A 144,179-nucleotide genomic window follows, 5' to 3' on the forward strand; every position below is an offset into this window, starting at 1 on the left:
TTAGTTCATTCGTTGTGCATCCATACACATGGTACTACGGTAAAAAACTACAACGTTGCTTTCAAACTAAAACTGGGGTTTTGTTGGTCGGCGTTTTGCGCCATTAAATTAAACGAAAATCAAAATAAGATGAAACAAACAAATAAATAAAGACTTTCAATAAAATCATGCTCATATTTTATTTATAACAAAAAGTAAAACCAGCAAAAATAACCAAAATAAAAAAGTGAAATAAATAAATCATGACTGACATCTGAGAATCTAAGCATTATACCTTGGACATTTTGATTCCAGTAAAATTGACATGGATGTATGATGGGGGAAGATAGACACTAGTTGGTGATTTAATGAATGGCCTAATCAAAGTCTGAACTCAAATCTGATTGAGACGCTGAGGCGTGATCTTCAACAGGCTGAATCAAAACAGCTCTTCAAAGAAGAGAGGGCCGAAATTCCTCCACATAGATGGAAAAGACTAGCAGCTATCACAGATGCTTGGTGGCAGCTGTTCCTGCCATTGGTAGCACAATCAGTTGTTGACTTCAGGGGACAAGTATCTGTTTTATTTTTATTATTTTACATGTCCTGTCTGGCAGTGTAGCACTCAGAATTGTTTTCTTGGAGCCATAAAGAGCCCAACAGCTTTACTTTCACAAGAGGAGCATTACTGCTTTCACTATAGTGCTCCACTTGATACACATGCAAACAACTTTATTGGACATTATTTTGAGATCATTTCGAATTCAATGGACACAGAAACAGAAAGGAAAAGAAAGGATAGATGAGGCAAAATGTTAAAAGGGACAAAAGGTGACAAAAAAAAATAGGGGCGAGAACGAAAAGAATACAAGATAACATCCTCGGAGTCTGCTTCTACACCTGCAGAAATAGATACAGAAAGAACAACAAACCAAACCGAATGGTATCACAACCAGTGCCTTTGATAACTTCACTGAAAGATACACAATATTATTTAATACACAATGCAACAAGATTAATTTAGTGACAGCTAAAGCTAATTATGGGGTTTATCTGTATAGTGTATCTGTAACCACCTGGATCCAAGCACCTGTCGGTGTTTGTGAGAGCGTGCTTGTGTATGTAAGGTTTGTCCATAAGAAACATGCTCAGTAGTGGTTGTGAGGAGCCAAAGACCCGCCTCACACCCCGAGGACACAGGAGCCCAAGAAGGACCAACACAGAGATAGTTGCATCCCCCATCCCAGAGAAGAACAGAGGAGAGTCCCAGAAAACCCCCCAGGAGCCACAGTGCAGAAGCCCACAGGGGGCTGCAGCGATGAGTCCAAAAGCAATAGATAGAGTAAAATTTAATGTAACTACTTTCAGGGACTGGAACAATTACTGAGAAACCAGGTAGGTTATGTAAATCAGAAAAAAATTACTGTACAGGACAAATTATTTTTAAACAAATGGAAATGGCCATGCAAATTGCAGATTCAAACAGAGCTCCATTCAAAGTTGAACCCTGACAGCTAACCTCCCTAATCAATCGTTATACAGCTTATACTCCCCAATATTGTCTGTTTTGTGTATTTTCTTGATTGATATATATATTTAATCAAGAGAATGCCAAGAACGTGTGAAGCAGTGATCAAAGCAAAAGGTGGCTACTTTGAAGAACCTAGAATATAAGACATATTTTCACTTACTTTTTTTTGGTAAGTATATAATTCCACATGTGTTACTTCATAGTTTTGATCCCGTCAGTGTGAAACTACAATTTTCATAGTCATGAAAATAAAGTAAACTCTATGAATGAGAAGGTGTGTCCAAACATATATATATATATATATATATATATATATATATATATATATATATATATATATATATGTATATATGTATATATATATACATATATACAGGACTGTCTCAGAAAATTAGAATATTGTGATAAAGTTCTTTATTTTCTGTAATGCAATTAAAAAACATGAAATAAATTAAAAAAAAGTGCCTTGAGATGACATGTGTTGTGAATTTGTGCTATATGAATAAAACTGAATTGAATGAATTAAAAAACGCAGAACAAATGTCAGCTTATCTGTAGATCTCAAACATTTACATGTCACCAAAAGCAATAGATAGAGTTAAATTTAATGTAACTACTTTCAGGGACTGGAACAATTACAGAGAAACCAGGTAGGTTATGTAAATCAGAAAAAAATTACTGTACAGGACAAATTATTTTTAAACAAATGGAAATGGCCATGCAAATTGCAGATTCAAACAGAGCTCCATTCAAAGTTGAACCCTGACAGCTAACCTCCCTAATCAATCGTTATACAGCTTATACTCCCCAATATTGTCTGTTTTGTGTATTTTCTTGATTGATATATATATATTTAATCAAGAGAATGCCAAGAACGTGTGAAGCAGTAATCAAAGCAAAAGGTGGCTACTTTGAAGAACCTAGAATATAAGACATATTTTCACTTACTTTTTTTTGGTAAGTATATAATTCCACATGTGTTACTTCATAGTTTTGATCCCGTCAGTGTGAAACTACAATTTTCATAGTCATGAAAATAAAGTAAACTCTATGAATGAGAAGGTGTGTCCAAACACACACACACACACACACACACATATATATATATATATATATATATATATATATATATATATATATATATATATATATATATATATATATATGTGTGTGTGTGTGTGTGTGTGTGTGTGTGTTTGGACACACATATATATATATATGTGTCCAAACATATATATATATATATATATATATATATACATATATACACGGTCATATTCGTTATATTCAGAGCTGACCGACTTTTATTTTGAAATTACCGTAATACTGGGTACACGTACGCAAGCAGAAATTATCTGGCTCGTTCTGAGTGGTGCACAACGTGCACAGCGTGCAGATAACATGTTTCCATCTTCCACCTGTGGGCTGACTGTGTCAGCTAATGTTGTAAAGCAACCCAAACCCGCCTTGTTATCTCGAATAAAGCTCGTCCTCCGCCCCCCTGTTCAAGTTCGTCCCCTGCGGGATGCCGCCTGCAAGGAGGCCCAAGAAGTCTCTCTGGAGGCGGAAAGGGAGGGAGGGAGGATTAAAAGGGGCGGAGTGAGCCACTGCTAGAGCAACGACAAACAGGTCGGGAAAAGGACGCCGAGCAACATTTAGTGACCGAGATTCTGCTCTACCCGATCTTTTTTTGGAGTTATTTTCGCGGGTAAGTTGTTTTCTGTGTTGTTGTAAACGCTGGGAGCTTTTATTCGCTGCTTTACGGTTGAGTTTTAAAGGCACGGAGAAGGAGAGAAACGACCCGAACGGGCATTTTTCAGATAACAAGTTTGTCATGTTGTTTTCGTAAATGTAATGCACAGTTTGAACGTAGCTTTTTTTTTTAAGCAGGTGGAACAAGTAGCGTCTGTTTTTAAACATGACACACCCACTTTTACTTTGGTAGCTGTTCTTTTCCAACCTGCTGCATGGAAATGTTAAAGGATGCCTCTCTGAACGCGGAGGGGTTTCTCTCTCTTCATCTTTAGTTTCTTGTCTTTCTGCTAATTGGATTGAACTCAGGTTGTGCTTGTTAATGGGCCTTCATACATATTGCTGTACTTCAGGGCTCCTGGAGCCTCCTTTTCCCCCCTTTCGCCATCCCTACAGTTTCATTTTAGATCACAGCTTTCTCTCTTCTTTTTTTTCCTTCCTCAGTTTTCCAAGGAAAAAGCTGGGAGGGATTCAGGAAGCGTGACCTCATCTCTTCCCCCCCCTCTCCTCTCCATTTCTCCACCAATCACCATGTCTGCTCCGGGTAAGTTACTCCCAGTAACATCAGCATTTTCACTGCAGATGCTGAGCATATTCTCCACTTTCCAGTTTAGAGAAAAAAAAAATGCAACGTAATCTGACCGAACACCTTCCTCCTCGTCAGTCCCTCCCGTTTGTGACGATGTGTGACTCGTGACTTTTTGAAGTTTCCACAACTCTTGCCTAACCCAGATTTCCCTAAGAACACGATGAATCACCAGCCGGTCCGGCCTCCACCACCCCTTCACCTTTCCTCTGATTTTTCACGTGGCCTTTGTGCCTGAAAGGCGGCGACCACAGAAACCGGTTCCTGGGACGCTGCCTGTTGACATCTCTGGGTTTTAGAGCCGCCACATGTGCCCGTCTGGTCCCTCTGTCCCGCTGGCACAGGTCAGCTTCACTTCTGAGGAGATGCAAATCTGGCGTTGTGTCCTGGGAAGTGGTTGAAGGAATGTGGGGGGAATAAGAGACCCGATTTCTTCCTGCGTGAGAGGTAAAACCAACTGGACTAGGCTCATTGTTGGAGCCAGGATGCAAAGAACCAGTTTGGTGTTTACACAACAAAGAGCGGGTTTAAATGCCGGTAGCTGGTGTCGGTGTTTTCCAGCATCTCCTCTGCTTTGTTCAGGGGATGGATGTCAGGCAGATGTGAGGGACATTTTGAAGAGCGGAGATTTACGCACCTTCCACAACCCCGTTTCATTCATATCATACCATACCATTCCTAACTCTACTTTATTACCCTAAAAACTGCTCCTGAATGCACCAAAGCTTTCCGACGCTCGCGAATGCATCACACTGGTTTGCGAACGCGGTGCTGTGTAGATGCACGTTTGATCTTCTGCTTAAGATAAATCTTTGCAGTTTCAAAACTCACGTCGGCTCTCGCTCTTTATTGTTGTGTGTGAATGACAAGAGACCACAACAAAAAAAATCAGCCGTACCTCAGATAAAATCTTTGGATTTGATATTGTTCATAACACCCGTAATTTTTGTAAATGAATCTGCCAAATAACCACAGTTTTTTTTTTCCCCCACAAGATGTATATTAAAACGTTTTGGTATCATTATTTTAAGAACAAATTTTAATCCATTTTCACTATTCGGAAAGATGTACTTTGCGAGGGAATGCAAAAGTATTACGAGGTAACGCAAAAAAAACAAAAAAAAAAAAAACATGCACCCTGGAGGGCTCCGTAGCTTGGAACCCCCGATCAAAGCAAAGTGACTGATTTTAGTTAGTGGCGGCCTAGTGACAAGCATATAGGGCTGGAAAAATGAAGCGTCCGGTTGTAAGAATCATTAATAAATGATATGATTTCATGTCGGGGGGACAAAAGATGTCGCAACCTACAGTATATGGCCTTGTGTAAAAAAAAAAAAAAAAACTAATGGCCCTCTTAACCTTTTACCTAGTTGTTCCACCCCTGGGAGCAACAGCAGTCATATAGTTCTTTTATATTAACCGGCAATTAGTTACTTTATTTTTTATTTCGATATAACTGGAGGAATTTTAACCCAAACTCCATGCAGACGGCAAAAAAGTCTTGGTCCTGCCTGGAAATGCTTTGTGAAAGGCTCTTTCTTGTGAAACGCTGCGTAACCTGATGATTGAGCCAGGTCGGGGAGCCTAGCCTTGCGACAGCTTTCATTGCACAGTGTTAAACGAGCAGATTAGTTCTGCTAAATGGACCTTTTGGCTGCATGCCTATTTAACAGGTGCAGTCACCTGTCAATGTGGCGATGTCCTGGCTTCGCTTGAAACGGCCCGGAGAAATGTCTCTTAAACGTTTAGCCCTTCTGGATTTACTGAGAAACGATCGTTAACTCAATAATTTGATTGTTTTTCCCAATCAAGTGAATCTACCGGGTCAACGCTGACTCTTGGCTCTCTTCAGTTTCGACGTGGGTGCAGGTGGGGGGGGGGGGGAATCATCAAAGTTGGCTGCTTTTAGTTTCACGTAGGTGGTTAAAGTATATTTAGAGAAGGCAAGACATTTTTATTTGCATGGCACAGGAAAACAAAAGAACAGAGATGAGAAGCGTTAGAATCCCCCAAATACATCAGAAACTCGAATTACACGCAATAAAAATGCAAATAAAGAGCTAAAACATCATAAAGATGAACCGAGAGGGAAATCTTTGGCCTTCTGCTGCGGTTAACGGTAATGTTTTAAAAAGGCATTTTTAGAAAACTAACATGAAATCGCATTTTCTACGACACGTCGGGGCCTAGAGTCCTTCAGGCTGAGGGAAGGGGAGAGAGAGCAGAACGTTCTGCCGATAAGTCGCCTGTTTTAGCGGCGCTAGCTGTGCTAACCGCTGTGCTAACCGCTGTGCTAACCGCTGTGCTAACCGCTGTGCTAACCGCTGTGCTAACCGCTGTAATAAGACGCTGGAGACGTCTCTAAATCGATGTGTGTCTCACAGCTGCTTTCTCACCCTGTGTTGCGTGGCCTCTGCTCCTTATACACACAATTAATGACTACCAACAGCAGGAATGTTAGAAAATTATTTTAGGAGCTGTTTTTCTATCCTCCCACAGGGTTTCCCCCATGAAACGGGCAACAATAGAAATGTCAGTTTTCTTCATTTTTTTGTAAATGTAATAAACAATAAAGTATCTTATTAGACTAAATGTAGTTTTATTACTGAGGAGTAATAAAACTACGGAGACTAAAACTAAGGAGACAGGAGCATGAACTGAGCCTTTCACAGTGGAACCCATGCAGACGTGTGTGTGTGTGTATATATATATATATATATATATATATATATTAGGGCTGGGCAACGATTAAAATATTTAATCGCGATTAATCGCACTGATTAATCGCGATTAATCGCATTGTATTTACAAACTCCAAGAATGAATTCAAAAGTAGTGTAAAGAGCACTTTTATTTTAATGTTCTGCTGCCATATGAACAAAAGTGTTGTAACATTTGTAGCACTTATCAGTAACACATATTTAGTGTAAAGCTCAACTTAAACATGTAAAACAAAAAATAGCAATAATAATAAATTAAAGCTTATTGCCACTGACAGGGAATTCTCTTTATGGGGAAAAAATCTACCAAAAACAGGCAATTTCTGAGGTAACAGCAGGGAGCAGCATTACCATTTTATGTTCAATACCAAAGTTTAACTTGGCAGTGGTTCCAACTAACTTGTTTCTGTCATATTCCATGCTGGAAGAACTTTAAACTGAAATGCTTGCTAACTCGATATGCTTGCGTTTATTTGACGTTGACACGCGGTTTTTTGTTGTTGCTTTCTCGCGCGCATATAGTGAATGGCAGGGGGAAAACAGGCAAAAATACATGGATACTTTGAAACGAGAAGCGACTTCACCGACGGCGTCGATGCAGACCCCCCCCCCCCGCTCCGCTCCGCTCCGCACAAAACTTGTTCCGGCCGCCAACTCACCGCCTCGCCTCGCCTTAGCTCGCTCGCGGTACCTGCGGGAAACACCGCCTTCCGCATGTCAGCTGTGTTTTTTTCCGGCCAGCACCTTTCTTCCTCTTTGAATCTGAGGCTGGGCTGACAGCGAGGTTATTGGCGCATTATCGCCACCTACTGTTCTGATTCAAACCCCTACACCGCAGCAACAGACCTTCACAAAATAAAAGCATGTGACCAACATGCGTTAACGCGCGTTAAAGAAAATATCGCCGTTAATAGTCTAATGAGTTAACGCGAAATTAACGCGTTAACTTGCCCAGCCCTAATAAATATATATATATATATATATATATATATATATATATATATATATATATATATATATATATATATATATATATATATATATATATATATATATATATATATATATATATATATATATATATATATATATATATAAAAAAAACACGTTTTAATCCTGTTAACCTTTTCCATGAGGATAGAAATAAACTTATCATTAAGCGCAGTGGGCTCAGTCTAACCATGCTGCTCATCTCCACGCCGGAGCCGTCTCGTAGACACATTTCCTCTTGGTTTTGCTCGTCTCCCGGCAGTAAGATCCCCTCGTTGGGCTTGTGCCAAGAAAAGGCGGGACGGTCGGGCCAACGCTCTGGACACGTTTTAGCTGCGGTCGGCTTTTAAAAGGTCCCCGTGGCTCCAGAGTAGAGGCTGAACGCATGAAAGGCGAGTTGGCTGTGGTCAGAGGAAGGCCCGCCAGCTGGTGAGTTGGTGCACGGATGGAGATGGTGATGGTGATTTAGAGGAGCCGTCTGGAACAGGCGTGTGTCCATGATGCCGAGGGCCTCCTCCTGGTCTTACTCGGTAAACGTGGTGGTTTGGGTGTTTTGTAGCCACAGAACTGGGTGTCTAACAGTTATTGATGGGGAATTAAGAACTGGAGAGGTAAATCGTGGCCGTGCAGCATCTGAAGCTCGAACGGGTGGATCAACAGGACAACGATCCACAACACGGCCGCTCAAAGGGGAGCGTGTCACAGTTGCTCCACAAACATGTGGGAGGCTGATAAAGTCTGTTTTCTGTTTGGGCCTGCTCTCTGTTTAATAAGTGATACCAGGGGGACTCTGCTGATGGGCGTTTTCTAAAGTTAAAATCATATTTTAATCTGAACTCTTCACACATCTTTGAATGCTAAAGGTTTACTTCCTGTCCTGTAAAAGGCTTCTGTTTGCTCTGCAGCTCAGGGAAAAAACTGGTTCTGCACTCCCACTAGGGCAGTGGTCTGCAGCCTGTGGCTCTGGAACTTTGGCAACAAATATTTTTATTATGGTATTTAAATATAGTAATGATAATAAATGTAGGTTTTAGCAGTTTTTTCTTGGAAATAATTGCTTTTAGTTTTCACAACAGAATGATGCTAAAAGTGTCAGTAATATTTAATTTTAAATGACTATTTTTTCATTATGTTGGAAACTATGATTTTTTTTTTTTACATCATTATCCACAAATATCAACATCCCGTCCATCCTCTTTGTTTTTTTTTTTAAACCTCAAATCAGACATAAAAGGGCGTTTTCTTTAAAGATGACGACATATTTCCTACAGTAGATCTTTATCAAAAATTATAACTTGTCCTTTTTCAAAAGGCCAGGCAACATTTGTGGCTCTGAATGAGTTTAATTCAAGTGGACTGTAGGCAAAATGGCTCTTTAGACTGTAAACGTTGCAGGCCTCTGCTCTAGGGACGTATAGAAGCACGCACAGGCAGCCATCGGTCACATTTCAGAGGAACCTGCTTGCCTTAATCTGCGATCTTATAATGAATTGTCTGGTTATTATCTTTTATGAGTATAGAGATGAAGAGGCCCGGACTTCATCAGGAAACCAGCAAGCGGCTTCATTCTTAAAGTGGTTTGCGATGTGGTTTTTCGCAGTCTTCTCAGTTTCGTATCTCATGGTGTTTGGGTGACAGAAAGTCTCGAAGAAGGCGTTTTTTGTTGCTTTTGTGATAGCGGTTCACAGTCAGTTTCACAAGTCATCGCTTGAGACTATTCCTGAAAGGGTCCAACGTAAACCCAAAGAGAGGTCGAGTTCAGCGCGGTATCATGTTACCGAGAGGTTTGCATAAACATTTTGACTGGCGAGGCTTTGCTTAACGTGGAAAACAATGAGCCTCGGCATGAATTCGCCTGGAAAAAGTTGACTTTTGTTTGCTTTGGTGCGTCGCTGGTCTGTTGTTTATCCCTCAGTGGGAGTTTTTAATTATTTTAACGTATTTTATTTATGTTGTTTGATACGTGCTTGTGGTTTGGCTGGTAATGGTTACACGCAGAAGTAAACTCTTTTCTGTTTTAAATCAAACCAAAGTCTTCTGCCTGTGCAGTAATGGGTTGTGGAGCAGGTCCAGAGGGGAACCAGCACTTCTCTACCGGCTCGTCTATGAGGCCTCCTCCAGCTAGTTCTCAGGATGAGAGTCCCTGTGGGATGTGATTGGATAAACTTCTACGAGACGCAACCACTGAGCATCCTGGACAGCCGCCCGAACCGCCTCGACTGACTTTAGCTTTGGACACGGAGAAGCAGCGGCTCTGCTTGAAGTTCCCCTCAAGGGAGGGGGATTCGAGGCCGTGCAGAAAACCCCGCCCAAAAATTAAAATTCTAGTTGTTTTTTTTATCAGAGATCTTGTTCTTTTGATCATGATTCGTGTCTGACCGTAGATGAGGATTGGTATGAAGGCTGGTTGGTGAACTGGCTGCTTTTTCTTCCCCTCTACAAACCTCAGTCTGTCCACCTCTTGGCCACAACAGGCCACGCTCCTGACACTCCTCCACTTGATGCAAACCACGGGCTCACACTGGTGCTGGGCCAGGAAACAGGCTCAATATTTCAGCGAGGAACAGAAAATGCCTGTAACAATCATTGTTACTGCCATTTTCTGTTCCTCTCTGTTCGGTTTAATAGTAAAAATGAAACCATACAAGGCTGTGTGGGGGGAGGGGGGGGGTAAAGAAGCGATTGACACCAGTGGTGTAAACTTTATTAGTTTTCATATAATGCTTATCAAACACATTTGCACTTTTAAAAGTTTCTTACGGCAACGTCTATTCAGTGGAGAATGAGATTTCTTAATATGCTGAAGGAAATGCTATAATTTGACAATTCTGAAAATAAATCTTGTAACAATAAGTATTATTATTGTTACAATTTTTTTTATGTGAAACAGTATTGTAATAAGTATCAATCGTTGAGTACTAAAAATAAATATTATTATTATTATTTATTATTATTATTAGTGTTGCACCGATACCAGTATTGGACAGGGCCCCGATCCAGCACTAAAATGGTGGTATCGGTACCGGCGAGTACCAACAAATAGGCACCGATACCATTTTGATGTTTGTATGTCACTTGAACGCAGCCTTCTCTCTCCCGACTAGTATTAGAAATGTTCTATAAGTTCATGAAAGTTGCACTATTTTGGCGTTTGAGGGCCAAAACTCAGGGTTTAAATGAGATTATTCAATTATTAATGTAATTTTACTGTCTTACTGCTGCACTACAATTATACATGTTATAATTTCACGAATGTTGCACTATTTTGGCCTTTGAGAGCCAAAAGTTTATTCAACTATTGTCACTATTCCAGGTAGGCAATAAAAAGTTCTACTACCCTAAGTAGTATGCAGTTCTTCATATATACACACACACACATCAATTTCAAACAGATGGTATCGGTATCGGGGCCAAAAAATGGCATCGGCACAACACTACTTATTATTATTATTATTATTATTATTATTATTATTATTATTATTATTATTATTATTATTATTATTATTATTAAGGATAAAGCTTTTGTCCGTATGGTTCGGCTCTACCTCAGACGGGCTGACTCTCGTCCCCTTAGCTTGGCCCACGTTAAAGACGGACCTGTAACGCTGTGTTTCACTGCAGGTTATCCTGGCTATCCCAACCATCCTCCTTACCCACAGCCCGGCGGCCCGGGTGCACCGCCCTACCCGGTTCCGGCGGGGGGCTACGGAGACCCCGGTCAGCCTCCGGTCCCAGGCTTCAACATGGGCTACAACCAGGGCCCGCCTCCTGTTGTGTATCAGCCGGGCCCCGCTCCGGGTCAGGGGCCGGAGTACGGCGGCCAGCCGATGGGAATCGCTCCGGCGCCGGTTTCCGTTCCTGTCGGGGTGCCGCCTGGGCTCGAGTACCTAACGCAGGTAGGAAAGAGGAAATTTCTGATCCACTTAACTTCTGTAAGAACAGCATGAATCTGTGCCATGATAAATACAAATGTTCTGACGGCTTTTCCTGCTGTCAGAACCAGCCGGGCCTGCCTCCGCTTCCTTTTCTTCCACTGTGGAGCGAAGGCTTAAAGTCTAGGTGGGTTTCCACCAGCGCGGAGGAAAAACCCAACACGCCTCATCGCACTCTGTGTCCGCCCATGTGTCAAACAGTTCCTGCTCGTTAAAGTAGACACGACTCCATCAAGATGGAGCCTCTTTATTTCATTTTCAGTCACACTGTGTCTATTAAAACCCTTTATAAATGATCTGGCTGCAGCTCTTATAACTAGTTTTTAAGTAAGATATAAACTTCGCCCTGTTAGCCTTTTGAACTTTGAAACAATGCACCAAAAAAAAAAAAAAAAAAAAAAAGAAAAAGAGAGAAAAGAGTGAGTCACCAGGTTTTCTGCGTTTTTCATAGTTCTCCAGGAAGCTGTGGGCTTGGATGTAAAAACAGTAAAAACTTCCCCTGTACATGGAAGTCTGTTGGCGTTTTTTTCCCCCAATGTTCTTCATCTATGCTGCTCTGTACAGAAAATATTTTATGTATGAATATCAATTTTTTGTTTATGTTTATCTGTTTTGAAGATGGTAAGGGGATTTACAGATTTACAGAAATGAGCACGACTTCTTGAGTTGGAGTTGTCTGTTCTTCATCTGCTTTTTGTTTGTTTTTAGATCGACCAGATCCTGATCCACCAAAAAGTCGAGCTCCTGGAAGGTAAATTCATCTTTGTTGTTATGGTTGCTGGCTTCCCTTGTAAAGATGTGTAAGAAAATAATTACATTTTTTGCTGCAGCAGCATAAACTCACTCTGAAAAATGTAGAAGATGGGACCTTTTTAATTTGAGAGCGTTTAAAGCACGGAGGGAGGAATCAACATGTCATAGTATTTATCTCTGGAGACTGAAATGTCCGTTGAAGGCAAATGTTGTGTCTGGTGAACCAATTTAGTGTCGATTCTAACCCGTTTTTTGGACCATTATTCTGCAGAAACACCATTATTGAAATGATTTCCAGTTCATTGGCAGGAGCACACCAGGTTTATATTAAGATATCCTGGTATTTCAAAAATATATATGATGCTGCACATGCTTTAACAGAGTTTCCAAGGTCTTTGGAGAAGAACCAGGTCCACAGCATCACAGGTCTTCCACTGTACTTGACACCGCGTTTGGTGCTTTTCCACATATTTACACTAGTCCCACCTGGAGGGTTTGCTGTTGTAAAACTAAATCGTCATCCCATCCGAACAGAACGCATGACAGTCATTTTCATACTCCACATGCTTGTATTACTGAGGGTAGGACAGAAATGGCTCTTTCCTGCATGACTCTCTGATAAAATAATTTTCTAACATTCCCTCTGCTCACAATGTGAACGCTTTTAGGTATTTTTCTGTCAAGAGGAACACTTTTTTTTTTACTTTATTAAACAATGAACAAAAATATTTCAGAGAATAGTTTCATTTTGATTTATGTTCAAACCAATTTCAATCCCGACTATTTGAAATGCTAGATTTTCAACAATTAACAAAGCAGAAGAATAAACTTTGGATAATGACAGACGTTACTTGAAAACTGTCCACTTTATTTAGGAATTTCAAAACAAGACTCCTGACATTTTGTGATTAACAGTTTATATTTCATTGGTGTTGTTTAGACACATAAACAGTCCAGCTTATGCGTATATCTGAAGGCACCAGAGGTGCACCTGTGGGGAAAACCCTGTTCGATTGGCTCTCAGGCCGCGTCCCCATGGAGACAAGACCAGGTGTAGGGAGTGGTGGCCTGGTGGTTAGAGCATTAGCACTTGTGTCCCAGAGGTTGTGGGTTCAACTCCCACAGACTGCCACTCTGGGTCCCTGAGCATGACCCTTAACCCTAGATTGCTCCCTGGGAGACATACAGTAGCAGCCCACTGCTCCTCAAGGGAATGGGTCACATGCAGAGAACAAATTTCATTGGAATCTATGTTGCACTGACAATAACAACGATTATGAATAATATTAATATTATCTGCAAAGGCATTTTGTCGTTTAGGCTGTGCGTCCACAAGGATGCGCCGTATTGAGGGACAGTAAACAATCATCTTTAAAAATGGGTTCCTGAGTGGATCAAAGCGCAAAATGTCGGTTTCATTTGTACATTCTTGGGCCGGGCCTCTGTCGTATCGCTCTTTTGGATTTATCTTGACAACGATCCAACTAGTGATGTCTGAAAACCCACCAAAGTGCCAGGATTGTTGTTGTTGTTGTTGTTTTTTTTTTTTCCCATTTGCTCCTCTGGTGGTTTATTGAGAGCATCAATAATATGATTAACATAACTTTATGTAACCAGTGATGAAACGTATTTTGAATTTTGTTTTAATATTTAATATTATTGTTATCACAACATAACCACAATATATGATAAAATTTTTAGTCCATAGCGCCCAACCCTAGGAGCCTACATGTGTATCCTTTTTTTTTAAAAAACAATGATGTCGTAGCTTTGCCTCCCTCTGTAACTTGCATACGCCTCACTCTCACAAACAACGACAAAGTCCGGTGTTGTGGCTTTGTTAAGGCTGTTAGCAGCGCCCTCGGACTCTAACAAATCCCGCTCTACACGGCGTGTCCTCTGCCGACCCACACAAAGATCACGTTTAACACGCATAGATGCTGCGGGCTGGCTGAAAGCTACATGCAGCTGGATTTGTACATTTAGGTTTCCACTACATGTATTTGATGGCGCCACACCAAAATAAACACTGCCACACCTTCAGAAAGAATACAAAAACATGTTAAAACAATGTATAGTATATGATATAGCAAAGCTACTGTATGTTTGCTCACTTATTCTAATCATAATCAGTTTAAAATGAATTTAAATATAAATGTATTGATGTTAAAATTTACTTTATTTTGAAAAAACAACTCCTCTGGCTCCCGTCTGTCTCGCTGCGAAGCTGCTAGTATATGAAGCAGTGTTGCCAACTTAGCAGCTTTTCAGAGCCTTCTATCGATTTTTATTTATTTATTTTTTTCTTAAAAATTATTACCTGATTTACCACACAGCTTGAATCACTTTATTCACCTCGTTCAATGTGAGGCTGTGATTTTTCCTTCTTGGTAAAATTAGATGTACAGTGGATCCAGGCAATGTATACAAATTTATACATGATTAATGTTAACGTATGTTGCATACATGATGTATGCCACGGTTCATGTGTGCAACATACATACTCGCCTGGTTTGACCACCACCACTGTTAAAGCTGGTTTTGTGACAAGAAGGGTGGAATGAGCGGACTGTGCTGGGAAGGCACCTGTCTACCCATGTTTTGTCTTTTCTTGAACGGGTTGTACTGAAATGTAATTTTCTCCCTGGGGGACAAATAAAGCATTAGATTCAGTTCAATTTTCTCTCTCTTTACGCTGTTCTCTTTATTCGTCCTGACGGCACTGTACGTGATTAATTGGGTTCAGAGTACAGGGAGCTCAGTGGTCCCGTCGCTGTTGACAGAGACATAAAGCTTTGGTTCGGTAAACCTTCGTTTTCTCATTCTTAACTGAATGAGAAACTTTAATGTTTCCAACTTGATTTGCTAATTAAAAGGTACTAGAAACTCGACCTTGACAAACAGCATAAATAAAGTGATTTTTTTTCCCCCCCAAAAAAAGAAGTAATACCATGTCTTTTCCCCACACCGAATAAGTAAAATCCAATTGAGAGTAGGAGTTTTCTACATTTTTCAGTGGGAGTTCACGCTGCCACAAAAATAAAAGAATCATGTTTTGTTCTAAGACATCTTTATCAAATGCGGAAGAGGTTCATCTTCAGCTTTACGAGAGTATTTGACCGTCTTCGCTCTGCCGCAGCTTTCATCGGGTTTGAGACAAACAACCAGTACGAGATAAAGAACAGTCTGGGCCAGAAGATCTACAAGGCCAAGGAGAAGAACGACTGCTGCACCAGGAACTGCTGCGGCTCTCTGCGCAGCTTCGACATGAAGATCAAGGACAACATGGACAGGGAGGTCATCCGTCTCATCCGGCCGTTCCGATGCGTCTCCTGCTGCTGTCCTTGCTGTCTGCAGGAGGTCAGTCCTGAATATTTATCTGCTGTGTTTAGCTGAACACGACTCGTAGAAGTTATTAGTCGTCTCACTTTGTGGTTATTTAGCCCAACTAGTCCTGTATTCTTCCAGAGAAGCTATTTATAACCCTGTGTACTTAAAACGGAGTGGCAACTATTTGAGACATGGAGTGACGCAGACCTGCCCCTCCCCCGTCTGTTGCTGTGCTTTTTTCTGATTTACATGAAAATTTTTCGTTTCCCTCTGGGATTATTAAAGTATGTCTGATTCTGATGAAGTGTAGCAGATTTAGCTGTATGAAACGGCGTGAAAACTATAGGAATGCCGATACTGACGCACAGGGAGGATGAAAAACACTAGAAAGTTAAACAGGTGTTGTAGATTTTTGCTTAATCAGCGTTAAAATTATTAAAAACAGGATTGGATCCCATTGTGAAAACTGTTACAATATACAGTAGAAACCAGATATTAACACAATGTATAAAAAGACACCAGACTTTTTGTCATCTGACCAAAAAAATTAGACTAAACATTTCCTTTTCAGGTCTCTTAGGAACATGTAAATTATTACTATTTGCTAAATGCCACAATGAGATTTTTTATAGATTATTATTATTGTTTTTTTATTTTTTTATTTTTTTTTTTACTTCAAATTCAGACATTTACATAATTTACTTTACGTTTTAGTAGAATTGCTTCTTAAACTGTATGACTTGGGTCAAAATGTTTTGGAAATTCTCCCACTAGCTTATCATGACAGTTTGCTGTAATTTTGGTCCATTCCTCCTGACAGCACTTGTGTATCCGAGTCACATCTGGTGGTCAATTTCCACGGGACTAAGATTGTGATGGCCACGTCACAACGCTGGCTTTGTTGTCCTTAAGCATTGTTCTAGCTAATTTGGTGCTACCGTACTTTCCAGGTCATTGTCTATCTGGAAGACCTATCTGTGCCCAGGTTTTAACTTCCTGGCTGATTTCTTGAGACGTTGCCTTAATATTTCTACATAATTTTCTTCCCTCGTGTCGGCATCTATTTTGTGACATGCACCGGTCTGTTCCAGTTGGGATGGTGTTCTCAGACTCGCCAACCTTTCCTGTTTTTCTTCTAAGTGTGGTGATTACATCCAAAACCTGTCATCAGACCACAGGTTTCTCAGACCGGAGGGCATTTGCAGACTCAAAATGTCTGAATTCATTTAGACATTTTGTACCAGAACACTCTTCTTTCTGCAACGCAGAACCTGCCTCCTTCCTAAAATACCTCCATATATAATCTGTTAAACAGCTGAAAGTGGCACCTTCAGGCATCTGGAAGTTGTACCCAATGATGATTGAGGCTTGTTGAGCTCCACGGTTCTCTTCCCAATATCTAAATGGTTTCACACAAAGAATCAGTGGGCTTGACGCGTTACTTTAAAACATCACAGGTGTGTCTGAATATAGATCAGATGCTCACCTGTCAGCAGCTTTCACTGTCATAACATCATCACCATCCAGGCTTCCCAGAATGCCAGGAGCCTTAGGGTATGTAAACTTCTGACTTTGAAGAAAGTAATCAAAACAGCTTTTCTATCCCATTATTCTGATATTCAGCCAATAGAAACAAAGATTGATTCAATGTCAGACAATGAAGAAGAAAATGGGTGTGTCCTTTTCATACAGCGAATGTAAATATCTAGTTTCAACGTAGTTTGTTTTTATTTTTCCTAGACTAAATCATATCCAAATTTTATCAGTCATCCAGGTGAGGGATAATGCCCGGCGAGGAGTCCGTTATCAGAAATGAAAGGATGACGTGGAGGAGTGAACCGTCCTCTGCTTTGCGTTGCTCTGCGTCGTCCATTCATTTCTGATAATGGACACCGTGAATCAGAATTAGAATGCCTTTTTTATTGTCATTATACACATGTACAACGAGATTAAAACCAACTCCAAACAGAGCAGAAATAGCAATGATCAAAAATATGAAAAAATATATGCAGTGTAAACATTAAGAGGTAAGGCGTACAGTTCTGGGTGTTATGTACATTGCAGAAATAAAATATATTGTATGAATTGATAAATATGTGTGTAAATGCACGTTTTAGGATAAAAGCTATACATATTGCACATTGTCATTATTTCACAGTAGTAAGGTTATTTTTTTTTTCCAACACTTGTTTATCAGTGCATGTGGGAGTTCAGGGTCGTTATCGAAGGGCATTATACCGCGTATACCATGATCACGTACAAAATAAATAAATACAAAATAAATTAATAATACTTTAATGTTATTTTTCACAGTTTAAAATCGTAAATTTTCAATAAGAAGCAGCTGATAGAACTTATTTAATATCTCTCGTTGTGACACGTTGCCATTGTAGCCAGCGTCAGCTATCTTAGCGTTACCAGCCAACGTTTGAGTTGGCGCAATAATTTAGAACGACCAGACTTTTTGACCAAAACCTTCTTTATAGGTGTCCTGTAACACTTTTTAACGGACGCCCTGCAGCCAATCAGAATGGAGTATTCACCCAGAAAACGGTATAAAAATCGGGATAATTAAGACTATCATACTGTGATAATCTGATACAAGCACATCTACTCCAGAAATATCCTCATATTGGCCTTTTAAAATGGTTTTGTTTTTATTGTCACGACTTTTATTGCAGCACTTGTAGACCTCCACAGATAGCTTAGATATTATAAAACCTTCCTCATAAAGCAGTGGTATACATCTATAAAACACTCAATGTGATATGACTAGGTGGATAAAAGTTATAAAATAATGTTAGATGGAAAAACAATTACGAAGGAACTTGAAAGAAAAAGGACCAACATCATCTTTTAACAACAGTGTTGGTGTTACTGCTGCTTTTATCGTCTTCTCTTAGGCCCTTTCAGTAGCTCTTACAGCCGTTTCCTTTTGCTCATACTCCTCCAACTTATTGTAGAGTCTCAGTCTAATACCGCCAGCATCTGCCTGCTGCGCGACGTGGTTGAAATCTGTGGTTTTGTGACTCAGTGGTGGGACAGTAAATGGTCATCCAGCCTGGGTTTTGGTAAGTCCTGCAACGTGACGCCAGTTGCTAACAAGGTTTTGTCACATCGAGCTCGAACAGTGTGACTCCAATCAGATTCTTGTGGCATGATTCTGCTTTCGGTAAGTTCAGGCTGCAGGTAGGATTTAGAAACAGTTTTGGTCTCTCTTGAAGAGCTACGATGTAAGAATATTTTAAGTACCGTTTCTATTAGCGCCATAAGTGAAATCACACCCCGTGTGTGTCAGAGAGCAGTTCCTGTAAAACAGGACTCTGTTTTACTTAGACAAAACCGTCTCTGATATGTGACGAGCTAACACAACGGGAGCAGCTAGCAACAGTTTCCATAGTACCCAGAGGATGTAAATCCTGACCTTCACTCTGAAATCTCCAGAAGGATGCCAGGATTTCCAAATATTGCGCGTTTTTATTGGCAGGAGTCAATGGTGGAAGCTTAAAGGGGACATATCATGATTTTTAAGGCATTTCTTTTCACATTTAAATAATTCAGCTCTATGTAAAGTGGAACTTTTTTTTTATTTTATTTTTTTATTTATTTTATTTAACCTTTATTTAACCAGGAAGTCCCTTGAGATTAAGATCTCTTTTTCGAGGGAGACCTGGTCAAGACGGCACACCAGTTAAAATACAAACAGAAGTACAACATAGATAAAATCTCACATAGAGGAAAAGACAGGTCACATAGGGCAGTTACATTTTTCAATTACATGACATTTTAACATGGCTTTAAATTCATTCAATGGAATTAGATCATTTAAATGGAGCAAGTTTTGTAAATTATTCCAAGACCATGGAGCAAAGTAAGAGGTAAGGTAACTTTATTTCTTTGGTCTGAGTTCCTTGTTACACAGCCCTTCTTTTGCCTCCGTTCTAAGGTGCGTCTGAGAGCAGCTAGATCTGGTGCTGTCTCTTTAAATGCTAATGCTAATTGCTAATTGATCTAGAGCGGTGCATTAACTGCACGCAGCATCAGCCGGGTCACCAGTTGGGGTGGATGAAGCTAAAAGAAATCTGTGTTCTGGTACCTGCTGATTTGTTGTGCATCTTTACGACTGACATGTCCTGTATGATTTATTTTTTTATTTTTTTATTCTAAGTCTGTGCCAGCCATAAGAGGAAGTATGGGCTGTTTAAATAAAAAGCAACTGAGCTAAAAATAGAATTCAAAATCCCTATTACTGGAAATCATGGGCGGATAATTAAAGCTCAGGAGATGCAGACTTAAAATCAGTAAAGGCATCTGTCCTTATTTCGCTGACTAGCCTTTTATATAATTTCTTAAATGGCGACCGGAGCAGTGAATAAACATTTTAGAAACCGCAGGTGTTGCTACACCGTCTAGTGCACGTGGGACAGTTTTGCTCACTAAAATAAGAGAAGAGATTATTATGAAGCAATTTTCTGTTGAAGAAAGATACAGTGGGTATATTTAAAAGTTCACACACCCTGGTTTCTGTGGCAGGCTTCAATGACGTAAAAATGAGACCAAGATCAATCATTTGAGAGCCTTTTTTTTAAAATTTTTTTTTTATGTGACACAATCTTTTAGAGGAGCAAAAATTAAGAATAAACTCCAGTAACCTGAATGAACAACTGTGCTGTGCTGAGCCACGTTTTTATTGACCTCCAGCGTTCAGTTTTCCTGAGATGCACATCTGCAAATAATTGCTGTAGATCTGATAATCCTTACATAAAGTTGTCAGCTGTCCTCCTTCTAGGACAGTTCTTGACTTTTTCCTGTTTGTGTCATTTAGCTAAAGCCATTGTTAAAGGTCACGAAGGATCAATGTATCAGTGTACAAAGGTATCAATCAGGAGAAAGATGATTTAAAAAAAACATCGTGGCACAGTGGAGACTATAATCACTAACTGGGTTAAATATAGAAAATCTGAGGCTCTTTTTGGACACGATTTCCAAATGTAACGCAATACTGCACATAACCAATAGAAAATAAGTCCTGCAATAAAGCATGGTGGAAGAAGCATCATGAACTGGGATTGTCGTTCTTCAGACAGAGTTGCGTTTTTCTACAAGGTGGAAGAAACTAATCGGTTCAAAACACCATTTGGTTCTGACCCAAATGTCGGCTAGAAGCAGCCAACCCAGAGTCCAGAGCTAAATCTGGACTCATGCAGAGGGCTTTGGACGAGAGATGTGTCTGCAAAGCAGTCTGGGTAAAATTGTCAATTTGAAGGCCGCTGATCGACTCCAACCAAAGGAGGCTGAATGCTGAGATCAAATGGGGTGATTGAATAAAGTTTAAGTTGTGCAACCTGGTTTCTGCAGCGTTGTTGGCTTTTATGTTTTTTTTCTGTTACAGATTAATTCAATTCAATTCAATTTTATTTATATAGCGCCAAATCATGAAACATGTCATCTCAAGGCACTTTACAAAGTCAAGTTCAATCATATTATACAGATTGGGTCAGATTATACAGATTGGTCAAAAATTTCCTATATAAGGAAACCAGTTGATTGCATCAAAGTCCCGACAAGCAGCATTCACTCCTGGGGAACCGTAGAGCCACAGGAAGAGTCATCTGCATTGTACATGGCTTTGCTGCAATCCCTCATACTGAGCAAGCATGAAGCGACAGTGGGAAGAAAAACCACCCATTAACGGGAAAAAAAAACCTCCGGCAGAACCGGGCTCAGTATGAACGGTCATCTGCCTCGACCGACTGGGGTTACAGAAGACAGAACAGAGACACAACAAGAGAAACAAAAAAGCACAGAAGCACACATTGATCTAGTAATCTGTTCTACATTAGATGGTAGTAGCGGGTGAGCCGTCTTCTCTGGATGATGTCACAGTTAACAGAACGCCAGACCAGGTGTACCTACTATGAAGAGAAAAGAGAGAGAACAGAAAGTTAAAGCAGAAATGACAACACATAATGCATAATTGAAGAACAGTAGAACTCAATATAGTGAGAAAATTAGATCCTGATATACTCCAGTAACCTAAGCCTATAGCAGTAAAACTATAAAGGTAGCTGAGAGTAACATGAGTCACTAGTTATAATTTTTGTCAAAAAGAAAAGTTTTAAGCCTTGTCTTAAAAGTAGACAGGGTGTCTGCCTCACGGACCAAAACTGGGAGTTGGTTCCACAGGAGAGGAGCCTGATAGCTAAAGGATCTGCCTCCCATTCTACTTTTAGAGACTCTAGGAACCACCAGCAGACCTGCAGTCTGAGAGCGAAGTGCTCTGTTAGGAACATACGGGGTAATCAGAGCTCTGATATATGATGGAGCTTGATTATTAAGGGCTTTATACGTTAGAAGAAGAATTTTAAATTCTATTCTTGATTTAACAGGAAGCCAATGAAGGGAAGCTAAAATTGGAGAAATATGATCCCTCTTGTTGATTTTCATCAGAACTCTTGCTGCAGCATTTTGGATCAGCTGAAGGCTTTGAACTGCATTTTGTGGACTTCCTGATAGTAAAGAATTACAATAGTCCAGCCTTGAAGTAACAAATGCATGGACCAGTTTTTCAGCATCACTCCTGGACAGAATGTTTCTAATTTTGGCGATATTCCGGAGGTGAAAAAAGGAAACTCTGGAAACCTGTTTAATATGGGATTTAAATGACATGTCTTGGTCAAAAATAACACCAAGATTTTTTACTTTATTACCAGAGGCCAGGTTAATGCCACCCAGATTAAGTGATTGGTTAAGAAGTTTATTTTTTGAGGACTCTGGCCCAAAGATTAAAACTTCGGTCTTGTCAGAATTTAGATGCAGGAAATTTAAAGTCATCCAGCTTTTGATGTCATCAAGACATGACTGCAGTCGAAGTAATTGATTGGATTCATCAGGATTTATGGATAAATATAGCTGAGTATCATCAGCATAACAGTGGAAATTAATCCCATGCTGTCTGATAATTTTGCCTATCGGAAGCATATATATAGTAAAGAGAATTGGTCCAAGGACTGAACCCTGTGGTACTCCACAGGTGACCCTAGAGTTTGAGGAAGATTTATTATTAACATGAACAAATTGGAATCTGTCTGACAGATAAGATTTAAACCAGCCTAATGCTTTCCCCTTAATCCCTACAGTATGTTCAAGTCTTTGTAGGAGAATATTGTGATCAACTGTATCAAACGCAGCACTGAGATCTAACAGGACAAGTATAGACACAAGTCCATTATCTGAGGCCATGAGAATATCATTAGTGACCTTCACCAGAGCTGTTTCAGTGCTATGATGAGCTCTGAAGCCTGACTGAAACTCCTCAAGTAGGTCATTACTTTGTAAATGTTCACAAAGTTGATTAGCAACTACTTTCTCAAGAATTTTAGATAAGAAAAGAAGATTAGATATAGGTCTGTAATTTACTAACTCATCTTGATCAAGAGAAGGTTTCTTAAGTAAAGGTTTAATAACAGCTACTTTCAAAACCTGTGGTACATATCCATTTACTAAGGATAGATTAATCATGTCTAAAATAGTGCCACTGATCAAAGGGAATATGTCCTTAAACAACTTGGTTGGGATTGGGTCTAACATACAGGTAGAAGGTTTAGATGAAGCTAAAATTTTAGATAGCTCAGAAAGCTCTACTGCTTCTAAACAGTTCAAACACTGCGCAGATTCTAAAGATTCCTCCAATGCTGCCTCACTTACTGAGGACGAGGTAATCATGTTTGGGAGGATGCCAATTATTTTATTTTTAATGGCATCAATTTTATTTATGAAGAATCCCATAAAATCATTACTACTAAGAGCTAAGGGAATGGATGGATCAACAGAGCTGTGGCTCTGGGTAAGTTTGGCAACTGTACTAAAGAGAAATCTAGGATTATTTTTATTCTCTTCAATTAATGATGAAAAATATGCTACTCTAACTCTGCGGAGGGTCTTGTTATACAACAATAGTCTGTCCCTCCAGATTAAGTAGGATTCCTCTTGGTGTGTAGAGCGCCATTTTCTCTCCAATTTCCTAACATTGTGCTTCAAGGAACGCAGCTCTGAATTAAACCAAGGAGCCAGCTTCCTGTGAATAATCACCTTCTTTTTCAAGGGAGCTACATTGTCTAATGCAGAACGCAATGAGGAAGTCACATTGTTAGCAAAGGTATCGATTTGTGAATGGGAAGAAACAGCAATGCTGCCATCTACAGGGCATTTCTGCAATACTGAGGATATTAAGAAGGGGACAGACTCTTTAAGTTTTGATACAGCATTATCCGATAAAAATCTACTATAATGGAACCCTCTTTTGGGGGTGGAGAATTCAGTTAGATTAAACTCAAATGTTATTAAAAAATGATCAGACAGGACAGGGTTGTGAGAGAATACTGTTAATTCTTCACAATCAATGCCATATGTCAGAACAAGGTCTAAAGTATGGAGCCGAGAGTGCGTCGGTTTATGCACATTTTGAACAAAACCAATTGAATCTAGGATAGTTTTAAAGGCTACACTAAGGTTATCACATTCAGTGTCAACATGGATGTTAAAATCACCCACTATAATAACCTTATCAGTATTTAACACCAAATCAGATAAGAAATCTGACAACTCATCCAAAAACTGAGTGTAAGGGCCTGGTGGACGATACAAAACAACAAACAGAAGAGGTTTTATTGCTTTGCAGTTTGGATGAGGGAAACTGAGGGTTAAATGTTCAAAAGAACTGTAATTATTAGTTGGCCTGGGACTAATTAATAAATCAGACTGAAAGATAGTTGCCACTCCTCCTCCTCTTCCCACAGATCTGGGAATGTGGAAATTTGAATAACTGGAGGGGGTTGACTCATTTATACTAACGTAGTCCTCTTGTAGCCAGGTTTCTGTGAGACAAAACAAATCAATCTGATTATCAGAAATTAATTCATTAACTAACAAAGTCTTTGGAGGGAGAGACCTTATATTTAATAGACCACATTTAATTGTTTTATTTTTAGGTTCAAGGTGAACCATATTGATTTTTATTAGGTTTTTATGATTTGTTCCTTTTAGATCAGTTTTTGATCTGTTAAGTTTTGGCCGTGGGAAAGACACCGTCTCAATAGGATAATGGGTGGGTAACAGTACAGAAGCTGCAGAGAGGTGTGTTAAACTACGGCTCTGCTTCCTGGTCTGGACCCTGGGTTGTCAGCATTTAGGAGAACTAATAAATCCGGCCAGATTCCTAGAAAGAAGAGCTGCACCATCCAAAGTAGGATGGATGCCGTCTCTCCGGATCAGACCAGGTTTTCCCCAGAAAGTTCTCCAGTTATCAATGTAGCCCACGTCGTTTTCTGGACACCACCTAGACAACCAGCGGTTGAATGATGACATGCGGCTAAACATGTCATCACTGGTCAGATCAGGCAGGGGACCAGAGAAAATTACAGAGTCCGACATAGTTTTAGCAAACTCACAAACCGAAGCAACACCAACTTTGGTGACCTCTGATCGGCGTGACCGGGTGTCATTACCGCCAGCGTGAATAACAATTTTGCGGTATTTACGCTTATCCTTAGCCAGTAGTTTTAGGTAGGATTCTATGTCGCCTGTTCTGGCGACATAGAATCTAATGAGCTTTCCAGCTGACTAGTGCGGGATAAGTGTCACAACAAAGGTGGAAAATGTTTCGAGAAGACTTATTACGCCACAAAAACACATTAAGAGGACTTTGTTCACTTTTTATATCCGCTTTATGATAAAAACGTTTTTACCACCAGGATTAACTTTAATGGGATTTTGTTTTCTAGTTCATAAATTGATAGATGGGCTTTCATCTTATTACTTAACGTTTATTTTGGTTTGTTTTTGTCTTTAAAACCTTATCAGACCGTTTTGGGAAGCTTAACATCATGCGTCAGATTACCTTCAATTTGTGTTTTAACGCAGTTATTCATCTAAACGTTTCAACATGGAAATGTTTAACCGGCTTTAAAGTTGCACGTCGCCTTCAGTTGGAACTGATGGACTTTGCGCTACGAACCATAAACAAGTTATGAAATTTAGACCAATGTGTCAAATGATTACTAATAAAATGTGATAAAACTGAAACCGTTTTTCACTGGCACGTTGCGTTTTTCTATCCCGGCTCAGATAAATGCGGCTCTGTTTGCATATGTGGACGTAACCAAAGTAAATTAGGCCTCTCGTCTTTTTATCTTGTCTGCTTTCTGCCCAGGCTGCTCCAGTCTGTCCAGTAAAGACTGGTTTGTTGGGAGCCTGAATGGACCTTTTGTCCGTCCAAACTGTCTCCTCGTCCCCCCCCGATCCCGTGCCACCCCCCCCCCCCCCCCCCCCCCTTCCACCTCCGTTTAATCCTGTCGCCAGCGCTCCTTTCTCACTATCCTGAGCCCAAACCGATCCCCTCGCACACACAACACTTCTCTGTTCGCTCCCCAGGCTGGAACCATGTGAGATTTATTACCTCCATGTGTCACATTGGTGGAGGCACCGCTTCAATTATCATTCCTGCGGCTCTGCGTGAGAATCCCGGCGACCCCGTGTAGTTTTTTTTATTTCCTCGTTGGGGCGGTGCCAAGGTGCGTGACTTTTCTAATTCTGTGTGGGAGTTAATGTGTGTATCTGACCCACAGCTGGAGGTCCAGGCACCGCCGGGAACCACCGTGGGCTTCGTCAAACAGGACTGGCATCCTTTCCTGCCCAAGTTCTCCATCCAGGGAGCAGACGGGCAGACCGTGCTGAGGCTGGAGGGGCCCTGCTTCGCCTGCAACTGCTGCGGGGACGTCAACTTTGAGGTGATCTGTCCTGGGAGGAGTAGTTTGAGCTTTGATCGTTCTTCCAAAAGCCTCTTTCATATTGATTTAGGCGGGTTCAGTCTCTAGAGGCGAGAAATTTAAGGTATTCTGTAGCCGAGAAGAGAGACTTGATGCTGTTTGTCTATATGAGAAATACAATAATTACTGAGCAAAGTTAGTTTGTCGATAAAACATTAAAGTTTACATAGAATTCACATTAACATAAAAAAATGCACTATATTTTCAGAGTAGTTTTACGACTCATTTGATAGTAAAGATGGCTGAGCCCTGGACTAAACTATGGCTTCGTCTACACAGCCGAATGCTGTATCGACCTAGAGACGTTTGAGCGTAAAGATGAAACGCCGCGAAGCCAGAACGGCTGTGACCGGCGTCGTAATACCTACGCCACGCCAGTGAGTGGCGCTGTCACAGAAACGGAGAAGGAAGTAGAGCAGGGCGAAAACGACAGACGTAGGCGAGAGAGAAGAGGCGTTGTCGTCCGGCCACACAGACGCAGGAGAGAAGCAAAGTGTGTTGGTGTGAAATCCACGATAAGTTCAATAGTCTCTGAAACACGACCGCAACGCCAAAGTCCGCCATTGTTGTCGTTGTTTGTGTTAGCTCGGGCGTGTTAAGTGAGAGGCGACGTTGGCGACAGTGTTTTCCTACTCGGGTCCTTAAGGCAGACTGTCCTGTATGTTTTAGGTGTTTCCCTGCTTTAACACACCTGATGATTGCAGTTCAGTGAAAGGCTGTTAATCAGCCACCAATAGAAATCAGATGTGCTTATTAGGGGAACATCAAAAACATGCAGGGCAGTGTGCCTTGATTTCCAGGGTTGGGAAACACTGACCTGTCTTTGTGTGGGCGGGGCCTATCTGTCCACCTATCGTTGTTTGGTGTCCCTCAGAGTTGCTCTCTAGGCCCAGTACTTTTTTCCCACTTCTACACGCTCCCTACGCTAGTTATTCCTGAGTCTTTACAGCCGAAGCCCCTTTAGGGAATTTTAAGTTATACATCGGTATAATTATTATAGCTAGAAACTATAAAGGCCTATTTTGTGAGTTATAAATCAATTGGCAAAAGCTATTTCTTCCTGTCTGATTTTTATTTTTTTTTTATTTTTTTTCACATTTGAAGTTGCGTTATTATAAAATCTAAACAGCAATCAATACAATGATGAATATGTTATTAAATATATTTGACATTTGATATACTTTATTTTTAAAGAGTGAGTAAATATTTCCATGTGTGGATTTTTGGAGCTTATTTGCACCAAGATGTTATTATGACAATTTATTAATCTTTATAATTTTTTATAATCTTTACACATTTTTATATTTGTTTTTGTTTAGCTGAAGGGGAAAGATGGCGAACAATCCATCGGTCGGATCAGCAAGCAGTGGAGTGGCCTGTTGAAGGAAGTCTTCACAGACACGGACAACTTCGGCATTCAGTTCCCAATGGACCTGGACGTGAAGTTGAAGGCCGTGCTCATGGGCGCCTGCTTCCTCATCGTGAGTTCCTGAATATTAGTGACCGTGTGTCATTTTTTTCTCTTGTGCAATCTTGCTTAATGTTTTTTTTTTTTTCTCGTTGATCTGCAGGACTTCATGTTCTTTGAGAAAGTGGGAGAAGCTAACCAACGCAGCTCCGTGTTTTCATAACCGCAGATAAGAAGTGCCAGAGTCCACTCCTGTTATCCAGCGTCTGTATCTTTGTTTCTCACGTTCATTCGTCAACAGCAGTTCCATAATTCATTGATCTTTCCAACATACGTTTAGTTTTGTCTATTCAATATGTGATAAAAGGTTTTTAAAAAAGTCCCTCTGTTTTGTTTCCATGCTTAACCAAGTGTTGCCAAATACCATCGACCGGGCTTTGTACTCCGCCCACATTTAAAATTCCTGCCACGTCTGTCTGTTCTCTGTTGTTATTCACATTTTTATAATCTTGCTCATGAAGCCTTTATAATAGACGTAGTGTAAGTGCATTATTCTCATGAATGTAGAAGGTGCAATAATCACTTTTATTTGTTTTTTTTGTTTTACGTCATGATGGCATGTACCTGATGGCGTCGTCGGTTTACTTCAGCTCACCGCCGAGCCGTTCGTCGTTTCTACAAATCACTTCAGACATGCCAGTTTGGTCCGGTTGTCATTCGTAGAGCTACTAACAATTTTTACTCTTATGCCAGTTGCTATAGCAGATGTTATCCCGTCACCCTCTAATGTAGGACTTGACCAAAAGTTTCGCTTTCTCTACCAAATTTAGGTTAGCTACCGCTCAGCTCAAAGCCATATTAAAAAGAGAGCTAACTTTCTGTTAGCTTCACCATTTACCTGACGCTACTGCTTAAACTTTGTGTGTCCCTTAAGTTTAAAAAGGAAGTGGTTTTTGGGCTAGTATGAGTAAAAACAAAAGAAAAAAGAAAGAAGAAAAAAACAACCCAAGTTGTGAACAGGAGTTGTTGCGTGCTGATGGTGTTTACCAGAGCGGTCGTGTCCCTCGTTAAGCTGAAGCGCCTGGTGTCCGCAGGCCCATTAGTTCAACAGCAAAGACTGTAAAGTCAATAGTTAAGGGGCTGTTTTGGTCGGAAAGTGCTTTCCTTGGAAACGACTGCGGCGGCTGAACTTTACCCTCCGGACTTCCCTGAGACCACCGTGAGCGGCCGGCTCAGAGGTGAACGGAGCAGGAGGGCGATGAATCTGTGTGCAGCGCAAATAGAAAGCTTAAAAAAGCAGAAGTTTCGGTTTGTGACCTCAGTAGGTATAAATACGTTTGAAAGGGGAGGGGGGGGGACTCTTGAAACCGGAAAGTGACGTTTCACCACTGTGGTTTACTTTGTTTTTAGGAAAGGGCAGGTTAATGTTTGGGGGGGAGATCTGCTTTGCATTCATCCTGCGCGCTCTAGTGCTCGTCAGGAGGACACGGGTGTGATCCTGTGAACTTTATTTTCTTCCACTAATGCTCGCTGTTGACGTTTTATTTCCTGTATGCCAGTAATCTCGCCTCAAAGGCTGGGAGAGAAGCCAAAGTTTGTGTGTTCGCTGCAGACATGCAGTTTAGTTAGCAGCATGTGATTTTTGTCATCAGTTATACATACAAGTTGCTCTTTTCTATCATTGTCTTGTAACTTTTGCTGTTTTTTTTTTATTTTATTTTATTTTCAGTCATAAATTAAACCAATATTACATGAAAGCTTTGCTCGTATGGTTGTGGGTCTGGTGTAGTTATGCCTGAAAAAGGAGGGAGGGATCATTCTCTTTGACCTACATACGCAACATGTGGTTTCATATCCGCTTCTCGAACAAAAGCCCAGAAACTCCTCCACAGAAATGAGTCCAAAGTCGGAGAGCGCTTTGGTGCTTCTAGTCTTTATGTTCCTTGATAGTGCTGACAGAAAGACAAAACGTATGTCCTACTTCAGGGACAACAATGAAGGAAAAAGTAAGTGGGGTGGCGCACTACTTATGTTGCTGCTCCACCTTCTGGGAGCTTGTGTCAAAGGCACGCCCACTTTTTCTTTTCTTTTCATTGAGCTTTTATTTTGCCAGGAAACTCCGTTTGAGGTCAGGCATTTATTTCCCTATTTAGGCCCAGACAAAAGAACAGTTCTTTAGTTTTTTACAGAAAAGATATCTCGCCCTTACCAGAAGGCGAGTGAATCTCAAAGCGTCGCTGCTTGATGCCGTTCAAATGCTGCGATCTCATTGAGAGGCGAGAGATTAAAAGAGAAGTGGAGACAAGATGACAGCAGCCCGTTAGTGGGCCGCGTGACAACACGGTTGCTACTACAAGCCAATTTCCTTGTTTTCAGCAGCGACCTGAGCCCTTTTTATTTAAAGTTTCCATTTGTAGGCCCTCTCTGGGTACTCCAGCTTCTACTGACTAAATGTTGGGCTAATTGACTTCTCTAAATTGCCCTAAGTTAGTGCATGCCTTGAGTTGGTGCATGCCTGGTTGCTTGTCCTGTCTGTGTGTTGCCCTGTGATGGACAAACTGCCTGCATTCCTGCCCCAATAGACAAAGGATGGACCCGTTTGCCTGACAGCTGAGAGCATACAGGATAAAATGGTAATTTTATCATGTATGAAACCCTGATTTCTCTTAAAAAAAAAAATAAAAATCAGGAAAACATTTTATAAAACTGTTAACGTTTTCTTTTGGCTCCGTTTCCAACAGCAAAAAAATAATTTTTGACAAAACACAAAAGGAAGAAAAAAATTATATGATAAATTAAATGTGCTTTTCTTTTTTGTAAAAAAAAAAAAATAATAATAATAATTCACAGAACACCACTGTCTTCAGAAAATGCACATTTTACTCATTTTAGAAGTAATTTTTGTTGTTGTAAATGTGCATGTTTCCCTGCACAGGCAGCCTGATTGAGACACAAGGTCTCATAGTCGAGACCTTTATTAAAAAAATGGTTCCTAAATAGTCTGGCTTGGATGAATGATTGATAAACACTACCATAACGTTAAGATGAATAAAACTTTCAATGCACTTAATGTAACTTTGAAACACTGAGTTTAATAAATTAGCTTGGTTTCTTTGCACTAACTAATTTTAGGGTTCTTAATAAAACGTGCAAAATGTTCTTGTAATGACTGACTTTGCTGTTCGTTGTTTTATGAAAGCATCCTCAGTCAATCGCTTTTTTATAAATAAACCAAAAAGACGACGCAACTCAAAAACTAATTCAGTTCTTTAATCAACATATGAGAAAAATAAAGATGTATTGGTGCAAATGTTAATGTATTATTAAAATTTGACCATCTTCTTCCAGTCTCTCTGAGGTGGGGGCGAGGAGCTGGAAGGTTTTCTTCCCTTAAAGGGGGGCTCAGCCTGAAAGGCTGGAGAGCCTCTGCTGTAAGGAGAGCAAAAAACACCTTTGTCTTTAAAATAACGGCAACCTGCGGCTCCAGGGCCACTCTTTGAACCTCATTAATAACTTTAGCTAAAAATACTAAAGAACTAAGTAATGTTCTTAAATAGATGTAACAACAAATGGAGAAATTAGCAGTTTTTGCATTTTCACAACTGGATGGCATTAAAAGTACCAGTCATCTTTTTAGATCTACTTTCTTGTCATGTTGAAAACAAATATTAGCATCCTCTAATGAAATATGCAGTGTGTGCGTGTGTCTGTATATCTATCTATCTTTTATTTATATATATATATATCCTCTTCTTGCAAAGGTTTTATGTTAGCCTTTATGGATCTTAAAACCTAAAAATAGTCCCCAGGGGAGTGATAGTGGTTAGGAGAGCAGGGCTCTTGCATCCTGGAGAGGCTGCAAGGTTCCTGGTTCGACTCCCACAGACCCCGAGCAAGACCCGATTGCTCCCCAGATTGCGCCGCACAGCAGCAGCCCGCTGCTCCCTGAAGGATGGGTTAAATGCAGAGGACACATTTCATTGCAATGCATATTGCAATGACAATAAAGATAATTATTCTAAAAATCAAATGGTGATTCTTTATAAATGACAAATTCCTACAGCAGATATTTATCCAAAATTACAAGTTTTTTCTCAAGGTCGTGTAACGATTGCGGCTCTAATTGGGTTTTATTTAGCTGGGCCGAGGGCCAGACTCATCCACTGCGATGATAAACAGGGGCTGGTTCTGGAGGTGGTCCTAAACTGGTTCCATAAAAACCCAGTTAGGACTCAGCTCGGTTTCCACAGCCAGAGACGCAGCTTGGAGCCACGCTTTCCAGCCTGACCCTGCTTCGTACTTCACCACCTTCTCCCTGACCCGTCTACTGGGCTCCAGGGGTCTCTGCTGATTTGGCAACTTCTGAAGGCCGTCAGTGGGCCTTCCTCTACTGATAGGAGAGTAAAGACAGAAGAAAAACAAAAGTCCTTTCACGACTTTAACTTGCTCCATCACACAAAATCCCTTCAAAATACTTATATGCTTGAAGTTGTGAATGGACAAACTGGGAAAAAGTTCACATAGTTTGTGTAATTCTCCAACATGTTATCCATCCTGAAGGGACTGGGTGGTCCTAAAAAGGCTGCTTACTTCTCTGGAATGTTTTTTTTTTTCCAGCTGGAAAACTAAATTCCCACTTTAAGCCTCCAAGGAGATGCAACACTCCTTTCATCTGAAGCTCTTTGCAGTGAAAAGGTCAGGAAAGGGAGCACAGACTGTGATACAAGACGGGTTTCTGTCAAACAGCCCATCGGTTGTTAGACAGCATCAAGAAGACCATTTTAAAACCCACTTATCAAAAAGAGTTATTTACATAAGTTAAAACCGTGGCTGGGTGGGTACTTACAAAATAAGAGACTGATTTTTATCATAAAGTTTATTCAACAAACGCACGTCTAACGCAACAATTACACTTATTTGTAATGTACATAAAAAAAAAAACACATGGCGACAATGAAAATATAAAACTGTGGTCGGGGGCTTTTAGTCTCTGGTAAATCCTGTTTGGAAAAAAAAAACCTTCATGTTCCTCGGAGCGCCGTGTCTCTGTGACGCGAGGCGTAGCTGAAAAAGTCGGCCGTCAACCGGCCAAAGCCGGCGACCGGTCTCTTCAGACTCGTCTTTCCGCGCTGATCTGAGGTCGATCCCTGTCACCGGGGCCGGCCCGTTCCTCCCGGGAGAAGCGGATGAGGAATCTGCTGGCCAGCTGCAGGTTCCACTGGTGCCTGGAGAGGATCTTCACGCAGTCGTCCACGGAGCAGAGGCTGAGCGAATAAAGCTGCTCGATCTGAGGAGAAGGGGAAAACAAGAATAGAGAAAACCTAAATCTTGACGTTGTCACACGGATTTTATGAGTGGGGTTCTCCGGTGGCAGTATTAGTATTCAGCGTCTAACTAAGAACCTTTAAAGAGACAAATAGTGGGTGTTGAGCTCAAGGTAGCTCCATCATCAGCAGTGGCAGCTTTTAAATGAGACATATCAGGGCAGATGCTTATATTTCTACAGACAGCCGTTAGCTCAGGTTACCCCTGAGAAACTGAGAGCGACCCTCCTCAATTAAATCGTAACAAGTCAGAAAGCTGGTGGTCATTCGCTCTAAAATCTCTAGCGGTTAGATGAGCCCTACCCTCCATTCCTGCAGAAGCTGGAGAGTTTTTTTTTTTGTAAATGCTCGGTGGAAAAATCCACCAGAATCCTGCGCTAAAACTAGATCCACAAACTAGCATGCATGCTGTAACACAATGTAAGGAAACAAAAAGCACCTAACCCGCAAAACTGGAAAAACACATTAATTATGGAGAGAAATGGCCGCCGTAGCCTGGGAGATGTAGCCTCTGTGCCGAGGCGACTCCCACAATCCCCCCCCGCTCTCAACCTGCCTGCTGCCTAAAACATGATAACATGTTCTCAGGGATCTAATCTCTGCTTCACGGGCTCACCTGATTACAAACTGAAGCCACTTCAGACAGAATGTCTCTTCAGGGTTCTGTCTGTGACGTAAAACCAGTGTTTGACGTATTGAAGGTTTGCTGTTAAATCATAACTAAACAATAAAATCCATACACTCCTTCACAAATGGCACCAAACAAAACCCGGCTTGTCTGGCTTCTTAGTGGAACAAAGCTAAAGAAAACTTAAACGTTCAGGTTTATCATATTTTATTTAAGATTTCTGTGTTTAAGATGAACAACCCAGCACCGAGGTGTGGGCGATTGCCAAGCTTTGATTTGAGCAGGTTTATTCAGAAGGGAAAAGATACCGTCCTTTAAAGATCCGTTTAAAGTACCTAAACACTTTCTTTTTTTTGTTTACACGGGATTTTAGGAAGTTTTTCTGGGATATAAATGTGATGCAATATAACGTCCATTTCTATTTCCTCCTCTTAAAAATTGGAAAGGTAAGATAACATGCCACACTGCAAAAACGGATCTAAAAATAAGTAAAATGTTCTTAAAGTTAGTGTATTTGTCCTTGATTTGAGCAGGTAAATAAGATTATTTGCCAATGGAATGAGTATTTTGACCCCTAAAATAAGATAATTAGACATCCTGCACTTGAAATAAGGTGATAGAGATGAGGTGTTCCTATTTTAAGTGCAACAATCTTATTCCATTTGGCAAATCATCTTATTTACCTGCTCAAATCAAGGACAAATACACTAACTTAAGTACAAGAACATTGTACTTATTTTATGTTCCGTTTTTGCAGTGCAGTCACCTAAGCCAGAGGAAAGCTCATTTAGGTGCAGCCTTTTTATTTAATTACTGACATTACAGGGCAATTCTTGCCTGCTTTTAACATTTTTATCATGCTTGAGCTGCTTTACTGTGCCTGTAAATGGTCCCTTGTAGAAGTCTTTATTGAATTGAACTGAACTGAAAGAGCAACAATTACAGGCCGTCTAGCTGTCAACTCGTTGTTTGGGGATATTGCCAGGAAGAAAAATAATAAAAAATAAAGAAATAAAAACATTTTTGTCTCCTACTGTTACAAATATAACCATACAAAGTTCTCTAAACATTATTTAGACTAACCGGAACCGTGCGCATCAACGGCACCAAGAAGGGTGTGACATAAAGCTGCAGGTGGGTCCGGTGTGAAGCACGCCATGCCCGTTGTTATTTACGGAGGAGGACCTGAGGTGCAGCGCGGCCAAAGGTCATGGGAAGTTCCTCTGAGAGCAGGATATCATAAAGTCTATGAGACACCGGGAAGCTTTAAACAGAACAACCTGTTGGCCTCTGACAGACAGCTGAGGCGTTGCAGTCGTTTACTGGGAGAACAGGGTGAGCTTAAGAGGAGAGAGCCCAGGACTCGGGGAGGTCCTCCTCCCTGCAGCTCCAGCCTTGTGAAATGGTATAGAAACAACGTATGAACGGCGGCGGTACCAATAATTGAGCCTCTGGCGATCTTCTTGAAAACATTTCTCTCTAAAAGATGGGATTTATCTCCCCTTGGACGAATTTACTCCAGTTAAAAGCTGGATTTTGCTGTGTGAGATCACACTGATGATAATATGATGACGCTAATGATACAAATAACACGTTATTGTCCCTTAGACAGGACATTTTTTGAGCCAATCTGTATAATCTGATTAAATTTGACTTTGGAAAATGCCTCGAGATGACATGTTTCATGAATTGGCGCTATTTAAAGGCATACTATGCAACATTTTTCAGTTAATTAATGTGTTCCATACCGTTTTGGATGATTAAATGAGTCATTTCAGGTCGAACAAAGGTTTTCTCGGCCGCCCTGGTGGTCTGTGGGGGAAATACCGCACTTGCGCAGGAGCCCTCTGCCCGCACCCACAGGCTCAGTAGTCTCGTGCAAAACCGCGAGAGTCGGTCTTGCTTTACGGCGAGAACTCCATGTGTTTTTGCCCTGCCATTCACTATATGCACGCGCGAAAGCAACAACAAAGAACCGCGTGTTAACGTCAAATAAACATGCTAGCATATCGAGTTCTATTATTCTTCTTCTTCTTCTTTTTTTTTTTTTTTTTTTTTTGGAATGTTGCCGAGGCGGTAGCGCGGCCACGCTACTGCGGCGGCCGCCTCACCAAGATAGCGCTGCGGGAAACCCTGATATTCATACCTTCACTGTGTTAGTCATTGTTTGTACTGCCGTTTTTTTAACTTTTCGTTGCGTTCACCTGTCTGCTAAGCTCAAAACAACCGCGCCTGGGTTAACGGAGAAACCAGAACAGCTGAGCATCTTTACGACAGTGCACTTTTACTGTTGCCCTCTGGGGGGAGCCTCGCTGGAAAATCAACCCCGGTTGCGTAGTATACCTTTAAATAAAACTGCATTGAAAATTGAATGGAATTGTATTTTATATGTACACCCAGTTTAGTACTCGTCTGCGTTGTTTGTGCAAACACCCTCCAGTCCCACCTTGAGTTGCTGCTCCGCCCGTACGGGGTTCCAGTCGTTACTCTGAAGCGCCGTTTGCACCTCGTCGATGGTCACGCCGTGCACCGCCTCCATCACCTGAGCGGGACCGCAAACAGCTTTTACATTCACCCGCCCAGCTTTGGTTTAGTGGGGGGAGGGGTCAGGACGTGATCTCCTACCTGAGCGATCAGGTTCTCCTTTGGGGAGGATTTCTCTCTGTCCCTCACTTTTTCCCTCGGGTCGTCATCCAGCTGCGGGGTGGAACGCGTAAGCTGGGCCATTTTCCCCAGGTTGGACCCGGCCAGACCCTGCTGGAGGACCTGAGGGGGAGGCTGTGGCTGCGGCGCCGGGGGGTACAGCGCCGTTTGTTGAGGCCACGAGGGGCCCGGGGGCGGCTGAACCATGGGCTTCCTCTGAGCCTTCACGTTCAAGCGTTTGAGGTTGGGGAGAGGCGGCCGAGGAGGGGGGGCGAGGCCGGCCTCGCTGAAGCGCCGCGGGTCCTGCGGGGCCATCATGCTGCGAGCGACCACGGCAGTAGGCAGGGGCCTGCCGTGCTGATCCACCCTGAAAGCCTGAGGGCGGGGACGAGGCCCACTCAGGACCGACTCCAGGCTCTGAGACATAGCTGGAAGGACAGAAAAATACATTTTCAGCAAAACAGCTGAGTTTTGTTGAAAGAAGAGCAGATTTCTCACTGAAAGCAAAGATTATTTATGGTGAATGGACTTAATTATTGTTGCTCTGTTCTGGCCATAGTGACCATTCACAGTTACCCTATGGAGCCGTATTCACCCAGTCACACTCACAAACACATACAAAGGCAACTTGGGGTTAAGTGCCTTGCCCAGGGGCACATTGACATGTGGCAGGAGTGAGCTGGTATAGATCTGCCACAACATTTTAAACATAAAACGAAGATTAGATAGCTGGTTTTGCAGCAAGCTGACTGGTGACGACTTCTAACAAAGCCTGTTTCACCTGGTTTTGTTTTTTAAACCAAAGACAAAGTACTGAATACAACCAGCAGGGGGCAGCGTGGCTTAATGTAACAAGGCTATGCCTACTCTACAGGTGTATCGTTTCTTTTATAACCATCAGATATGGAGAACATAAACAAAAGCATAATTAAAGAGTTTTGTTTTTTTTTACCAAATATTCGGTTTTATACATAACCATTCCTTTTAAATAACCGCTAGAATAAGAAGTTTGCAGTAAATGCCAGTTTCTGAACGTAAAGTGTTGGATTCACCTTTTAAATGTGGCGGCTTATTTTCAGCTCTTACCTGCCATTTTCATCAGATTGGTTCCCTCCCGCTCCCTGCCAGGGGGTGACCTCCTGCTGCTGCAGACGTGAGAACAGGAAACACATTAACCCGGCGGCCATGAGCTACAGCCACCTCCATGTTTGCTGACGCCCCTGATAAAGATGTGTAAAAAGCCTGGAGATAAACTCGTTCGTCTGCATTAGCTTAAAAGCATCTGGAAAAATCCAACTTTTAATTTGGGCGCATTTATTTAGTGGGGGGGGGGGGGGGTTGAGCTCATAGACATCATTTACATAGACGCGTCGTCTATGTAAATGCGCAGTTTGGCACGTCAACATCACCGCCATATTGTATGTGGCAGAAAAAAGTTAAGTTCTGTTGTAGTGTATGTATGTATGTATGTATATGTGTGTGTATATATATTTGTGTGTGTATATGTGTATGTGTTATGAATATAAGCATCAATTTCTTAAATCTAAACATTGTGGTCTTCATTATTTCATAAAACCGTGTCAGGTGAAACTTTAGGAACAGACTTTTTGGGGGAGTATTAAAGACGTAAAATTACTAATATGAGAAAAAAAGACCTAGGACAATAAAGTAAAAAAACAAACAAAAAAAAACCAAAAAAAAAAAAACCCACAAAAGTGGTAATGTTATGAGACAAACGTCATATTATGAGAATTAACATTTCCAGAATAGTCACAGTTTGCAGAATTATTTCTCTCCTGGAGTAATAGGGCCAGGTTAGATTATTTTAATTATTTTTATTCTTTACGAGAATAAATTGAGGAGAATGAAGCTAAAGGGACACGAAAATAAACTTGTAATATTACAAAAATAAAAATATTACGAATACAAAGTATATTCAGAGATTAAAGTCCCTCTGATACTGTTTAAGTGACTGAGTAACTGCAGATTTGCCACAATCAACATGGCGGACGCTCTGATGCATCGCAGCATAGGCAGAACCCGCCCAATGACGCGTCTACTTATGTCTATGGTTGAGCTGGAGATCTTCTACCATGCTAAGCAGACGATACGAGAGGCTGTTTCAGAAATTCATGTCATGTCAGTATGTATTGCTCTAATTACAGATGACGATCTACAGCCTGTAGCCCGCCTCCTGTGGCTATTCGCTGTATCGTGAATAACGAATATTAGGTTTTTATGCGTTAAGTTCTCTTGTCTTTCAGTTTTTGAAGAGTGGCTAACGGGGACAGGACTCTGTTAATACCCCAGGTCCACAGGAAGTCGGAATAAAGTGAAAAAGTTAGATTTTCTTCACTCATTTCAGATTCAGATTCGTTACACTTAGGGTGAAAAAAGCATTTGATTCTTGTAATCTTGCAGATATGAAATTCCCAAAATAGGATCTCTTCCTCCCGTTTCCGCCGTGAATAAATGTACTGAAGTTAAAGGTTAGACATTCCTAATATTTCTGCCACTGCAATAAACTCTTATTTATAAGGCTTTTAAAACATGTTTACCAGGGGTGCCAATACATATAAAGTGTACTTCGTGTTGACTTACCACAGGTCAAAGATCATTGCGTTGCTGAACTCAATAAAAAACAATAAAGCTCCCTGTCTCAGAATGCAAGGGCAGCAAAAGCATAGAAACTTTTTGAAAAATCATCAAAAAAATCAGTTTTTATTCACTGGTTGTTTATTCTGACAGAAAAAAAGAACAAACAGCAAACGCTGTGAAATCTGAAATGTTGCGGAGTTAAACACGGACCGAGCCGTTTTGGAGTAAGGAGGTAATCAAACTCAGAGTCATTATTGGAGCTACTTTTTACCTAAAATTTGCTCTAACAGGGTAACTAATGAGTCACATTACTGCCGGGCAAGTTTCTTTATCACACTAGACGGTTGGCTCAACACGCAGCGGGCACCGAGATAAATCAGTTCAGTTTTGCTAGATTACGGCAGAAATGAGGAAACGAAGCGACACTCACTCTTCCAGCCTCTCAGGCGTTCCCCAGCTGCGGTCAGGGTGGATATCTCCATGGCCCGTGTGTTGCAGGCTGCCTTTCAACGGTGGTGAGATGATGGCAACGCCAGCAGTCAGCGCGTTGGAGGTAGTGGTGACGGGCACGGTTAGGATGGATGGAAACCAGCCGACGGCCAGCGTCCTCTGGTTCTGCCCACGCCATTCGCTCATCTCCAGCCTGCGCACACACAGAGACGGGGAGGACGTTTGGTCAAAGACAAGCCGCTTTAAGTGAACCTCGGTGACCAACAGATGAAAATTATCCCAGAGAACTCATAGTCAATGTTTTTAGGTAATGCGCTACCATTCAATACAGAAATGTGCGTGATAGTCTTAACCCCTTTACTGGAAAGTAATAAAACGTGGCTTCAGCTTGTGGAAAAAGTTAGACAGGAGTGCAATTAATACTTTATATCTGCAGCTCCTACAAATTGTATGAAAGAGCTGAAAAAAAAAACAACAACATCCTAAAGCATTGTAGAACCATAAAAGCTCCAATGGAGATTTACATGCCCTGCTCCAAGGACTGTCTCATTCGGACCGTAAACCAAGCCTGATTATAAAGCGCATTAAATATTCTTCCCAAGTGTGTAATATCACTCCGCCCCTCCGCGTACTCAGCTCTCTCCTGAGAGGGAGAGCAATCCGTCTCTGTCGGGAAGGCAGAGTAGTTGGACGACACTGCTCTGTTTCTAACATAAGGCCACGATAAACTAACCTGACTCTCGCCAGCTGTATGTCGCTCCGCCTAGCTTCACTCACATACATCTGGGACATCTCCCATAGAAAGTGATTTCTCCAACCAATTTTATGGTCTGGCCAAACAGGACGCAGGGCTGGAGTTTCATAGATGTGACGTAGTGGAGAAGCGACTGTGACGTCAGACTGTTTTGACATCAATGGCGGCTCGTCGAAGAAGCAAGCGTTAACATTGATGCTGCTATTTCTTCCATGTTGTCCAATCTACCTAATATTGTTTCATTAAAAGAACATCAGAGAACGCCTCTGAAGGCTTTTGTTGGTGGAAACCATGTTTTCGCCCTTCTCCCGACCGGATTTGGCAAGTTTTGTTTTCCGGGGCGCGTCCATGGCGGACGCGGACACGCCCTGGAGCGGTTAGCGCGAACCTATTAGGAGGCCTTTAGTCCTCAACGTGGTCGGCCCGGGATCGACTCCGACCGGCGGCGCTTTGCCGCCTGTCTTTCCCCCTCTTCCTGTCAGCTCACTGACAATAAAACGCGTGCCACTAGAGCCACAAACACATAATTTTTTTTTTTTTCCTGCGTCGCTCTCACAGCGTCACGGGTTAGCTTCGGTGTGAGTGGTTGAAATAGCACGTCGATGAAGATGACAGACAAGTGGCTTATCCAATCATATGCAAGAATTTTTGATAAGGCCCAGCCTTCAAAACAGGCAATTCCTATGGAGAGGTCCCAGATGGATGTAAGTGGAGCTAGGCGGAGCGACATACAGCTAGTGAGAGTCAGGTTAACAATAAACTGAACTTTACATCAAATTAACTTACTGGGTTTATTGTTGCTAGCGCGTACTGTTGCCTACATTCAGATGGTAAAATGTGTGATTAGCTAGCTGAGCACTGAGAGCCGTTTCTCTTCCAGCAGACTCCCACCTGTCAGTAAGAGCAGAGAGGGACTGTGATGCTGGGCGTCCTTGCAACTGCACCGGAGCAGCTCAGTGCATCAAGTTTGGGGTTACATAAAATAGTTCAATGTAAAGACTTCTTGCCTCTGAGAAGTTCGTACTGTGACATGAAGCTGTACGCGCAGTGTCCACGCAGAGCCCGCCGAGTGAGCTACGCCCGAGTATGTGGGGGCCTTTACATGAATGCAATTCTAGTTTAGACATTACAGTCAGGCAGTCTTGTAGACAGCTCAGAGGTCCGATAAGGTAGTGACACAGTGTACCGTAACGCACACCGGATTATAAGGCGCACCGTCAATTTTTTGAGAAAGTTTAAGGATTTTAAGTGCGCCTTTTACATGCGCCTTATAGTCCGAGAAATACAGTAGCTGTTTGCCGACTTGCCCAAGCCACCGCTTCCCTCCGTTTCTCTAAACTGGGATCATTAGCTGCTGTGTAACCACAAGCTAGACACCGACTGCTCATACCATTTCCTTTTTTATTTTGTTTTCCACAAAAATAAAAAAGGAAATAAACCAAATTGAAGGTAAATCTTTGGTTTCTAGTACCTTATGTTAAGTCATTTTAGTGAAAAGGTAAAGTCCAGGGCTTAATTAAAGGTTTTAAAGACAAAAATCAGTTTACTAAACATTGAATGAGAGAAATAAATGCATGACAGCAACTTGAGAAAGAAAAAAACTTGATTACAGATGCATCATTGGCCATCTACGACAAGGACGGAGCCAAAGCTGCTCTACTTGTTCAGCAAACAAAGCTGAATGCATTCGAGGACTCTGAGATTACGGCTGGAATGCGTTTTTTGGAGCAAACGCTGAATCAAACCCCCTCCTTCTCTACACAACAAAGCCTGACTGTGTCATCTGAAGGTTTTTTTTTTCTTTCTAATCCCACTCTTCTCCCTCTCTCACTCACCCGTGGTCAATCACAGTCACAATGTCGTTTGGCGCAAGAAGGAGTTTTCTGGGCTCTGCAAAGTCTCTTGTCGCTTGGACCAGCAATGGTTTGGTCTGGGAATGAAAAGGAAAATATCAAAGGTGACGTCCGACTAAAACTAATGCAGCGTTTTCATATGCCGACTGGGTTATCTGGCCAAAAATAGACTTTATCACGGAGACCAATAAAAGCGTCAAACCTCTCCCAGCATTGTCATGAGCTCGGCAAAGCTGGGCCTGTCACCGGCGTTGAGGGCCCAGCACTTCCTCATGATGGCGTACAGCTCCTGAGGACAATCTGGCGGTTTCTCCAGTCGCTCGCCATCTTGTTCCACACGCCACAAAATCTGGACCAAAAAAAAAAAAAATTAAATAGTACGTTTGCTGTGATACCAAAATGCTGAGTCATAGGTGTTTAAAAAAAAAACAGCGTACGGGTGGAGACGCGCATTCCAGACGTGTCAACGAGTGCGTTAGTCGGCACAGTTTAAAAACATCAAAACAACATTGGGATGGCGGCTCAAGCCCGTACCTGTCTCCCCGAGAGACCGAACCAAGGCTCCTCGCAGTAGCTGAACATCTCCCACATGGTGATGCCAAACATCCAGACGTCAGAGGCATGGGAGAAGGAGCCGACACGCAGGCTTTCTGGGGCACACCTGGAGAAACGCTTGTTGTTATATAGATTCATTACACACAGATACATTTTAAAGGTTTTTCTCCATTAATTCAGCTGATTATTGTTTACAACCAATGGTACCATCTGTTTGAATTTGATGTATATATATATATATATATATATATATATATATATATATATATATATATATATCTAGCTATATATATATATATATATATATATATATTATATATATATATATATATATAGATAGATATATATATATATATATATATATATATATATATATATATATATATATATATATATATAGAGAGAGAGAGAGAGAGAGAGAGAGAACTGCATACTACTTAAGGCAGTAGAACTTTTTATTGCCTACATGGAATGGGTGACAATAGTTGAATAAACTTTTGGCTCTCAAAGGCCAAAATAGTGCAACATTCGTGAAATTATAACATTTATAATAGTAGTGCAACAGTAAGACAGTAAAATTACATTAATAATTGAATAATCTCTTTTAAACCCTCAGTTTTGGCTCTCAAATGCCAAAATAGTGCAACTTTAATGAACTTATATAACATGTATAATACTAGTCGGGAGAGAGAAGGCTGCGTTCAAGTGACATACAAACATCAAAATGGTATCAGTGCCCTATTTGTTGGTATCTGGTGTCTCTCATCTCTTGATAATACTCCAAAGGTTCTCTACGGGGTTCTGGTCTGGCCTATCCAGCATAGTGATACTATGGTAAATTAAGCCTTCACTGGTACCACGGTAGATAACTTTCAGTCTAAAGTTTCAGACATCACTGACAGCATCGCTCCGATCAAAGTGAAGGTTGTTTCTGGGAAGAAAAAAAATCTCTGTGGAGAAGTGCTCCACTAGTTAGAAGTGATAAACTGAAGCGTTGAAAAGCTGGACGCAGGTGGAGAAAGACTAGACTCCTGGTTCACTATGACATCTATAAAGGGAAAGGAATGCAAGGAAACCTTTCTTCTCTGAGATAATCCGTTAAAAACATTAATAATGCCCGTGCCTTATTTGCCACGGTTGACGGGTTAACACACCCTCCTGTGACTGTGGCATCTGAACTCCACTCCACCAGGGCCTGCAACGAATTTGCTAACTCCTTAACTGAGAAAATCCAAAGGATTAGAGGATCACTTTGTACTTCCATGCCAAGTTAAGTACCAACGTTTTCTCCAGCTAGAACTGATTTTGACTAAATGTTCAGATTCAGCGAAATAAGATACAAAAGCTTAGATGAAATCGTTCACCAGCTAACTAATATCTACAAGCTCCCTCTAGATCAGATCATAACAAAACAACATCAGTTACCATAACTATGCAGATGACACACAGCTCTACGTCACCGTGTCACCAGGTGAATATGAACTCATTCAAGTGCTGAGTAAATACTTAGAAGAAATCAATGCATGGGTGTGCCAAAATTTTCTACAGCTGGATAAAAACAAAATTTAACTAATTATTTTCAGACCAATAGAGGAGAGATCAAAAGTTAGCACACAGCTTCAGCGAGGAACCACTGATCAGGCCCTAAATCTGGGTGTAGTGATGGACTCAGACCTGAATCTCCAAAAGCATCTAAAGACAATTACAAAGTCAGCTTTCTGAACATTTCCAGGATTAAAGGACTAATGTCTCAGCAGGATGTAGAAAAACAAATTACTGCAACAGTGTTTTCACAGGTCTGCCTAAAAAGTGGATCAGACAGCTGCAGCTGATCCAGAATGCTGCAGCCGGCGTCCTCACTAAGACTAAGAAAGTAGAGAACATCACCCCAGTTCTAAAGTCATTACACTGGCTCCCTGTATCTCAGAGGATAGACTTTAAAATACTTCTGTTAGTCTATAAGTCCCTGAATGGCTTAGCACCTAAATACATTACAGACTTGTTATCAGTGTATCAACCCTCCAGACCATTAAGGTCTTCTGGATCCAGCCTACTCTGCATACCTGGAACCAGAATCAAACAAGGAGAAGCAGCATTTAGTTCTAATGGGCCTTTCACACAGGACGCGCATTCACCGCTGTAAAACCCATTGGTTTTTTTATGGCCTGCGCCATAAAAGAACAGTTTATCGCTGCTGAGGGCATAAACGAAGAGCGGTAAGCACAGCACACCGCTTCACAAGCTCTGCGCTCGTCGCTGTCACAGTTCACCTATGTTCAACTGTGACAGCGACGAGCGCAGCGAGATAAGATCTGGGCCACCTGACCATCAGCCAGAAAGACCAGGAAATAAAATGGGAGAGAATTCCCTGATCTGTATGACACAAGTTTGAGACTGTATCACAGTGGAAGCATAGATCTAGTCCTTGCTCCTTAGCACAGGACAGATACATATCTGCCTTGTGTTAATCTTTTGTCAACGCTTAAATATGCTCTTGCTTTGTAATCCGCCCACGGCCTGTTGCTTATGCAACTTTTTCCACAACAGATTTTCCTTCCACTCAACTTTCCATGAACAGGTTCATCTTCAGCACTCTGTGAGCAGCCAGCTTCTCTAGTAAAGACATTTTGTGACTAGCGCTCTTTGTCGGAGGCTCTCAGTGACCTGTCTGCAGGACATCTGCCAAGTCAGCAGTTTTACCTGTGTTTCTTTGGGCTTCAGCATTATAAAACACAGTTGTGTAAAAAAATTCTTCTTTAACATTTGGTCTCACCTCATGTCAGACTTTCTGAGAAACTAAATTCTGAGTTTTCAATAGCTGTAAGCCAAGCTCTCTAGATAGTTGGCGATATTAATGAAAAATATGAATTACTAAAATGAATTAGCTCATTAATAGTTATTGAAATGCCCCTTTAGGTGTATATTTTCTATTTAAAATGTCAGATTGTCCCATTGACCAACCATGCAAACGGGATCCTCTTGTGTGCTCCCATGATGTAATGGTCTTTCTCCTGACTCAAGCCTCGCATCAGACCAAAGTCTCCGATCTTCACCACCTCCCTGGAGGACAGCAGCACATTCCTGGCAGCCAGGTCCCTGTGGATGAATCTGCGGGTCTCCAGGTAGTCCATGCCCGCCGCGATCTGGCCGGCGAAGAGGCAGAGGCGCAGCAGCGGGTACTCGCACTGCCGCGCTCGCAGGGTGTCGTACAACGAGCCGAAGGGGGCTAACTCTGTTACCTAACAGCAAAAAAAAAAAAAAAAACAGGACAGTGTGCATTCCTGTGCTGGACAACAGGCACGGATTCCCCCCAAACACTCGGATATGAGCTCACCATCTTCAGGGGCTGCGTGAGCACCACACCGTAGAGTCGGATGATGTTGGGGTGGTCCAAGGACTGCATGGTGGTGACCTCCTGCAGGAAGTCTGTCAGCGTGTCGTTGTGTCTGGACATACTGCTCCTCATGGACTTGACTGCCACAGGTAGCTGGGCAGGTTGATAAATATAAAATATAAAAACAGACTCAAACTCAGACACGAGTTTACCGATTAAATCTTTAAAAAAGTATCATTTAGTTTCAGAAATCTCAATCCCCTGCATGCCCTCTTACCACTTTGCCTGTGGGTGTCGTCCACTCTCCCTTCCTCACCACTCCGAAGGCCCCCGATCCCAACTTCTCCCCCAGAATCAGCTCACCGTCCTGGATCAGACGAGGTGAGGCCCGCACGGCGCTTTCCGGGTAAACCGGGCCCCCCGCGGCGGACGGTTCCCCTCCCTCTGAGCCTCGACTGCTGAACGCCTGTTTGCATGAGAGCGCTCATTAAAACTCTTCCCGCCGCGGTTCAGACACGAGCGTTGCTTTGAAATAAAGCGTCCAGCAAAGACTGCACGGCTGGAGCTGACAGACCTTGGAGATCCACGAGGACCGCGTGCGCGAGGCCGTCTTGTACCGTTTCAGGGCTTCCCATAATCTTCTTTGTGCTGCAAAACATGTGGACAAAGCACATCAGACGGCTAAATCATATTAGCCAATTTTATTGTAGTCCTATTTCTGTTTTGACTGTCACTTTCGCTCTGTGTTTTTGGCATAGAGGCAACAGGTGCAGAGGATCCCCGCGGTGACCTAAATCTGGGAGCAGGCCAACATACAAGGACGCATCTCGTCTACAGAGAGTGAAGTCAAAGTGAAAACTCTGATCAGCACAGGGGGGGAAAGGTTGGGAGCTTCCTCCAGATAAGAAGAGCTATCTGCAAACTTTCAGCTTTAGCCAGGACTGTGTTTACAGTGTGGAAGTTGTCATCAAGTGAGCCACATGGCCCTTTTGTGACATCATGATACAGATATTTACCCATATTTAAACATGCACTGCGCAAAATAAAGGAAAGGAACTTTTTTTTTTAACCAGAGTATAATATCCAGAAAAGGTACAAAACAAAGCAACTGGACTTGTTTGCCCCCCTAAAGGGGCAACAATGAGATGACCTCAAAAACAGGAAATAGGCCACAGACATTTTTCCCCCTCCTTTTTAAAAAAAAAAAAACTGTTTTCACTAGTTTTGCGTTTGACAACTACTGGTGGCATCAGCATGAGGCGATAACCTGGACCCTACCAAGGATGCACAGGCGGTCCATCTCCACCAGGATGGCACACTGATATGTGCCGTTGCTAGAAAGTCTGCTGTGTCTCCCGGCCCAACTTCAAGATCATGGAGAAGACTCCAGGAGACAGACAGCTACTATAAGGAAGCTGGACGGAGGTCCTTAAGCCATCGGCAGGACCGGTAACGGCTCCTTGGTGCAAGGAGGAACAGCGTGAGTACTGCCAGAGCTCCACAGGGTGACCTGTGAATGTCTTTGATCAAACCATTAGAAACAAGCTTCATGAGGGTGGGCTGAGGGTCCGACGTCCTCTAGTGTGCCTGGTGCTCTTCCGGTGTGCGTGAATAACTCTTCATCAAGAACAGCCATGAGACTCACATAGTATTATAATAGTTCCAGTGTATAGTGGAATCAGGACTAGTTTGTGATATGAATAAAATATGAATCTAACAAATCTGTGCTTTCCTGACTGTATTGGCTGCTGCAGCCTGTGGTCTCTCCAGGTCGTGTAGGTTTGCACATCATGGCAGAAATTTTTTTTTTTATGGCTGATAATCTGTCCAAACTGCTGAATCTGTCTTTCTTCAAGTAAGGAAATGGTAAAAGATCCAATTTATCTCCAAATTATTGTTCTATCAAATAAAAAAGTAACAATTCTGCAACGTATTCATCTCAGATTAAGGGACAGACAGTGCTGTAACATTCAAGGTATTCCAGGATAATAAAATGGTATGATAAGAATAATTAATCCTATTATATCATTGATAAACACCTTTCAAAACTGTGCTCTGTAAAACGGTTATTATTCGCTGACTGTTGTGGTCAGGGACCAGGCTGGCTCCTATCAGCTGACCGAGCAGACACCACAATGCTTTAAACACTAAGCAAACATGTTAAACAATATAGAGCAGCGTGGGCCGCTGGTCTATTGTAGAGCAAATACACCGAAAAAGGAATAATCAGTTTAATCCTGCATCTTTAACTGTTTTATTCACTGGCAGCCATAGCAGATATTGAACAAAGGCAAATATGGGTACAAATTCCTTCAGTGGGTATTTATCAGACTTTTTCAGACTTAAAATGTCAACTTCTCAGCACAGATCGAACAAAACCCTAAACCGTCTTTTATGTGAAGGAATGACTCCTGGTTTAAATGGAAACAGTAAAGAATAACAGCTGATGTACGGATTTGTTTCCACGCCCAGTTGGAGTTTAGATTTTCACATTAACTTTAGAAGTATTGAAGAAAAATGTAAAAACAAAACAAAAGAAATTTGAAACTTTCTCCACTGAAGTTGGTCTTTTTCAACTCTGTCATCATGTAACTCCAGAGTTTTTAGTCAGCAATCTTCATAAGTTATCATTGGTGTGTTTTAATCAACTACCAAATTCCCTGATTTCAAGCTAAATTTTGGCCAGAGGACCTTCAGACAGGCCTTTTTACTGCTCTACATTAAGGGTTATGCATTTTTGTCTCAGTGTAATGATGCTTTAATTCATGAGCCAGAACTATACTAGATAAATTGATAGTAAAAAAAATTTCTCAAAAAGTAAAAGGTCATCGGATGATATTTAAAAACTTTTACAGAAATCCTGGGCTTAATTGAGACTCTTTAATGTGAAAAGTTGAAGATACAAAAGACATTTCTATTCTTTTTAAGACTGCTCAAAGCTTTACTGTTAGTTTCAAAGTATTGAAGGATCAGTGGAGGTTCATGCATGAATGGCACCTGGGTGCCAACCTCTCCCACCCCCAGCACAGTTTGTGAAAATCTTCACATTTTGTGGTTTGGCATCGCTAAACTTGCGTCTCACTCAATGTGATGAACAGCAATCCGATCCTGAGCCCTATTCTTAGCAGCAAGCAGGGGGATCCTATGCAACACAGAGGTCAGTCACCAAACGTTTTTTTTTCCCGAATATTGCTGCTGTGTGCCGCCCCTTCAGATGCCGCCCTGGGCAACTGCCCATATCAGTAATAGCAAAAAAAAACGCCATTTTAAATGACACATTCTTTTCCAGTTTTTTGTTGTTTTGATAGAATTTATGCACAATTTGAACTGCGCTAAAACAGAAAATAGATCCGGCCATATTGTGAAGACATTCCTGTTCTTTCACATGGTCAGCACCTCATCTAGCAACAAAATGCATCAGGCTTTCGCTTAAAGAAATACTCCCCTGGTCACACAATATGAAAAGTGGCATCGATTTGCAGCAGACACACATCAGGGGCCCTTCAGGACGCATTTCCGTAAAATTTGCAGCTCAATGCCCACGTTTCCAACGTATATTTTTTTCCAAAAATATATTTAAAGACCACAGGTTTTTTTTATTCAGCGTGAATGCTCAAAGCCTTACCCGGCTTGCTGATTCCGATCTGCTCGAGGTCCGACTCCTTGACGTAGTTGAAGTGCTCCAAGCGGGTAATGTTGAGGCCATCTCGGACACGGACGTAGAACTTCTCCAGCTGGACTTCAGCCAGGAGCTGGTAGAGCCACTCAGTGTCCTGGTCCATCAGCATGACCCGGCCCGGACAAGCCTGCAGACACGACGGCAAAGCAGTTTAAGAACACTAAAGTTCCTTCCTCTGAATGTTCTCCACAAACTACAACCTCAGTGAAAACAAACGAAAAGTCGTGCTTTGTGTCAGCGTTTCTCCCCTTGTGAAACTGCTTAATGAAACGTCCCTCGAGGGCTCGGCTTGTAAAAGTTGCCGGGGAAACCTGACAAAAAGCCCTTGATGTGAGCTGGTGGGGGTATCGTTCAGCTTTAGTCTGAGTTTGAAGTTTGTTGTTGGTAGGAATAGAAATCTGTCTCAGTGTACCAAGTCCACTAGTGTACCTCAGTAAATCAGAGCATCGCTGGAAGGAAATGTAGGTAATTCAATTAAATTTGAACTGTGTGCTAACTTTAAGTGTTCTTGTTTATTTTGATCATTCTACATTCAGAATTTACATTCAGTACTTGGTGAGGACTCCTGCAAGAATCACGGTAACAATGAGACATGAAGGTGATCCGCCTGTGGATCTGAGGCTGATAGGGACTTTCAGATCATCTGCATTGTTGGGTCTGGTGTCCCTCATCTTTCTCGTGACAGTAATCCATAGATTCTCTTCGGGGTTCGGGTCAGACCCGTTGGCTGAGCAAATAGTAACAATAACATCAGGGTCAGTGAGCCAGATGTTTGTACCTTTGACAATGGGGGGCAGGTGCCCAGTCCTGCTTTAAAATGAAATCAGCATCTTCATAATTACATTTCCTGTCTGCAGAGTGAAGCATGATGAGCTCTAAAACGTCTCGGTAGGCAGCTGCACTGACGTTGGACTTGATAAAATACAGAAGTCCAACGACAACAGACGACATGGCTCCCCCAATCATTACTGACTGGACTTCTAACAGCTAGAAGTATTTTTCCTCTCCGTTCTTTCTCCAGACTTTTATTACCGCAAAAAATACAAAATTCACTTGAGTCGGAAAAGAGGACCACTAACTTCTGTTAGTGGACTTATCTGGAAAAAACTTCCAAAAAAACTGTAAAAGTGCTGAAAGCCTGAGTTCCTTTAAATCAAGATAAAAAAACACATTTGTTTAGGATTACCTTCGACTGTTCTAGTTAAACTGTTTTACTAAAACATCATTAATTCAACTTTGTAGTCCAACTGTTTTTAATATTTGCTTTTAGTTTCTATTTTCCCATAATTTATTTTGTTAATTTTTTTCTGAATTTTATTCCAACTTGCTTTTATTTTCCTATGTTGTAATCGTGTAAAGCACTTTGCATTGTTTTTGTACTGAAATGTGCTATACAAATAAATTTGCCTGGCCTTGCCTTGAGAAACAGGTGAGACTTTTGTCTCCTCAGCCCAAGTAAGACGCTCCTGACGTGGTCTCTGGTCCAAGAGCGACTTATAAAAAAAGGAACGGGATACATCCATGTGTGGTGGCTCTTAAAGCTCCGTCTCCAGCCTCAGTCCACACCTTTACCAATCTTTCCCAACTGTTGAATCAGCTTTTCTCCTTTGTTTCCTGTGCAAATTTTTTCTGACGCACTTTTTTCCTTCCACTTAACTTTCCATTAATATGCTTAGACACAGCACACTGTGAACAGTCTTTTATTTTATCTCTCCCTCTTTGTGGAAGGTTTCAATGGTTGTCTGCTGTGCTCTGAAGTCATCGGTCTTCCCCATGATTGTGTAAGCTATTATATCTGTTATATAACATTTCTTCGTAATGCGTAACAATCAGTTTTTAATGAAAAACAAAAATGTGGGTATTGATTTGCTGTAAGCCCTAATCATAATAACAAACACTTGAAATATGTCACCAGGTGTGTAAATCATTCACACAAGATTCACTTTTTGAATGGAAATAAAGAGATAAATGACCTTTTTGATGATATTTACTTTATTAAGATACACGTGTGTGTAGATGTAGGAACAACTTTTAAAAAGCTACACACATCAGAATCAGTCAAAGAAAAAGAGATAAGCGATATTAAGACTGATCACATGCCAGATTTGTTTCTTTTTGTAACTTTTAGGTGCTTTTCAGTGCTCTTTCTTCTTTTGAACAGCCGTGCCATCAACATTCCTGCAGAAACGTCCGCAGCACGGTGGAAAACTAGGAGGTGGAAATCTCGGCCTGTCTATGGTACGGAGCCACCAGTTCGACAGGATCCTCCAAAGATTGCATGTGTTTAACTGCTGAAGTAACACATAGTGTCGAAAGGGCACAAAGAGAGCAGCACGACTCTATATTAACCCCCGATGGGGACGATCTGGACTTTATTTCCCGTTTCGGTTTGGCCACCCTTACAGTAAATATTGATAAGCAGCCTATAGTGCAGATAAACTACAACTTCAGCCGTCCACTCATGAAGTTCCTGAATGCAACCATAAATCAGCTCCTTATCGTCACGCTCCTCAGCAAGGTTGAGTCAGGGAGCTTCCACTCCACCCTGTCAGCAAAACTGGCATAAATGAACATCTGCAGCAAGCTTGCCTTAAAAACCAACGAATCACACGACGAAAAGCTTACAAGCTGGGACTTGTGCTCATTCTAAGGGACAACTCCCAAATTAAAGAAGCGCACATGCTGAGTCAGGTGAGCCCTTTCCAACATTCAAATTCATAATAAAACATAGCAAAAAAACAAAAAAACCCAAGAAGCACCCCGCTGAACGGAGAGGTTTGTGATCATCGGCCCCTTTGTGTACAGATGAATGAATGTTTAACCTGTTCAGCTACTGAAAACCCTCTCAGCCCAATGGTATGTGTGACCATGAGCTCAGCTATTCGTTTTATGGGCAAATGTAGATTAAGAAGTCACCTGTAGAGCTAGTCTCAGCCTTTTTAATGATACAGGGATTTATTTTTTTTAGCCTTGAAGGTCCAGGTTGAGGTGTATCCAACTAGGACATGGCTGTTTACTTTGCTGATTATTATTATGTGTGAGTAATAGAAGATTAACCCACATGCAGAGGCTTGACTCATGCAAGTCATTTATTCCCATAATTTTTCGCCACCCTTTCATTTGTTTTCATGCTTGTAAATCTATTATTAAACTTAACAAAAAAACAAGTCAATAAGTAAACACATAAATAAAAAAAATTGGAAAACAAAAACAGCAGACCTTATGTGATGAACACCAAATGACAAAGATGGGCTCTGTTACATCTTATATATTTGTTCCGGGTTATTTATGGAAAGCTGTGTTTGTTCCAGTATCGCTGCAGTAGAAAACGGACATTTAATAATTAATTTTAATTAAATTAAATTTAATTAGTCCACCTTACCGCTAATCAGAACAAGGCCCGGACCCCCCGACTCGACGGCTCTGTCTTCAACCAGAAACGCATCGACACAGGTGGTTCATGTCGGCACCGAAACCTCCAGCGAGTTCGACGGAAGACTCTGGAAACAAAATCCCAAATCCTGGTCGAGTCCTAAATGTGTGTCTTTTTTTTTTTTAACAACAGATCCCCATGCAACAGAAAACTCCAGTTTTGGCTGCTTCTACCTGGGAAAAGTCTCTATATAGTCGCTGGGTTATTACGGTTTTCCTGTCGCACAAGGTGTTCTTTAGATCTACCTGTGCGTTTTCAGCGCCTTCCTCAGTTCCTCCACCTCTCCTCGCTTTCTCGGCTGACCACACCCCTTCCTGAGTTTTCTCACCTGAGCTCTGAAAACTGGAGCTGTCATTAGAAATTCAACCAGTTTGTTTAACCTTTATTAATGGAGCACTTAAGGTGAATCTACTTCTAGTTATTGCAGGTTATAGTAAACGCTGCTAGTTAGCTGTTATGGGTAGATGTCTGGGTTAGCTGGTTACATCCCACAAATCAATATTTTCTAAGGAGAATTTCCTGTGCTGTTAGAGGTTTAGTTGCAAACAACTAACTACACATTTCTACCAAACTATTCTATAAATCTTTTAACTGGATCAAACAGAAACAAGCCAACCTTACATTGGATAGTTTATTAACCAGGAAACACAATAAATTTGTTGTTCTGTAATTAGCCAGAGAGCAAACAAGTGTTGGTTAGTCAGCCTTTGCAACATTTTTTAAAAAAAGTTAACAAATACTTGTAAGCAGACATTCTATTAGATCCATCCAGCTTTAGTTACTCTGCTGCTTTAGCACCAAACAAACAATCATAGCTATAACTATGTAAGTAACCATGTACCTAAAAAGAAAGAAAAAAAAATAGTTGAATAGTTGGACTTTCAGTGTTTGTGGTTAATAGTAAAAAAATAGACAGTTTTTTTCTTTTAGAGCGAAGTGGTAAACTGCAACTAGTTAATTAGTTAACTTCAATGACTGAAAGTGAAAGTAGCTAAAACAGATGTTTCGGCTTTTAGATAGTAAACGGGCTAGTTATTGACACACCAAACAACAAATGACTGTCAAACTAGTTAGTCCACCTCCTACATTTATACTATTTTTAATTTACTTAGCAGCTACTATAAAACATATTTTCTACGTTTAGGTAGTAAATGGACTGAACTTATTTGACACTTTTTCCAGTCATACTGACCACTCAAAGCGCTGTTCACCCAATCACACTCACACATTTATACACCGATATGCAGCTCAGTAGCCAACTTGGGGTTAAGTGCCTTGCCCAGGGGCACATCAACATGTGACAAGGGGAAGCTGGAATCAAACCCACAACATTCCGATTGCGAGATAACTACTCAACCCATCAAGGCACAGTCGCCCAATAGTAAATTGCTAAGTTACTGACAAACTAAACAACAAGGACAAAGTACTGGCAAATAGTGTTAGCTGGTTAGTCAGTGAGTCTTTTTAATTTACTCCACAACTGCTAAAACATTTTTTTTTTACTTTTAGGTAGTACGTTGCTTAGTTACTGGCACAACAAGGAAAGAATACTGGCTAATGGTTGTTAGTTAGTTAGTTAGTTAGTTAGCTAGCTAGCTAGAAAGATAGATATAGCCAGCCAGCATACTACAACAATTCCTATTTTATTTGTTTTAGGCAGTGAAGTTAACAAGGTCTCGTTAAAAACTCCCCCAACCAGTGTTGAGAAAGCACATTTATTAACAGATCAACGTGTTGCAAGGCATTTATTATTTTTTCAACAGGGTGCACTGTAAAAAACATAATCATTACTCCAGGAAAGCCTTTTTGTACTATCAAATGCATTTGTGGCAGAGCCTTTTGGATTACAGTTAACAATAACAAAACAGTTCTAGTAAATGTTTACTTGTTTGTTAGCTCACTAGTTGATCAATTTATAAAGTATTACGTTGGATTATCCTTCATAAACATCAGTTTTAGAGAAGCACAACACAACACAAGGGAACATCCCCATAAACAACAAAAACACTTTCCTTCAGTTCCAATCACTTCTCAGTGCTGAAGCAGTTTTGATAAGGCTGATGAAAATGGCGATACTGAAACGAGTAAAACAGTTCAAGGAGTCATCGGAAAGTCTAACCCTTCCTTCCTGAAGAAAAGGCATCTGCATAGTGTTCAGACTGTTATCTTCAGCAATTAGCTAGATTTAGGACGGGTTAAATATTGGACAGTAATCTGGAACGTGAAGTTGAGATGAGATTTAAATTTTTATTTAAAAAGAAAAAGAGTGATTATAATCAATAATCTCGTTCACAAGAGTTTCTAGGACACACAAATCCAAAACGTTCTTGCTTGAATTCTGTTTTTAGCCTGTTTATTATCTTGGATTATTTGTTTAGACACATCAGACTTGTTTTGTCTGCCATGTGACTTACATCTTAATTACTTACATTTAAATCTGAATGACGAAAGAGGTTTATTCAAAAAGGAGCTTTATTCTCTGTTTAATTACATCTAGACAAAAACAAAACTTGCCAACAGCAGTGAGTCAAATGCAAAGGTTTCTGGCTATCTCTCTTTCTGTCATACCTGCGGTTGCCAAACGAGTTTAGCAGGATTTTTTCTCTTTCTTTTTTTTTTCACAGACAGCAATGCACACCAGGCAGCACACTTTGCACTTCCTGGTACAGTATCTTTCCAACACTCTACTCTCTGCTCCTGGCCTGAATTACCTAACAAACACAAAGGATGTCAGCGGAGCTGCAATTCAAATAGGAGTGGTCTCAAGGATCCGTTTTCACTTCTTTCAAGCAATTTTCTGACTGAAACAACTTATTGAGCTGCTGCAGAGACAACATGACAGATGAACGTGACCCTGGGCAGTGTTGAATCTGGTGTCCTGAAGAAAAATAAAACATTTAATAAACAATAACAATAATTTAAAGAAAGATTTAAGCATTAGATTTAGACATGTATTCCTAATAAAAGCAGCTATGGTGCGTTTGACAGTCCCTATATGGCTGAAGAGGAGAATGTCTAATTGTGTTTACAATCTTTTGTCTCTCAGCATCAGCTTACACTGAATGAAACTCAGGGTTTCATGTGGAATACATGCGATGACAGAAACCTGAACAGAAAACATTCCTGTGGATCTCGTAAATGTTCCGAGGAAAGAAATATGAAACCTCTGCGAAGTTACTAAAACCACACAAGCAAGAAAAAAAGTACAAGATCTGCCTCCAGGATGGGCTGTGGTCCCACTTAGAATATATGACATTATTATGATATTTAATTGTAAAAATAATGAAACAGTAATAAGATAATCCATGAAGATACATATATCTATCTATCTATCTATCTATCTATCTATCTATCTATCTATCTATCTATCTATCTATCTATCTATCTATCTATCTATCTATATATATATATATATATATATATATATATATATATATATATATATATATATATATATATATATATATTCACATATTTGTTACAAGTTTTAAAGTAATATTCATATATCTCCTGAAATAAGAAATTCTGTATTAAAACACTGCACAAAGGTAGCTGGATACTGTTTTGCCTGAAGACATGTAGATTCATGCACTCAACACCAAACTCTTTTAATCCCAGTTCGGTTTACTTACAGGAGAAGAAAATGACAATGAATATGCAACTGGTATCATAAAATATGTGACATATTATAAAGTGTACAAGGAAACTCCATAATTTTTTTAAATCTTGATTTACCTGTGTTTAACCACATTGTATAGCTCCTTTTGACCAGCCACATGTACATCTGATTACTGTCAAGCCTGTATAATCTAAAATAAATAAATAAAATGCACACACTTATACTTACCTAGACCCTGTGTGGCAACATGAAGCAGGTTAAAATGTCTTAAAGAGTCAAAACTTTAGGCTCCAATCTAAAGTAATTCTAGAAGAGATAAGAAACAAAGTCATTGGCATTTAGCAACTTTCAGCATTCGCTCATCCTGGATGAGCATGTAGCCATAGTGGTCAGTCGCTTGTATTGTGTCTTCAGCTTTGCAGCAATGCCTCATAAAGATGGGGGAAAGTAGGATGAGAGAAAGCAAATACAGTTAGTCCCAATAAAAGTTCAGCTAATAACTCTAGAAGAGAGAAGAGAGACACGGTTAACTACTGACAAATAGGGCCAACCGTAACATCTATAACATGAAGTTGTTGCTACACATATTTCAGCCTACTACGAAGAGACAAATACACAAAGAGAACATAAAGGTAAAAGTTTAAATAAAAACAAATAATGCAAAATTGGAAAATAGTATGATAAATCAGCAGAGTGAGAAAAATAGGTTCTGACATTCTCCAGCAGCCTAAGCCTATAGTAGCATAACTACAGAGGTAGCTCAGGGTAACATGAGCCACTCTAACTATAAGCTTTGTCAAAAAGGAAAGTTTTAAACCTAGTCTTAAAAGTAGACAGGGTGTCTGCCTCACGGACCAAAACTGGGAGTTGGTTCCACAGGAGAGGAGCCTGATAGCTAAAGGATCTCCCTCCCATTCTACTTTTAGAGACTCTAGGAACCACCAATAGCAATGCGGTCTCTGATGCATGACAGAGCTGGATTATTAAGGGCTTTATACATGAGAAGGAGAATTTTAAATTCCAGTCTTGATTTAACTTACATCATAGACCTATGATGGAGGGAGGCTGAAATAGAGAAACATGATCTCTCTTTTTATCTTTCATCAGAACTCTTGCCGCAGAATTCTGGAAAATATGACAATGCTTAACAGCATTTTGTGGACTTCCTGATGGTAAATAGCAATAGTTATACAATAGCTCAGCCATGAAGTAACAAATGCATGGGCTAATTTTGCAGCGTCACTCCTTTTTTTCTTTTAAGAATATAAGAATAATTTTCTTTTGAGAACAGCAATATATATATATATATATATATATATATATATATATATATATATATATATATATATATATATATATTTCTTTTCTTTTTTTTCTTTTAAGAATTGAAGAATTATTTTTTATTTTATTTTCTTTTGAGAATTTAACAATAGTTATTTTTAAGAATAGCAATATATATATATATATATATATATATATATATATATATATATATATATATATATATATATACATATATATATATTTCTTTTCTTTTTTTTTGTTTTAAGAATTGAAGAATTATTTTTTATTTTATTTTCTTTTGAGAATTTAACAATAGTTATTTTTAAGAATAGCAATATATATATATATATATATATATATATATATATACATATATATATATATATATATATATATATATATATATATATATATATATATATATACATATATATATATATATTTCTTTTCTTTTTTTTGTTTTAAGAATTGAAGAATTATTTTCTTTTAAGAAATATATATAACATTTCTGAGACAGGATTTCCACATTATGTTGGGTGTAAGTGTAAATAATATTCTGTGCTTTGTATCAAAGGTTTCCTTGGGAGTATGGTTAAAAAAAAGGCAACTAAACTGAGCGGATCCAGCGCTGGCTGCCATGTGTGAGCCCACCACAGATAAACAGCGCCCTCTAGTGTATTCTTTGTACTCTGCTTCTTTTGTCGCTGCATTAGAGTCATCAAAAAGCGACAACAACACGCCCGCTGAACTCCGGCACAGGAAGCCGAAATGTTGTTTTTTCAATGAACAGAAGGGATGAATAACAACCTAGCAGAGCTTCCTTTGAAGGAACATGGCAGGTTTATAACTTAAGGTAGTTTTTTAACGCCACTCATCTCCACCGGAGCAGCCGAACATCCTCCATTCAGCCACCGGCAGCGCATGGTCGGTAGTAAAAGTGCAGCAGAAAATGCCCAAACTCGCAGAGGTGAAGTTTGCCCCGGACTGTCAGAGTCTTCCTGAGGGCTTCTGGTCAGCGGTGGAGGTGTGGCTGAAGAAGCCGCATGTTGTCAACAAGCGGCTCTGTGGAGCCACGGAGACGGAGAGCAGGGACGTGGACGCGGAGGACCTGGGGACGCTGCTGGACGCCGGGGACGCAGATCTGCTCCGGGACGTGTCTCTGTTCCTCTGCGGCGGAGACTCAGCGTCACACCAGGAGCACAGATCCTGGTCCTCCTCTGTCCGCACATTCATCCCCAAAGTCAACAGCTACGGGGGGAAGCGGCAGAAGGAGGTGGTGCTGAAAGGTGAGCAGTGGCACTGAAACTAAAATTCATAATTTCAGGATTTTATTCTACTGTTGTTGTAAAGCTGCCTGTAGAAAACTGTCAGAAAGACTCAAGGAAACGCCTACTAACATCTTTTGGTTTGATTGATTGATTTTTAATGTTACTAATGATCTAATGTGCATAGACCAATAACATTTTGAGTTGAACAACAATTACTTTTTGCGTAATTATATTAGGAATAAGGTGCACATTTATTAATTTATTGAAAAACAAAACAATTACTAAGGGGAAGTAGATACTGGTGGCAGATACAAATAAAAGCGTGATGCAAGGTCAACAAGGGCGGCTGCCTTGCTGGTGTTGTGCGAAATTCAGTTCCCCCCTTGTGTCGGGAGCGCGCATTGCAGCTGTTTTCACGGCGCTTCTAATTGATTTCTTGGTAAAACAACTCGTATAATCATGTCAAGATTGTAAGATTCAGTTTAATTGGCAGCTGTTTACAAAATTGTAAAATAAAAATGAATAAATGCGGTCTTTCAGGCAGCTGAAATAACCATTATATCCCCTTCCCCGCCTCCCCGCCTCCCCCCGTAAACTTTGGGAAAGAGCAACCGGTTCCAAATTCTCAAAAAATGTTATGTGTGATAGCATGTAGTATACTAGAAATTTCCTTAATCCAGTAATCCGTCATACTTTACATTACAACGGGATTTACCAGGAAGTCTGCACTCTTGTCTTTTCAGGAAGTCTTAATTTTTGTGTTCTGCTATAAACCAGTTTCCATCCTCCTTTTTCAGCAATGTAAAATCATAAATACACACTACGTGTTGGAATACTGTGTTTGGTGACTTTTAGTTGTCAGGCTTAAGTGACAAGAGTTGGAAAAACACCAATTATCTTGCCATTTAAAATAACACATAACAGCGTAAGAAGAGGTTTGTTTATTTATTTTTATTTTACAATTTTGTAAACAGCTGCCGATTAAACTGAATGTTACAACCTTGACATGATTATATGAGTTATTTACCAAGAAATCAAGTAGAAGCGCAGTGAAAACGGCTGCAATGCGCGCTCCCGACACAGGGGGGAACTGAATTTCGCACAACACCGGCTGTGCATCATGGAATGAAATACTAAACTGATGCTACTACAATTTACACTGACCATGTCCTGGGGGACATGTCACGGGGGGGCCATGGCCACCCCTGGCCACCCCCTGGTGGCGCCACTGAAGGTGAGAGCTCACACTGAGCTGATGTTTTTTTTTTTTCTTTCTTGCTCCTGTGAGGTTCTGATCTTGTCCGTCTCATGCAGACTCCAACAGGCACCTTGTGACCTTTCTTCCTTTTGAGGAGGACGCGGCAGCAGGGAAGGCGTCCTTTAAGAAAGGCAACATTTATCAGCTCAGGCTCTGCGGCCATGGCAGTGAGCAGTGGTGAGTCCGTCTTCTGCAGTGGGCTTTTTCCAGCCTGTCACGGTAGACGCCAGAAGTCATCAATCACAACGAGTCCTGAAACAGCGCAGCGGCCCCCAGACCATCACACTGCCGCCGCCATGTAGTTTAGAGGTGGTGGCAGTGTGATGGATGCAGACCTTAAATTCAATAAACAGTCCAGTCCAGCTTTTATTCCTCCTGATGCCGCTGAGAGAGTTACTGGTGCTTTTGTTACGTCCAGACTGGACGACTGCGACTCCCTCCATAGCTGGACGGACCGGTCCCTCCCTTCATCGTCTTCAGCTGGTTTAAAATTCAGCCTCCTGTCTGCTGATGGGGGATAAGAAAGCCTGAACGCATCGCCCCAGTCTTGTACTCCCTCCCCTGGCTGCCTGTTTCTTTCAGAAATGTTTTAGAGGGGCCCTAGTCACGTAATATAACTTAATGAACTTCTTCCCCAGCTCTCTCTGGTCGCATACAAAGGTTTTCCAATTAAATGATCCCGTCCTGTTGGCTTAAAATATAAATTTTTAATGTATTTTACACTTTGCTATTGCTCTATTTGTTAGCAAAGGAAGCACTTATTTACCACAACATGACCACTTGACCGAAAGTACATTATTGTGCATGCGCGCGATGAGCAAATGAGGAGAATCAATGCAGCACGCAGGGATAAATACAAGGTTATTGTAAAGTTCAAAAACAAGTGCAGCCGGCCTGACTCGCTGCGCCCTCAACAATCCCACCAAGTTGTCCAGATGATTGGTCCAAAAATAATCCAAGGAGACGTTATTGCATTTAAAAACGTTTTAGTGAATAGATGGAAAAAACAAAAAAAAAGGGTGCCAAACATACAAAATATGAGGGCGACAGAGGTCAAAAAAACCATTTGGCTCCACTCTGTCAGATCCACAACCAAAAACCCCAAACTCCCATGATGCATCATCCTTCAAAGGTGACACATATGCATCCTCAAATCAAAAAGTAATAAAAATAATAACAAAATGTCCACAATTGTTAAATATTCAAATTCCCCAAATTAATATCAATTACCAATAATATCTAATAATTTCAACAAACAAATAAATATAGCAAGAAAACCAAACACAAAACATTAACCATAATGCATACAAAGAAAATCACAAAATGTTGATTCAGGCTCCTACAGTTATGACGAATTAAAAACAACCACGAGTGTTCATTCTTACCAGCGGCAGGTCATGCCAGTGCACCCGGTTTGCACCGTGAGCCGTTTGGTACGACTCCGCGCGCCACACGAACGAGGCGCCTTCTCCGTGTCGCCCCTTCCAATATGGCGGCCGTCGGTCTCTGTTGGTCGTCTGCAGCATAGACATAATATAAGAGTAGACGCGTCATTGGGCGGGTCCTGCCTATGCTGCGATGCGTCAGAGCGTCCGCCATCTTAAATGTGGCAAATTTGCAGTTACTCAGTCACTTAAACAGTATCAGAGGGACTTTAATCTCAGAATATACTTTGTATTCGTAGTATTTTTTTTTGTAATGTTACAAGTTTATTTTCGTATCCCTTCAGCTTCATTCTCCTGAATTTATTCTCCTAAAGAATAAAAATATTTAAAATAATCTAACCTGGCCTACTCCAGGAGTGAAATAATTCTGCAAACTGTGATTATTCTGGAAATGTTCCCCCTTAATTCTCATAATATGACGTTTTTATCATAACATTATCACTTTTGTGTTTGTTTGTTTGTTTGTTTATTTTTACTTTATTGACCTAGGACTTTTTTTTCTCATATTATTAATTTTACCTCTTTAATACTCACCCAAAAAGTCTGTTCCTAAAGGTTCACATGTGACACGGTTTTATGAAATAACGGTTTTATGAAATAACGAAGACCACAATGTTTAGATCAATTAACAAATTGATCCGTATATTCATAACACATACAAAAAATTATATATATATATATATATATATATATATATATATATATATATATATATATATATATATATATATATATATATATATATATATATATATATGCGTGTGTGTGTGTGTGTATTTATTGCAGCACAGGAATGAGGCATCTTCTCTGATCCACGTTCACAATAACAGAACTCAACTTCTTTTTGCCACATACAATATGGCGGTGACGTTGACGTGCGAACCTGCGCCCTATGACGCGTCTACGTATATATGTCTGTGGTCTGCAGGACGCTGGAGCTGCACACGTTGACGTCAGACGGCTGGTTCGCCGACGGCGTGGCCTATCCCAAGCTGCGCTGGCTGTCGTCGGAGCTGCTGCCCAAGCTGGCGCGCTGGGCGGCGGAGTGCAGAGCCGGCGAGTTCAGAAGCACGCTGTCCCTGCTGCCGGTGGAGAAGTACAGCCTCACGTACCAGCAGCTGAAGGACAAGTACAAGAGCATGGTCCAGGTGAGGGGAGAGGCCGAGGCGCCGGTGCCGTCTGTCCCGTCTGCGCCTGCTGAGCGATCTCATCTGCTTTCTCCTTCCCCTTTTTTTTTTATTTTTTTTGGGAGCTTTCAGGTTTGGCCTGAGGTCACCGACCCCGAGAAGTTTGTGTTTGAGGACGTCGCCATCGCTACCTATCTGCTGGTGGGTCTTCTCTCGGCTAAAACGCTGCAAAAACAGAACTAAAAATAAGTAAAGATTTCTTGAAATTAGTGCGTTTGTCCTTGATTTGAGCAGGTGAATCAAATTATCTGCCAATAGGATGAGTATTTTTACCCCTAAAATAAGATAATTAGATATAATGCACTTGAAATAAGATGATGGAGATGAGATGCTCCTGTTTTAAGTGCAAAAATCTTATTCCATTGGCAAAGCATCTTATTTACCTGCTCAAATTTAAGGATAAATATACTCATTTTAAGAACATTTTAGTTATTTTTAGTTCCGTTTTTGCAGTGAAGCTGTCCGTGTCGTACGTCAAACAGGCATGTGTCATTCTCCGGTTGCGGCTTCGGGGCTGTTGAGTTAGATATGGTAGACTGCTAAAATCGGAGCGGTGTTCTTGTGCACACGCTCTGTCCAGATCTGAGCCAATCACTGGCCGATGGAGCCAGCGGTTCAGATCGTACGTCATGCTGGAAGGGAGGTGAAATGGTGCCGGCAGGCGTCACGCTACACTGCAAAAACAGAACTAAAAATAAGTAAAATGTTCTTAAAATGAGTGTATTTGTCCTTGATTTGAGCAGGTAAATAAGCTGATTTGCCAATGGAATTTGATTTTTGCACTTAAAATAAGAACAATTCATCTCCATCATCTTATTTAAAGTGCAGTCTATCTAATTATCTTATTTTAGGGGTCTAAATACTCATTCTGTTGGCAGATAATTTTATTTACTGGCTCAAATCAAGGACAAACGCACCAACTTTAAGAACATTTTACTTATTTTTAGATCCGTTTTTGCAGTGTGCACCCGCTAAACTTATTATATGACGCTGATTAAGAGCTGCTGATGTTTAAACCCATCTCGCTGTGGCTGCAGGTGCTGTGGGCCGAGGAACGGGCCGTGAAAAGTCTGACCGCCCCACAGTCCTTCGTGGACCTCGGCTGTGGAAACGGCCTCCTGGTTCACATACTGACCAATGAAGGGGTAAGTTAGGAGGCGTTTCCTTCAAGTCGGCGAATCTGATGGATCCAGACGTCGAGACATTATTAGAGAGCTGCTACTAAAGCAACACAGAGCTGTATCCTCAGTACATTTCCTCTTTCCTCTGTGATTTTAAGCCAGCCTCCTGTCAGACTGATCAGTGACATGGTGCTTATCTGAGCCCAGGTCTCACTCAGGTCTCAGAATATTAAATCTCCTCCAACCTGATGGTGCAAACAACGGGGCGCTTTAATTAACGTTGCATGCAGCAATGTGACGGTGGTTTTATATATATATATTTATATATATATATATATATATATATATATATATATATATATATATATATATATATATATATATATATATATATATATATATATATATATATACTGACCGTGCTGACACCTCGCGTTGCAGCACCCAGGGAAGGGCATCGACGTCCGCAGGAGGAAGATCTGGGACATGTACGGACCTCAGACCCTGCTGGAGGTGAGGAAGATGAGCTTGATGAAAGCGATGTGCATGTCCTCATGTTCAGATTTATCACTTTGTTTCAATTTAGCGAAAAATAAAACAAAATAATCCTGAGCTCTTCCTCCTAAAATGGTGTTGATGCTGCATTTTGAGTCACAATATAAAATGAATTTATTAAAGGATGACAATCTATTGTTATGGAAAATTTTACAATCCATCCATCGATCGATCGATCCATCCATCCATCCATCCATCTCAGTTCATTTTAATAGTAAAGTTTTGTATTTAGAGGTTTATAATGAAGTAAACAAGCACATCATTTGGAGAATTTGAGCATTTAAATAAAATTTGGACTTTTATACAAAGAAATTGAAATATTTCTTATAAAATTGTTTTATACGTTACTTTCGTTTGTTTCGGTACGTGATTATATAATCTCCACTCGTTCTTCATGTACAGTTATTATTTAGTTTTCTTATACTTCTAAGTTTATTGGTATGATTTATATCAGCTGGTACTGGTTTCTACCACGTCATGTCATTCTATTAGTTACTTTTGCGCTTTTAAAATATTTTTTCTTCTTGCATTTCTGTATTGTGTAAACTAAGACTAAATTTATCAGGGATCCTTCATCCGGCGAAATAAATCTGCCATGTTTTTAAACTCATTTAGTCGTCATCGAAGCAGCTCAGTAAAAAGCCACAAATGGCCGTTTAAACATGTCTTTTAAAACGCGATAAGGACTAATCTGTGGATAAGCTGTCACTGCTGTAAGAGCTGTCAGCCGTTGGGTCCTGAAAACATTAAAACCAGGTGTTCTTGTAGCGATTAAAGAGACTGAGCAGCTTTTCTCTAACTCAACGCTGGTCTCAGGATCTGTCAGCATCTGTCATGTTGCTGATTCCAGATTCATATAAACATGAAAACACAAACAACTCTGCCACCCACTTGCTTACGTTTCCCCACCCGTTGATTAGACCGTGCTCACAGAAACGTTGATTCGGGGGGGGGGAGCAATATGGGCAATATGTCAGCGAGAAAATCCACGTGAAAAAGAGACAGTGGACTTCACTGGGTTTAGTTAAGAGGATGGAAAGGAAGAGAGTTTCTTTTTTGGATAGCTTCCACTGAGTGATTCTGCATTAAACCATGCCAATTTGCAACTCCCCCACTGGTTTCTGCTATTTTAGGAAAAAGCAATTACCCCCAGCGAGAGCTTCTTATTCCCGGGGACGGACTGGCTGATTGGGAACCACTCGGACGAGCTCACGCCGTGGATCCCCGTCATAGCGGCCAGGCGAGTCATCATGCAAACACAATCACACCCAGAAGTGCCAGCTGATCTCTCCCTTTCCCCCAGAATAACATTATAACCAGACGGTGATGTGCCAGGGTGTCGGTGGGAACGGGGTCTGCGTAGGAGCCACCACTTGGGGGCTCCGTTGAGCTTCCGTTCTGAGGCGGCCGTCACTTTTGTTGCTGCTTTTCTAGACCACCTGAATCCCATCAGAACCGCCCGTTTGCTTTAAAAATGTGCGTCTGTGCTTTCTGGAAACCCGCCGACGGTGTTTCTCTCTTCCCGCGCCGCAGGTCGTCCTACTCCTGCCGCTTCTTCGTCCTCCCCTGCTGTTTCTTCGACTTCTACGCCAAGTACCAGAGGCGCCAGTGCAAGAAGTCTCAGTATAAGGAGTACATCGACTTCATCGCGGAGGTCAGCCGAGTGTGTGGCTTCGACACGGAGGAGGACTGCCTGAGAATACCCTCCACCAAACGTGTAGGTGTCCAGAGAGCAGGTGGAGCCCCGTGGGGCGGTGAATACCGTCGAGTCGAGGAAGGTGGTTGTGTGGGCGGTGGGAAGCCTGCGAACCTGATCTGTGCAGCGTATAGAAACGAGGTTCCTACTCGGGTCTTTGGCAGGTCAAAACCTGTAGCAGCCTCAGCTGAAAATTGTAGAAAAATCTAGGAAACATTTGGCCGCTTTAACAAATAATCGTCTTGAACGGCACAATTAATGGGAACTCAAGTTATTTGTTTTAAATCAAACATTTTTCGCTAGTTCAGAGCAGGTAACAACACTGAATTAGTAATGAATAAATTCACGTTTCCCACAGTAAAGGAAACGTGCAAAAGATTCCCGTTTCTCTCACCCGCTCTGCAAAACGGGAAACACAAGAGAGCATGCCGATCGTCGTAAGTCAGAGGCTATGAGAGCAATCAGGAGGAAGGTGAAACAAACAGAAGCAATCCGGTGATCCTGCTTTACGGCGCTGCACAATATCTTGAATTGACGCGGTTGTGTTATCTGAAGATGCAGTGATCTGCATCTTCATTAATGCCCCGCATTAATAATACGCTGAGCAACCTTTTAAGGATGTTTTACTGTCTTTATGGCCTTAACTCAGAGTGGGAACGTTATGATGATGGAAAGAAAAGTAGAAAAGTGCTTCTTTCTTTGTCCGACCATCTCAAACGTAGACCGTAGGAGTTTAGCTAACAGCAACAGATTTTAACTGGAGCGTCCTGCTTTGGTCCGACTCAGCGGGAGCTTTTTAACCACAGGCGCTCTAGTTGGCTCGTTCGTGAAACAAAGCATGAAAAGGCAGGAAAAGCACCTTATGCTCACTGCTAAGCATGGTGGAGGCTCCATGATGCTGTGGGCCACCAAAGGCAAGGCGAACCCTTTTATTGTACAGGAGCTCTTTGCACCAACAGGACGTCTGCAGGAACTGTGATAAACAAACATGGGTGAAAGAAGGCCTTGGTTGCTCTGAGCAAACTTCATCTTTGTGATTTTTTTTTAAAAAGAGAATAAGTGAAAGAAATGGAAGCAACTTGTGTATTTTTGAAAGATTGCAAAACTGTTCAAAAACTGTTCAAAAACAGTTTAAAAGATTATCCTAAAGTTTTCTTACAAGGAATATATCAAGAAAATTAAGAAAGACTCAACACTTTTTCTCAGGGCTGTACGTTTTCAGGGTTCCTACGTAGCCTTGAAAAGTCTGGGGTTCGTTTTTTTATAATTTTCGGCTCTGGATAAGTATGGAAAACGGACAATTGAGGTTTTCCTGTTTTGTAAATGACAAAGGTCTAATATCACGTCAAGTGTGATTTCACTTTGATTTACATTAATGTGCTTTACAACATTGATTGACTCAGTGAGTGAATGCACATCATTAAAATAATATTAAATATTCAGGCATGAGGCCATTTATACTTATTGCCTCATGCTGCGTTCCATTTATACGTCTGATGTAGGAACCAGGAAGTGGGAATGATGTAACGCCCGAGTAAACGGCGTTCCGCAGAAGTCTGCGTTTCCAAAATATAAATAAAAGGTTAGGAGTCCAATATGGCGACAGCCAGGAAAGCTGTTTTGTACGTAGGACTTCGTACGAACGTCGATTAAAGCTGTACTTTCCACATGCAAACACCACCTTTTAATTTTCTCAGTTCAGAGTTGCAGCTGCTGCATGTAACTTTGATTTTTAGACGCACTCTTACGACAATGTCTTGTAAAATAAACATGTTTTATCACAGCTTAGTGTTGCAACCGACAATTGGGATTTAAAATAATTCTCAGACTTTCTGAGGAGGAAGATCGACTTGAGCGGCCATTGCCGTTGGTTATTCTGATCAGAAGCCAGAATGTCCGAGGTCTGACTGCAACTTGAACGCAGCATCCCACCAGCAGAAGCCAATTTCAGCATCTCTACTATTGAAGGATTGCTTTTATTGAAACAGAAACGGGCCTGTTAAGGCTTTGCTTGTGTGATTAGAGAAACAATGTTCGCCCGCATTAGTAGGGCAGAAATCTACTTTATGAACATGATCACTTTACAGAAAGTATGAATTTGATGCACCTTCAGATGCATTTACCTAACTCAGTTTTCTTCATATAAAGGAAAAATAGACAAAAACCCACCTCTGTAGTTATTGTAGGGCGAACGCCAACAATGCCGTTAGAGCGGCATCCCCATGTTTTTTTTTTTTAGTCAGAAAAGCTAAATATTGTGTTTTCTTCCCCATAAATATCTCCCAAAACTCCCATTTAAAAAAAAATAAAAATCTGTCCTTATCTGAGTTTCTATATTCATCTGCGCCCTTAAGGAGAGTTGACATTCAGCGTCTGTCTCTCAGGTGTGCCTGGTGGGAACGTCGCGGAGCTACGAGCAGTCCGAGGAGCCCGAGTTGGAGCAGAGGAGGGCGCGTTACATCCAGAGCCGCCGGGCCTCCGCCGGGCCGGCGGCGCAAAGGTCAGGCGTCAGAAAAAATGGCGACTGTTGCCACGGGAGCCCCGAGCGCGACGGCACCTCCGGGAGCGCGTTGGAAAACGGTTTCCAGCCCAGAAGCGCCGTCGAAACGGTTCGAAACTGCGCGGCTCTACCGCGGGACTTTGTGGACCGGGTCGTCCTGAAGGTCGCCACCGCTCTGCTGGGAATGTCTGAGGGGACGTCTGCCGGCGGCTGGAACAAAGGAGGTAAACCAGGACACATCAACAACCACAAAACAAAACAGCTGGGCCGGGTCATTTAACCTTAAAATAGCTACACTGTGACGAGGAAGGAGCTTGTGCCTACATTTAATAAAAGCAGGGACGGGATACAGTTAGGTTTTTAAATGTCTTTGTCATTGTGCAAAAAAAAAAAAAAACACACACTCAAAAAACCTGGAATGTAATAATGACCCCTAAACACGCCTGTAAATTCACCCAGGACTGGCTGAGAAATAAGAGATGCAAAGGCCTAAAACGGCCTAGTCAAAGCCCAGATCTGAATCTCAACGAGGTGACTTGTTGAATCTCTCAAACATTTAACAGCGTAAAAATGAGGCCGGATGTCTCTGACTGGCAGACGGCCGCTCTAAGGCCCCTCGATGAAGCTAATCTCATCTAAACGCGACAAGACCAGGTCTCAGTGGCAGAGAGCCGTACGTCTCTATTTGCTAAACGCACCGTTTGGTTATCTTCTGTTTGACGCGTAAAACTAGCTTAATATTTGCCGTTTTTAGTGAAATAAATCTCCCCTTTTTCAACAAACGAAAGAGCTGGCTGCAGAATACAACCAGGGGCGGTTCTAGACAGGGGCCAACAGGGGCCTGTACCCCTGTAGAACTGTTCCTGGCCCCTGTACTAAAAACATTATATTAAATTTCTTACGATGATAAATGCTGACAAAGATACCGTGACTGACTGGTCATTTGGATCAGTTGTATTTTTTTGTTTATGTTTTTACCCAATAATAAAATAACAAAATAATAAAAAAATAAGTATATAAAAAAAACAAACAATAATTTAAAATTAAGCTGTTTCACGTTAAGCTCCTGCTGTATTGAGAAAAGATCAGAGGTCTGCAACCTGCAGTTCCAGAGCCACAATTGGCTCTTTGGCTTACTTAATATATTAAACGATGAAATGTTGACCTGTTAAGTTTCTTTTTTCCCCCAATCTTTTGTTCTGTGCCCCTGTGAAAAAACACTGGCCCCACCCTGGCCCCCCTGCTAAATTTGGTCTAGAACCGCCACTGAATACAACATATGAATATATAAACGGAGGAGGATTCTGATTGGTCGATGTCAGAGCACCAGTTTAACCAGGCAGCGTGTTCTAGTCTTTATGTGAAGCAGAACTTGGATCCTGCGTTTAAGCCGGCTCGGCTCGTGCATCTGTTAAAGCACTACCAGCAGCATCACGTGTCTCTACCTTTAAATAATATTCCTTGCTGCTGCTTTGTGGGAGTCACCTCTTTTTTTTTTTCCTGCAGCTCATCACCCCATCCAGTCGGGGGGTGTGGGGCGCCGCTGTGCTTTGAACTCTTTATCTTGCCTTCCGCCCGCCCCTTCCTGCGCCGCACGCTTCAGAGAGCGGAGCGCCGAAAGTTTAGCTCCCACACCGCCCACGCATCACCTTTTTGGAGACGGCAAATCCTCACTTAGTTTGTAAATGCAGAAATTAACGGCGCCGAGCATAAGCTGGAGAGGGGAATAAAAGGGAGGCTGTGACTGGATGAATAATGCACCACCGTCTATGGTTTATGCATGAGCATGCATTCTGTACCGAGGTATTCCAGCGGTTGTCCGCCGCGTGAGAAACAAAGAGTAAACTCGGGACAAGCCAGGCTTTAGTGACGGCGCTCGGAGTTGGCCAAAGGCCTTCGGGGGTTCGGCTTTCTTTAGGCTCCCACGCTGCCTCGAGGGAATATATGCATTTAAAATAAAGCTCCCGTACGTAGCTTGGAACGAACTGCACTGTGTGAAAACCTCGCGTTGCTGCTCCAGTCGTTTCATGGCATTTGTTATGTGTGTGTGTGTGTGCACATATCTGCATACATTGGGGGGTTTCTACTCTCCGGGGAACGTGCTTGCTGCTTGAAAACAGCAGCGCTCCAAACTACAGGTTGCTCAAGTGCGAGACAAGCCGACCATTTGCTCAGGCACGCTTTTAAACGAGGCTGCTGTCGTCCCCGCTCCCTCTTGGGAAAGAGATTTTAAATTTCAATGAGGTTATATCTGGATAAACAAAGGTTTATAATCATCACCCTAAATTGGGTGGAAAAATTTGGCCTGTTTGGCTAAATGAGGTAAAAATTAAACGGAGATCAGAAAATTGTTGTTGTAACTATTGTGTTTTCTGTATTGTGGTTCGATAGCATAGTGTGCTGGAAAAGTTTGGAAAATAATCTTATAATTTACTAAACTGGTCACGTATTGAAAAATAATGCTGATCTGATAATCAGATCTCACATTTTTGGTAATTAATTAAATCTCCATTATAAGTTCTTACCAAGGAACATCATATTTCCGTTTTTTTTTTTTCTTTTTAAGGTGAGACCTTCCTGTTTCTTCATAACTGCGACGTTTTTCCTTTTTAAAAACCACTTTCCTTGTCGTCTGCAGCTTCTGTGTGGCACATCTCTACAAACGACCCTTAAATAAAGCCTCCAGCTGACGAGGGAAGGTGGACGCCGTAACTTTGGGCCGAATAATTAATTCATGCGCGCTCCGCTGCTGCCCCGGCTCACGCTGTTATGTAATCACGCTGAGAACGAGGGGGGTTTACATCGAACACGCTGTTCCCTCTGCGGCTCTGGGCGTCAGCTTGGACGGATTTTATAGGTGAATACCTTAATAAAACACTGCCGTGCTCAACAGAAACGGCTTCCATGAGTGGGCGCTGAACTAGTTCAGACCTTGAATCCCTCTTTATACCAACTGTTTATGAGAGAAAAAAACATTTGGTGCTTTTATGTGTTTTTTCTTTTCCCCACAAATGTGGTTGTATTAGCTTTAGGGGCTGGTCCGGGGATAAAAACTCTGATAAAATGCTGCTTGTCGGGACTTTAATGCAATCAACTAGGTTCCCTTATATAGGAAAGTTTTTTTGACCAATCTGTATAATCTGATTGAATTGACTTTCTAAAATGCCTTGAGATGACATGTTTCATGAATTGGCGCCATATAAATGAAATTTAATTGAATAAAAGTGGAAACTATATGAACTGAAAACAAGAATTTTGTTTCGTTCCCAAGTTTAGCCGAGCGATCCCATTTTAAGGGACGGCTGATGTGAAGAGCAAGCGTGTGGGAATGCAAATTGCGTTTTGAGACGGTAGCCTCGGTACGCTCATTGACATTCTTGACGGAAATGCTACCTGATTGACCCGTGAATCAAGTGTAAAGCATGCGATGGCTTTGGCTTTCAGGGAGACAAGATGGTTCCCGTTCGCGAATGCAGCAATCAAGCATCTTTTGCCCGCGTCACGTCTCTGATTGCAATCAGAACCGCAGAATTTAGCCCGTTGCTGAAATAAAAAAAAACACAACAAAGCATTAAATCAGAGAAATCAAACCATGATTTTTCTATTGTTTTTCTTTTAAAAAGAAACGTCTATGGTCCAAATGACCAGGGTGTCCACACAGAGTTATCCTCGACACAGCCAAACAAGAATCAGGGACCACAGAGGCAGATCCAGGCGTCGCTACAAAGGCAACTATATGATGCCAGGATCACTTTTGTTTTGCCTCTGATTATTCTGCTCAGCACGCTTTATGTGAGGCTGGTTAGGCTCAGGGTTTCAGCTTGAAACGGTAAAAAGAGGCCGGTGAGAGCAAGTCATGCTGCTTGTCATCGCCGGAGAGGCAGATAGTCTTTATACAGGGTTACAAAGTCATTGGATTCTCCAATGGTTAGAGTTGCTATCTGATAATAGCAGTACAAGCTGATAACAAGTTATTTCTCCCCATTTTATGGCTAATTCAGACAGTAAAGGAACTCTCAGTTGGTTTTGCACGGAGGAAACGCCTCGGTCTGTTTCCTTTTGTGATCATCCAGTCTTCAAGAAGGTCTTCCAGTTCAGGCCATCAGCTTTTCTTACCTCTGAAGGCTTTTGTTGTCCCTTTGCATTGAGTCGGTTCTTCATGCTGCCAACGTCTCACTATAGATTCGTTTGATGCTTACGTGCAGCAGCTGCATTTCGTTCTTCCACAGCCAGAACGATCGCCTTTAACTCGAAAGCTGCGTTATTTGCATTTCTTTGTACGTTTTCTATCATAACGGTGTGTGGAAAGAAGTGCAAAACGACTGAGCTGAAGGGTTTAGCGTGAGCGCGTTTGATTGGATTTCATTCAAATAGTTTCATTGGTCAACGGTGACCTGTTCGCAAATTTCTTTGGTCTTATTTGACAAAGCTAAATGGTTTGACGGCATAAAGCCCGTTAGCCCGTAAAGCCCCATGAATCACCTGCATCGTTGTTTAAGCCCTGCCGCTCAAAACGCATGAAAAAGTCGGGGCTTATATTCCAGGAATTAGGGTAAATGCTATATAGCTAGCCATATTGGATATTGAGCGTAGGGCGACTCTGGCATCCTCCAATCTGATTTCCTGATATGGATCGTGGAAATTACCACTTCTGTATCACAATTAAATGCCCCCCTTCACTCTGGTTATGATGGAGTGAATCTAAAGTTGTGTTTAAAGCTAGTTTTTCTTTTCAAACAGTAACGTTTAAGGAAATGTTTAGTGCAGTGGAAATTAGTAATGTGATGAATTAAAAGTAGTTTACAAAGGTATATTAATCACAAATTGATGTATTACATTTTTAACCAACATGCTAATGCTAACATTAGCATGTAATGCTAACATTAGCATAGTACTTCACAGGTTCTTGTATGCTTTCTTGTGCAGTTCCACACATGAATGGGATAGGCTCTACATTGACGTCTCCAACTGGTTTTCCCTCAGTGAACAGCCTTAAGTTCATTTAATTTACTTTCATTTAACAGTAGGCAGTTGGCGGAAACAAACTTAAAAACAAAACAAAAAAAAAAAAAATAGACAAATACCACCGTTCATTGAATTAACAAAAAATGAATACATGAAATCACTTTCAATATATTGAGGAAAACAAATTGCTTCCCCTTTAAATGAGAATATATCCTATAACAGCTTTTCACTAAATTAGAGCAAATGTTTTCATACAAAAACCAATATTTTCAACCAAATAAACAAACATCATTTAGTCAAATGTATTCAATCAATATTTTTTTATATTCAAAGTAGTTTTAGTCAATATTTATTAGCCACATAACTTTGATAGGATAATTTACCCAAAAATATGTATTACTCAACCAAATGAATTGTTTTTAATGTACTTGTATAGTAAAACATACATATTTACTTACATATATTCATATATACACATCTGCATACTTCCCCCCCCCCCCCCACCAATAAACGCACCCTCTCTTTTAAGCTGTCCTTTCTTTTTTATCCTCCTTTTTTCCCCCTTGGCCACATCACATATTAACAGACTGTTCAATTATTTGATCAAAGTCAACGAGACACTTAAATTATTTAACTAAACAAATTTAAAGGCAGAGAGGTGCTTGCTGGCTGTCCTTCACGGTTTAGTAGTGGGCTTTGTTTTTGCGCAGTCGCTCTGATTGTAGAGGTGGATTCTGCCTGTGCTACAACCTCAAAAAGCAACAGTGCCCCGCCCGCCACTTTACCTGCGTCATGTGCGCTCGGATTGGCTAGGAGATCAGCTCCACCTCCTCTTCCTCGCTGATAGACAGCGAGGAGGGGTTACCTGGCAGTTTGCCAGAACAGTTCAGCTTATGCTAATTTTAAAGTCCACAGCTGATTTATAATATTTTATTGCAATTTAATCACAACTGCTGTTGATTCCGGTGTAGAAGGCTACAAGGCAACAAAAACTGTGTTGCAGGAAAGTCCAGGTTCTGCACTAAAATGTACCGTCTGCGTTATGAAGGGAGAGGCTCTGTGTTCCCCCCCTTTGCAAGTTCAGTCTGACTTCCTAATGGTTATTGTTGGGAAACTGATGAAGGCTATGTTGACATCATTATCTTGTTCAGGTCTTCAAAACTGAGATATCAGACATTTTCTTTTTGTAATTTTAAAGGGTAAGAATGGTATAAATGGGTGTTGATAAATGGCATTAGCCTTTAATTGGTTGATCCCGTTAGCAAATAACATTCTTTACTCTCTTTAATTAATGTTGCTCAGTTAGATTGATGTCCAGGAGACATTGATGCTGAGCTCTTCTAATATAACTTACCAATACCAGGTAGTTTTTTTTTTTTTTTTTTTTTAATGCTCAGCAAGATACGTGATTGGCTGAAGCGTCTAAACAAATGGGTCCACAGTGTGCATGCAAGCACTTCCTGGCCATCTTTCCCTCTTGGGACGCTGAACCCTAAGCGAGTCCGGCCAAACCATTAATAATCGTCTGCACCCGTTCTTGGTCCGAGCCGGATCCAAGGTGTCGATGCTGTCCCCCTCCTCCCATTAATCCCCATTAGGATCGCAGGCAGTAAAGGCCGGCTCTAAGCAGGGTATTGATATTATATTAAACTTGGAGCTCTGTGGCGTCTGAGCTGCAGGACGACAGTCTGCAGAGTTTCACACTCTGCGTTTGGCTGAGCTGAGCTCCTTGCATGTCTCAGGGATTATTTGACCAACTGAAAACTGTATTTTTTTTATTTTTTTGGTGGCAAAGCAATCACTTCCAAACAGCCAAATCCTTCGTCCTGGAGATTTAAGTTGTAGATTTATAGTTGAGTTCCAGGATTTTCAGATATTTGGTAATCTACTTGGTTTGTTTGAAGCGCTGCTGTGGATTTTAGCAAAGAAGACCCGATTAACTTGTCTGCAGATTGAGTTCAACTATAGTTATAGAGTCTAGCGGTGTGCGCCTCTCCAATATGTCAGGGAAAAGAGGAGAGGGATTTTCATTTGTTTAAACCAAAGGTCAGCTCTGATTGAATTCTCTTGGGGTGGAGAAAAGGGCAACGCCAAAAATACAAAATAAAAAAACAAAACCCGCTCCACAGAGCCTAAAAATTAAGCGCTCATCTCCTCATAATCTGCTGAACTCAGACCTTTCACTGCTGAACTTTCTCTCTGCTTGCTGTGCAGCCTTTAAGGTTTGTGTCTGAGAGGAGACGCACACAACTATGGAGTGGATTTTGGTCCGTTATTGTTGCAAGCAAAGAAATTAGAAAAAATGCAATCCAGAAATTAAACTTTACAAAACGTCCAAATTAAAAAAAAGTTTTGAGAGTAACTTTGTATTCTTAGATTTTATTTTTCTAAAAAAAAATAATAATAAAATGTATTTTTTTTTTTTTACAGATTTTATATTTTCAAATTTAATATTTTTCAAATTTCTATTTTCAGATTGAGTTTAATTAATTGCATTCTTTTCAAATTGAGTTTTTCAGATCACGTTCTCCTCACTTCTCGCTCTTGATGCACATTGACCAATAAAAATGCTGCTAACGTTCGTGCAGACCAATAGAAATGTGTCTTTGCTCCTCACTCCGTAGGAAAGCCCGCCCCTAGAAGTGAAGAGAATTGATCTGTAAAACGCAATTTGAAAATAATGCAATTCGTAAAACTCAATCTGAAAAAGAGAAATAAAAAAAATAACAATTATAAAATCACTAAAATATCTTTTTGAAAACATTAAATATGAAATAAGAAAAAAATATTTTTTGATCACATAAAATCTGAGAAAACAGCTGTGAAACTCTGAAAACCTTTTTTTTTTAAGAAGTTTTTTAAAGTTTAATATTTTTTGAATTTCCATTTACACACCATGTCCATAATACATAATAGCTCGCGCTCTGAAACGGCCCTTTGAAAAAGCAGTGGGGAAATTCACACTGGTCTCAGGGACATGGGGACTAGACGGGCTTCCATGCCTGACAGCCAGTAGAAAAGAACAGCGACTGAGGCGTTTGGTCTCCGCTCCCCATAAAGCATTGATCACACTTTTCACTCAGCGCATCTTCAACAGAAGCTCAGCTGCTCTCAGAGCAGCGGGCTACATCGACCTGCTCAGCTGCGTCCTCAACTCTGTAAAAAAAACAAAAACATTCCTGACCATCCCCGAAGGAAGACATAAACATTTTCATCAATGCTGCATTGACGGAGATCCCTCCTGCTTCTTTGTCTTCCAAAATCTTTCAACCTCTCCTTTCTCGACCCTCTTCAGGTAGCCTCTCTGTGAGAGAGGTGGCGGCTCTGCTGGAGCAGGAAACCCTGCAGCTCCTGAAGAAAGAGTGTGGAGGCCTTCAGACCCTGCTGAAGAACAACCACCAAGTCTTTAAAGGTACATTCAGGGCAAACGTTGGCTTTTTATTTTAATTAGGAGGCCTTTTTTTTGTTCAGGTATCACTGACATGAATATTAACTGTCCATCAGAGACTGATTATTTGAGAATTTACAATTTTCTTTCAGCTCCATTTGCAATAAATTAGAGGCAGTTTTGAAAACGGCTATAACTGGAAATCTAATCTACTTTGATAGAGGTATGCTGGAGACAAAGGTTTTAAGCCAAATGTCTTCCAGGAGTCATTTAATATGTTCTGGACAAAATATTTCACAAAATTTACCTTTTTTCTAAGTAATAACAACTATTACACAGGTGATGATAATAATAATGATAATAATAATAATAATAATAATAATAATAATAATAATAATAATAATAATAATAATAATAATAATAAGTAATTTGTAATAATAATTTAGTAATGTAATAATAAGTAATAATGTAGTAATAATATCCCATTAGGAGTGAATATTTATTTCATACATTTATGAAGATATAACGTTCTGGTTGCTCAGTGCGAGCCACCAGAACTGATAACGACTCCTGGATAGGTGTCGAAATGTCTTCAGAAAGAACTGAGCTCCGATTTAAGCCCGTTTGCTGTTGAGATTTTGCACAGGCAGTCATACATTAATGTTATATATATGAGTGTTTTCATCTGAAGATCTGTTTCCACTTCAGGAACCTTTTCCATGAACCAGAGTAGAGCAAAAATGTATTTTAGAAAACTGCTCTGTTATTTATTTATTTATTTATTTTTACATTATCCTGACGCAAACGGGCTGCAAACGGCTGAACGCTCTGCTAACACATGAATGATGTAAACTTCAAAACACAAACACACACACAAAAACGCTGCAATCATAGAAAATAGACGCAAAATGAAAAAGACTGCAACTACCAAAAATAAAAGCAAGTTATAAAAGCTGCAAACTCACTTTACAAAATGGAAGAGTGCCAGAAGATCCCTAGGGGGAGCTAATATTACCTGTGTAAATAGTCGGATCTTCTATAATATTGTAAAAGATTGCAAACGTGTGTCTAAACAAAATGTGAACATAAACTGACCTTTTCTTCCGTCCCTCTATCTTTGTTCTGGGCATCAAGTTAATGATTTTAACCGATGTTTTGGTCTCTTATGACTTGGTGGTCAGCTCCCCCTTGTGGTCCGGTGCACTTTCGTAAAGCGAGTTTGCATCTTTTTTTTTAACTTGCAGGTTTTTTTTTTTGGTACTTGCAGCATTTTAAACTTTGCCCCGTTTTTTTTTTTTTTCAATGATTACAGCGTTTGTCTTGTGAATGTTTTTCTGTTCCAGTTGTTTTTTGCGTTTTTTGGAGTCTCCATCGCTCATGTGTCTGCAGTGCGTTCAGCCGTTTGCTGCGTGTTTGCACCTGTCGGCCACCGTACATCTCACATAAAAAGCCCCTGCAGTGGAAACACTTTTAAACTGTGAGATTGGGGGTTCAGGGTGATTAAGTTACTGGTTATTAAAGGTTCAGGGTAACATAATGGAAGAATACCCACAGTGACCTTGAGTGTTTTGAAAGGCGCTTGAAATAAAATGTATTATTATTATTATTATTATTTTTATTAGTCCTTGCTATTGGTTTCTGAGTTTTTATGCCATTGTTTGACTTGCTTTTTAAAATCAAAACAAGCAAAGATTAGTGAATTTCACTTCTGATAACAAATTTGACAAGATTCATCTTTTTTCTCTGTTCCTAAAACGTAAAGCTTTAAGAATTGGGCTTCAAACTCTAGTCCACGTCCTGCAACTTTTAGATATGTCCTCGCTCTGTCCCTCCTGGTCCAGATAAGTAGGGAAAAAATAATAAAGTGGGTATTAAAACATATGATATAATTTCCTTATCCTACTGTAAATTATGTTCCCCTTCTTTGATTCCTTCCTTCCTTCCCTCACTGTCTTCTGTTTTTTCCAGGATCCTTGTTTAAATGCTGCCTGCTCTAGTTCATAATAGACGTTTGTGTTGTATAACTTAACATGCCTGTAAAGGAGAACTCTGGAGAAGTAGGAGACATTCGTATGAAACGTACAGAAACCCTGGGCTCAGATTTTATGCGTGTGCTTCTAGGTCTGTTCCAAATGAAAGGGTTTTATGTCTGTAGCTGTAAATTAATTCCTGGTTGCACTGGTTTCCCCCTGGAAATAATTAAAGCATCACATCACATCAGGAAGGCTCTGTCACCACAGATTCATTGCACTCCTTACTGTTAGCATGCACCGTTTTAAGCTGTCTGAAAGCAGCTAAACATAAAGAACTGGTCCGCTCGTCATGCTCGGGTTGTGTTTTATGTTAAAGCTCTTATATCTTTCTCTCTCACCCCCATTGGTTCAGTTGAAGCGGGGACGGTCTACATCAGAGACTGGAGGGACAAGGCAGAAAGCCAAAGGAGGCCCACGGTGCCCGGCGCTCTAAAAACTCGTCTGTGCTGGTTTCACGGCCACCATCCTCAGGGCTGCCCCCTGCAGGAGCACAACTGCACCTTCGCCCACGGAGAGGACGACCTTCGACCCTCCACCAGGCCTCTAAAGAAGTTAAAGAGCTTTTGACTGGATCGGCATCCCCTAATTACCTGCAAACACGTTATTTTTTAGTTGGTTTTCAAGCTGAATGTAAATAATTTCGAGTTAAAGACTGATTTTGTTAATTAGCTCTTTAGCTGTGCGGACTGAAAGGGTGAAGAGGTTCAGCGCTAATGGCTGTTTTGTTCTTTGCATCAGATGGAAAAACTGGATTCTGTGTTAGGGATGAATGTTTTGCTTCCCTCGTTTATTAAATCTTTTTATTTAACAGGGTTTCTCGGTTTTGTTTTCCTTTTATTAAAGTAAAGATGTGGAACGTGAGAAGAGCCGCACGCACCTTTGTTTTTGCTTGAAAGTTATCAGCTTTACATACTTTCTTATCATTCAGCACACAGAGCGCTTTTCCGACGTCTTTTTTTTTTTTTTCGTCCGCTTTTAAAACTTTAAAAGCCTCTTCATACTTTCAGCGCCAGCGTCCGGCCTTCACTTAGGCTTTTCATTCACCTCAGACGGGCACTTTGAGGTTCACAGACAGGGCGGCAGATAAAGGCCGCGCTGCATTTGAACAAAGTAAATGTTAGCGCCATGAATTATTTGTTGGCGGGAGCCGAGGGTGAGCCGCGTGTCGTCCCCCTCTCGGCGGGCGCTTTGCCGGCGGTTCCCTTTCTCTGCTCGGCTCAAATGTCAGCGGCAGTGTTCATAGCACGTTCCCGTCGTCTGAAGCAGGGCGGTGAGGAAAGCCGCTCTCTTCGCTTATGGGACAGAAAATATTCACACCGCTGATGCAAAGAGCAGCAACTTTTTCTGTTCCACTATGGAGGTCCAGACAGAAAGATTTGTTTGGTAATTCTTTGCATACGTGTATGTTGCAATGCCCGGCAGTCTGCTGTGGGTAGTTTGAGTCAAAATGGTTTGAAAATGATTATTATGAATATTATAAGCTCAGTCTGAAACAAAAAAATGTAATTTGTTTGTTGGTTAGGCTTAGGTTGATCAACTTTCTCAGCTGAAGCTAAAATAGGAGAAATATTTAATCTCCTCTCTGCAGCATTCTGGACCTGCTGGAATAAGTTTGGAATATCTTGCTAATAAAGAAATTCAATAGTCCGACCGAGACGTAACCGATGCTAGTTATTCCTGGGAGTTAAAGTTTGGTATTTATGCAATATTTGCCAGAACGTTAAAGAATTGGAGCAATATTTCAAACCTACATCTGCTCAGTCCCATCATGGTACTTATTTAGAAGAAAATTTTGAAAATCCCATTTTATGTATATAAATCACACGATGATTCTCACAGGATTGCTCAGTATTTAAGTCCATCCACGTGATCTGCTTCTCCCTGCTGAAGAAAAGCATCCCCAGAGCATGATGCTGCCACCGCCGTGTTTCACTTTGGGGACACCGTGTTCGGGGTGAAGGCTTACGGCCTGGTCGGTAGGCTTAGATGGACAGTCAGGGCTCGGTAGGTTTCCAGGTGTCCCACACCGTCCTCTACGTTCAGACGACAAATTGACATGAGCTCTGTGAGATAATCCAGGCTTGGGCCATTGATTCATGAACTAACTCTGCTTCAAACGTCACGACCATTTCATCAGCCTGTCTGCTCTGACCTTTGGTCTTCATGATTTCACATAAATGTGACGTAAAAACTGTCACAAGTGCTTTGTAACACACTCTACCGTGATCAAGGGCATGAATATGATCTATTTGGGTAAATATTTTAAATGTTCAATGTTTTTCTGAGGTTCTTAAATCATTTTACAACCAGGACACACGAGCTTGAATTGATTGTGGCTTCTCTGAACGTCCAAATATGTGAGAACGTGGAGGTATTCTTCCTCCTTCGTCGTTCTGCCCACGTCGTCCAGCTTCACGCATCATGATGCTGCCGCCGCCGACAGTTGGTTCAGCGTTAGGTTGGAAAGCCGAAAGTCGTTTTGTCCAAATAGTTTGCGCTGTTCTACAGAAGACGTTTTTCTAGCAGGAACTTCCATTTTTTTGGTCCGCTCCCCTCTCAGCCCACAGTGATGTTAAACTGGCTTCACTAGCATTTCTGCTCTTTCCAATTAACCACATGTTGTTCTTGACCATCTAAGCGGTTCCCTTTTTTTAATCTGAAGCTGGATGACGACTTGACAATGATCCAAAAAAAAAGCAAACCATGACCTAAAATGGAACCTCTAGAGGTGCTGTAATCAGTCTGAATAGATTGGTCACAAAAGGATCCTAATGTATCAAGTAACAATGATAAAGATGTTTTTATAATCTTTGGACAAAAGTGATCCAACTTTAAATGAAAACGGAATGAGCGTGGTCTTGGATTAATTACCCGTGTCATTTCATTCATTCCTAATAGTCTGTTTAAACATAAGCTATTGTTTCTGGAGGAGATCCATCATGGACCCCTCAGGTCTGCACAGGTGCGACGGTCCTATCGACCCGGTGGCCCAGATTTATCCGCTGAAGGCTTTCTGACGTGGGTGCCGAGTGGAGGTGGTTCGGGCCGTTTTCCTCCAGCCTCGTCTGATTTATGTGAGTCTGGAAGCGCCTCGTTCTGCTTCCCAGATTAAAAGCAGAGCCACCCACTCTTTGTTCCTACACGGGGAGTCTCCCCGGTCTGCGTGTAAACAAATCACATGAGATCTGCGGCTCACCCATCTGAAGAATGCTGCTCTGTGCCAACAACAACAACAACAGAAAAAAAAAAAACTTTTCCCAGCACATTATGAGCTCTTCCACTCGCCAACATCCACAGCTGTAATGAGTGGTGAAGAATTGGGTCCAATAGAGCGCTGAAACTCAGCTCTGGTAGAATAGAAACCCCAACCCTCTTCAGTTTGAATATAATCGCCATAATACTAATTATTGCAGCTAATTATAGTTATTTATTTTACAAACTTTGTTAATTGATGGTTTCAGTAAATTCTGTGTTCTTCAGTAGCTGAGATTTATTGATAGTAGATTAAGTGCAATCTACTGTGATTTTTGGAGTGATTTTTAGAGTGATTTTTTTCAAGCTGTATGCAAATGAAATTTTGTTCTGTACGCACTTTGTGCATACAAAATGACAAAGATTATCTATCTATCTATCTATCTATCTATCTATCTATCTATCTATCTATCTATCTATCTATGTTATATATTTTTTTACAGGACTTCTTTTTTTTCACCCCTGTTTGACCTAAAAGATAATTGTGGTTATTTTTTTTAAAAAAATGTATTGACCCTGGAAAAGAGCATATTATAGTATTTTCTGTTATACGAGTGTGAGGGGAGAATGAGTTAACAGGACTTGTTAATAGAAAACTGTTTTCAAGACTATTAAAAAGTGCAATTTCCAAAGGGTCTTAACGATCCGTTCTGATTTGTTATTTTAATGCGGTTAAGCCGAAAATTATTCATACCCCTGGCAGATTTTGATTACTAATTAAGAAGTTTGTTTCTGAAGCAAAACAAGATAAAACAATTAAAATTTAGTGTCAGCCTCAGAAATATAATCATCTGTTTTTAGAAATTGCTGATAAAAAAAATCCCCACTTATTATATTCTAGTTCAAATAAGGATTTATTTTTTTTAATGTGAGATTTTGCTGCAGAAACAGAGAAAATGAATTTATTTCAAAAGATCTTTAGCAAGGGCCAGCAGTAAATATGGAGGGAGTGGCGTATGGATTGGGAGCATGTATCAGAAGTCCGTCTTGTCCCAAAAAGTTTTCTGCTGGGTAAAATCGTGTCTCTGTTTCTGTGTCAAACTATGCGAGTCATGTGAACTATGTCAGCGAATGGTTTCCTTAAAAAGTGGAGCAGTTTGATGCAGTGCCTGGGACATATTTCTCCCACATCTGCTGCTTCACATGTTTTATTTTTGTCCAGTGTTTGGGTATAAAATATGACCCATATATAGGTCTGTGTCTGCTCTCCTCCAGCGTTTTGGACCGCGTCCATCAGCGACGGCACTAAATGAGGCGATGCTAAATGCATAAGAAAAGGGAGGAAGGGAAACATTTTAAGACCAGATTACTCAACGTGTCGGAAATCTGGGTCAGGGAGGAGTTGATGCATCTGTCTGCTCAAACCAACAACTTTTCCTGTTGGTTTCCCCTTCATGCTTTATTCATTTTGACACCAGGGGGGCTCCATGTATCTCTGCCTCTTCAAGACATTGTGGAGGAACAGAAGTTTCTCTGAGAAAGGAGACGCGTGCCGGACCCCTGACACTGACAGCTGTCGCAGCCATGAAATCTGCTGACTGACGCTGCCTCAGAAAACCTTCTTTCTTCCCTCTCTTTTGGTATATTTGTGGATTTTCTCACTAGAGCCATCTTGATGTTAGGCTAATATTTGCGCTCGTGAAAAGCCGAGCTGAACATGCTGCACTGAGGAAATCTGCATACCCATTTTTCACTGCTTTTCATGCCACAACCGTACAATTAAATTCATTTTATTGTGATTTTATGTGATAGGCAAACAAAAGGTATCACCAAATTGTGATGCATGAAAATCTCGAAAGTGTGGCATGCATTTTGATTTAGCCTTGAGAAGCAGCCAGGGGGGGGGGGGCCCGCTGTGACCCTGGAGGAACTGCAGATATTTACAGTTCAGGTTTGAGACACCGTCATCAAGACAAATAATAGTTGTGCACTCCACAAATACAGCCTTGATGGAAGAGTGGCAGAAAGAAGGCCGCTGTCAAAGGAAATTCATTGAAGGTCCATTTTAGTTTTAGTTTGCAGCCAGACATCTCGGAGAAGCAGCAGACATGTGGTCAGATGACACCAAAATGGTGCAGTTTGGTGTCATCTCACCGTGAAACATGGTAGCGGCAGTATCATGCTGTGGGAGCGCCTCAGCGTGGCCAGGCAGCTGAGTTCAGTTCAGGGCAATCCTGGAAGAGGAAAAATTGTCGAGACTCATCTCCTGGTCGCACAACGAGCCTGAACATACAGCCGCTGCTGAAGTGGGTCAAAGAAATCCACGTGTTAGAATGGCCTAGTCAAAGTCCAGACATACATTTAGTGGAGAATCAGTGGGAAGACTTGAAAATTGTCTTCAGCAAATGCTGCCCTCCTAATCTGCCGCAGTTTAACATATGTCTGCGTAAAAGAATTTTCAAATACTTCAGTCTGTATTTCACTGCAAAAACTGATCTAAAAATAAGTAAAATGTTCTTAAAGTTAATGCATTTGTCCTTGATTTGAGCAGGTAAATAAGATTATCTGCCAACAGAATGACTATTTTAACCCCTAAAATAAGATAATTAGATAGACTGCACTTGAAATAAGATGATTGAGATTAATTGCTCCTATTTTAAGTGCAAATCAGCCTTTTTACCTGCTCAAATCAAGGACAAATACATTAATTTTAAGAACATTTTACTTATTTTTAGTTCTGTTTTTGCAGTGTTGTCCAAAGCTACAAGAAAAATACCCATCAGGACTTGCAGCTGCAAATGCAGTCAAAGGTAGTTCTAAATAAAAAGGATGCAAGGCCCTGTACCACTGGCAGACGTTCTCAGTCTAATAGCTGGAGCTGCGCCTTCGCCCCCACCGTGAGGAGGAGGAGGAGGAGGAGGAGGAGGAGGAGGAGGAGGAGGAGGAGGGGGGGGGGGGGCTGCGTGTGTTCGGAAATGTTCCATTTGACATTTTCCCTTTGAACACGTACTTCATTTGAAATGTAAAAGTTTGAGCCTGGCGTAATGGCACGGGTGAAGCTGCCAGGCGTAGATGGCCCCTGTTCACAGCACACGTCTGGAAACATGCGATCCACACATCTGCTGTGCCACGGCGTTCGAACAGTTCGCTCAGATTTGCATGCAGTTCAAATGAGGCCACAGCTAAAGCCTCCATGCACGTGTCACCTGCAAGCGTGTGCGTATGAAACTGGGAAACTTTTCTGGGCGAGTCGTTGGCCCCGGGGCACCCAGACTGGACGCAGGTTAAAAACATGTGATTCCATACTATTGGCTCGGTTCTGCTTTCATACCCAGTCGACCATCTTGGAGCACAGCCACGGGTTTGGTTTCCACCAGCTTGTCAGTCGGAAGGTGTTACCAATTCACAGCTTTAAAGTCAGTGGTTATACCTCGCCAGGGGACGCCAAGTATTTATATAACTCCAGAAATGCCGCACAAATTCACACTTTCTAGTAAGGGCGTAAATTACACTGGTCTATACGCTCGTCTAATGCGTGACTCACCATTAACAATGAGTGAGTCATGCATGCAAATGGCCGGGTACCAGCAGCTGAGTCCTCTGGGTTACCTGGTAACAGGTGCTGGGATGTCGAGGAAATAGATGTGGAGGAAACGACGTTTAATGCGGCTGGAATTAAATTGCTCTTCACCTGGTTTGTCTGAATTTTCACTTTCGTTTCCAAATATAGGCAACCCCTGAAATAAACACATCTCGTAAAAATCAGAAAAATCCTAAATGAAGAAATGGTCGATTGCAGAAATGTTTTTTCATCAAATAAATGTTATCGAAGCATATTTATAATTTATACTTTGGGCTTTTAAGAGTGTCGAGGAAGTGTTAGTTAGAAATTCACGACTTCCTGTTTCCCTGGGGAATAAAAGGGATGTGACAGTGGCCTGTTTACTTTTGACACACAAATGGTAAAGACGACGTTTAAATGGCTGTACAAGCCATTTAAACGAAGCAGATGTTTGCTAATCTTCACAGGTTATCGATAATTATCAACAAATTCAAAACATATATTTTAAGCGCAGCCCTGGCCATTTTACGCTTTTGCTTAGCGACATATTTTTAAATACAGAACACACAAACACTGAACTCAAACTCAACCCTTTATTCAGCCAACTTTTTACCAAAAAAGACAAAAACACGTGCTCTCTAAACTCTTTGAAGGGGGCGGGGCTTGGTGACAGAGGTTCCTGGGTCTGTGTTGTGATTGGTTGGGAGGATGCAATGATGTAATATTAACCTACATGGCTAGAATGCATAAGGAAGGAAAACTTTTATTCTATTGAACTTTTTATTGACCTTTTTTTCTATGATGTATATACGTCTATCGATCAATATACATCGTTATTGAATTATCAGCCCTAACATTTTTACATATAATAATTACTCTCATTATAAACCAACTCCATGCGACACTAGTTAATTTGAGCTCGAATGTGTAAAAAAACAATCACACTTCCTTTCATGTTATTGAATTAGCTAAATGCAAATACGAAGACCAAAAATAACTAATGGTAAAATATCAAAACGTCTGATTGGACAGGATTATTTTCATATCTGTGGTAGTCCAACCATAAAAACAAGACCTGAACTTCCGTCTCAGTCCCACCAGAATCAGCGCTGTCGGCCTCCTGTCCCCATCGAGTGAAACGACTTGCCTTCACGGGCTAAATGAGTTAGGAGGGGGGAGGAAAATTAATTTGACCAGCATAAGGACAGCCCAGCAGCCCTAATGTCAAGTGAGAATAGGAGTAAGGACAAAGACAGACCTGGAGACTGTGCCGTTGCCACGGGCAACGGGCCAACGTGACCCAGATGACACAAAAGCAGCTGCGTCTGCAGGGCCGCCGTGTTTCGACGGATACACTTGGTTGTTCTGATGCGACCGGGAGAAAGCCGCTGATGCTACACTGAGCAGATGTGTGTCGCCAATTAAAGGCCAGCAGGTCCAGATCTGACACCTCGGAGGCTGCGTCCAAACTCACGGCGTGGCTGCAGCTGACTGCCATCGGTTCGCGCTGGACAAGAAGTGCCAGATTTTTTTCTTTCCATGCACGAGGGCAAAAAAAAGCACATGCTTATTTTTTTATGCAGGAGAAAGAACAGGAACAAAAAATTATCCTCCATTGCATTTAAATAGAATTACTTTGCACCAAAAGAAGAGTTGAACTAATCCTGTCACTGTGGCTGTTGTCTACGTGGATGTTGGCCTAAATGTGTGTTTTTTCTAACATGATCTTCATAAGCGCTGCATAAATGATGCAAAAGGGTAACAAGACAGCAATTTAGGTCATGTTTGTCCCCAGCTCATTTAAAATGGTAACAGACTGTCGTGTAACTCCAAAACTCTCATGGTGCAGAGTTAGAGGAGACAAACATCCAACCGTGCTCTTTCTACGTCCACTTTACTGTGCTCAGGTATCGGGGGGGAGGGGCTACTTCATATCACCCAGGAGGACTCGGCACCTTCCAGCTGGGAGGTCACAGCGCTGACAAGCAGTCCACCTGATTGCAATTAAAAAGAAAGAAAGAAAGAAAGAAAAAACACTCTTTCTTTGTAAACTTTAGCATCTCAGACTCTGAAAAGATGCATGAAGTACGGGCATTTGGGACAGTGATAGTCTCTAGTGGTATGCAGATATAAATTACTCCTTTGCAACTGTACTTTTTCATGCAGTTAAGCTGCAGTGTTGATTGTGATTCAATATAGTGTAACTCCCTGAAAGATAGATATGTAAAATTGCAGTATAAAGTATTATTACCACTTGGTTTATGACTAAAAACCTCAGTTTATTTGATGAGCATTTTATGGGAAAGAGCAACATAAAAAATAAAAGCATAGATTGTTTTCATTTTTAGTATATATCTAAGAAAATTGACCTGCACTTGTATTCAGTCTCCTTTGCTCGGATACCCCTAAGGCAAACAACTGCCTTCAGAACTCACCAGCTTAGCAAACACGGTCCATCTATGTGTAATTTAATGTCAGAAATAAGAAAGCTATCTGCGACGGCCTCAGGGGTTTGCTATAAACCATTAGCGAACAAACAGACCAGAGGAACACAGCGGTCAGGCCAAGGAGAAAGACGTGGAGACGTTTAAAGCAGAGTTAGGTTTAGACACTGTTGAATTAATTTTTTAATATGCAACAATAATTATGGCTACAGTATGGCACAAATGCAAACTAAGCAAGCCATTGGCCGTCTACCTAAACTGAAAGGAGAATCTGTCAATGAGAGAACTATTACCTGAGCGTTTTACAGATCTGGGCTCAATGGAAGCGTGGCAGGAGAGCTATTGTAGAAAGAAAGCAACGACCTGCTTAGGGGTTTTTATCTCCCACCCTGCACTTACAGCTGTACAAAACTTATCTTCCAATATACAATGTAGTGTTATCGTTCAGCGAGTGAGTACAATAATCCTTCTCAGCCCAATCCTATTAGATCTGTATTCATTAAACCAGACTACATTCCTACCCTCACCCATGGTCAAGAAATCTGGGTCATGACCGAAGGAATGAGATAGTCTCAAGGTGTGTCCTGGCTCTTTGAAAGCACGAGAAACTGTTGGTGATTTTGGCTGAATGGTGTTAAACATTAATTCATTTTTTTTATGGCAATCTCCTTTGGGCTGCTGGTCCAGAAGGGGTTAAAAGCAGAGTTTAGAAACATGCTAATAATACTGCTGTGACAGCTCCTCCAGGTGAACCCATGCTTAAAAAAATGGCTTCTATAGCAACTAGAATGTTTCAACATCGCCGCACTTTATTAACTATATAATATTAACATTATAAATGGCTTTTAGCCCAACTTGTACTTTTTACTAGCTATGAACCGCACAGGGGAAAGATAAAAGGAAGCCATTGATATTAAAGACAAACTTCAGCTACATTAAAGGAGCAACAAGTAATACTGACACCTAGTGTTGCAACTCGGAACAACACATACCCAACGTCCTTACAGAGTCCAGCCATGTCTAAACAGTCTGTTGCTGCTGTAAATCCTCACTGAATTTTTACTTACACACGATAGGTATGGCATGTTGTTGTATTTTGTTCTATTTCTGGTCCGCTTCTCTTACTGGCTTCCATGTTTGCAGACTGTTGCTCTTTTCCAAAAATAAAATACCAAATGCTCTGTTTTGGGAAACCTGGGAACTCTCTTATGATTGGCTGAGGAACCAGGAAGTAAACACGGGCTACACTCTGAACCAACGTAGCTGTGGACCGTACCTCTAGGTTTGAAAGGAGAAAAACTTGACATTGTTGATGATGAGGACTGATTGTTTATTGTTTCCTTCCATCCCAGGTGAAATCTTCATTAAATTTCTTACTTATTGCTCCTTTAAGTTTTGTACTTTTTAAAGGAGTTTATTAATAGTATTCATTATACTACTGACCGCAGGTACAGACCCAACAGCAGGGGGTGCTGTTGTCACATTTAGAATGATTTAGCCGGCCTGTATTTTCTGGACACAAAAAGGCAGGGCTGTTCTCAGTCAGGTCATGTTTTGGCAGTAATATTTGGGAGTCTTTGCTTCGCTTTAGGACTTCCTCTGTCTCCCCTTGGAGGGTACAAATGGGTGACATCCGCTGAAAGTAGAACATGTTGAAAACAGAATAATCAACCTTGCTCCTAACGTCTAATTAAAGATTAAAGTGCTTGGTGGTGTGGAGATTTGTCAAAGCCTTTCTCTGCTCTCCTGATTAGTGTTATATAACACTTTGCCTGAAGAAGTAATGACATCTGTCAGCGTGGCAGAGAGAGCCTTGACATGGCAGGATATGATTTTTGAAGCGAGTCTGCTGCCAACATATTGATTAATTGGTGCTTCAGAGCTGCCCAGTCAATTAAATCACAGCAAATTTAGCCGAATTAAGGAGGAATTTAACACGGACACATCTTAGCAGTTTGCCGTGTCTCTGTTTGAGGCTCTGAAATTAGTGTCTTGACTTATTTAGTGTGAGAAAATGTTACGTTAGAGACTGAAGCCGGAAGCTCAGTCAGTTATTGTGCAAATAATTTATTTTCCAACTTACAAAAAGAATTTCAATTCTGTCATGTAATATGTTTTAAAAATAAAATACTTAACGTTGCTTGGCTTACACTTAAAGGGGTCTAGAGACGCAGTGTGACTTTATGAATTTCTACACCTGTAGCTCACTCTGGTCACACACAAAGGTTTCCCAGTGAAATGATTGCACCCTGTAGGCTTATTAAATTTTATTTTTGCGTTTAACGCTTTGTTTTTGTTGTATTTATCCGTAAACTAAACACTTTTCTGCATATTTACGACAACGAGAATAGTTAGTAGTGGGATTTAATGAGTTTATTCTTGTTTCTGTTAGATCTTTGTTTTCCTGCCTGTCTTCAGGTCTGTTAGTGAGTTTATTTTGTCATTGTCTGTCTGTTAGCTTCCATCTCCCTCCATGTCTCCTGCCATCTCATCATTCTCCCTCTCCTTTAGCTCAATCACTGTTATATTTGTCACCTGTGCTGATTACCCTCACCTGTCATTCACGCTGTTTTCTCTCCTATTTAACCTGCTAGTTTCCTTTCACACTTTGTCGGCTCCTCTGTTATGCTACCCCTGTTCTTGTCTGGTCCTTGGGTTACTCATGGTCCTTGTGTTCGCCTGCTCAATCCGTAAATTCGCCTTTTGCTTTATTAGACCTATCATCCACTTCATCATGTGTCTGCTGGGCTCTTGTCTGCACCCCGGTCCATCTCCAACACACAACTACATGGCAGTAATGCTTCCAATGAGTTTATCTTTGAGCTTAAGCTCTCCTCTTTTCTGCTGTTCCTACGTTGTTGTTTTCAGATCTCTTCAGTGCTGCTGTTTCCATTTTTTTCTTCTTTTTCTTCTCTAAAATGCACTTCCTCTAGCAATATGCCCATAATCCAGAGAGATTAAAAGGGCCGGCAAAGTGGCTCAGCGTCCTTCGTATTCTCTCTTATGTTCTCAGATATCTTACACAGTTGGGAATTGTTACATGTTACATAATCACGTCCTTCCCCACAGTGTCGTCTTTATCTTCAGGTCTAAACACGCGTTGTTATTTATGGGCAGTATGAGAAGCTGTAGACGAAGGCACACAGTGAAAAACACTTTATTTTTTTTTCTTCATGAAATACACAAGCTTGTAGCTGTGGCAACTCGGTCTCAAAGCTTTCTCTCCGTTAAGCTGCTGCTTGTGGAAGGAGGGGAGAATAATTTCACTACTTGTCTTCATGTTTTTAGTTTGCACTCTTGTTGTGCAGCAAACAAACTGGTTTATGGCTCCTCCCCTTTTTAAATCTGAAAAAAGTTGATCGTACGCCTTGGCAGCAGCAGAAAGCTGTCCCAGCACAGCGCGGGGTCACTGTTTCCTTCCTCAGCCCTTCGTGATTCATCCAACTTATTTAGCATGAGTCACCACAGTGAGGTCTGCACTTCCAGAGCGTCCAAGCCTGAAACATGTCTTGACAAATGGCTAGAGCAGATGTTTTTTTTTTTTTGTTTTTTTTTTAGAGACAACCTTTTCTGGGGGTGTATTTTTCTTTTTAAAGTCGATGCGTTTACAGGGTTAGCAGAGGATGTTCAGAACCGATGCAGTGCGAGACACAACGACGGAGCAAACGGTAATTTCTGAGCGTTTGGATCAGTCTCTGTTTCTTATGCCTCGTTAAGAAAGCAGAAACAAAGCAGGGGAGTAAATGAGTCATTACTTGGACGTTGTAGTGTTTACTATTACCAAAAGGCACAAGAGGACAAGGTGCTGAAATTGTGCACGATGTTGCCAAAAGCATTCACTCATCCCTAGAATTTATGGTACTCAGGAGATCCAAAACCTTCCATATCCTCAGGTGGATCAGATCCAGCACCTAGGTAGAGATGCAGACTGCTTCTACAAACGTTTGGAAGAGGACTTGTTGCTCACAGGCGCTCAGTGAATTCCAGTGTGGCACCATGACAGGAAGCCATCTGTCCAAGAAGTGCAGTCCTGAAAGTTAGTATTAGTGGTTTTAATGAGGACGTGGAAGTGACCGGGAATGACCGCTAACCTGGCCAGCCAGATTGATAATGTATAACACTCTGCGTTCAGCACATTATCAATCTGGCGGGACGTTCAGCAGAACTTTAGGAGCTGATTGGGCGAAGCGACAACTAGTGCCCGCCTACCAAAGGTTGGTTTTAGCCAATCACGGTATCAAATGAAGATGTAAGCAGCAGGCACCATGAGAAACCACAACAAGCTAAGCTAGTCACGGTGCGCTTATTTGCAGCAGTAAATTTGTTCTCAGTGTCTGAGCCAAAGGAACAGGGGACCCTTTGATTGCAGTTGCCATTTAAATGTTTTCTACTGGCTTCTTTTAGATTGTAGTTCCGCAATAAACCCACACCTACGTTCAAAATGTACTTAGCGCTTTAAATGCAATAGACATTGTAGAGCACCCTCCTGAGCATCTCTCAGCTCGTAGGACGCTATAAGATCATACAATGCCTGTGCTCAGATTGGCAGTGCAACTACAGCCATCTTTTGTATCATGCGACCTGTAATCCCAAATTGTCTCTTAGTTTATACCGGCTGTTGGTTTGTGACTGCCTTCTGAGGCGCATCAGGGGCTTGTTACTGGTTGGCCGAGCTCAGCCCCCCACTTCCTTTTAGTTTTTAGGCATAAACACGTATAGATTACAGTAAAAAAGGGAAGATCTGAAAGGGGCTGTCATTGTTGCATCCCTCCTCCGCCACATGAAAGGCGTTATCTTTAAGGAACTTTGTTATATTTATACTACTGTTGTAAAGCAAAACCATCACAAATGAAACATGGACTGAGAATGTCCAGAAAAGTTAGACTTTCACCTGCCTGCATTCATATTTTACATGACCACTGCGAGCTTTACCTATTATAAGTCAACTACTGTTTGGAGAAAAGGGAGTTCTGGCTCTTGTGCACATCAAAGTGAGAATGCTGGTCAGAACTGGAGCATAAAGTAGATTGGTGTATTAAATGTCAAAAAATTGTCTTTATTTGAATTTTAATGTTGTTATAAGCAGTCATTTGCACTGTTTAATCCCTGGGAAGGGTGCAGATACATCAGGTTAAGGTACTACTCTGAAAGAACCTTTTTTTCCTAACTTCCCCTCTCTTCGTTTGATGAACCTATACACATGAACTCATTTGAGCTGCAGTCCTTGCAACAACTACTTTTATCTTAGGTGGCAAACATCAGCTGCCTTTTTACTTGGAGATGAACATAACTATTGGAAGCAACGAACACGACTAAGCGATTAAAAATGAGAGCAGTTCACCACTATAGTTAAGCATCTGGGCTCCCTTTAATGGGTGTGTTCAGCGGTCTTTTCTCCAGCAGCCCGTTTTCACGAGGCTCCTTCCCCAGTTTGCAACAGAAGCCATAATGCGGCGTCACGTGCCAGCTGGCCTGCTCTGTCTGCCCACCGGAGCCTCGGCTGGCTTCAAAGCCCTCCTGTCACCTAATGATAATGAATGCTGCGTGCCTGCTCGGTGCGCTTTAGAGGCTCACTGTCAATCCATCCAACTCATACTCAGGTTACAGTACCAGCCTACACGACCCACAATTTTCCTGGATCGTCTTCTGACTGCCAATTTCTGCTCTGTCTGTGATCAGCAACCATCTGCACCTAAAATCCAAGGCAAGCACTCGAGGAAGCCGAGTGTCCCAGCGCTAGACCGTTGCGTTGGTCATCCAAATTTTCCCTCGCAAAAGAATCTGCCCGTGCATGCCTTTTAGAAGCTACGTAAAGAAAAGCTTTGACTGTATGAAAAGGGTGGATAAAGAAATCAATAAATGGGCAAGGCATTCCCCACTGGGTCATCAATAAAACACTAAAGGAGTCCTTTTCAAATGCGTCCTGAGTGGGCCGGAGCAATCTCTTTTGCTGCTTCTTCCTCGCCCCGGCTATCTCGCTGTTCCCTCCGTTTGGTGTCCAGATGAAAGAGGGCTCGTTGTGAACAAAGCAGTCGATTTGACAGAGCTTTGGGGCGCCCCGCTGCGACAGAAGCCTCTTTGGTTGGGCAAAGCGGGGGCTGCTCCGAGGGTCTGAAAGGCCGCTGGGTCGCGGAGACGAAACGTAGGAAGGCGTGCTAAGTTTAAATGCACGCTGGTAATGCCAGAAATATGACAAACGTTTATTGTTCAAGCCAAATGTAAAAACTAAAACAACAAAAGCATAAAAAATACATAACCAGCGTGCGCATCAACTGTAATTTTGCAAAGCAGCCTTTAATGGAGGCTTTATGGGCTCATTTAATTTCAGTAAGCAGCTCTGTGTATATCTGCACCGGCAGAGATGGTGCGATAAAGACTCAGACTCGGAGCGCTGCTATGGGAACATGACTCATCGTAAGTCTTCCCGCTCTACCTGTGGCAGCTGCACGCTGCTCATGAAAGCTATTTCATGCTCCTTTTGTTTGCCAACCCACACCACCGGGCCTCAATTTTCAATAACATATCATATCAGATGGCGGCGACGGCACAATGAAGCTACCCAGAGCAGCTAAAACAGCTTCTATTGGCAGCTTTTCTAACCCACGGGAGGTTCATGAAGATGATTTGTGCCCTTTTATTACGTGAACGTGAGCCTGAACTGAGACAGGCTGTGCTGAATCAGTCAATCGGTGTTCATGTCGGGCTCCTGCTGTGTATTGCAGCAGCTTGAGAGAGAGAACATTTGTTTTCAGTATGATCTTAATACATTCTTCATCAAAGGATAAACCCGATAGAAATCGGTGACCCAGATTAATTAGTAGATAGACTGAAAGCATTATGCTCGAATGTTTGCATGTTCTGTGCAGGCATAATAGGGCAAAAAAGAGAGTATTTCAGTGTTTGAATGGGAAACGAAATGAATGCAATGGCCCATACAGTCTGCAAAGTCTGTAACTATTACAGGGGTTTTAAATATAAGACTGAGCAAAGGTTTTTAATTCAGCTATTGTTTTGCCTGAGAGACTTTCTTTCTTGTGGTTTTGTTCGGGCTATGGATACTTTTTCAGCTCATTTTCAGTCAAGCTCTTGTACCTTACCACTTTCAACTAGTTTGTGTGTGTTTGCTAAACCTCGAAACTCAGATGTTTGAATTGTTCAATCATATATCAACATATGCATCTGAACTGTCCACTTGTTGCACAAGGTGTTAAACTTTGTAAGAGGAATAAAGTGCAACCCCAAAGCAGTTACCAAAAAGTTTTATGTCCACTATGTTGGAGGCATAGAAGGCCGTATAAGGAACATCCTTTGTACTGCAGTAACAATAAATCACAGTTTTCTAATAGCGAGCTTCAGAGAGCTGTTTTTTTTTTTTGCGTTAATTACCATCTTTCTCACTGTGCGTGGGTGCAATATAAACTTGGCTCTCAGTCCAGCATTGTTTCTCACAGCTCCAGTTGTTATACATTTCTTGATCATTGCTCTGACTCCAGATTTGGTGAGTAGCAGTTTTGTTGCATTTACTTCCTGAATTTACAAAGATCGATGCACATCTACTTTTCTTAAATGGTCTAATTTCTCATTAACCAGTTAAATCTGGTCAAAAATAATCAACAGCGAGACTTTGCCGATTGCCAATAAGCTGCTGTGTAGAAGTTGGTTTTCAGTCGATGATGAACTAGAGCAGGGCTCTGCAACATGCGGCTCTTTAGACCCTCCACTTAGACTTTTAATGACTGGCCAAAAATGCAAGAGAATATTCTATTTAAGAAGTTATTTTTTTGTCAATAGGATGCAAACTATGTGTTTCTTTAAACCATTTGATATGAAAATGTATTTTCACACTGCAGAAAATATATTCAACCCTAATTTAATTTGCTGTTCTTAAACAGCAAATTCATAAAACTCTAAACAAATTTCCAATAGTATGTATTACAAAAACAAACTATTTTATTTTTTTCTCATGTTTTGTGGCTCTAAACACATCTTATTTGGCCACAGCGAGGTGAAAAATGGCTCTTACTGATCCAAAGGTTGGTGACATCTGATCCAGACGACGGTATCTCTCTCAGGAGCTTGGCCATATTTTTCAGGTTTCCTGAATAAATTACTTTTTTAATGCTGATGAATTACCTCTTTTTTAAAAGCCTGACGTCTCTTGTTTTGTTCTTTACTTCCTTTACGTCCTCCTAGCACACACGGCCCTAAGTGGAGTGACGGTCAGGTGGAAGAACTCGGCTCAACATAAATGAACAATCAGCCAAAGCCTTCAGAAAAACACCAGAAAGCCTGAAAGAACTAATTATTAAAACGTTATAAGAAGGTGATGAAGCAAATGTAACAAAATTTGAAGCGATTTAAACTTGTACTCTGTGCTGTTTATTTTTGTCCAGTTGACCCAGGTGAAATAGAGCGCAGACAATGGGCTCAGGGCACTGCTTTAAAACTCGACAGGTATAAACACAGTCATACCTTCTGAGATGCTCTGGGAGGTGTAAACTGCAGCAAGAAGGGAGGAACGTTTGAAAATAGATACTTCTAAAGTATATTAAAGGTGATTTTTGAAGTACAGCAATCACCTGCGTGTATGTTTGACTAGAAATGTATTTACTCTGAGACTAACGTGACTTTGTGTGGTTATTCTTTTAGGGCACGAGGTAAGACCTTTCAGATACATTGTTTGGTGCTACACCCTGCAGTATATTTCATTGCCCTCATCACAGTGACAGAGAAACATGGTGGGACTGCTTTGCTTCTTAGGGACCCCAATGGCTTGCCACAACTGATGAAACCATTAATTTATCTCCCTAGACAATCCTGAAGCTGAATCAGCATGCATCGCTTGAGTTATGGAACAGGACAGTGATCTGAAACACACCAACAAGTTCACTTCTGACAAAAAAAATGTAAAGAAAATGAAAGTTTTGGTGTGAACTAATCAAAGTTTGGGTTTAAATACAACTGAGATGGTCTTGCATAACCATATGTGGTTTATTTACGTTAAAAAACTCTCCAAATATGGATCAGTCGGCACGATTCTGCAAAGAAGAGTGGGTCCAATCTCCTCCATAGCAATGATTAATACTCTATTAGGTCCAGGGGGGAGATTTTTTATTTTTATATACAAAAGGCCAATTTGGCTTGGATGCTTTTTCTCTTTAATAAATAAATTCATCATATACTTTCATCATCTTTGTCTAGTATCAAAATTTGTTTGATGACCTGAAACCTCTAAGACAAAAGACAACAAACAGCAGCAGCTGTCTGTCTCCCGTGGACTTGGTCACACTTAGGACAGAAAATTTGCACCTGAAACGCATGACAGTGCTGATTCATCTCATTGTTTAAGATCAACACAGCTAAATGGTTTGTCGCGCTCAGATTTTAACCACCGTGCGCTGCCACCACTTGCACCTTTACCTTGGAAAAAGGAAAAAGAGAGAAACCTTCACGCGCACATAGATGGCAGATGTTGGAGCTGGGCTCTCTCTCTGCGTGGCGCCTCAGCTATGTTGTCATACGCTAAGAGGTGTGGAGGAGGTCCATCTGTCACAGCACCGCTAACCTTCCAAACAGAACCCTGAGCTGTCATTCATGGCTCGCCCACGTCTGTTCAGCCTTCAGCCGCTGCTTCCTCGCTCGCTGAGCTGAACGCAGGAAACGCAGAAACAACTGCTTCATCCCACATCCCGGTGCTGAGAGTCGGCACCGACGATGAGCTTCAAGCCTCAGCTAGGGTTGACGGTTCACATCGCAGATATAACCAGTTTACTGTCAAGTAATCTTTACTACGCACTACCCTTAACAAATAAACAAACGAATGAAGAAATATACAACCTGCATAAGATTTTGTTGTCCTTCCAGTTCATGATGAAAACAGACAACAGATGTGCTTTCTTCTTTTTGTGTTTTTTTGCACCAGGAATAAATGTGATTTCTGGATGCACAGCCTTTCCATCTGAGTGGCAGAGCTTAAAAACTTCCAAGGGCTTCCATCACTGTGAAGTCTTTAATACGGTGACGTGTCTGTTTACAGGTGACAGGCAGGGGTGCATACGCATAACCTGCAGGGAACCGACGTTAATGTCACCATTCTTTTCAAATTTACATCAAAACAAAAATGAGAGTCAAAAATGGGTCTGCTCTGACTTTCTACGTGTTAAAAAAAGAAACAAGAAATTCAGTTTTCTGCTTATTTAAAAGTATATCAGCCAGTCGCTTTTAGACATCGAGGTGTGAATATTTAACTGTCTCACTTTTGCAATATTCCTACGAGACTGGGAGCAGAGGTCAAGTAGCTGTGTTTTATTGATTTCCTGCTTACTTAAGACCAGCCGACTGGCCTGGCTGTTTATGAAGTGCGAACACCTGGAGGCACCTGGGAGGAAGTGAGGGAAAAGTGTTTGCTGAGGTCCCGGTTTGGCCTTTATGGACTGAATTTTGAGTCGTAAACCTCTGCGGTTCCTGAATTCATTATCTGTGATTGTAAAGAAAGCTTTTTTTTGCCTCTAAATGCTGAGCCAATCAGATCTCAGCTTGAGTGATGGCCTTCTCACTACACATAACTTTCACTGCTGTCTCTCCCCGTCAATGAAATGAGGTTCTCTAGAGAGAGCTTAGACAAACATCAAACCTTACTGGTTCTTTAATTAATTTTCACATGAAATCTCTATCTATCTATCTATCTATCTATCTATCTATCTATCTATCTATCTATCTATCTATCTATCTATCTATCTATCTATCTATCTATCTATCTATCTATCTATCTATCTATCTATCTATCTATCTATCTATCTATATATATATCTATATCTATCTATATATATACATATATATATATATATATATATATATATATATATATATATATATATATATATATATATATATATATGTATATAATCTCATGTATGCTCAGACCCATAGTAATTTATTGTACTACATGTAAGAACATTTGTCTAACAAGGGTTGAACAAAACATTTAATAAGACCCCATTTGCCGTTTTAAAAAATGATAGCTAATGCCATATTTGTTTAATTTCCCTTGCGGAGGCTAATGACCATTCGCTCACTTTCTAACTTCTCAGGGAGTGTTTTGTCTGATACATTCGTGCAAAAGCGCAGTCATTTTTACATTGTGACTACTATCTGTCTTTTTTCTTTTGACTCAAACTTTTAAATCTTACCTGAAGCTAGGGACTATTTGCGCGCTTTTAGCTTCTCAGGAAGCATCGTCTGTACAACTATTTCACCATTATGTCTATTTTATGTGTCTCCGCATTATATGTGAATCAGCGTGAATTCTGAGCCTAACCAAAATGTCCTTATGGTCACGTTATGACAATAAAACATTGTTGATTCTTGACAAAGTAGTAAAAGTTATATTTGTTTCTCACAAACTTCACTGCTTCAGCGTTGTTAAATATTCTTGTCAGATGTTTCTAAGGCAGGAATCTGCCATGCAACCTTTAGATGCTCCAAAACACCTGGAGGAAATGAATGGCTTGGCCTTTGAACAATTTAAAGACAAAGCGAGGAGGCAATCCAGCTGTTTGATTCGCTTACTCAAAATGAAAAAGAATAGTTTATTAATACATATGGGGGGCATTTTTAGGGGGGATGTAGCTTGAAAGGCATCCCATCCACACAAATTCCCTTGTATCATCATCAAAGATACTTAATACGGCTGTTTCACCTCCACAAGACGTTGGTGTGTGATGTTTAAAGGAACAGCTTGTGGGGAACCTATCCAGACCATCTCATCTACTCAGAATATTTTATTTAATACACACAGAGGGGAGAAGAAAGGGTCTGAGACTCAGAAAAGACTGTGAGACGTCTTCTAGGTATCTGTTGAAAGGCGTTTTGCTTTTCCGTGCTGCATCTTATAGTGAGAAGCAGAGACGAGAGGAGACACGGCATCCAGTAAGTTACCTAATGCATGACCTGAAATCCTCCGGTGCTCTCTCCTTCCTTCCTGGCTGCCTGTCCCCGGGCGCTGCGCTGCGCCGGGCTCCGGGGACGCTGTGAATCACAACATCTCTGAACAGCCCAGGCTCGCTCCTTCCTGTCCAGAGGTGGTCAGGTGTGGGTTTTATAGAAAGGTCAGGTGTTGTTACGTAACATCTTGAGCTGCACTGAAAGTCCGAAAGCTTCCAGAGAGTCTGTTTGCTATGAGGCGGAGAAAATATTTACTTTTGGATCCATGTGTGCACTCGCAACATTGGTTACATTACAGACACTCCATCACTCAGTTCATGTCAAACCTCTTTTTTCTTTCTCTCTCTTTTTTTTTTTAAATGGCAATTTAACCCGACACATGAGCAGTCTGCCTTATCCAACATGGTCTTAATTTTCTACGACAAATGGATAGTATGAGCAATTTGAGAAATGAGAGACATCTGGGGAAAAAAAGCTTGTTTCCTCCAGCCAACATTTATTTCCACAAACATACTACACTGCTACACTCGGTGGCCTTCAGGAAACAAAAAAGGTTTTGAGAGTCATTTACAATATACATGCATTTTTTTAGATTACATTTTTTCAGAAGTAACGTTTTCTGATTCATTAATTATTTTTTTTTGGTTTTGTTCTACAAATTGCATTCTTTTCAAATCGCCTTCCACAGATCACATTCTCAACACTTCTGGCTTCGTCAAAAGGAAAAAAGACATATTTCTATTCGTTTCCAAAAATGTTAGCAACAGCTTTCTATTGGTCAATTTATATGCTCAGATCAATATAAATGTGTCTTAACTCCATCCTTCAGAGGAAACCACACCCCCAGAAATTTAGAGAACAAATTTAGTAAGTAATTTGAAAAGAATGCAATTTATAAAAGTGACTCCAAAAAAAGTTTGAAAAAATAAAATCTGGGGGAAAAAATAAATGTAGGTTCAACCTTTGCATGTATGTTGTAAATTACTCTCAAAACCTTGTCTTGATTGATTGAGCAGTTTTTCAAAGTTCCATTTATGAAACATGTCCTTTGTTTTAAATAATATTGGAACTCAATTCTTTCAATAGTTTTGGGGTTGAAAGACATGTTTTGCACCAAAACACGCTCATCTCTGGACCATAAAGCCGCATCCTTCCTGAGAAACACGATGGCTTGACCTTCTCGTGGCTTTCTTTTGTATCAAATTGTGTGAACAGGTAAACGTGCCACCATTAGGCATATATTACACATTTTTCCATAATGCCACATAAGGATTTAATAAATAGAACGCATTTTGTTACATCTTACTGATGTAACAAAAGTTACTTAGTGAGTTTGGTCTGATTTAATGTCAGACTGAGGAAAGAAATGTGTCGTTTTAAGAAATGTGTATAAATATCTAGTTTCAACTACAGCTGATAAAACTATGCTCATAGCTTAAGGCCTTTTTGGTGGACCTCCTAAAACACCTCCCTGAACACATGTACAGTAAAACTGCTGTCTAAAAGCAGAAGACATCTGTTGCTAGGAGTCTGCGCACATCGCTTCCCCCCTTATCCATCAGTTAGGTAATGCGGTGGTGCCAAGAGTTATATCGGAGGTGACACCTCATCAGGGCTATAAATAGCTATGCACCTCCCTCCTGGGAGCCCAGCTGTAGTTATCTCCCAGGCATTAGATCACCTGTTTGTAGGGAGCTGAAATGCCCCACTGCTTTGTCTACCTGACTCTCTGACTCCTGCATATGAACCTAAAGGCACTCCTAAAGACACACAGATGAGCGGAGCTCAGTGCCGTCGTAGCTTTATCAGTGCACAGGCCACAGAAAGCTGTTGCTCTGCTCCTGCTGGGGGGCTTTTAACAGAAACTTCTCCGTTTCCCTCAGGTTATCCCTGAATGACATCTAAAGATGATGCTCCTCATCACTTTAAATACTCAGAAAATGTGCATCAAGTTTTCACTGGTGCATTTTTTTTAAACAATTACACTTTCGTTTGATCAGAAAGTAAATATGACGTGACAAAAATGCCCGTTCTTAACTGCTCTTCAAAATGGGAAAGACAATAAAAACCTCATTAAAATTGCCCGAGGCAGATGTTCACTAGAAAATAGCGACTCTTCTAACCATGAACTTATCTACAAGTCAGGGTTGTAATTAACAGGAGTAAAATAACTCATAACAGTGACAAACAAGGTTGGAATACAAGCCAAGTTAGTCCACAGTGAGGAGGGTTGGAAAACTAAATCCACACAACCAACAGCTAGACAAACCGCAGCAAATATTTGCAAGTGAGATATTGCTACTGTGATAAAAGATTATTTTTTAAGCCTTTTTTTTTTTTACACATCTTTACCAAGAGTGCCATTGAAATGGACACTGAATTCAGAGAAAAGTGAACTCCCTCCCACTTTGTATCACTCTTACATAAGTAAAATGTAGGGAGGGGTGTTGAAGCAAAAGTCTCAAAGCAAGTGGGAGTGTGAAGAGGATGAGAATCAAAATAATATAATAAGTACAAAAAGATAGAGAAAACCCCCTGCAGGCCGTGTCTGACCCCTGTGAGTCACCGTCTGCATGAGCGTCTCTGGAGTTGGACGTGACTCAGGAAAAAGCATCTCTGAAATGCGCTTCTTTCACTGATCACATGTGTGGCTTCCAACCACATGAGACTGCAAACTGAATGTTAAATACCTTACCAGAGTTAAACAAAGTGTGTCTGACTTTCTGATGTCTTTACTACAAAAAAGTTTTTTCCTTCTAAATATTCACTTGATTCCTACATTCGCAATACATGCTTTTTTTTTTTTTGTTTTGTTGCAAATGTTGGGATTGAATCCCTTCCTAAAACCCATTTATTTTCCTCTGCTTTTGCTGCAATCTAAGATGATCTCTTTGTTTTACTGCGTTTTACTTTCGTTAATTTTATTACTACTTTTATATACCACTTTGTTTATTGTTTTATGATTGATCGTTTGTATTTTATGACTGTGTATGCCACGTTTGTCCTGTTGATTTTATACATAAAACTGGTATGGTATGGATTGGTCTGAGAAGTAGTTATATAATCTATAAAGTATTTCTGGGTAGAAATTATGTACGTTTATTAGCCAAAGAACATAAATACATTTGTCAAACTCGCTAAATATTAAATTTGAATTTGAAAAAAGATAAAATCCTGATGATCCTGACTTTACATGGATATTATATATTTCTGTCAGATTAAGCTGTCGTTAGTATTGATGAGTAACTAAAAATAAATTTTCTACCAAACCGTTAAAAGTCCCTAGAAATTGTTTTATTAATAAGGCAAATGTTCAGCAGAACGAAATTCCTCAGTGTTACACTTTCCTTTTATTAGACTTTGAGAACATCCACTTCTTTTCATATCCTATGTAGAGGATTTTATTATTTATTTATTTTGCTGAATGGTAAAGAGTACATAAAAACATTGTAAAAGTGTTGCCTGCTTTTGGTTTTAGACCAGGCAGCAAGGAAAAGTCAGACACTTCAACTTGCAGCAATTTGTTTAATAGATGGCAATTTTTTTTTGTGCACTGCAGACGCAAAAATGGCGCACTTTGAGTCTGGCGAGTCATCTCGGGGAAACGACCTATTTGCTGGCGCATTTTCGCAGGGTGCGCGCATCTGGTGCAAAACTGGTCTCCAGTCACCAGCAGCGCATTGTTGGGGGCTCTCTGCAGTCTTTTCAACAACTATTCAGGCTGATTTTTAAGAAAACGGCTCTTCAAATTGAAACTCGAATTATGCCTCACATCTTTTTGGATTTTTTTTTTTTTTTTTTTGCATATTTGCGCAGTAAAATCGGACGAAAAGTGAGATCTCAGTTTAACGTCTCACTCTCTCGGATGTAAACATATAGTTTTTTTTTCATTTCTTTTTTGATATGGGGGACAAACTGTGGCTTCCGTGCTTCTGTCTGAAATTGTGGTTTCTTTGCGTGTTATGTAGGTCATTCACTTCAGTGGACATGCTCATCACCAACCGGGTCCTCCTTTCAGTCCCCCACCAGATCTGAACGAGTGGGCTGCCTGCTGTTGCAGAGAGGCATGCCTCGCCTCACTCTGCCAGCGCTCCTCTCTCTGTGCTCCAAAGTCGGGGTGTTAATGGGAACTAACTGGGAAGTGTGAGGTGGGAGATGTTGGCTGTTTTCAGTACGCTGGATAGCGCCCCGGGAAGTTGGAGAGGACGCGCGGGCGCGCCGGGATTTTAGCTGAATTTAATTCGGGAGTCTGCTGGAGGCATGAGCGGCGGCTGATGATGGCTGGGTTTAGGTGCTCGTGTGCAGCCCACAGGCGCGGGTAACCTGGGAGGGATTTTTGAAAACTCTCCTTCCTCCACAGTGAGACATGGACTTTGCTGACGTTCTCTTCGCTCTGTTCATCGTCGTGGTCGCGGTCGTGTCGCTGCTGTCAAACTTGCTGGTGCTGCTATGTTTCGTCCAGAGCACCGAGATCCGCCGGCAGGTGCCCGGCGTCTTCACCATGAACCTGTCCTTCTGCAACATCCTCATCACGGTGCTCAACATGCCGGCCACCCTGCTGGGGGTCGTCAGGAACCAGAAGCCCTTCGGGGACTGCGTGTGCCACACGGTGAGCTTCCTGGAGACTTTCCTGACTGCAAACACCATGCTGAGCATGGCGGCGCTCAGCATCGACCGCTGGATCGCGGTGGTGTTCCCGCTCAGCTACGCCACCAAGATGCGCTACAAGGACGCGGTGATCATGGTGGGTTACTCCTGGCTGCACTCCTTCACCTTCTCCCTCACGGCGCTGCTCTTCTCCTGGGTGGACTACAGCGACGCGTACGCGTCCTGCACCCTGCAGCCGAGCGGCGGAGGCGGCGACAGAGTTAAGTTCTCGATTTTCACCGTGGTTTTCCACGCCACCAGCTTCGTGCTGTCGCTGCTCATCCTGTGCTTCACCTACCTAAAAGTGCTGAAAGTGGCCAGGTTTCATTGCAAGAGGATCGACATCATCACCATGCAGACTCTCTTTCTGTTGGTCGATATTCATCCGAGGTAACACGTCTCCCTCTTTAACTTTTAAGTTGTTCTTTTTTTTTCTTCCACCCAAATGTTTTGACCGCAACGTGATGAGTATGGATCACCAACAGTGCCACACGTAATAAATAACCTCATATGCAATAATTGAGGAATGTGCTGTTCTTTTAATTTGCTAGGTAGTCTATTTTAAATGGATTGTTCTGTTAATTTTCAATTAGCCGTGCTCTCAGTCCCAATTCATCAGGGCCCTTTTGATCACTTCATGTATTCGCCGTTTCACTGTGTGTGGTAGAGATGGGGGGTGGGTATGGTTTTGTATGCACCTGTTTTCAAACCACCATGTAGAGCATTGCTCACAAAATTTATGTCAACCAAATAACAATTTAAGTTGACATTAATTGTTTAAAGAGGCACGTATATTCAATAAATGCGTTTGCAATTACTCGAGGATCCAAAAGTGCAATAAATAAGTGATGAATAAATAAGTAAATGACTAATTGTGTACAACATAACTATTAACAATAACATGTGTTAATTGAGTATTATAAATAAATAAATAAATAAATGAATATAAGATGACTTAAATCTATCATTTATTGACACACAATAAAAACTAATATATGCAGTTATGTATCAAAAAGTAAACTTAAACTTCCTTTTAAACAGGAAAAGGACTGATTGAGATCAATGCTCTCTTTTGTAAAAAGTACCCTGGTCAAGACTGCAGCAGCATAAAAAACACAGTCAGAGTTGCAAAATATTTCACCATAAAAAATGAAATATATAATATTTATCGAGACTAAAGGCAACATGTAAGTCGTGGGTGATGGATTGGGGTGGTGAGATATAGTAAGATTTTGATCTGCTTATTTCAAGAGTAATACTTGATGTCCGGGTTTGAATTATGCTAAAACACTTAAAATTTAACTTGATAAGAGTGGAGTTTGGCACATATCTTGTATAATCTTCAGTTCTTTTAAAAAATATATTTGTTGACATTTGGGAATGATCATTTTCTGAGAAATATAACCCTTTGCTTTACTATTTTTTGGTCTTTTTGAGTCACCATTCTGTCACTTGAACATAAAGCAAACCCTACAGCCCCCACTCACCTGAATAACTCAGATGATGTTGTACATTAACAGATTAAATAACAACATCATGTATACTCTACCAGGCTCCTCCCCTTGTGCCTGTTCTCCCTCTCACTCAGTTGATCAGGAAACATGGAGTCAGTGTGCGTGTCTATGGGAGATGCAGCAAAAGTAAAAAATGGATGGATTCCTATTACACTGTTTAAACTTTGCATTGTATAAGAATGTAAGTTAATTTAATCAAATTAAACATGAGTTAAAACAATGAAACGTGAAATTTTAATCATGTATCTCAGAAAAAGCAATGATCAAAAGTAAAAAAAAAAGTTTTATGTTGGTGCAGATGTTAGATCAAATGATAAGAGTATGTACAGGACACTTTGCATTAGATTACATATGAAAGTTTTTTTTTTATAGGACTCCAATTTTCTTTTGAGAACATGTTTGATGAAATTAATTCTTTTTAATACTTTATGTATTTCATCTCTATTTCAATCTATTGATTACTCATTTAAGTGATATTTAGATTATTTATTTATGTATTTGAAGTGTGGCACGTTTGTGCCTCCATTAAATAACATTTGTGTATTTCTTTATAGACTTTTTTGGTACAGCACATAACATTTAAGTAAGGTTTCTTTTATTTATTTTGTAACTTGTGGCACTTTTGGACCTTCAGTTCCATTTAAGCTTTATTGTAACTATTAATTCATGTGTCATTTAATTGTGTCTGTTTTTATTTATTTATTTATTTGTTGAACTATTTGGGGTTTAGCTATTTAGGGTCAGCATTTATTTAACTATTCATGGTCTCATTGAACCTCCATAATACATATGAATAAGCTACTATTTATTTATGCATTGAAATGTGGGACCTTTGGACTTCATGCGGCCCTTTCTGCTGTTTCCAGCGTCAAACAACGATGTTTAGCTGAGCAGAAGAGGCGAAAGCAGCGAGCCACGAAGAAGATCAGCATCTTCATCGGCTCATTTATCATCTGCTTTGCTCCTTATGTAATTACAAGGTAAGTCTACCTGATGGGATCTCATAAATTATATAATATACTGCAAAACCCCCGTGTGAGCGCTTTGAAAATTAAACACCCAACTCAAGTGAGTTAATAGGCTCAAACTGTTACCTTGATTTGGTCTTAATAGCCTCATTAGTTAGTCGTCCTCTCCCTGCTGAGACCAACAGACAAACATCCCAAAGATCAGCAACAACATCAGATAAAATTCTGCAGCTCAAACTCATGTCTCACCAAACTGGATCAAAGCGGCAGCCGGTGCATGAGTTTGCTCTGAGACAGACTCACTTTCATCCCCACTTTGCCAGACAAAGTCCGTTCAAATAACGGAAAAATTTACAGGACCTAGTTACAATATCAAGAGCAATCAATTATTGATCAGATACTGATCTACCTAGAACAGGGGTGCATGTTTAATTTCCACAGAAATCTACATGAGTAGCTCTGACTGGAGGTTGGCTGGCTTAACCCAGTTATTCCTGACATATATTTGTTAACAATCTTTAAATATGGTGTTTTCAGCGGCTGATAACGGTCATTTCAACTGAACGATAAAATGAGACATGCCTTACAGCTGAAGCTTTATGTGACCAAACTGTAAACCAGGGTCTTTTAAGCTCCCGTACATAACTCTATGTTTACTTTGACAATATTAATTCAAGATCTCATCTGATTTAAATATTTAGGATCAGGGGTGCATTACATTGCTTTGATATTTTGCTGTGCAGCCACACAAAGCGTCACATTATGTAGCGGCCCTCCTCTGCTTAGCATCAGCAGCTGTCGACACACTGGTGCAGTCGATGTAGCTTCCCAGACAGAGATGAGACAGGGGTTGTCTTCAAAATAGCTTCATAAAGATGTTTTTTTTTTTGGTGGTATGTTTATAAAAGCGGATTGGTTTTATTTGCCTGCAGAAGGAACAATTTCTGCAGGTTTTCTGCTGGAGTTTTTACAGAGCTCTCTGTGCCAGCTGGGGGCATCTGAAAGGCCTGGATGTGGCCTGTTCTTTTCTAAACTCATGGGATTAACGGCTTTCAGCCATATAAATTTTTTTTGACAAAACTAAGATCTAGTTTTTGCAAGATAGAGAAGTCAGATGTGTTTTTAAAAACATATATAAATAATTTAGTCGTGGTTGGTTGAAATGTACTGTACTTTTCTGGCTTGTCTCAGTCTGGTGTGGTCCTAACGCAGAGAAAGCACTGATAATTCTCCTTTTTCCAACTTTATATTTAGAATACAGGTTTCATGAATGGCTCATTGGGTTTTAAAGAAGCTCAGTCCCTGGTAGAATAATCCAAATGAGGTTTGAACAATCTAAATATGTCAGATTTGGCATGATCAACTGGAGTCCAGACTCGTTAAATAACTATGTACTAGCATCCAATAACCTTGACTGGGCCTGCAGTTAAAAGATAGAAAACTCCATTAGGGCTCAACAGCAGATATGTTTTTTTTTATTTTATTTTGATCTGCCCAGGAATCGACAGGAAGGCATATTGTTCATATCAAAAGCACTCCATTAGGTTTGTGCTTTAAACTCTGATACACACACTTAGAAACATGTTTATGGAACAAACAGCTGCAGCCAGATGTGGTGCTGAAGATCCACGAGCTTGACATTTCTGGTGTTTGCACACACACGGGAGGGAGGAAGGAGGACGCGTTATCAGGGAAGCGTTCCCGGATGACTTGTAGAGGTGCATAACCTCCTGACCCAGTGGAAGCCTCCAGCTGAGACCTGAATGTCTCATCTGCACCAGGCCTGTGCTGGTAAATTTCTGTAATCTCCGACCCAATTTTGCCCGAATGATCCAATTTCATTTCATTTTTAGTGGCAAAACATTAGAGCCATCAGAGAGATAGACCTAGATGGAACACACTTTTTTTCTTCTTCTAGAAATTAGAAGCAAGTTGTGCTGGAAATCGTGGCTCTTAGGGTGCAAGTGTAAATACTTTTATTCATTTGTCATTACTGTTTTATTGTATCACATAGAATTGCTCATAAAGTTAATTTTTAATGTTGATTTAATAAACATTGATTTTAAGCAGAGCTGCATTGATCAGGCTTTTTACTGGCTGGTACCAGTTTCTGCGGCTCTTACAAGTCTGTGCTGATTTAAATGTTCCTTTAAGGGATATATATTGTGTTGCAAAAGTATTCACACCCCTTGAACCTTATCCAATTTTACCTTATTACACCCACAAAATCAAATGTTTTTTTCGTTTTTGAGGGGGTGGGGGTGGGGTAAGGTTGGGGAGGTTTGTGTTGACCAATTTAATTGTAGCGCTCTGAGATTCCTTGGAATGAAAAATGCCCCATAAATAAAATGTATAATAATAATGACAATAATAATAGTTGTTTTTATTATTCATAACATTAGCATAATAATATACATAATTGTGAAGTGGGAGGAAAGTTGTTTCAGACACCCAGCTTTTATGGAAAAGGGATAGGAAGGCTGTTATTGACATAAAGCGGGAACAAATATCAGGGCTAGTTTAATATAGTAATATAGGTAACCCAACAATGGTGGTGTCGGTATCATGGTGTGGAGGTGCTTTTCTTCATCAGGGACAGGGACTCTCGTTATATTTGATGTGAAGATGGAAGGAACTGAAGTACGGGAAAATTCTGGAGGAAAACTTGTTAAAAGTCGCAGGAGACTTTAGACAGGGGGAGAGTGGCTCACCCCCCAACAATCCTTAACATGCGACCAGCTAGAATGGCCAAATCAAAGCCCAGACTACGCTAAAACTTTATCAAAATAACAACAAATGTGTCACTGTGTATTAAGGTATCTAAGTAATATAAAGTATTGCTGGAGTCTCCAACTAACCAGATGGTTGTCTTTCTCCATGCATCTTGGGAGTAGGTGAGGATGTTCCAGCAACTTTTGACTCCAGATCTAAACTAGATCAGTAACCATAATCACAGCAAAAGATAGATCTACAAGCTATTTACTCAGATTTGTAAAAGATTTGCAAAACCACATATGAAAATGTTGCCCGACTGTGTGCATAAAATTACACAAAATCCTGATAAAAATACATTTAAGTTTTTGAAGCTGTAATGTGACAAAATGTGTAACAGTTCAATATTTAGCACAGCAGCTTTAAGAAACAAACTTATTTGTGTTGCACCATATTGAAACGTATCATTTGATTGTGGTAAAACATGGACTATTAAAGACAAAAAGTGATATAGGTGATTTAACTGATTTAGTGGTTTTAAATCCAAGCTCATCAGCATTGAAGCATCAAAACATTGTCCTGGCCTGCATCTCAGCACACGGGGTTAGCAGGACCGCGTCTTATGTGCGAAGAGTACAGTTGTGGGTTTGATTCCAGAATCCTCGCATACTGATGCCTCTAAAAACCCTTTACCATAATAATCTGCTGCTGATCTGTGTTTATAATTGAGACTGTAGCAGTTCTGCTTAACGTGTTCAGAACATTTGACGGTTGCTGTAAATTGCATGGACTGAGGAAAGTTACCTAAAGCCAGAAAACTGGATCAGGGTGAGGAGCCAACAGCTTCCTAAGCCCAACCCTGATACAGTTACATATATTTTGTTTCTAAAAACCTAAAGAAAATAAAGCATTTGACCAGAAAACTGGAACAAATGCATTAATTTTGTTAAAGGTGAGACATTAACCCTCCCAGGTTGATCTGATGGGTGTAAATTTTGATCTCTCCCCAGGCTGGCCGAGCTTCTCCCCTTCGTAGACGTCAACCGCCACTGGGGGATCATCAGTAAGTGCCTGACGTACAGCAAGGCTGCGTCCGACCCGTTCGCCTACTCGCTGCTGCGCCAGCAGTACAGGAAGGTCCTGGTCACGGTTGCCAACAAGCTGCTGCGCCGAGACCTTTACCCCTCGTCGGGCCACAACAGCTCTTTGGACACGGAGAACGACTACTGCCTTCAGAGGATCAGCTAGTGGTGAAACGTGACAGATACTCTCCACCGGAGCGAGTGGGCCCCAAATGAAGGTTGGCTCACGAAGAGGAGGTGGGCGGCTGGAGGAGACGGAGACTGCAGGGTATTGTTAGGGAGGAGGGGGACAGATTGTGGGTGGAGGGCAAAGAAGGAGCAAAAAAAAAGAAAGGAAGTGGGTGGAGAGGAATGGAGAGGGAAGATGGAGAGGAAGGATGGACGGGTAGAGATACGAAGCAGCGACAGGTGATGTAGGGGAGACCAGCGACTACATCATTGGTTTTGGTAAACGGCTGGGTTTGTGATTCATCAGCCGCAACATACCACACAGAAACAAACCAATCCCCCCCTCAGCTGAAAGTCAAGGATTCAGGTTGTTTCAAACTGAAAAACAACAAGAAACTGCAATCACAGACATGTAAGAAGTAGCCTTTCAGTGCTTTTTGTTGCCTCTGGAAACCTTCAGAGAACGGACGCGGTGCGATGGGCGCCCAGCTCGCCTCTGCTAGAAAGCTCCACAGCGTCCGGTCAGCCTCTGAATACGTGATGCACTTTGTCTGAGGACATTCCCTACAAACGTCTGTGGTTACAGGAGGCAGAAACCGGTAGCTTTTTTGCAGGATGAGCCTGGTGATATTTTATATTTTTGTTACTGTCAACAAGCTCCACGAGAAGGTAAAAATATAAAAGGTGTCACTTTGTCTCTCGGTACTTTGTAGTTTCCACACAGCCGGTTTATTCTGGGCCGCATCAGAGCGGCTGAAGACCAACAGGGAGAACAAAAGGGGAGAAATTTTGGTGTCCGACCAGAATTGAAGCAAAAACAGTTCAGTTTATTGATAAGTAGAAACACTAATCTACCTCTGGAGTCCTGAAAGCCCAATCTTAGGGCCGGCAACTGTTGTGTAAAAATTGTGACTCCGTTTCTCTCTCTCTCTTTTTTTTTTTTTTACTTTTTTGTTGCCTTCTCTGCGGTTTTCAGTGCTCAGCTCTGCCACAAAATGAGAACTTTAACATTTAACTGGGGCCTGATGCATCAAAGTTGCAATAGGTCTGTAACATTCATTGTGTGTGAAGCACAAAGTAAGAATTTTATATATTTCTCATCTGGTTTTCAAAGCCTGTCTTTGGATCTCATTCATTAATCTAAACCATCATGACAAAATATTCTCTTTTTTTTTATTTACACTTTGTCACAGTGTTAAACAATCTTCAGTGTTTTTTTAATTGGGGATGTATGTGACGGACCAACACAGCAGAGCGCATCCCTTTAAGGGGGAAGGAAAAGGATCTGCCTTTTTCAAAGGTTTATATACATGTAAACATTTTAAAAGCGGGGCCTGTATCAGTATTCAGTCGTCTGAGCCCATACGTTGTTGAACCTCCTTCACTGACATCACAGCTGCTCCTCTTACAGGTTTTATTTCAGGAAAGCTCCACCCGTTGTACCATGATGCTGCAGCCATGTTTCGCTGTCGCGGTGGTGGGGTCAGATTTCTGGAGTTTAGAACTGACGGCTGTCTTGTCAACAGCTTCTCACATACGAGCTGTGGATCTCTGCAGCTCCCCCAAAGAAACCATGGCTGCCTGGCTGCTTCTCTGACTACCCGTCACTTTAGGTGGACAGCCACGTCTTTGTATGTTTGCAGCTGTCCCATACCGTTTCTTGTTTTCACATTGAATTAAAATGTTCCATTTTATTTATATAGTGCCGGTAGTCTTAGAAGTAGACAGGGTGTCTGGCTCACGGACCAAAACTGGGAGTTGGTGGATTAAACCGTGCTCTGCGAGATGTCCGATTCAGTTTGAGTCAATTTTATTTATACAGCACCAATTCACAGCCCACATCATCTCAGGGCACTTTGAAAAGCGAATTCTATTACTTTATACAGACAGATTGGTTAAAAAGTCTCCATCTAAGGATGTGGGATATTGTCTTATCTCCCAACCCTGCTTTAAACGTCACCACAACGTTCTCCCTGACCTCCCTGCTGTGTTCTGATTGGTTGACTTCTAAAGAGATAATTGGCTACACTGGCCTTTCATTCAGGGGTATGAAAAAATGCGCACCACACTTTTCAGATTTAATTCATGAAGAAAAAAATTAAAACCATGTATTCCTTTCCTTCCACTTCACAGTAATGTATGAGTTTAAGTTGTTCTATAAGATAAAATAATAGATAAAAAAAACTAACTAAAAACCCAGAAAGAACAATGAAGTTTCTGGTTTAGCGTTGCAAAGCCCTGAGAATGTTTCCACCTGACCTGTATTCTTGTCTCTAATCATGTTGGTGCTCTCCCTCTCATGGTAAATTGCTGTTTGCTCAACAACTTAGACATGACAGTGAAAGCAACAGCAAGAAGATCTGCGAAATTACTAATATTAACAGCCATGGGGTAAGCAGGGAACACCAAATCTGGTGTAATTTGCTGCGCTTAGTCATTTCTGAACATTGACCATAAAACAGCACGAGAATGAACAAAATTAAGGCGCGAGGAGGAGCTGAAGTCCAAAAAAAGTTTGACAACATACTGAAACATCTTGAAATTACCTCATTTTATTACTTGTGTTCTGGATTTAGTTTGAGATTTAAACAGATTTCTTCCACTTTAACTTGATCTCCACAGATCGTCTGCTCATTAAGTGACGGACACACAATGCAGGGACCTTCTCATTGCACCTGGCTGGTGTCTACAGCCTACATACTGTAAAGGCCGACTTTGTTTAGAGTAAATCCACTTTCAAAAGGCACTCTTCGCATGTATTAAGGATGCACATTTTTTCTTTGCAGTAGCTCAATCAAACAGGAAAATCCCGTATTTCATTTGGACAACACCCATTCAAATTGGGGGGAAAAAATTACAATTGTGCCACCCCCATGACTTCCTATAAAAATGTGATTGATGCATTTTCTAGTTTTTATTTAAATCGATCAGCGCGTCTCGGAGCCTTTAATTCATCGGCCATGACTTTCTGTGTACCTTGGTTGCTAGCGTGCGATTATTCGTAGCTATTCTTCCAGAGGGGAAAGACAATAGAACATGCCATTGAAGTAAAGCAGATCTTTTCATAGACTTCAGGGGAAATGGCTACAAGAAAATACTGTATATAGTCACCCACTCTTATATCTACAGTCAGGGCACTTACTAAAATGTTGAAAACAACTGGAAGTGTGACAAATGAAGCTGGAAGAGGACCTATGTTTATCTCGGCAACTCCACAGTAAGGAGGATGGAAAAGGAGGTAAAAAAAAAAATCACTGCAGCAAAAGAGGGACATCTTGAAGTTCCTTAATCTCTAAAACAACAAACTTTTTATCAGGATTTCTAGTAATTTGGGTGGAGCTCTATAAATCATAAAGGATGTTTTTTTTACTATTCATCCTTTTGTCTTCAGTTCAGGTTGTTCAGAGGGACCTGGTGTCCTTCAGACGTAGACTCCAATGTACTCCAGGGTATTTTACCCTCACCATGCTTTAAAACCCGTTGTTCTGTGAAGACCTAAGTGTTATATGTTATTATTAAGGATCTTTTTTGGGACCCAAATGAGACATTAATTTTAAATTTATTGCCCTCGCACAGTTTGTTTAGGTGATGCAGCAGCCAGCGAGGGAGTACGTCGACTTCTGAGGGAAATTGGGCGCACTGGATTTTATTGATGAAACCAGAGTACACAGGGGTGGAAATCAAACTTTTACCTCACTTTTCATATTTGAAATTGTAAAATATTTAGCCATGTGTCATTTCCCCTTCCTCTCCACAGTTAGGCACCACATTGTCTTGGTCTGTTGCATAAAATCTTAATAAAATACATTGAAGTTTGACGCTGTAACGTGACAAAATGTGAAGGTTTTGACTGTGTTCCCCAGGAGCTTGTATAGGTTCCCCAACACCTCAGAGCCTCAAAGAACGACCAATCAGGTTGACTCGTCCGTCTCCGAACAGACGTGAAAGTGTTCGGTAGTTTTGGAAGGCGGGGTGAAAGGGATGTAGTGAAAACCCGTCACCAAATTAAACTCGCTCGCTGACGCACTAGGACTTAGCTGCTTTTTCATGGGCTTTGTTGACCTGGGAGTAGCTCCTGCACATCACCAGACTCACCCTTCAAATGGTCGGTTAGCAGCTGAATGTACTAGTTAGCCCACGTCGAACTGAGATGTATTTGTACAAACAGCCTCTGTTTTTTTTTTTTTTTTTGTAAGTTGACCGGTTCCTACGGACATCGACGCAAGCTGAGTGTTCTGACGTGTTTTGCACCGTGCTGTACAGGAGCAGCTTTTTTTTGTCTAGACTGTCGAGGACAGACTCGATGTAGCACAGCCATGGTCTCTAAGTGCTTTAAATTACACTGTCCGGTGTTTGTGCCAAGTTTATATGACTATGTGACTTTTTTCAGCCACTGTTACACTTTTACGACAGCTGCTTCGGATAGGGGGAACCGGTTTATTTAGATGTGTTTCACCCACATGAGTCTATTCCCCTCCTGTGAGCCACTTGCTGTTCTATGATGGAGTGATTGTTGGACTATGTGCAATAAAAGCTGCTGATTATAAAGCTCTCACCGTTGGGTTCAAATGTTTGACTCAGTCAGTTGCTCATTTATCTGACGAAGAGGTTTAAAAATCCTCAAAATCACCTTTGATTTTTAGATTCACAATCTTAAAATGAAAAATGTAGCAAAGTCAAACCTTTTATTCTGCGGCAAACAACATTCATGTTGAGAAATACACGTTTTTTTGTTTTGTTTTTTGTATTTTACTGAACTCAGGGTCTGATTGCTGGTACCACTGCATTGCCGGCCTTTTGCCGTTTAGACAGAACAAAATCGTCTGCAACATTTCACAAGGTTTGAAGCGTACAGAGGGAGGGACCTTTGACCTCTTCCTCTCCACTGCTCCTAAGAGTGAGCCTGAGGTGCTGTTTAAAAATATCTTTATCCTTTGTTTTACACTAAGCCCACCTGCAGAGTTTGTTGCCAAAAAGCTCAATCTTGATCCTCCAGAGTTTATCCATTTGTAGACAGCTGTTATGAATTTGCTTTAAACCACCTTAAACCGGCATTTGTACACCGCTAATGCCCGATGATGTCTGTTCATCAGATGACCTAGTTTGGCACAATTTGATGGGCAGAGTGTCTAATTTAGCCAAACTGCAGCTATTGTATGTGCTGTAGTCCAAATGAGTATCTCTACTTAAAGGAGAAACAAGTAAAATTTCTCCACTAGGTGCGCTGTTAAGCACTACCTGTAGACCAAACAAGATGTGCGGCAAGCCACGCCCCTCTCTACCTCCGAAATCTAAGCACCAGACCAGTTATCTGATTATATGTTAAATTTTTTTTATAAAAAAAGAATGCCCTGAATGTACGTGAGAATCACGGTGGGCTGCTCACGACCCCGCCGGGCTGCACTAAACAATGCTAACTGTGTTAGCTGGGCTACCAGCTACTGGCCTCACATGAACAATAACGCCTGTCCCATTGCTGGTCAAACTCCATTATCCCACATGCAACAGTTGTAGCATTACATTGAATCAAATCAACATAGCAACACAAGTCTAACAACACTGTAATACCAACAAAAACAAACATTTGACTTCATGCTGCTACTCAGGAGAAAAGCTAGATCCCGTCAAAAGGATCTCCACCGTGGAAACGCGAGGCCATTGCTGGTTCTCGTTTGGACTCTTTCCTTATCTGACAACTGCTCTGCCAAACACAGATATTTTTGTTCTGCTAGTAGTAGATCCTGATCGTCTTCAGGGGAACACGGTTGTGGCATTTTATGGGCAGGGAGGGGCTAAGCCCTGGATGGCAGCTGTTCACATGCACGTACGGCCGGCCCGGCTTTGTGAACAAGAGACTAGAGGACAACACAGAGAGATGGTGTGTGACGCTTAACTATAGTATGTCTAAGAAGATACCTTTAGTTCTTCACTAAACTATTTTTTAGTTCTTTCGATCTAAAATAATGAAAATTCGCTTATTGCTCCTTTAAATTTGAAATCTGACTGACACACATTTTCTTAAGTATATAATTGTAAAGAAACTCAGGCGGTATTAAGCAAACTTCAGGTGATTGTGCTACTTGTGGTTGGGACAAAAAGGCCTTTTTTTTCTGACATGTCCCAAACAACGGGTTACAATATGCTGTAGATACAGTCTGATAGATGCTATGGAGACTTGTTGACCCCAAAACGTCGCTCTTTAGAGATTTTTTTAACCTCCCTTACCACCCTCTTATGTGGTGTCCAGACGAACTTGTGTTTTTACAGCCTTTCCTGTCACAGTTTTAGATTAATCACGGTCCATTTATTCTGATCACTATACTCCACATACGAGCAGGGGTAGGCAAGTAGCTGTTTTTTGTAGACATGACCTGGCTTTTGAAGAACACATACATCTGTTTAACTTCACTGTCATGTTCCCCTTTTGAAGCATTGCAAAAAGAGACAGGCCTCTGTATCAAGCCATAATTTATACTAAAGGGAAACAGGAAGTCGTAGATTAATAATTATTCTAAACAGTCCCTCAGACAGTGAAGTATAAATGAAAGATTTTGTTCACTTTCAATAATTTATTTTAATAATTAGGGTGTCACTAGTTCTGGTATTGATATTTTCTTCTAAAAAATATCTCAAAAATACATTCAAGTTAAAGAATGGGTAAAAAAAAGGGGTATGCCACTAAATTAAAAGATTAATTAATTTTTGTATGCATCTGTACTGACCAGCTGTAAGTTTTTGCGAAGCTCAATTTTATTTCCAGGCTTCATTTAGAAGTTGTAACCTAGACATATGAAATTAAAGTGAAATTGCAGGGCTAGGTCCGCAGATGTTTTGTGGAGGATTTTAGGAACAGTATTGGCACTACCCCAAGTCTGAAATTTAATTTTTTTACCACATGGAAAACAGACGCAAAGTAAAATATGGCACATAAGCCTCGTTGGAAGTGTTGTGGATTCACACACGTCTTTATATGTTGCTTCCATCTAGCCCTCGTTATAATGCCGAAGTCCCAAAAATAGCTGCAATGCCCCTCCAATATTATGTTTATTCCCAAGCTTAATTAAAAAGTGAGATCAATGTTCTTTTTTTCTTCTGGTATTTTGTTCTAACTCACTAATACATCCGGCTTATTTTCATGCAAATCAGCAGAAGCTCAGTACTTTTTATTGGGACTAACTCGAACCCCCAAAGCCTCTGAATTCATGCAGCTTGTGCTGAAAAGCAGCTCGGGGTTGAACCGAAGCCAGAGCTCGGCTATTTTAACACATCATAATTAACCCCAATCATAGGAGGCTGATAAAGGAGAAGCTGGTAATTAAAACGGCTCAAACAGAAGATGTATGCGTGGCGACAAACGTGTCGTAGCCACTCAAGTTTAGAAATATGGAAACGACTACAACTTTCAGCATAAGTTATGATTACATAAAGAAGTTTCTTCTGGCTTACTTTAACAGTAGCAAACCTCTGAAGTCTACATTTTATAAACGTGTCAGGGGAAAACCTGTGTGGAAGGTTAAAGCAGGATTAAGTGATAAATTACCCCTATAGCTTTGAACATCTCACACAGCACTGTTCAAGCATTCGTATGAAAATAGACGATTGTAAAACAGTGACCATCGATTAAAAAATCCCAGTGTGGAAGTTGACCGGAAGTTGGACGGAGCTATGACAAGACGATCCTGTAGAGCACGACATATCCTCTACAATTCATTAGTTCTTCCATAAATTAGTTATTGCATAGAGGTTTGGAGTAATACGTACAAAAGTAATCTAGATTCACTTATCAAACTTCAGAAAAAAGCCTTACGAATCATTCATAATGTTGGATTCAGAGATCATACAAATGAACTTTTCTTAAAATCTCACATAATGAAAATCGAAGACTTAATCAAATTTAAAACTCTTGCTATAGTGTACAAAGCAAGCCGTGATCTACTTCCTGGCAATATACAAAAAATGTTCGACAGTAGAGAAGAGAATTATAATTTGAGAGGAGAATTTGTGTTAAGAAGATTAAAAGTCTGGGGCTCAGCCAAGCAGGAGTTGTGTTGTGGACTCGGTTAGATATAGAAATAAAAAGGAGTACCACGCTAAGACAATTTAAAAGCAGGTATAAATATGTCATCTTTAAAAAATATGCATGTAACCCAAACATTTAAATGTGATAATTTGTAACATTTTCAATGAGTACTACTAGATATCTTCTTCTGTACAATTGCTTTTAAAATAAGACACTGTATTCATGTAACTGCTTTGATTTGTAATGCATCCTTTTTTCAAAAGACTGCATATGTTACATGACATAAATATTGTAATTTGGGGTAGGTTCTTATAAGTTCTTGAACTTCTACATCAGGGGTCGGGAACCTTTTTGACTCAGAGAGCCATGAAAGCAAAAAATCTGGAAATTTATTTCAGTGAGAGCCAATAGGGTAGTTCACGCGTGACGTCACATGTGACGTCACGCGTCACGACGTCCGCGCTACTTCCGGGTCCCGCTTGTAGGCAAACACAGGACTGTTCTCGCATTCGATCATTACAAAACGGGTGAATTAGAGCGTGCTTTTAGTTAGTTTATTTTCGAAATGTAAACAGTGCCTACGACTTGTTGTGCTCCCGGTTGCACACAGAGGCATTCCAAATCGTTGGATGTACGTTTCTTTCGTTTACCGAAGGACGATGAAAGACAAAAGAAATGGATATTTTCAATGAAGAAGGACCCATGCACACGATCCCAGTCGACTGGGGGAGCCATCACACCCCGACAGAATGTGCAGTCTACACTTCATCTCCGGTAAATACAACTTAATTTTGCACTGGTCATTGTTCTACTGAAATAGACCCTTTTCACATGACGTCACTGTGAAAAGGGTCTATAGCGGCGGAGGGGAGTTGGCGATCGCTAGACGGGGCCGGGAGAAGCAGAGCCGCAGACTGCAGCAGCCTGTGGCTCTGCTTCTCCCGGCGGCTGCATTACGCCCTGGTTTACGCGCGCCAGTACTTCTGTGTTTCCGCTGCAACGTTGCCGACACCTTCACCCATTTTAATAAGACAAAAACACCTAAATAATCCTTTGTGAACAATTTTTTTTAACCTACCGGGCGGGTCTTCCTCTCTGCTGATGAGCGGTCTGTGTCCGTGAACATCCATCCATTTTCTGACCCGCTTAATCCCTCATGGGGTTGCGGGGGTTTCTGGTGCCTATGTCGCGATATCAACCATCAACTTACTCTTAAAACGATCTTGTGATGTTATCTAAAGAAGAAAAATACGTCGAGAACTTGTCGTTTCCTTTGTTTGCGCCCGCCTTCTGCCTTCCAGTCCGGCGCGCATGCGCGAAAAACCCGGATGAAAACAATAGCGGTGATATTTTGTTTTATCTGCGAGCCAGATGAAATTATCAAAAGAGCCATAACTGGCTCGCGAGCCATACGTTCCCGACCCCTGTTCTACATACTCCTTTTGAGCACTACTAAAATGTCTTAACATCTCAATGTAAATCTTACTTGTATTTTTGTCAAAGAAATAAAAAAAAATTATAAATAAATAAAAGCTGGTGGTGGCTTCAAGGTGCCAAACGTACACCCGGGGCTTTAATGCAGCTGCTTACATTCAAACATATTCATCTGTTAAAACGACCTCATCCGAGTCAAGGTTCAAATCCCAGAATTTTTGGCTTGGAAACTGCTGTTCCCAGATGCTCTCCATTAAAACCTGACTCGGCTTGAACTATTTTGCATATTAGAATGGGGGGAAATGACACACCCAAAACTACCTGAAGCTACGAATGCAATGTTCTTCAAAGCGTCGGAGTGTCTGGACTGAAATGCACGCCGCACTTTTCAGATTTTTTAAGCGATTCATCATTTAGAAACCCAATGTGTCATGTTTATGAACAGAGTGGTGCTGCTGTTAGCACTGCTGGCCCGCAGCAAGGAGGTCCATGCATGTGTGGGTCCTCGATATATATAATATATATAATATGCTGACGTTTGTGGCTGGGATGTGACAAAACGTCAAAAAAATCAAAGAGGTATAAACCGTTTTGCAGTGTGGCATCCTTCCACGAGTTTCAGCCTTGTTTCCACAGATCCACATCTTTTTTTTTTCTTTCTCAGCCTCACCACCCATGTGTGATTAGAAACACTCTTTGCAAGTGCATACAAGCATTTATACAAGGAACCATCTCCCCCTGTTGCGTTTCATACCCCTTGGGGTTCTGGGTGAGGCTGTAATTTGCATAATGCATGAACCTGTTAAGGATCTAATCAATATTCCTGATTTAGATGAGGGATGAGACAGTTTTTTTTTTTTTTTTTTTACCCCTCGCTCTAAACTCTGTACCATCCTGCTCCTGCCTGCCTGCCCTCCTGCCTCCAACCCTGATGAATATTCACTCTGTGCCATCATGCTAATCAGATCGGCTCGGCTTGAGGAGGAGACCTTATAATTAGCTGTAAAAGGTATAACACGTTCACCTAAAGAAAAGCTATTACAGCGTGTCGTCGTGTCTGGGATTTTCCAGAAATCATCGACGGGGGCACGTAAAGCTGCTCATGTAACTGAAGTGGGTAGTAATCAGGCCTGCTGTTAATAACCATGTCTCGCTCTAGAATAAAGAAAAAAGATTACTCTTATGGAAAGTTTAGCACCGTCTCAGCGCGAGGCACCCTGGTGCTTTTGTTTCTGCCTGAATAGGAGCAGATTAGCAAGTGAAACAACAGTCCACATGTTACTGGAATAATCTGAGAAAGGATGCTGGTTTATGATGTTGCTGCAGCAGCAAAAAACTAACAAAAAAAAAACACTTGAAATGGGACGAGCAAATAAAGATAACTTATATCAGAGTGAGAAGAGCAACTGATACTGCAGTCTGCACACAGTCACTTGTATTTGTGTTCACCTTCTGGATTTTTAATTTAAACCGGTCTAAATCAATAGTCATAGAGTTTCTGAATGTCTCTTAATACTCCTTTGGATTGCTGATGTTTTATCGCAAATTTTCAGTCCAGTACTTTCAGAGATGTTATTTATATGTGTATTTTTTTTTACTTTCAAAGACACTCAACTCTGACTTTTCAGTTATTTAGGTATAAAAAAAAGATATGGTAGTATTTTAACACCCACAAGGTGTTGATTGCACACCTTCCCAGGAATAGCTGGCCTACTGAGATTATTCAAAGAGCCCAATAACGACTCATCCGGGTCACCAGAGAGCCCAGAACGTCTGAAGCGCTGCAGACCTATCCCACCCCAGTAGAGGTCAGCGTTTCTGATTCAACAACAAGAAAGAGAGACTGTGGAAAAATGGCACCCACGGGACAGTTCAGAGGCCAAAAGCATCGCTGGTCACCCAAAAGAGAAGAAAAGCTGGTCTTACACTTACAAATAAAAAAAAAAATACAGATCACCACCAAGACTTTTTGGGAGAAAAAACTCTGTGGACCTCTTTTGAAATTATCAGTTTCATCACATCTGACATGAGGAGAATGACCAACAGCACACCTGCAGAAAATAAAGAAATACAAATGTGTGGCCTAGTCAAAGTACGGACTTAAATCTGAGTGAGATACTCTGGGGTGGCCTCAGACGCACAGTTCAATGCTCTAAAGCCCTCCAGTGTGGCTGAAGAAGGGTGGACCAAAAATTCCTTGACAGTGATGTAAAGCTCTCATCGTCAAGCATCGCAAAAGCTTGCTTGCTGTTGGCAAAAACACTTGTGCGGTGATTTCCTTTTCCCCTCAGGATATGGCTGGAGATTTTGTATTTACTCTGGTTGCTGTTGTCTGATTAAAATGTGTGTGATTACGACATTAAAGTCTGATAAAACAGTCAAATATCATTATGTATTTCGACCACTTTAAATATGAGGATTAAACAATGGATCTCTGACATTAGGACTCAATCCTAAAATTAAAAAAAGAGGAATAATGATGTTGTCCCTTTAAATTTTACATATGACATAAACCATTGTGCCTAAATCAGTCATCTGCTAAACTGAAAAGTGGGAAACTTTTCCCCCAAAAGGTGAAGAATTGTCCATTTGAATATTCATATTTTTTTCTTCAGCTTGAGAAATGTCTTCTTCACTGTTTTTTCTTTTTTTAGCAACCGTCAGGCCTAATGGCTGCTGGGGAAAAAAAAGAAAAAAAAAAACGGGGAAAAAAAGGAAAGAAAAGTGTCTTTCACGGAAGTTCACTGAAATTTCTAGCGTTTGTGGGAGGTTTACACTCTGAGAAAAAACACACCCTCCGAAGGCGTGTGTAGAGAGGTGGCACATCACGGAGCGGGGATAATAACAACAGGAGTGGGGGGAAAATGCTGCTGGTTCTGCTGCAGATGTTGGTGCTTTCCTGTGGGGCTCAGCCGCGGTGCGACCCGCAGGTTACAGGTAAAAACTTCCTCATCTTTATTATCAGACTGCAGTCTGGGAGCGTCCGGACGCGACGGCTTTCAGCTGCAAGTGAACCCTCTCACAGATGCTTCAGAGTCTTTTTCATATTCTGAATTTAACTCCAAAACAAGTCATGAATATTACCAATTGTTCACTGTTCAACATGGCACGCCGTCAGATATTTAGTCTGCTACAGAGATGTAGAAATATTTAGAGCTGCTTGGATTTTATGATGCCGTTTTTGCAGACACCACTCTGCCACCTGGTGGTGACTAACGGAACTGGTGTGTGTTTTTCAGGACGGTGCAAGCCTTCCGTGGTGGAAAAGCGTGAGTACCCTCCAGCCTGAAGGAAGAAAGTTGTCACGCCTGGTCTGTTCGTCGTCCTCTCCTCTTATCATCCCAGCCCATAATGTCACAGGGAGGTCTGAATTATTAATCACAGCTTCTCAGGATTCTGATCTTGAAACCAAATTGTGTGTCGAGAGACAAGAAATAATAAGAAGGAAAACTCCCACTCTCAGTGTCAATTACATCTCTGCAGGCTTGTTTAAGTCCCTTGATTTCCATACCAAACAGGATCATAAGTCATGCCGGCCGCCGAGTGTTAATGGGATCTGGCCTGGGAGGCTCGAGACGGTTGGGTATTTTTAGATGATCGATGGCAGCATGAAATATTCACATTCTAATTTCCACAGATAATAGAAATATCTAGGCGACGAGGACAGACGGTGGCACACTGTAGCAAATAGAGATACATAATGGATGCTTCAAAATAAAACTGACAGTATTCTTCATCTTCTCGCTCGTCAGAACACAAAAGCAGCACGAGATGATTTGTCCAAACCCAACAAGTTACATGAACTAATTTTATAATGTCTGCACCGATGTGTAGATCTCTGGCTTTAGATTAATATCACTGTCTTACTTTTACAATGTTTTTAAGTTATGATGTAGCCCACTCTAGTTCACTTTAATATGTTTGCACAATGTGTATTGAATTATATTAATTTTACATTAGAGATTATTCTAATGCATGTTACGAGGTTATACAATTGCTAAATGAGATAATGACGTCTATGTTTTAAATATTTATATATATATATATATATATATATATATATATATATATATATATATATATATATATATATATATATATATATATATATATATATATATATATATATATATATCTTTCTACATAAATCTATTTACACTGAGGTTAATATGCCTTTAAAGAGTTTGGGAAACTGTGGTGAAGATGTCAAGGCTTTGAAAGCTTCTTTCAGTATAACTCAAAGAACCTTGATTTAATTAGAGGTCCGGCTGTGGATGCATTTTAAGGCAGCAGCTAAAACAAGAAGAGGCTTCCTTTTGTGAAATCATGGAGAAATGAAATGAAACCGCACAGCATATCAAGAACAGAACATGTAGACCTCCACACGTCTGCTTCACCTTCGGCACAATTTCTAGATCCCTGAAGGTGCCATGTTCAGCTTGTAGAAATAATATCGATAAACATAACTGACCCAAAGCAGGAGAATTTCATGGAGGTTCCCTGGAACAGGAAATGATGAGTGATGTATTTTTATACAGTGTATATAATATTTAATTTCAGTTCAGAAAATAATATATGCAAGCTTTCCCAAAAAAAAGTAAAAAACAAAGCAACTGGACTTGTTTTCCGTAGTTGAAGACATTTCGCTTCCTCTCCAGGAAGCTTTCTCAATTCAAAAATTGAGAGGAGAGGAGAGGAAGCGAAATGTCTTCAACTACAGAAAACAAGTCCAGTTGCTTTGTTTTTTTACTTTTTTTTGGAATGACCATGATCTTGATGACTGAGAATCTTCACCAGCAATATATGCAAGCGTATAAATGTTAAAAAAAGTAAAAAAACGAAACAACTAGACCTTTTTCCGAAGTTTGAAGATGTTTCGCTTCCCAAAAGGCCTTGTTATGGCTTAGATAAGATGCTAACTAACCCGAAACTGGTACTGATTAATTTGCAGGCCAACAATGACCCTAACGACTCCCTATTACTAAGGGGGTGGACCAGTTTTGGTTTATTTTGCATGTTATCTAAGCCATAACACGGCCTTTTTGGCCAACACTATAAAGCTTGGAACTCCACACTACTCCAGACATTTGAATTGAGAAAGCTTTCTGGATGGGAAGCGAAACGTCTTCAAACTTTGGAAAAAAGTCAAGTTGTTTTTTTGTTTTCTTTCCTCTTTTTGGAATGACCATGACCTGGATGGCTTCACCAGCGTAAGCATATAAATGGAAAATTTGGTGGAAGGAAAATATATGTTAAAGAAGTCAATTCCAGAGTTTTAGGGAGAAACATAAGGCGTTAAAAACTCAACAAATTACATTTCCTCATCCTGTCACTAACTCAATAACCATTCCTGATCAGATTTTTTTGTTGTCGCTTCTTTCTGTCCCAGCCCAATGCACAGACGTGATGTTGTCCTATTGCGACGACATGCCCTACACCCGCACCATGTTCCCCAACATCCTCGGCCACAGCACCCGCGTGGATGCAGAGACTGCCACCGAGTACCTCCTCATCAGCGTGGTTGAATCCCTGCTGGGCGGACAGTGCAACCCCGAGATCCGGATGCTGGGCTGCTCGGTTCTGGCCCCCCGCTGCGAGGGCAGCAAGGTGCTGCGGCCCTGCCGTAGCGCCTGCGAGGCGACGCACAAAAAGTGCAGTCAGGCGTTCGAGGGGATCGAGATGGCATGGCCCTACTTCTTAGATTGTGACCGCTTCTTTGTGAGTGACGAGGAGGGATGTTACGACCCACTGGATGGTCTCAAAGGTAACATAGAGATTTAGTATACTTTGTGCACGGCTAAAAACACCTTTTAAATGTTCTTTATTTTGACTTTTCTGTCTGACATGGTAAATTGTAAATTCCTCTGCACCTTCTTAATTTACTTGCTGTATTTCGCTGCATTCCTGCCAGATGGATTCAAGGAATACATGGTCGGGTTTTTAAGATTAGGATAAAATGGAACAGGTAGGAAGACACCCCATAGCTATGCTATGAAGGAAGAAGGAGCGTCTTCAAGCTGAATCCAGTGAGATGTTTAGAGAAGATAGAAAAGCTGTTGACGCATGTTATTATGCTGCTGAACACACTAAGCACCTTTTATGGAACTCCAAAATGCTCAGAATAATAAAAAAAAAAGTATAGCATCATGACTGGAGTCACCACGGATGACACCAGTACAAAAGTATCGACAAGTACGCACACTGAGAAATAGTCTATGAAAACTAATCGATGCTTAAGGATCAGCTACTTGGCGCGCAGCTCCAGCTCACTGACGCTAATTGACAGACAAAATAATTTTATTTTATTTGTTTTTAGACAAAATCATTCTGCTGAAAAGTGTAAATAAGCCAATTAAAAAAAAAAAAACATTATGAAATATAGGCTGACTTTGGGGAAAAGCACAATTTCTGCTGTAACTAAATAGAAATTCCTAAACAACTATTATTGTGAGAAAAATCAATGTATAGTAATGTTTTATAATAAAAATGCACATTTTAAAAGAGAATTAAAAATGTCATAATAATGAGCTTAGAATTGGATGTGCATCCAGTTTTTTTCCCAATTTCCTTTTCCCATTGGATATTCCTCTATTATTTATTCATGTAGATAATTATTTCATAGTGTTTTAGTTTATTTAACTTTGAGCTGTTTGGAGTTCCCTACATTATGAGTCAGCAGCACACTGGAGTCTAATTGAGTCTGTCCACCTAATCTTCACAGTTTTAGTTAATCGTGACATGAATGTGTGGTCAGTTTTTAAACAAAACTCACAGCAATATGTTGCCTTGCATAATTTTTTTCATATTCCACCTTCTGTTTGAGTTATCTTCAAAACAAAAGTTCAGAGTTTGAATTCTGGCTTTGACACGAGGCTACGGTCAAGATCATCAGAGACGACCCGACCGTGCCGGCTGTTTCAACGCTTCTTAGTATTTCTAGTTTGATTGGGAAAAAACTGTTGGGGGCGGGGCTTACAGTCCAAACTAATGGTTCTCCTCACTCACGGTCTGAATTTGTGGAGGATCAGGGAGTTCCTTTTAAGAAGGAAATCAAGTAAACCAGCTTCGCAGCAAATGTTCAATGCCATTCAATTTAATTTTATTTATATAGCGCCACTTCATGATACGTGTCATCTCAAGGCACTTTCCAAAGTCAAATTCAATCAGATTATACAGATTGGATCAGATTATACAGATTCACAGATGAATATTTTTTGAATATATGCCTGAACAATGCTTAAATGACACCCACACCTAAATTGGTTTATATTTGTCCTTTATTAGTAGTCTAAAAGTAAAAGAATAAGAGGGGAATGAGCTGAGCTGAAATTCACATGGTCTTTACTAGATGAGCTGTGTGCCCACTCAGCTTGCTGTCCAAACGATTTCAGGACTTTTCAAGCAAACCAATCTTGGTTTTATTCCCTTCACTATGAAACAGCATATTAAAAACACACGGCTCTGTATCTGTTGATACAGAGAATGTGTCTTGTTGGTGCGCAGCCTGTGCAGCTTAAATACCTAACGACAGATCACTTTAAAATGCTTTGTTTCCTACCACCACTACAGTGCTAAAATACAGTCATATTTAATCGTTTCTCGTTTATAAATCGTTGTAGTTTCCTGGACATTGATATCATTACCACAACAACACTACAGAAAAAAAGGACACAATTTATTCACATCGAATCAAATGAAGCTGTCTTCACTGCAAAAAGGTAACTAAAAGTAAGAAAAATTTTCTTGAAATTTATGGACTTATCCTTGATTCAAGCGGGTAAATAAGATGGTTTGCCAATGGAATAAGATTTTTGCACTTAAAATAGGAACAACCCATCTCCATCATCTTATTTCAAGTGAATATATCTATTTATCTTATTTTAGGGGTAAAAATACTAATTCCATTGGCAGATGATCTTGTTTACCTGCTCAAATCAAGGACAAAAACACTTATTTCAAGAAACTTTTACTTACTTTTAGTTGCCTTTTTGTAGTGTTTGAGTTCATTACTTTTCTATGATTTGCAGATTATCTTTGAACCGTATGAATTTTCCTTTCTAAGTCTGAGATTCTATCGCTTTTCGACCAGCCAGTCCTGTTTGCTCCTCATGACTAAATGAGGTTTATAGAGAGTTTCGGTGCTGAAATCAGGCCAAATACTCAGTGCATACCAGCACTCACTTCAGTGCTCAGTCTTCTGGTTTATAGTGTGCGAAAGACCTCTAAAAACAAAACAAAAAAAACAGCTGACTAGTCCCAAACTGAGAAATCTTCACTTTTTAAAACTGCAATAAAGCTGATAAACCTCCAGGTGATCTGGAGGTCCTTGTACATTTAAAAAGGAGCAAAAGTCCCACAGCGCTACTCCTCCTTTGACCTCTGTGTTAGGCGGTTCCCACAAATTTAACTTCATAATCTGTTTACAGCTGATGACGTTGCATGTCTGCAGCGCACAGAGTAGCAGGAGAGCATTAGTTTATATAAAGTTGTTTTGTGGAGACATCTGGCTGACACACACTTCAGCTCAGCTCAAAATACCATCCAGCTGGATCGCCTTCTGTCCTCGCCTAAACCTCCTGGGAGACATTGACTTGTCCTTTTCATGTTTTGTCTGCAGCTTTGCTTCATGGACAGTCACTCAATGCATTTTCTGGTGATTTATAGGAAACCAAAACACAGATTCCTAATAAAAAAAACAGTTTACCAAAGATAACAAAAAGTGCTCGGCTGCCACTTTTCAGAGTCATCTGTGAAGCAGATGATTGTGTGAACTTCTGAGATGTGTTCACAGACAGCATGAAATGATTTAAACCTTCAGTCGTTTTAGGGCCAAAGAACTGATCCAGGGAAATAAAAGGCGTTGCTCCCAGAGGAAGAATTTAAACATCGTAAAGCGTCTTTTTCTTTTTATTTGCAGAGCAAAGCTTTTTTCCCACCAAGCAGACCGAGACTGCGTTGATTTGCTTTCTGTTCTTTGACATATTGTAATGGGCAATTGGTAGAAAAGAAAATATCACCAGTGGAGTTAAAGACAATTCATAAGAGTGCCAAAAAAATAAATAGTAATAAATAGTAAGACAGAGGACAGGGAAGATCTTTGAATAGATGAACATTGTTGAAATATGTAAAAGTTTCCCTATTAAGCATGTTTTACTTATTAATGTTGGGCATTTTAGGAGTCATTCATCTAGAGCACCTTGCAAAAGTATTCACAACCCGAAAACATTTTTCCTTCACAACCACAAACATCAATATGTCTTATTGACATTTTATGTGATCAACCAAAGGGGATAAAAATGTGCATGATGGTGAAGTGGAATAAAAATAATATATGGTTTTACGTCTTGCCACAGATTCCTAGATTTATTGTCTGGACTTTGACTGGACCATTTTTAGACATGAATATCCTTTGGTCTAAAGGACTCATTATCACTCTGGCTGGGCATTAAGTGTTGAAGTCCTGCTGGGAGGTGAAGCTTTTCCATAATTGTGCTGCACTTTTATCAATCCATCTTTCCAATAATCATGACCAGCTTCACTATCCCTGCTAAATAAAGAAAAAAATCTTCACAGCATGATGCTGCCACTGCCATTTTCTCTGCATTCAGCCTTGTGAGATATTTAAAGTTTAGGATTAGGGGTGTAACAACGCATCGATCCACATCGATTAAAAAAAATTATGATCCAATTACATCGACACAAACTGAAAACATCAATCCACATGGTCATCTTTCAGATATGCCTTTATTTTGAAAATCACAAGGCACAAGCTCATTGTGAACAGGTGATGTGTTGTTATTGTTCTAATTTATTTATAATTAGAACAATACTGTTTTTGATTTAATCTTAATCTTATTTTTGTCTTATGCCAGTAAGAGTTTTAAATATCAAATAATGGTGTTAGACGGACAAATGATATTGCATCATATTGATCACAGACTTGTTAATTAAATTTTTAGAAATTATATTGTAACAGACTTTGTGATATCGGCAAACAGCATACATCCAAACAGATCAATGTATCGTCGTATTGTGATAAAGCTGGTGGTTTATACCCCTACTTAAGATATTATTTTAAAACTTTGCTCCTGCTTCTCCTACGTCTGTCTGCTCTGCTGTGTTCCTTGGTCTTCCTGAGGCTCTTCGTTCACCGACGTTCTCTAACGAACCTCTGAGGCCAGTGAAAGAACAAGTGGATTTATACAGAGATTAAATTACGTACAAATGGTTGTACTTGATCTTATTCATAGTTATCAGTTATAATTGAGCAGATATTTGTTTTTCAAAACTTACTGTTTTTCTCAGATATTTTCATTTTATTGGCACCCCAGTGCTTCCAAATGTATTTCTTAAAACAGATTGTAGAAACAGTTTTATGGACTATCAACTTTCTTTTTATCAAAATGCCATCTCTGTCGTTGATTGTAAGGCAGCGTCAACAGACGGTCCTTTCTTTACTGCAGAAGACGAGGCTGCTCCGACCTCGGAGGCTCCTCAACCCGAACAGGCTGCTGCACCCATCCGCTTCACCTACCACTCCAGCTCCCAGATGATCGGGGTCTTAAAGAAGACCGAGGATCGGTGCCCCGATATTTCCAGGACGTACAGCATCGGCCGCAGCGCTGGGGGCCGGGAGCTGCTGGTGATCGAGTTCTCGGACAGTCCTGGAGAACATCAGCTACGTGAGTAGAGCTCTGACTCAAGCAGTATCTCCCTTTAGCGTATCCACCCTTAATATTAAATGTTACTCCGCGTAGTCGAGCCGGAGATGAAGCTCATTGGCAACATCCACGGAAATGAAGCCCTGGGTGGCCAGCTGCTGATCTACCTGGCTCAGTACCTGTGCTCAGAGTATCTGCAGGGAAACGAGCGCATCCAGACGCTCGTCAACAACACCCGCATCCACATCCTGCCCTCCATGAACCCAGACGGATATGAGGCGGCTGCAACTGGGGGCGGGGACAGTGGCAGTGATGAAGAGGTGACTACTCCAAGGTTATATACATTTATGGTTAATATCATTTTATGCTTCCATGTTAGATATTAACTGCATGGTAATAGAACCACAATGTGGCAGTTTAGCTCCCAGCAGAAGAGCATAAATATGCATGATGGCACATTTTAAACTAATCGCTGTCAGCGATGAAAGTGCTTTCTAAATGGTCAGCCAGGTGGGTTGGATTTGTTTCTAAAGTTTACTCCAGAAAGTGACCCTGGATGGAGATATTTCTTTATATTATCCTCAACCATCACACTGGAGCTTTGTTGGGGAAGAGTGCAAAGCATTTCTGATTGGATAAATAATCTCACCATGAGATTTCAGATAATTCAAGGCAAGGCAAGGCAAATGTATTTGTATAGCACAATTCAGTACAGAAACAATGCAAAGTGCTTTACATGATTAAAATATAGGAAAATAAAACAGAATAAAAACAAGTAGGAATAAAATGTAGAACGAAATAGAACATTAAAAACAGTTGGACTAAAAAAGTTGAACTAGTGACGTTTCAGTAGAACAGTCTCCGTGTTTGGTTCTGGTTCTAGGTATGCAGAGCAGGCTGGAGCCAGAAGACCTGAGTGGTCTGGAGGGTTGATACACTGATAACAAGTCTGTGATGTATTTAGGTGCTAAGCCATTTAGTGATTTATAGACTAACAGAAGTATTTTAAAGTCTGTTCTCTGAGATATAGGGAGCCAGTGTAAGGACTTTAGAACTGGGGTTATGTGCTCTACTTTCTTAGTCTTGGTGAGGACGCGGGCAGCAGCGTTCTGGATCAGCTGCAGCTGTCTGATCCACTTTTTAGGCAGACCTGTGAAAACGCTGTTGCAGTAATCAGTTCTACTAAATATAAACGCATGGATTAGTTTTTCTAGATCCTGCTGAGACATTAGTCCTTTAATCCTAGAAATGTTCTTCAGGTGATAGAAATCTGACCTTGTAACTGTCTTTAGATGCTTTTGGAGGTTCAGGTCTGAGTCCATCACTACACCCAGATTTCGGGCCTGATTAGTGGTTTTTAGCTGAAGCGACTGAAGCTGTGTGCTAACTTTTGATCTCTCCTCTATTAGTCCAAATATTATTACTTCTGTTTTGTTTTTATTCAACTGTAGACAATTTTGGCACAACCAGGCATTGATTTCTTAGTATTTGCTCAGCACTTGAACTTGTTCATAGTCACCTGGTGACATGGCGATGTAGAGCTGTGTGTCGTCTGCATAGTTATGGTAGCTGATGTTGTTGTTTTTTATGATCTAAGCAAGAGGGAGCATGTAGATATTGAACAGGAGGGGACCCAGGATGGACCCTTGGGGAACCCCACATGTGATTTTTGTCATCTCTGATGTAAAGTTACCTACTCACACAAAAAAGTCCCTGTCCTTTAAGTAGGAATTAAATCAGTGAACAAAAAAGCATAAATGTAGATTTTTTTTATCCATGTTCTCCAGCTGCAAGTTAGTCAATCAATAAAATCAGTTTACAGGTTATTATTTACTAGCTTACATAAACAGCTACCAACTCTGCCTGGCAGTGGAAACACAGATGACAAACAGCCGAGGGGAAATGAAGGATTCAGGATAATTCAGTTTCTCTGGGTAAAGGTTCAGGGAAGCATGGAAAGCATAATAGACTTAAAATGGTGTTAATTGGCTTATGACACATTTTAAACAGACATTTTGTCTAAAAAGATCAACATAAATAAAATAATAGTAATGATGATAATAATAGTAAAACTTGTACTATTATTAAAATTACTATTATTATTTTATAAACATACAACAACAACACCAACATAAATGAGTTTACTGAAATAACTGTTTACTGAAAACCTTTCTGCACAGATTAAACAAATACACAACAAATAAACAGAAATGATTCGTTCTAACTTGTCTTATAATTTATTTGTAAATGTACAGGGTTACAGTTACGGCTCCAGGAACATCGGACGAAACAACGGGCAGAACATCGATCTGAACAGGAACTTCCCTGACCTGACAACCATCGTTTACCGAAGGCGCAGGCAGAAGGGCTTTCGCATCGACCACATCCCAATCCCAGACAATTACTGGTTTGGTAAGGTACAGAATGACTCTTCATGGTCCAAAAGACAGAACTATCTCAAAACGTTTTTTTTTTTTGCTGCCTTGAAACAAGTAAACTGATGTGAATTTGAGTCTTTAAATGCTGGAATTCAGGTTGCACCAGAGACGTACGCCGTTATGAAGTGGATCCGCTCCATCCCGTTTGTGCTCTCTGCTAGTTTCCACGGCGGGGACCTGATGGTCTCTTACCCTTATGATCTGTCCCAACACCAGCGTGGACAGAACATGTTCTCCCCAGCACCAGACGATAAGGTAAGCAGGTTGCGTCAAACACCGGGTTCACCAGAAAAGCATCAAGGGGTTGAACAAAGTGTCAAAGTGTTTTATGCATACAGCATACATGTACAATAAACAGCGGAGTGCACTGTATATTGTACAGTGCATTACAGTTTGTCCCCCTTACAGATTTCTTCTGTTTTTGTGTTTCTAAATTTATTTTAGCTCTTCAATTTTTTTTATCTCAGCCAAAAGAAGAAAACCCAGAATAAATCTAAAAAGCAGTTTTGAAAGGATTATTTAATTTACTAAGGTGAAAAAGCCACTTGGCCCTGTATGAAATTTTAGCTCCCTTCTAAACCTACTATCTACCGTCAGGCATAGCTGATGCTGCCAAAGTAAAAGACTCATGCATGTGGCGGCTGTTTTTGTGAATAGCTTTGTGTAGCGGCGACCTGCGGGTAAAGGTCTAAACCACTGAGCTATATAATACACTGGAGGGCTGATTTTGCCGAAAAACTGAAGTCACTGGCCGCCATCTTGCTACTCCCTACTCTCACAGAGCCCCACAGGATTTGGTTGCAACAACAAGCAGTTCTCTGGCTGAGTGAAAACGTTTCACAGGTAATTCTACAGTCAGCGGATGTACTAACACTATCAACTACTAGGAAATTAGGTGCTAAAATATTTTACATGTTATTCATATTAAATATGAATATATGTATACATAAGTATGTGTATATGTATATATGTATATATATGTATACACATATGTAAATATATGTTTTTGTATATTGTTATTTATATATTCCTAAATGTTATATATATATATTTAAATAAATAAAATGCAAAATATTTCAGCACATGACTTTCTCAGTACTTGATAGTTTTAGAACATAACATAAAAGTATATGGCATTTGACATTTTAAAAGTTTTAAGCCCCCCCTGAACATGAGAAAATTCTCGTTATTTGATGTTGTAGCGCACGTATTCCCTAGTTACTGGGGGGAAATGGGGAGTACCAATATGGCAGCTGGTGGCTTCAAAGCGACTCGTTCTAACAGCGGGCGATTAACGCTCCAGTGTATAGCTCAGTGGTCTAAACGGTTTGTGCGCAGGACGTGTGGGGTCTGCAGAGATGTTGGCAGCCTTTTTCCAAACCCTAGACCCATAAAGGTTCTGGATAGAGGACAGGTCAGCCCTGAAGGATCTTTTCTGCAGACTTAATTGCTAACTGCAGTTTGGAGGTGTTCTGTTTTGTGGATGAGCCAAACCACCGATGGACTGGCCTGATTAAATAATGACAGTGTGGAAAGTGACCAGCAGCTCCTGTGGGAGCTTGCACTTCTTGAGTTGCTGCAGTAAGTCCAGTCTTTGCCGGGCCTTCTTCCAAACAGTGTCTACATGTGAGGAACATCTGAGGTCCCGAGAAAGGGCAGCCTCCTTACCAAATTGTTTTTGTCACCCTTATTGAGTAATATTTTTGGCTGATTATTTTTTACTTCTACTTGAGTGAAAATATGTTGAAACGATGCTACTTTTACTTTAGTATAAACTTTTATGGCTACTCCACCCACCTGATACGGCAAATAAGTGTAATGTTCTTTTTTTTTGTTTATTTTTGCAGCTGTCTTATCAGTCCACAAACTGTTTTACCAAAGGCTGTGGGATGATCTAGATGTTTTCGGGTAAATGTGAGATGTAAATGTTCACCTTGGAACAAATGGAGACCATGTTTGACCAAGCTTTTTGTTGTTGAATCATTAGCTCTGACTTTGACTAAGAACAGTGAGGGCTGCATTGCTTTAGATGCAGTTTTGGATTCTTTTGTGAACTCCCAGATGGTTGACCATCCAATTCAATGTTCCATTTAAACTATATAGCGCCAATTCACAACACACGTCATCTGAAGGCACTTTATAAAGTCAAATCTAATCAAATCATCCAGTTTGGTCAAAAAAGTTTCTTATTTAAGGAAACCCAGCAGATTGCATGGAATATTGACAAGCAGCATTCACTCGTGGAGAAACGTAGAGCCACAGGGACAGTCGTCTGCATTGTCCATGGCTTTGCAGCAATCCCTCATACTGAGCAAGCATGAAGTGACAGTGGAGAGGAAAACTCCCCTTTAACAGGGAGGAAAACCTCCAGCAGAATCAGGCTCATTGTGAACTGTCATCTGCCTTGAATGACTGGGGGTTAGAGAAGACAGAGCAGAGACACAAAAGCACAGAAGCACACATTGATCCAGGAATCCTTTCTATACGGTAATGGAGGATCATCTTCCATTACCCAGTCCTGGGAAGGTTCTCCATGTTTTTTTTCCATTTGTGGATAATGACTCTCACTTCGGTTCACTGGAGCTTTCCAACCCTTTCCTCATAGATCTAGATCACTTTGTTTCTCATCTGTTCTTAAGTTTCTTTTGATAACATGTTGCTCTTTGGGATATTTTAGTCTCCTTCCTGTTGTCAGACGAGTTCTAATTAGGCGGACGGAGGGCAGTCGTGCGTAGTTGTACTGAAAAAACAAAACAAAAACATTTTAGTTCTTCATTAAAAATTTTTAGGATGAATTTTATATTCACAAAGGACCTTGTGGAATTTTATAGCTTTTACCCCCTAATAAGCAGTAAATGCAGAAGTGTCATCGGACATTTTGTTTCTTTCAAAGCTGAAAAAAACATTTAAATATAAAAAAAAAAAAATGTCTTCTGAAACATATTTTGAAATGTTGCCTTTTCCATTGAACAAACATTATTTCTACCAGGAATTCCTTGCATCTCCATGTTTTATTTATTAACCCAGATTCATACAAGATTTACTCAAGATACATCTTACATCTACCTGCATGATTTCATATTAAAAGGCATTTTGGCTGCATTTCAACAAGCAAGGAGGCGCAGACGGTCACGGGGTGTGCTCTGACAAATTCACACCATGCCACAACAAATACACACAATACTACACAGACTACAGCAGAAAGACACACTAATACAACACAATGAGAATCTGTGTGTGTCTGTGTGTGTTTAAGGTTTTTAAACTTCTCGCGAGAACTTATGCAGATTCCCACAAAACAATGTCCGTGGGATCATCCCACGCTGGCAGCCAGAAAGGGGTCATTAACGGAGCGCAGTGGTCCAGCATCGCAGGCGGTGAGTAGAAAAGCATTCCTAGAAACCCGAGTGTTTGTGTGACAGCTGTAATTCTCACTGCAGCCTGTAGAGGTCACTGTAAGACCAGGCGTGATGAGGAGCCTGGGAGGCAGGAGGGGGGGATTCTGTGAGCGCTGGAAGGGGAAGGTGATCTCAGTCTGTTCAGGGGTATCCTTAAAGCGGTTTGTTGTTGTTTTTTTTGTCTCTGGCCAGGTATGCAAGACTTCAACTACCTTCACACCAACTGTTTCGAGGTGACCGTGTCTCTCGGAGGGGACAAATTCCCTCCTGAGGAGGAGCTGGCCCTCAGCTGGCAGGATAACCAAGAGGCTTTGATTGCCTTCATTGAGGCAGTGAGATATTTCTTCTGTAACTTGATATTTGAGAGGATAAAAAATATACTGAAGGTGTACTGAGGACAGATGCTTTTGTAGATGTAATACTTTTTTATGTTTTACATTACTATCATATAACAAAATGCGAAGTGAATGGTGGAGAAAAAAAACAACAACATTGATTGCGGTGTCGCTGACCAGGCTCATCGAGGGATCAAAGGAATTGTAAAAGATGAGGATGGAAAAGGAATAAAAGGGGCAAGAATATCCGTCAGAGGAATACGGCATGACGTTACCACAAGTAAGTATAACTTGGGCAAATTCAATGGGTGGACGATGAAATGCACCAGGAGGGATGGGATTTGGATTCCTTTGAACGTTTCCACGTTTTGTCACGTTGCAACCATTAATCTAATGTGTTTAACTGGGATTTTATGTTTTAGACCCACACAGCTAGTGCTTCATTTTGAAGTGCAAAAAAGATGTATTTTTGAATAAAAAAATAATAATCTGAAATGCTTGGCCTGAGGCAACTTCGCCAAGTATTTTTTCCAAGTGTTTTCCTGTCTGTGCTGAAGGAAAGCATGCCCCACAGCATGATGCTGCCACTACCATGTTTCAGCATGAGAATAGTGGGTTCAGGATTAATGAGCTGTAGTTTTACGTTTCTGATGCACATTTTGTCTTAAATTATAGGGGGTGGATTGAAGCAATCTAAACTTCTAGCGGCTTTCTTTCCAGAATAACTTTATTCTTTCCGCTCTTCCATAAAGGCTAGACTTGTTGAAAACTAATAGTGTTTGTGTCATTAAATAATCCCAATGGAGCTATGGAGCTCTGCAGCTCCTCCAGAGTTACCATGAGTCTTGCAGCTTTTCTGATTGATGCAGTCCTTGGCCCACCTATAAATTAGCAGGTTAGCAGTTGAGCCTTACTCTTTCTGTTTTAAAATGAAGCATTGAACAGAGCTCTTAAAGCTTGGAAAATGGTTTTATAACCTAATCCTGCTTTTAACTTCTCCACTCCTGACTGTCTGCTGGGCTCCTTTGTCTTCTTGATGCTCTTTCTTCACTAATGTTTTCTAACAAACCTTTAGTGCCTTTACAGAACAGCTGAATTTATGCTAAAATAAAAATCCATGCAGGTGGGGTATTTTTACCTATTTTGTGGCCTCTGAAAGTGGTTCACGGCACCGGATTTTATTCTGGATAATTTTTTGTGAAGGAGGCTGAATGCAACCGTGTGTCACATTTTGGTAACCATGTATTCTTCTCCTTCCACTTTACAATCAGGCACAACTTCCTGTTGGTCTAAAACGAGATATCCCGATAAAATATGTTGACGTTGCGTTGTGACTAAATATGAAAAAGTTCAAGCGGTATAAATAAATTTGCATGGCACGGTACATCTCAACATAGAATGTTTTTTTCTTCTCTATTTTCAGCGAACTTAAAAAAAAAGGCTTTAGATTAATCTATTTATTTTTAACCTTAATCTTCACTTTGGTCCCATGTATATTTTCAATGTCTAATTCCATATTTCAACAGGTAACTTTTGTGTTTGTAGTCATTAAAACAATATCCAGCATTTAAATTGCACAGTATCGAGAGATTTTGCACTGAGATTGTGTTGCTTTATTTTTCTAGTAAGCCTTTATAAATTCAGCTTTAAACATAATCATACCACCCATTTTTATGCCTGCCCAGCTGAAAACGGAGTCTACTGGCGCCTCCTCACACCGGGCGTCCACATCGTCTCTGCCTCGGCGTCTGGCTACACCCGAGCCACGAAGAAAGTCCACCTCCCTGCCGGCATGCTGAGTGCAGGTCGGGTGGACTTTGTGCTGCAGAAAGCTCCTCCAGACTCTGACCTGCAGGAGGCTGAAAGAATCGTGAGCACGTACGAGCGATTTGACCCCTACAACCAGTACACTCAGTACACCATGATGGCTGACGCGAACCAGCAGCGCGTGGAGAGAGCGGAGAAACCCTGGTGGTGGAGCTACTTTGTCTCACTTGGGGGTCCTGCCCCAACCTGGCTGCTGAAACGCGATTAGAGCTTAAAGACGGAAAAGAGGAAGAAATACCCAGCACAGCTTGCTTTTTTTTGTGTGGAGTAATGCATGCTTTCAGATCTACATGGTTGGCCATTTTACTAAGCACCTTATACCTTTTAAATAAAAATGACTTTGTGTAATTGGTATCATGTAGCCAATGTAATATTTTACGAAAACTTTGCAAAAAAAATAAAAAATAATAATAATTCTAAGCCTTATAAAGCCTTTTCCCAAAATACCTGCAGCTATGATTGCAGTGAAATACATTCCTACAGCGCATTCACTCTAAGAGGACTGAAGACACATGCACACAAAACATTTCGGATTTTATTTTTTTAATTGAAAGCAACTCATAATTTTTTCATGCACTTCACAATTATTTGCTGCTTTGTTTTGTTTCATTACAGGTAGACCGTAACATAACATAGCAGAAGTGGCCACTAGAGGGCAGGCAAGTCTACTTTTAGGCAAAGTTGCGTTGGTCAAAAATAACACGACTCAAAATAAATAAGCTTATTTCCAACTTCTCTCCCATTTGTGAAGAAAACACAAACACGGTACAAAGATAAAAAAATAATAATAACACTTTAAGTCCCACCAACTAACTGTTACAATAATGTCTTTGATATGCAAGTTTTCCCACATGTAATTCCTTATAATGAACAGTCTCATTTAGTGTTTTAGGGGATGCTCGTAGCAATGAAACACAAAAATATTGGGTGTTTCTACAAAGTAAGGGTTCTGAGAAGAACATAGGTCTAAAATCCTGCCACTTAAAAAATAGCACTTATTTTTGACCTCAAACACAAAACTTGACATAAAATCACAAATTACCCAGAGATAAGGTCTGAACAACACTATTAAGACAACTGAAAAAAGGAAAAGTCTGCTTACAGACAAACGGGACCCATAACAAGTCTGTGAACACGCAAACACGTGATTTGGCACCAAAGCTCGGTCAGCAAACCTGCAGAGGGGAGACCCCCGTTTACAGGAGATTAGAAGTCATTAGTGCTGGCACAGCAGCACATCACCCCCACGGTCCTCCGTCAAAAATGCCCGCAGCTTCATACAAGTACATTTGAATTACTGGAATTACCGTAAAGGCTTTCCAGTGCCTGCAAATCAGTGTCATCTCTGCTGCGTGCTTTAATTGTTGACTTTCTGATCCAATATAATACATCCATCCATTCATCCAAGTTCAAGTGTAAAACCCAAACATCCCCCTCCTCAGCAATGTTCCTGTGTTAATTTTGGCATACATGATCCCACCAGCAAGTTTTCTGATTAGATTATCAAACCTGAATACAAATGGTCCGGCAGATCAAGAGCTTTTTTAGACACCAAATTTTAGACATCTACTAAAATTAAGATAACCATGCCTAAGGGCAATTAACCTAATGGAAAGCACGCTTTTTATTTACACACATGCTTTCTGCTTACCTATTTGACACCACACGAAGGGAAGAGTGATGGTTTTGAGCATTTGGCTCAGGCGGAATTAGTAATTTGTAAAACTTACCAGTCTGTTGCACCCTGAATAACTTTACTTTGATGCATCTGCAGTCAATGAGCAGTTGGCACCTCCTGCTTGCTGCTTAGAAAAGGGAAAGTAGAAGGGAAAGAAGTTTACAGGCTTTGTGGAAGGCTGCATCACATTTAATCCATCCATCCATTATATATACTTTCATATCCATGCAGGGTTGTGGGGTGGCCCGGTGCCTGTCTACAGCAGTCATTGGGCAAGGGGCTCGTTGCACCCTGGACAGGTAACCAGTTCGTCACACAAAGACACCCACCTAGTACCCAGAGAGAACCCATGCATGCACAGAGATGCATAAAGAGTGCAGGATTTTCAGGCTGCAAGGAAACATTGCTACCAACTGTGCCACGGTGCAGCCCTGCATTGCATTTTGTCCTACCCAGAAACTTTGCTGATTTCCTGCATTTTGATTGGAACCCAACAATAGAGGGGAATACGTTAGAATTGGGCACATCTAACTCTACTACGAAAATCATTGCCCCCAAACTCATATTGTAATGTGTAACTTCCTGAATTTTCAAATACAATAAATCCAAAGGAAAACACCACAGTTGCGTTTTATTGTCTGTCCCTTTTGCACCAATGCTGACCTTCTGGTTTGTTTCTTTATGTCAGGAACAAGAATTGATTCATTGCAACTGGACTTGAAAAATAAGTCACAACACCATTAGTAGAAAAAATGGCTCTAAAAAAGTGAAGGAAGTTATTATCTTAACCCTTTATTATCTTAAAGGGTTTAAACCGTTTATTATCTTAACCCTACCTAAAATAAAATAAAAAAAAGAGTTGAGGAACATTGCATTGACAAAAGCTAATAAACTTTCCAATCATTGTTGCCATGAGGGAGAAGTTGTACAGTGTACAAGTTAAAGACAAAGCTTGCACCACTAACGTCCATTAGAAAATATTAGAAAGATTTAATCAAAGTCACAAGACAATAATCTTTTTCTGGCGTTATAGATTTTAAGCTGTCTTGTCTGCTTGTATTCTTAACATCCAACCAGTTCCAAATCTGAGTCCCTATCTCCCACAGCACACTTCTTTCAATTAGTTTATCTTTTTATTATGCCTAAAATCAGTGTCATTCAGCCCTCTCAAATTTCCCATGACTGCAAAAAAGCTTTTAATTTCCAAAATGGCTCAACGTCAAGTCCAATTCAGTTCGCTTGTTAGGCAGAAGCAGTTTCATAACTACATGAGAGCACAGCTCCTCCAGAGGGTGATAATAAGCCACTTCCTTTGTTACAGAGCCTGAACAAACTTGCCGGGGAGCACATGAGGCAAAGATAATCTGAGCAGTTGAGCGTAAGTGTGTACAGAATCCCACCAATCGTTTTTGAAGAGAACATCTCAGCTGAGACTGGAGCCAGCCCACTGGGGTTAAGGTGATTCTGCTTTAATAGTATTGGGATATCTAACCGCAATATGGAGTAGAACAGAAAATCAGATCGTTATGAGTGGAAGTCAATTGCTTCTTAAAGCAAGAAGATGACCTCAGGTTTGTTGGCTAATGGATTTTGTAACACGAGAAGCTTTTAGGTGTTTGATTTTATCCTCATCTTGTTTGGGGTTTCTGTGGAGGTTGCTAGAGAACAGGACCAAACTGAGTTTAATCCAAAGAGCTGACTCAGTCTTTATTCAGGTCAAGCGGGTCCACTAACAGAAAGTCCACTATCCAGAGGGGTTGTCGAAAAACAAGGAGACGGTCAGGATGCAGAAAGACACAATCCTAAAATAAATAATCCACTGGACAGTCCAAAAACTATCAAAAAGCCTAAATCCACAAGAATAATCCAGGTGGCTCCAGACAACAAGACAGAGCTGGTTTGCTGACGGAAGTTGAGACAACTAGCAGGGAGGAGGGGAAACCTGACGCCTAAATAGGAGACAGTTAATTGTAAACAGGTGAAATCCATCAGGCCAACAATCAGGAAGGCACCCGAGGAAACAAAGAAAAAGGCAACCACAGTACAACAGCAGTCAGGACACCATCACTTACAGTAAATCTCTTTAATCTGAAAAAAAAGTGCAACTTTTTTTAAAGCCACTTTGCAGATAGGCTCCAAATATTTCCTTATGTAGTACAAAGGTACCAGTCAGGAGAAACCAATTAATTTTTAACAAACAAACAAAAAAAAAACATGGAACAACAGCACAATCTGAGAATCCCCATAAATTATTAGAATAATCTATATTTTTAAACAATCTAAAAATAAAATCTGAAAAAGGAAATTATACTAGGGCACCGCCTCTTAATTACACTAATGGAAAACACACATACACGCTATCCGAGGAGCAGAAGAGTTGTGTCTACAAAGCAAAAATAGCTGGGCTCCAGTAAGTAGCTGCTTGAAACAAAAGGCATGTCACACATTTCGTTTACCTCCACTTCTCAACAGAATGAAACACGTTAACGTTTTAAATCAGATCGCATTTTGTTCACCTTCTTGGCTGAATCTTGCGACAGACTGACGTGTAAAACAAAATAAGCTAAAAATGCAACATTTTTACTGATATGATTTAGCTTCTTTCCTGATGATGACAAATATTATTAAAAAAATAAACCCTCTTAGGGACAACTTTTAAAAAACTTACATTTTGGAGAAGAGTTTGAAGCGGGTGGGAGGGCCCAGAGGAATGAGAGTGGTTGAATGCTGCGAGGTGTGAGAGAGAGCTGAGACTGAGGAAAGAAAGGAGAGGGCACAG

General features: G+C 40.8%; 5 protein-coding genes across 6 annotated transcripts; 4 read left to right on the forward strand and 1 right to left on the reverse strand.

Moving 5' to 3' along the window:
* Positions 1-3,077: 3,077 nt before the first annotated feature.
* plscr3b (phospholipid scramblase 3b) lies at positions 3,078-28,806 on the forward strand. The gene is made up of 8 exons (XM_036146440.1): positions 3,078-3,218; positions 3,707-3,806; positions 11,180-11,454; positions 12,199-12,241; positions 15,383-15,603; positions 26,199-26,360; positions 27,719-27,880; positions 27,971-28,806. The coding sequence occupies exons 2-8, from the start codon at positions 3,794-3,796 to the stop codon at positions 28,028-28,030; spliced, it is 936 nt and encodes a 311-aa protein (XP_036002333.1). The 5' UTR covers positions 3,078-3,218; positions 3,707-3,793; the 3' UTR covers positions 28,031-28,806.
* A 3,862-nt stretch (positions 28,807-32,668) lies between these two features.
* On the reverse strand, positions 32,669-53,341 carry tnk1 (tyrosine kinase, non-receptor, 1). Its single transcript, XM_036146442.1, has 15 exons — positions 53,232-53,341; positions 53,008-53,125; positions 49,572-49,752; positions 46,521-46,594; positions 46,224-46,412; positions 45,947-46,099; positions 45,574-45,851; positions 42,592-42,718; positions 42,260-42,406; positions 42,040-42,134; positions 39,431-39,643; positions 37,489-37,547; positions 36,385-36,830; positions 36,206-36,301; positions 32,669-33,094 (listed from the first exon to the last, which is right to left on the reverse strand). Exons 3-15 carry the CDS (start codon positions 49,732-49,734, stop codon positions 32,918-32,920), a joined length of 2,217 nt encoding a protein of 738 aa, XP_036002335.1. The 5' UTR covers positions 49,735-49,752; positions 53,008-53,125; positions 53,232-53,341; the 3' UTR covers positions 32,669-32,917.
* A 5,336-nt stretch (positions 53,342-58,677) lies between these two features.
* trmt44 (tRNA methyltransferase 44 homolog) lies at positions 58,678-80,249 on the forward strand. The gene is made up of 11 exons (XM_012874776.3): positions 58,678-59,247; positions 60,544-60,664; positions 62,861-63,080; positions 63,192-63,260; positions 64,157-64,264; positions 64,682-64,753; positions 65,929-66,035; positions 66,329-66,512; positions 68,876-69,215; positions 77,252-77,368; positions 79,730-80,249. The coding sequence occupies exons 1-11, from the start codon at positions 58,911-58,913 to the stop codon at positions 79,942-79,944; spliced, it is 1,890 nt and encodes a 629-aa protein (XP_012730230.2). The 5' UTR covers positions 58,678-58,910; the 3' UTR covers positions 79,945-80,249.
* A 24,170-nt stretch (positions 80,250-104,419) lies between these two features.
* gpr78b (G protein-coupled receptor 78b) lies at positions 104,420-116,164 on the forward strand. The gene is made up of 3 exons (XM_012874733.3): positions 104,420-105,555; positions 107,546-107,659; positions 111,370-116,164. Exons 1-3 carry the CDS (start codon positions 104,885-104,887, stop codon positions 111,605-111,607), a joined length of 1,023 nt encoding a protein of 340 aa, XP_012730187.2. The 5' UTR covers positions 104,420-104,884; the 3' UTR covers positions 111,608-116,164.
* A 7,662-nt stretch (positions 116,165-123,826) lies between these two features.
* LOC105934611 (carboxypeptidase Z) lies at positions 123,827-139,947 on the forward strand. Of its 2 annotated transcripts, none has more exons than XM_021322686.2 (11): positions 123,827-124,000; positions 124,303-124,332; positions 126,453-126,827; positions 131,497-131,745; positions 131,821-132,044; positions 133,980-134,141; positions 134,259-134,417; positions 137,419-137,539; positions 137,753-137,892; positions 138,076-138,175; positions 139,581-139,947. In XM_021322686.2, the coding sequence occupies exons 1-11, from the start codon at positions 123,928-123,930 to the stop codon at positions 139,928-139,930; spliced, it is 1,983 nt and encodes a 660-aa protein (XP_021178361.2). In that variant the 5' UTR covers positions 123,827-123,927; the 3' UTR covers positions 139,931-139,947. The 2 variants fall into 2 exon arrangements, with proteins under 2 accessions (XP_021178361.2, XP_012730151.2); XM_012874697.3 differs by having other exon boundaries at positions 123,828-124,000; positions 131,527-131,745.
* Positions 139,948-144,179: the final 4,232 nt, after the last annotated feature.

The sequence above is a fragment of the Fundulus heteroclitus genome, chromosome 14 (assembly GCF_011125445.2).
Source record: "Fundulus heteroclitus isolate FHET01 chromosome 14, MU-UCD_Fhet_4.1, whole genome shotgun sequence".
NCBI classification, from domain to species: domain Eukaryota; kingdom Metazoa; phylum Chordata; class Actinopteri; order Cyprinodontiformes; family Fundulidae; genus Fundulus; species Fundulus heteroclitus.

Bases quoted from the DNA above. Each gene is read 5' to 3' on its own strand.
- plscr3b (XM_036146440.1), top strand. The intron at 11,455-12,198 runs GTAGGAAAGAGG...GTTTGTTTTTAG, and splicing joins GGCTCGAGTACCTAACGCAG to ATCGACCAGATCCTGATCCA. The intron at 12,242-15,382 runs GTAAATTCATCT...GCTCTGCCGCAG, and splicing joins AAAAGTCGAGCTCCTGGAAG to CTTTCATCGGGTTTGAGACA.
- tnk1 (XM_036146442.1), bottom strand. From the start codon at position 49,734: ATGCTGATGGACCAGGACACTGAGTGGCTCTACCAGCTCCTGGCTGAA. The intron at 42,135-42,259 runs GTTTGACGCTTT...TTTCATTCCCAG, and splicing joins TCATGACAATGCTGGGAGAG to ACCAAACCATTGCTGGTCCA. The intron at 37,548-39,430 runs GTGAGTGTCGCT...TCACGTCTGCAG, and splicing joins ACGCCTGAGAGGCTGGAAGA to CAGCAGGAGGTCACCCCCTG.
- trmt44 (XM_012874776.3), top strand. From the start codon at position 58,911: ATGCCCAAACTCGCAGAGGTGAAGTTTGCCCCGGACTGTCAGAGTCTT. The intron at 63,081-63,191 runs GTGAGGGGAGAG...GGGAGCTTTCAG, and splicing joins AGTACAAGAGCATGGTCCAG to GTTTGGCCTGAGGTCACCGA. The intron at 69,216-77,251 runs GTAAACCAGGAC...GACCCTCTTCAG, and splicing joins CGGCGGCTGGAACAAAGGAG to GTAGCCTCTCTGTGAGAGAG.
- gpr78b (XM_012874733.3), top strand. From the start codon at position 104,885: ATGGACTTTGCTGACGTTCTCTTCGCTCTGTTCATCGTCGTGGTCGCG. The intron at 105,556-107,545 runs GTAACACGTCTC...TGCTGTTTCCAG, and splicing joins TTGGTCGATATTCATCCGAG to CGTCAAACAACGATGTTTAG. The intron at 107,660-111,369 runs GTAAGTCTACCT...ATCTCTCCCCAG, and splicing joins GCTCCTTATGTAATTACAAG to GCTGGCCGAGCTTCTCCCCT.
- LOC105934611 (XM_021322686.2), top strand. From the start codon at position 123,928: ATGCTGCTGGTTCTGCTGCAGATGTTGGTGCTTTCCTGTGGGGCTCAG. The intron at 124,001-124,302 runs GTAAAAACTTCC...TGTGTTTTTCAG, and splicing joins GTGCGACCCGCAGGTTACAG to GACGGTGCAAGCCTTCCGTG. The intron at 124,333-126,452 runs GTGAGTACCCTC...TTTCTGTCCCAG, and splicing joins GCCTTCCGTGGTGGAAAAGC to CCCAATGCACAGACGTGATG.